The sequence below is a fragment of the Carassius auratus genome, chromosome 11, assembly GCF_003368295.1.
Source record: "Carassius auratus strain Wakin chromosome 11, ASM336829v1, whole genome shotgun sequence".
NCBI classification, from domain to species: Eukaryota; Metazoa; Chordata; class Actinopteri; order Cypriniformes; family Cyprinidae; genus Carassius; species Carassius auratus.
Genome location: NC_039253.1, coordinates 11,959,270 through 12,103,448, shown reverse-complemented (window position 1 = coordinate 12,103,448; position 144,179 = coordinate 11,959,270). Strand labels below are relative to the sequence as shown.

At 36.6% G+C, this 144,179-nt stretch overlaps 4 protein-coding genes and 1 pseudogene across 5 annotated transcripts in view; 3 read left to right on the top strand and 2 right to left on the bottom strand.

The window, feature by feature from the left end:
• The first annotated feature begins 18,629 nt into the window (after window positions 1–18,629).
• Window positions 18,630–24,581, top strand: LOC113111036 (opioid growth factor receptor-like). The gene is made up of 8 exons (XM_026275409.1): window positions 18,630–18,936; window positions 19,125–19,202; window positions 20,311–20,370; window positions 20,559–20,613; window positions 21,197–21,275; window positions 21,390–21,456; window positions 21,627–21,775; window positions 21,882–24,581. The coding sequence occupies exons 1-8, from the start codon at window positions 18,742–18,744 to the stop codon at window positions 23,587–23,589; spliced, it is 2,391 nt and encodes a 796-aa protein (XP_026131194.1). The 5' UTR covers window positions 18,630–18,741; the 3' UTR covers window positions 23,590–24,581.
• A 1,649-nt stretch (window positions 24,582–26,230) lies between these two features.
• Window positions 26,231–29,378, top strand: LOC113110589 (uncharacterized protein C3orf14-like; annotated as a pseudogene).
• A 4,875-nt stretch (window positions 29,379–34,253) lies between these two features.
• Window positions 34,254–36,960, bottom strand: LOC113111034 (fez family zinc finger protein 2-like). 2 transcript variants are annotated; one of them, XM_026275408.1, is made up of 5 exons: window positions 36,776–36,960; window positions 35,685–36,522; window positions 35,433–35,567; window positions 35,195–35,327; window positions 34,254–34,831 (listed from the first exon to the last, which is right to left on the bottom strand). In XM_026275408.1, exons 2-5 carry the CDS (start codon window positions 36,498–36,500, stop codon window positions 34,584–34,586), a joined length of 1,332 nt encoding a protein of 443 aa, XP_026131193.1. In that variant the 5' UTR covers window positions 36,501–36,522; window positions 36,776–36,960; the 3' UTR covers window positions 34,254–34,583. The 2 variants fall into 2 exon arrangements, with proteins under 2 accessions (XP_026131193.1, XP_026131192.1); XM_026275407.1 differs by having other exon boundaries at window positions 36,802–36,960.
• An 8,727-nt stretch (window positions 36,961–45,687) lies between these two features.
• On the bottom strand, window positions 45,688–140,605 carry LOC113111033 (calcium-dependent secretion activator 1-like). The gene is given in 32 exon segments (XM_026275406.1): window positions 45,688–46,910; window positions 47,738–47,842; window positions 57,846–57,953; window positions 61,247–61,279; window positions 61,454–61,537; window positions 61,782–61,856; window positions 62,703–62,850; window positions 63,625–63,780; window positions 67,134–67,286; window positions 67,974–68,115; window positions 70,221–70,377; window positions 71,578–71,586; window positions 73,168–73,274; window positions 75,588–75,617; window positions 78,911–78,968; window positions 78,970–79,035; window positions 79,391–79,454; window positions 79,726–79,827; window positions 83,919–84,106; window positions 84,231–84,367; window positions 90,924–91,136; window positions 92,170–92,278; window positions 95,195–95,261; window positions 97,015–97,151; window positions 98,183–98,294; window positions 106,140–106,261; window positions 108,939–109,172; window positions 109,310–109,390; window positions 121,569–121,901; window positions 124,197–124,310; window positions 139,667–140,024; window positions 140,167–140,605. Coding segments are annotated over 31 exon segments (3,948 nt in total). The 5' UTR covers window positions 140,003–140,024; window positions 140,167–140,605; the 3' UTR covers window positions 45,688–46,742.
• Window positions 140,606–143,558: 2,953 nt separating this feature from the next.
• LOC113111032 (nicotinamide phosphoribosyltransferase-like) overlaps window positions 143,559–144,179 on the top strand; it is a 4,399-nt gene continuing 3,778 nt past the window's right edge. The window contains exon 1 of the mRNA XM_026275405.1: window positions 143,559–143,825. Coding sequence (XP_026131190.1) covers window positions 143,775–143,825 — 51 coding nt within the window. The 5' untranslated portion in view covers window positions 143,559–143,774. The remainder of the gene's footprint in view (window positions 143,826–144,179) is intronic.

Sequence of the window (144,179 nt, the reverse complement as noted above, 5' to 3'; positions counted from 1 at the left end):
TTTGGTCTACTGTATTCATGTAGATACTGTGCAGTTAAGTAAAGTTTAAACTTACTTTAAATTAACTCTCATTTCGATTTGTAGTAGACCAACACAAAGTACATTAAAATAACACAAGTTCAGTTGCTTTCTATTAAGGGGATATTTAACCCAAAAATCTATATTCTGTCACCATTTACTCACCTGCATGTATGAATGTATGACTTTCTATCTTCTAAGGAGCACAAAATTTTTTTTGTCTCTCCTTATATTGGAAGTCAATGGTAAACAGTATAGTTTTAAAGGGTAACTATTGATGACAGACTTTTTATTTTGGGATGAACTATCCATTTGATTAATTGATTTATTAAACTATTATAATATAACTATATAATATATTTATAGTATATCTTAACTGGTAAGATTTGAATATGGTCCATGTTAATCAGGTTAGACAGACTACTAAACAAATTGAAGTTGGTATAATACAAATTGGTTGACTTAATGATTCAATGACTCGCACAGTCACTTGTTTCATTCTGAATGAATCTGCATTTTTGAATGAATATGTTGTATGAATAGATAATTTGCTTCCACCCACTGATGTAAAAAATAAATAAAAAATAGGCCTATATGGACTATATCATACACACAACCTGTCCTCCAACCAATACGCTCGTATAGGTCGTTTGTCCAAATCCCTGAAATATACTACAATTGCGCCCCTATCGGCAAACGGTCGTTTTCATATTAATGTTTTATACTCTTTTATTTGCACTCTGGTTTGGGTTTCGTGTAGCTCAGTTGGTACATTATTCCGTTATACGTTGATATGTAATCATGCTATCATGAGTTCGATCCCAGGGAACGGACGTGCACGAAAATGTAAATGCTAAATAAATCATAATTTAGCATGATTTCTGTGAGGGTTAGGTTTAGGGGTGGGGTTAGGTGTGGTCATTCGAACGAATTAGCCACCTAGTAAAATATGTAGGAAATATTGTGAGATCGGTGGAAAAAGCCCACACATTGCATTTAAATAAACGTGCGTTTTGATTGGTAATGACGTTATTCGTCATTTCATGACGACAGATGCAACGCGATACTGTCATTATTTAACTTTAAAACGTAAATATAGGTCGTAATAAATGCTTGCACAAATGACCTAAATGGTTTTATTGGAGGACAGGCACAAGATACTGAAAAGCTCTATTTAACTTGCATATTTTAAACGCCATATAATGTAAATACATTTGACTTAACTTATTCATTCATTGTGATATGCGATATGCATAATAACATATTTCTTCTTTTAGTTTGTTTCGAATATCTTAGACACTTCAAAGTTTCATGTAATTGAGAATCTATAAAAACATTTTTTTTTTTGCCACCTATGTGCCAGTTTAAGAACACTGCAGTTTGGAATGAGCACAAAAATAAATAAATAAATAAATAAAACCTCAGAAAAGTTATTTTTGCAATTCTGCTTGGTGTCCCTAATGTTTCAGAAATTCAACATATCGCCTTGAAATATTTCAGAACTCTTCTATAGAACCAGCATTGAGAAAAGATATCCATCTCTTTTTTTTCACATGCAAATCTTCAGAGAAAAGAAAAATGCAAACAAGATTAAATTGAATTGAATTAGAAGGCAAATATCTAAGTTGGAACCCAGGCTTACAACATATGTCTGATTCGAGAAGAAAACAGCAAAGAAGACATGGTCAACTATTGACCTCCAACTGAGAGAATCTCTGTTTACTGAGAATGAGTTCTATTACACCTCATCAAACCACAGCCAGACCAGTCTGGAGAGAAAGCCAAGAGAGACGGGAGAAAAGCCTTGTGAGTGTGTTTGTGCACAAACATATTCAGCAATTGAAAGATTGCATTTCTTTATCTCTTACTCTTTGAATTTGTCTTCCTGGACTCCAAAGTAAATGTCAGCATTCATATACAAAAATATGAATATTGTCCCATAAAGTCATAATTTAGCATGTTGTGTGTTCCTTCAGTATTTTTGGTTACAGTCACTTACAGTAGCTGTCATGAGCCTGATAGGATTTTTTTCAGTAAGTTACTCTATTCTTTTCACTATTAGCTCCCCAATCCTCCCAGCCACCCACCCATCAAATCCGAAAGACTCCCCGGTTCTCTCTTTGAGCAAACGCATTTCCCCTCGACAGACACACAGAGATCTGAGAGTGAAACTTTAATCACATCTCAACCATAAGGGAGGTTTTTCTCAGCTGCATAGGCTCTTTGTTCAAAGACAGCATTTCCCTGCCATCAGAGCGAGATTACCGTACAGCGCACTTACCCAGGAGAGATCTTCCAACAGCAAAGCAGCCTGCACCAGCCAAAACCGACCTCTTCTGGGGTGCATTCAAACAAGCCACTGAAGCCTGCTAAACAGCTTCAGTGCTCTCTGCGTAAAGCAAGTCTATTCTGGTTATACTTAAATATTACATCAGAAGTTACAAAAATATAACATGCCTCATAAGAGTTGTCTGAAAACAACAGATTTGGCTGTAAATTGTAGATTATCAAAAAATGTCTTGAAAGAAGGAATTTGAAGGAAGAAGCACTGATAACTATCCTGGAATTGGCCAAATAATTAATTGTACAGGAGCATTATGGGTTTGTAGAGACTGGGGCTAGTTGTCACATTGAACGATTGTCAAAAGGGTTTCATAATTTCTAAAAAGTTCAAAAAAGTCTTATGCTTTAAAATTGGAAAGGTCCATATTTAATGGCAGGTTAACCTTAACCATAACCCAAATTCAATAACTTTTTTTTTTTTTGGGATATTGGATATCATATCCCACCAGAAAATCTAAATGCAGTCAACAGGGTTTTGTCTGATACCCAAAACCCATTATCAGCAAGTCTTGTCTAGTACCCCAGATCAGTATTTTGGTAAACAAAACTGTATCATCAACAGTCATCTGAGGTTGACTGAGGGGCCAGGGAAGAACAGAAAGCAGATGATGAAAAAAAAAAAAAAAAAACCATGGTTTACTGAATAATCTTAGTTGTGTATGTTTCAATGACCAGCGCATATCCAACAAGTACTATTATACAAAAAGCAAAAGCAATGAAAAATTACTGCTTCACAACATCATCCTGTGATGTTAAAAACCTTGAAATGGAGATTTCTTTTATCACTTACTCTTTATCACTTGAAATCACACAAACATAAGACCAAACAACAATGGAAGTATATAACAGAAAATATGGTGTATTCATTAAATGATAAATGATTAATTTAAAAGAATGAAATTAAAACAACATACGTGTATCATCGCTCTCTTGAAGCAACACACAGGTTTCTACAAAGAATCATTAGATCCTTCAAATGCACAGAGGGAAAAAAATGCATTTTTAATAATAATAATAGATATAATACTATATATATATATATATATATATATATATATATATATATATATATATATATATATATATATTTTTTATGTTCCATATGTATGTACTTAAAAATAGGAAAATAAATATTGGAAAATAAATGGTAAAGCAAAACAAATATGGAAATGTTGCCAAGTGAAATAACAACTACTCTGGAGGTCTTGGAGCTGGTATATAGAGGTAGTTTTTCAGTAGCTGCTGATGGATTTTGCTGTTCATGTGGTTCTCTGACTCTGTTTGGATGAACAATAGTTAGCCGTACCCTTTCGACTAGTTCAACAGCGTACTATTTATCATTTCCCATCATTTCAGTGGGTGACCCATAACTCCTGTAGCAAAAAAAAAAAAAAGAAAAACTGACAAACTATAATAACTAGTCAGATCATCGGTGAAGGCTTACAGAAATATCCAGGAATGTTGTCTGAATAAGAGGAAAGGGCAGATATCATAATATTGCACAATTAAATACAGATATAATATTTCCATTACTTTTCCACAACCCTTCCGGTCATGGGGAATTGATTAGGATTTTCAAATAAATTATTTCATAGAGATACTAAACATATGTCAGGTGTGAATCTTTGGAATTAAGTGTTGTGAACAGTAATTACTTTTGTGAACAAATGACTCCAAAATAAATACATATATCAAATTGAAAAGATGCTAACCCATTTCATTTTAATTACAGGAAAAATCACTGATAAAACTTTCCAGGCCTATAAAATGCAATATTTATATTGATTAGTTTCTGTTTTTCATGACCATGGGAACCCTAGATATTGCATATGTTCAGCGGTTATTCAGATTAAATGAGAATAAAAAGGAGGTATGACATTGTAGACTTAACTCACTTCGCTTATATTCCAGTTTCTAATACATTTCATTCTGCACAGTGATTTTCCTCTTCATTTGCAAACATTTACTGGTTGCCCTGGCAACTCAATGCACAATTTTGTACCCCTTTGAGCAGACCTGATGCATTTTATGCTAATTTGAACCAGCTTTCTTAGATATGAGAGCTTGTAAATGGCATGAAAAATCTATGCTAATTCACCAACCTTGAAAACTGCAACCTAAAAAGCATCAAACTTTTCTCTATTGAGTTTTTAGCGAAACAATGGAAGGATGATAATGTGTTGTCTAACAGTGCAAAGACACTTTGTTTTATTTCTATAGTAAATTGCCAGCCAAAAAAGTTTTTCCTATGAGAGCTTGTGGAAAGAGGTAAACAGTAAGCTGATGGAGGCCACTCATAGTTTTATTTGTTGTTTAGTCATTCAGAGAACGTGAATCTCAGCAGGCATAATCAATAGAGCCCTTCAATGCAATGAAACATAAGCGAGTGACAAGTTTGATGGTTGTCAGTCGAGCAGAGATAAATGGCGTGAAGCTTAACCACAGCATGTTGAATTATTTAGAGACGAGTCGCTGCAAAGGATCTGACTCACCCCTCCTCTCTTGAAGATCAAGTGTGCTGACAAATTTGTAGCGTCATTCTTTTACAAGTTTCTATGGACTGAGGTCATGAATAATTCTCCGTTCATATTTCTACCCTGGAACAACTTTTGTAGTGATTCTCCTCTATCTTGTCCTTTTAGTTTATTTTGCTCAGATAAAAAAGAAAATCCATCAAGATGCACTTGTTATCTTTTTAAGGTTTTAACAAATTTTATCGCGGTAGGCTCTCTTTATCTGTTCCCATTTAAATTCTTCCAGATGGACAAGTTTTGAAATAGACTTTCAAAAAAAAGAGGAAAATGTGATGTGCAATTACAGTATTAAGTGGTCTATCAAATGATAAAGCCTTAGGGGTCTTCTGAAGGTAATATTGTTACAAATGATGGCTGAACTTTCCAGTCACCTCTAAATGTCTCGTATCGCAAGGAAACGTGATGACTGTCTATGTCACGGTGTGCAATTAGGTGTAGATAGGCCAGATACTACCAAAAATTACAAGGCAAAAAAAAAAAATGTAATAATAAATGGTAATTTAAAAGCCAAGGAGTGACTGTTAGCTTTGTGAGAGGATTCTTATTATTTTATAGTAAAATCACATCCAGAAAGGTCATGGCTTGTTAAGCTCCCCAATTTTACTCTGTGCTATTATGAATGTGTTGAAATATATATATATATGTATATTGTGACGAGTCAGCTGCCTCCTCCCTGATTATCACCGGCACCCCGTCCTAAATCGCCGCCCTTCACCAGGCTCCCGACTGGAGTGGGTGTGTGAGAGGAGGGGCGCTGGACGAGTCAGGGCTGGCGGGGTGTGATGGGGCACACCTGAAGGAAGTGGAGCCTCATTACCGCCGCTGTTTAAAAGCCCAATGCGCCTCTCCTCGGCAGACTGGTCTCTTCCCCGTGCATGCACACTGGTGTCCTCGTGGGTCCAGGAAGGGTGCGTTGAGGGACTCCCGCACCACCAAGACGTGAGCTGCCGGACCCGCGATCCGGATGGGAACCGCACCCGTATACACGGCCAACGGGCCAGGATGCCGGGCCGTCCATCCCCTACCAGCGCCGCGGCCAACAAGAGAGACGCGGCCGCTAGGAGAAGCCGCCGCCCCTCGCGCCCCGGACCAAGGAGGGGAGCGCGTGCGGCCGCCGGACTCCGCCCCTTGCCTGGACCCTTCCTCGATGAACACTGCCCGACCTACACAAACCCCGCAGCACAACGAGGACACCAGATTCCCTGTTATTTTGGACACTTTCCCCCTTTGGCCACTTTTATTCCCCCTTATTTTATGATTTCTGTTAATAAAAGCCTCTCCGAGGCCTGACGCCACGCCCACTGTGTCTGTCTTGTGCTCCTCCCGTGACAATATATATTCAGTTTGTGATTCCTTTCTGAATATAATTCTAAATCAGGGGGCCGGGCCCATCATTTCTTAAAATTGTTAAAATAAATTATAATAATTTTAAGTAATTATGGGCCCGGCCCCCTGATTTAGAAGCACTGCTATAGAGGTACATGGTAGACTATACAAAAAAAAATAAAAATAAAATAACCTTCCATTTTTACTGCACAAAAGCAAGGGGGAAAAAAATCACTCAATCATATTTTTATGATTATCAGTATAGCTGTATAGGTGAATAGCTATACAAAGCCCCGTCTTGTGACTTTTTTGCTTTTATTGCTCATGCTGTGCATTGAATTAAATGTGTCATGAGATAAGAGATGAAAGCATTAGAGTACATGGTTAGATAGAAGCAGAAGAGGTCTGACGGATTCCTTTAGTGAACACAGTATCGCTGTTAAACGACTACAGCTGAACGTTTTAACATTTTAAACTGTATCTTACATTACTAATCAATTTTGTAACTTTTTAACAGGAATGCCATTGGCCCTGGTACTTGGTGTTTAGCTTTTAAATAACAAAACTTGTAAAACACCACTCATGTGCTGTATTAATTATTTTCAATGCAGCATGTGTGATTAATCCAGCAAAACAGCTTGGAAAAGGTTTATAAAAATGGTAATGTTGTTTTGATGTCTGTTTGAATATTTTATTACAAATTATTTTTATTAATGTGCTAATATAAGTGGAAAACATTGTGTTTGGAATTGTATTAGTGCACGTGTATTTACTTACAGTGTTCTGGAATCTCATTGTCCAGCTGTGTAACATATATTATCTCATTCAAAATTAAAGAGCTAAAGATTTTTTGGAGCTCAAAACAATAACACTGCACTAAGGTTAAAACTGCATTCATGTTTTCCGGTCTTATGCAGGGGAAAAAACATTAAAAATGCTCTGCTGTGTGGACGTCTCTGAAGATGTGGCTGTTCAAAAGACCCTGAACAAAGAAAATCAACAAATTAATTATTAACACACCCACAAAGGACATGCTGTTACATAAAGCTGTCAAGAATAATCCACTACTACACATTATAAAGGCAGAGGGAAAATGCTTCTGCATATGTGGACATGACTACAGAAATGAAGTATGGCAGATATGCATACTGTGTGCCAGTGAATGCCTGATATATAAAATATGGCTTTTGCCTGCAGAAAATGTGACTTGTTATGAAATGCTGCATACCGTAGTGCAAAATGTTGTACATTTTGGTCTAGCACTTTTTGTGGTAATCATATTTACTTCAAATGATGCTAAAAACAGCTTTTTCTTTTTGGATGACAGATTCGATTAACAAACAAAGCTGAGCTAATATTTCATTCAAGCTTAATCCTCATGTGAAATGGTTTTATATAAATGACGTTTTATCTGATTCCAAATGTGACATTTGACAAGAGTGTTAGCTGCAGGTATTTGAATAACATCATAGAGATATTAGCTCTTAGGTAGTGACTGCTTCGAGAAAAGCTTTATGACACAGAGCCATCTGCTGTTCATAACACGCTTTTGCAACATAAAGCATGATTCCCAATCATGACGTCTACAAACAATTATTAAATAAATAAAAATCATCCTCCAGAACGTGCGAGTCAATTACGTATGGAGAAATTGGAATGTTCTGACAACAGAAAAATAAACGGCTAGGTAATTGTATGCCTAGGTAAATATATCATCATAACATAAAAGAAATAGCAGGGAGTCATCTGCTAACACAACATAATTAACTTTTCTTATTGAACCAGGTTATCTTAAATTACTATGTGTACAGTAATTTCATAAAGTGACTTTACTGACCTTTAATATTATGGCAATTTGAAATTGATTGTATCAGTGTTTTGACAGAATTACGAATTTAAGAACTGATTCGCTGTCATGGAATGTGATAAATGTAAAAAAAAAAAAAAAAAAAAAAAAAAAAAAACTATCAACACAGTCACACACAAACACAAAACCATAATAATCACATAAATATTTATGACTAACCGTGTCTACTTTTGGTCATTAGCAGTAGTAGAAGTAGAAAACATTTTCTCCAAAAATAACTAGGCTACTATTTCTTTTCTGTCTGTCTAATATCTGTCTACATCACTGTGTACACTGTGTATATACTAATAGGCAGGCCTAACTGATACTGAAAAATTAACTATAATATTACAAACTACAATAACACCAACAAAGAACATGACTTTTTCTATATTTCGGTCCATATAGTTTTTGGCATTACAACCCTGCATGGATTGGAATATAATAAGCATTCTCAATTTAATTCTCGAAGTTCTACTCAGATGTAGTTATTACTGTATTCATTTAGATTATTAATTTAATGACTACGATATTCAACTAAAGACCATTTCGCATACTTTGAGCAGAGGCTCTCTCCTGCAATGCTTCTATCCCAGCATGTGGATTGAGCCCCCCAGTGGTTTACAGAGGTACTGCGGGTTTTCTGGATTACGTTTTTCTGTAAATAATCGTTAAAATACATTTTAAATAATAAATAGGCATATTTTCCTGATTGCATGCTTGACTGATCATCTTAGCCTCTTGTACACATGTCCTAAAACTATAAATTCAAAACTAAAACGACAAACCCAACTAGTTAGAATGGAAACCTAGTGTTGTCCCCAAATATATCCACTAGAGGTCACTATAAACATGATATTGACAGGTGCTCATTAAACTGAGCTGTAGGTCTATGTGAAACACTTAAGTATTAAACGTGAATTTGCTCGTTGTATAGAGTTTTACAAATAGTAGAAATTAATGGAATAATATTTTATAAGTCGACACATCAGAACAGAGTGAACAGTTCAATGTTCAGAAAACTGATATATAGGCTATTTACTGTAAATGAATGTGTAGAACCTAGAAAATAAACAAGACCTGGCAACCCTAGAGTCAACTCATGCTCTGTATTTCCTTGAACTAGAAATGCTTTCGATTCACCACGAGCATCAGATTCAATGAACTATGCTAAGCTACAGCTAAAGTGTTACAGTAGATCTGCTAAATAGATTCGAGAACTGTAAAACTCAACTGTTTAACTCTAGGGGAGTTGGAAAATGAGCCTATTAAAAAAAAAAAAAAAAAAAAAAAAAAAAAAGAGGAGTGTTCCTTTAAAAGAACCTCATAATTTAAATATAGCTCATGCTTGTCAAACACTATGTGTGGATGATGGACAATGCTCCCATTAACACACAGAACAAACTTGGCTATCACATTGTTCACAAACTTCCTGATTTTGTCCACCTTTCCTGCGGATACATAACCCCAGTGGAGGACACATAAGTCAATTTTCATTGCTTTAAGCACTTTTTTCAGAGCACTTTTAGTCCACCGAAACAATAATGTTGTAATATGGATGGTTGGCCTATTCCATTGTTTACATACATTTCTTCAGGGAGAATCATTGTTTGTATCCATAACGAAAAAATAAATAAATAGCATTTTGGTAGCAAAATTTACAGAAAATGATGTACAGTACATCAAGCCCCATCATTAAGATATCATGGATCTGAACACAAGAGATGAACAATTCACATTTATTATTGTTGCTCTCATTAATATTTTAAATAAATTATTATTTGTTGGCACTTTTGGTTTGCGCTTTGTCTCTTGCCACCTTAACTGCTGCAAAGCTGGTCACAATCTCAATGTTACTAAATCATCTCTATAAATTAAAAGTCGTAACAGGTTGTTTAGACCTGGTCATTTTAAAATCTTATCAAAACTCCAATAAACAATACCTGGTCCAACCAATTCTTATTATCATTCAATAATACAGCACATCTCCAATCTTAGATGAATTATCACACTGGAATCACTTTTCAGGTTTCATTCATTAACATTAACATTAACTTACCATTAATACATATGTTTACGATGTATTAATCTTGTTTATATTAGCTTGTATAAATACAACTGTTCATTGTCAGTTCATGTTTTGAATTCATGAAAATGAACCAATAACTGCATTTTTATTAACTATTGTGAACAAAGATAAATAAAACATTGTAATACATTTGCCAATGGTTAGTTAAAGTATTAAATAACTTCAATATTTCTGTACTTCTATAAATTATCAAATGTGCTAAAATTGCAATAGTAGTGAAATGATGAAAATTGTGAAAAATAGAACTGCTGTCATTAAAGAATCTCCTCCAAATATCTTTACAAATCTTTCTTTATAAAACAACAAGCATAATGACAAAATAGATTTGGAAAAGTTCAAAATCAATCGTTAAAGAGAAAAAAACTCAAAACTTTTGCAATTCGGTGAATGTAGTCATGTGTATTAAAACATGAGAGTGGCTTGATAGTCGGCACTCAGACATATAAGTTCTGTATGCAATTGTTTTGATGGAGGGAAACAAGGTATATTTCTAATATTTTTTGTTCTTCAGATATTCCTCTTTTAAAGAAAAGGTGGCTGTGTGAAAAGTGACCCACATTTTGTGTTTGACCACTAAGTGTATAATTCATCAACTTGATCATGGAGCCACACTTATGTATGTCAAATCACTACTGCATGCATGTATTTTACAAAATTCTTTATGGGTTAAAACAGGAAGAAAGAGCTCTTTAACGTAACGAGCAGGTGTCGCTCATTTCCAAATCATTACACCGTCCATGCTCCGTTCCCACAGCTCTCGTACCCACCCCACTCATCCCCACCCCACTCGTCACAGGCTTATAGATTAAATGTTACCATGGCTTGCAATAGTGTGTGTACACATCCACCCTATAATGATCAAATCCCTTTTCTCAAATCAGGCTGTTCAGAGATTCCTGTCAGAATGACTTAGTTCTGCACAGGCCCCTCCGATGAGTTTATTGACAAGCAGAGCTCATCAGCATTTAAAGGAACATGGACAAAAATGGCTTTCTGAAAACAGAGCTGATTTTGACAGGGTAAAAATTGTGTTTTGTACACTACCACTGAGAAATTTTAACCAAAGTATAGACTTTTCATTAAGACCCTAAAGAATCATTTCAACTTTTGGAAAATGGGCATCCACTGACCCCTTTAAGAATATGATACAGAAGTAAATATGTATGAGTTATCTGCCCCTTTAACAAGATGATCTTTTGTTGTCCTGTCATAGACTCATTATTGGGCTTCAGTTGAACGGAAACTACCAGAATGGGAGCAGTATTTGCTTGGGAAAGGGAAACCACCGGTGAGTGAGACTGGGAGATTGCTTAGACAACAGAAACTGAAAACTAGACAACAAGATCCCTCCCCTGCACAATGCAAGGGTAAAGCACCTCGATTAAATTATTATTTTTACAGTTAGATAATCAAATGAAATGGTAATATTGAAATTGCTTTAAAATATGTTTAGAATAGTTGTTTCCTTTACAATTAAAAAATAATAATAATCCATATAGTGTGTAAAATAATATTTTTCAAGAAAAACTAATTTATCATTCTATTTCCAAACCAACTATCTCCCTCCAAATGTAGGTAACAGAAGCTGTATCTGAGTTGCATTATGCACTGCAAAGCATATCTTCAAGAACATTTTCTGATGTCCATCTTAAATCAAAACAAGAAAATTTGTGTTCAAAAATTGTTTAAGGTCAGGTGATGGAAGCCCTTCATAGTTTTATTTGTTGTTTAGTCATTCAGAGAACGTGAATCTCAGCAGGCATAATCAATAGAGCCCCTTCAATGCAATGAAACATAAGCGAGTGACAAGTCTGATGGTTGTCAGTCGAGCAGAGATAAATGGCGTGAAGCTTAACCACAGCATGTTGAATTATTTAGAGAGGAGTCGCCCCTCCTCTCTTGAAGATCAAGTGTGCTGACAAATTGTAACACCATTCTTTTACTAGTTTTTATGAATTGAGGTAATGAATAATTCTCTGTTCATATTTTTACCCTGGAACAACGTTTGTAGTGATTCGCCTGTATTTTGTTCTTTTAGTTTATTTTGCTCAGATAAAAAATAAATCTGTCAAGATGTGCTTGTTAGCTTTTGGACCAAATGCCTAAGGTTTTAACACATTTTATCTCGGTAGGCTCTCTTTATCTGTTCTCATTTAAATTCTACCAGATGGACAAGTTTTGAAATAGACTTTCAAAAAAAGAGGAAAATGTGATGTGCAATTACAGTATTAAGTGGTCTGTGAAATGATAAAGCCTTAAGGGTCTTCTGAAGGTAATATTGTTACAAATGATGACTGAACTACCCAGTCACCTCTAAATGTCTCGTATCGCAAGGAAACGTGCTTGCTGTCTATGTCAGGGTGTGCAATTAGGTGTAGATAGGCCAGATACTACCAAAACAAAAAAGGCAGAAACCACTGGTATTAAAAAATAATAATAATAATTCATAAATGGACATTTAAAAGCTATTATGAACCATTTTAACAAAGCTGCTTGTCTTTGAACTTGAGCCGAAAAAATAATTTTCAATGGGTTGAAATATTTGGATTCCACAATTTTTTTTTTTTTTTTATATATAAATTATTTTAATAATTTTAAGTAATCATGGGGCATCCTTGAAAGTTTACTGATGCCACCTAGTGGGCCCCGGCCCCTGATTTGGAACCACTGCTATAGAGGTACATGGTAGACTATCAAAAATCCATGCAGTTTTACTGCACAAAAGCAGTAAAAAAAAAATTGTCACGCCATCATATTTTTATCTAACTGTATAGGTGAATAGCTATACAAAACCCTGTGACTTTTTTGCTTTTATTGCTCAGGCTGTGCATTGAATTAAATGTGTCATGAGATAAGAGATGAAAGCATTAGAGTACATGGTTAGATAGAAGCAGAAGAGGTCTGACGGATTCCTTTAGTGAACACAGTATCGCAGTTAAACGACTAGAGCTGAATGTTTTAACATTTTATACTGTATCTTACATTACTGATCAATTTAATGCAGTAAAACTGCTTTTTAACACGAATGCCATTGGCCCTGGCCAGTGGCGGCTCCAGACAATTTTGATTGGGAGGGCAAAGGGAGGTCCTGGTCATTTCAATGGTGGTCTCATGAAAATCAACAAAAAATACAGTGGACACAGCTAATAACTGCATATTACTGCTACTAAACAACAAAAACAACACAGCATATCAACTACTTTGTTTTAAATGAATTAAACATTTGCAGTTTGCAAACACTATGCTCAAACTTTAAAGCTGCGGTAGGGAACTTTTGACGCTCTAGCGGTTAATAAACAGAACTGCTTGCGTCTTGCGGAAGAACATCGTAGCCGGAACTACTTCTCTATGTTTATGTCTATAAAGAATCACAAATGTACTGGGTTACTCCGCCGCGGTACCCCCGAAGCAATCTAAAATAGTCCGAATATAAACACTTATTAAAGGTGCACCCTAGTGATTCAGGACAAGCCAAAAACACGGTTTGGAAAATGGATTCATGGTGTACTCGCTTATTATATACATTTTTCTACATTTTGAACACAAACAAAGTTACGGACCGCAGCTCTGATTGGTTATTTTTTACCGGGAGCGATGGAGTTTTTGCAAATGGCAATAGGACCACTGGGAGGAGCCAGAGGAGCTTGATTTTTTTCACAGATTATCTGTCTCATATTCTACTGTCAGAACATAATGACATGTTTAATAAATATGTAAAAAATATTTTTTTACAAAAGTTCCCTTCAGCACCTTTAAAGGGTTGGTTCACCCAAAAATGTAAATTATGTCATTAATAACTCACCCTCATGTCGTTCCAAACCCGCAAGACCTCCATTTATCTTCGAACACAGTTTAAGATATTTTAGATTTAGTCCGAGAGCTCTCAGTCCCTCTATTGAAAACGTATGTCTTCTCTTCTGTGTCTGTTGTGAGCGAGTTCAAAACACAACAGTTCAATGATATCCGGTTCGCGAACGAATCATTCGATGTAACCGGATCTTCTTGAACCAGTTTGAAATGGTTCGTGCCTCCAATACGCATTAATCCACAAATGACTTAAGCTGTTAACTTGGCTGACACTCCCTCTGAACAGGGCCGTGCAGAGACCTTTGGAGGGGCAGGTGCTCAAAGTATAAAAGGGGCACATGTACACAAGGCTTTAAATGGTGCTGTTCAAAATATCAATACAGCAATATATTGTGATTCATTCCTTGCTGATTCGCGTGTTGATATGGATGATTATGTACTGATACAGCAGCAAATGCTTTGATGCAGCTTTGAAAAAGAAACAATAGAGAAGACAATTTTAAGTTTAAAATAATAATAGCTCTGGGATTAGAAACTGAAATGTCTTAAATTGTCCCAACCTGAAGGCTTTTTCTTCTCTGTTCTATAGAATAATTAAGAACAGCGGTTATATTAAAAACTATAGAAAACACTTGATTGAAACTACATTTTCCTCTTTCTCACCAGCCTCTGTCTTCTGGCTTGCTGTTACCTGCTCTCTTTCTGTCACTTGTGCCTACATTTCCCTTTTTTCTTCCTCTATCTCCATCTCCTCATTTGATCTATTATTTTCCACTATCTGTCCATCTAGGAACAGGGTTCAGCATTAATCTATTATTTTAACCATCAATACTACTCTTGCAATAAGTCAATAAGTCCACCTTAAAAAAAGATACACTTGAATATAGTGATTAATATTATTATTACTGTTGTAGTTGTCTAAAATTGAACATATTTGCAATGTAAACAAATGACAGGCTACATTTGTTATTCTTATCCTTCACACTGCACTTTGATGACAGGATATTATGCATTTTTTATTGACGTTGATATTTTTACATTTTTTTCCAGAGATATTATAGCTGTTGCTGTTGTAAACACTCTTAGTATTGTAGAAAAAAAAATAGTTGCGTATCATTTAAAATATAATTATATTTTAATTCATTTCTGAATTGTTTTTATTTTTATAATGATAATTCAGAGAATGAGAAAACCTGAATAAGCATTACCAGTGTTGTGGTAATTATTTTTAAGACACTCTACGTGTTAAAATATAAATAAGTACTGTAATATAATAAAAGTCTAGTCAAATAACATAAAAAAGACCAGACCCCTCGATGCCTGTGAAACTTTTCTCCCTCAAACAGCAGGCTAGTGTTACTTCTACACACAGCAATATAAACAACATATCTGCATGTTCTCACATCACATCGTTCTTGTAAAATAAAAATAAGCAAATAAACATTAAAATCCCTTCGCTGAGAATGAAGCACCACTTACCAGCTGCCACGGTGTTGCAAATATCCTCTAGCAATTAAAAAATGCGCGTGGGCGTGAGGAATCGTCCAGGTCGGATGAGGTCGTCGTCGTGAGGTGAAAGGTCATCATGTTGGTCATTTTATTTACGGCTAAATTATTATTCATAAATTGTACTAATATTATAATTGGGGGTGGGTAGGCATTCACAAAAGGGAATGTTATTACAAAAAAAATGTTGCTTTGACAAAAGTGCACTTAATGGGCAACGGACTCAGACAGTTCGATCAAATAAACCAGTTAAAAAAAACGGTTCACCGGTTCTTTTGCGCTCGATGTAATGTCATTAGCGATGACTGCCCTTCATTCAAGCCTTCGGTTTACCCGCGCTTATAACATTAGCACAGAATCAGTTCAGAATCAATCAACAAAAGAATCAGTTCAGACGCTCTGTTGTGTCAGTCTGCTTCACACTGAATCACACATGCTCGGTATCATCAGCTCCTCGGTTCTCGAAATCGCGTCCGACAGAAACGGTTCTCGGTTCAGTGTATGAATAAATATATCGAAATAATTCTTATTTATTATTGTTCTGCGTAGTTTGAAGAGAAACATTTTTTAATCTTTATCCCGGATATATAGGGGCACACGATTATATATATATATATATATATATATATATATATATATATATATATATATATATATATATATATATATATATATATATATTAATCAGGAAGAGGGTGGGGGGCACTGGCACTTGGTGTTTAGCTTTTAAATAACAAAACTTGTAAAACACCACTCTTGTGCTGTATTAACTATTTTCAATTCAGCATGTGTGATTAAGCCAGCAAAGGTATATTTTGTTACACATTAACTTAGATTAATGTGCTAATATAAGTGGAAAACAATGTGTTTGGAATTGTATTAGTGCACGTGTATTTACTTACAGTGTTCTGGAATCTCATTGTCCAGCTGTGTAACATATATTACCTCATACAAAATTAAAGAGCTAAAGATTTTTTGGAGCTCAAAACAATAACACTGCACTAAGGTTAAAACTGCATTCATGTTTTCCGGTCTTATGCAGGGGAAAAAACATTAAAAATGCTCTGCTGTGTGGACGTCTCAGAAAATGTGGCCTTTCAAAAGACCCTGAACAAAGAAAATCAACAAATTATTAACGCACCCACAAAGGACATGCTGTTACATAAAGCTGTCAAGAATAATCCACTACACATTATAAACGCAGAGGGAAAATGCTTCTGCATATGTGGACATGACTACAGAAATTAAGTATGGCAGATATGCATACTGTGTGAAGTGTAAGCCGGATAAATAAAATATGGCTTTTGCCTGCAGAAAATGTGACTTGTTATGAAATTCTGCATACCTTAGTGCAAAATGTGGTACATTTCGGTCTAGCACTTTTTCTGGCAAACATATTTACTTCAAATGATACTAAACCGCTCTTTAAAATATTCACAGAGCCTCTTTTTGGATGGCAGACTTGATTAACTATAACTAGCATTCATAAACTGAGCTAATATTTCATTCAGGTTTAATCCTGGTGTGAAATGGTTTTATATGTATGATGTTGAATCTGGTTCCTAATGTGACGTTTGACAAGTGTATTCAGAACAGGTATTTTGAATAACGGAGAATGATGAGCCACAGGGAAATTAGCTCTTAGGTGCTGACTGCTTTGAGAAAAGCTTTGTGACACAGAGCCATCTGCTGTTCATAACACGCTTTTACAACATATAGCATGATTCCCAATCATGAGGTCCACAAAAATAAACAAATAAATAAAAATCCTCCAGAACACGTGAGTCTGACATATCGAGAAATTGGAATGTTTGTTCTGAGATCGGAAAAAAATGAGTCATTCCAATTGCAATAAAAAACAAAAACAAACAAATAGCACGGAGTCACGTGATAACGCAACATTTACTCTTTATGGAACCAGATTATCTTAAATTACTATGTGTACAGTAATTACATTAAGTGACTGAATTTAAGAACTGAGTCCCTATCATGAAAAAAAAAACAATCAGCACAGTCACAAGTTTTGTGACAAAACCACAATAATCACATAATTATGAGTAATCGTGTCTATTTTTGGTCATTAGTAGTAGAAAACATTTTCATCAAAAATAACTGATCCTGAAAAATTAACTATAATATTAAAAACTACAATAACAGCAGTTAAGAATATGAATTTTTCCACATTTCAGTCCGTTTTGGCATTACAACCCTTAATGGATTGGAATTTAATAAGCATTCTCAATTTAATTCTGGAAGTTCTACTCAGACTTAGTTATCAATGTATTCATTATTACCACTGCAGATTATTAATTTAATGACTACGATATTCAACTAAAGACCTCGTATACTTTGAGCAGAGGCTCTCTCCTGCAATGCTTCTATCCCAGCATGTGGATTGAGCCCCCCAGTGGTTTACAGAGGTACTGCGGGTTTTCTGGATTACGTATTTCTGTAAACAATCGTTAAAATACATTTTACAAATTAAATAGACATATTTTCCTGATTATCTTAACCTCTTGTACACAAGTCCAAAAACTATAAGTACAAAACTAAAACGACAAACCCAACTAGTTAGAATGGAAACCTAGCGTTGTCCCCAAATACATCCACTAGAGGTCACTATAAACATGATATTGACAGGCGCTCATAAAACTGAGCTGTAGGTCTATGTGAAACACTAAAGTAGTAAACGTAAATTTGGTCGTTGCATGGAGTTTTACAAATAGTAGAAATTAATGGAATAATATTTTATAAATCGACACATCAGTGGAAGTGACACCAATGGACACATGGACTACGGAGTAAGGACTGTGGCCATATGCACTAACTTTAAAAAACACTGCACAACACTAAGCCTACACAAGAACATTCAAGCACCTTCGCCTGATTTATTAATTAACAGAGTGAACAGTTCAATGTTCAGAAAACTGATATATATATATATATATATATATATATATATATATATATATATATATAGCCTATATATATATATATATATATATATATATATATATATATATATATATATATATATATATATATATATATATATATATATATATATATATATGCTATTTACTGTAAATGTCTGTGTAGAACCTAGAAAATAAACAAGACCTGGCAACCCTAGAGTCAACTCGAGCTCTGCATTTCCTTGAACTAGAAATGCTTTCGATTCACCACAAGCCTTTCACTTTCTCTTAACAGTGGAAGTGTTGAGTACACGTTGTTCAACTAGTTATTCGAGTTCAACTAGTTTTTTTCGCTCGATGAGCTTTAAAAGAGCTCTGAGGGGTTTGTGCTGGGCTCTGTTTAGGTTTTTACGTGCTTTGCCTGCTTTGGGTTGGCTTGTTCTTAGTAAACTTAGTTGGAGATTTACTCGTCAGATTAACATGTCAGGTGATGAGTGCGAGTATGACTCTACATGGGAGGATGAAGACGAACATAAAAAACACAGGAAGAAGGTATGTTTGAATTACTAAGATTTACTTTTTTCCCGGGGCTGGATTATAAGACATTCATTCACTGAAATGTGTTTAGGTGCATTAGGTACGCTGTACCATAGTTTGCTATTTACGCTTTCTATTTCTATGAATGTGAAACGATTTTACACACACCTGTCTCATTTTGGGATTTCTGGGTGTGTTTACAGAAGGTTCACCACTATGGAGAGAGTCGCAGGAACATGTTTGCAGCAAGGGACATGCAAAGATTTCGACATAGTTGCCGGGTGAGTTTCATTACCTTCAAATAAGATAGTGGGGTAAACTGTGCCACTCTTTAATACAGTAGCCATTTTCTAGGCAAGGAAAAAGGGAAGCAGGAATAAACCTAATATGCTGTTTTATTTTTATTTCTAACCTAGGAAGCATGCAGTTACCGAAATTTGACTTTTCTAAAAGAAAGTTTCTGAATAGGGTCAGTGTGCCAAATAGTGACAACAACAGCGCATACTAACGTCACGAATACGATGGTCACAGTCAGAATTTGGATTTGCAATACTCCAAAAAAAAAAAGAAAAAAGGAGAGATAACTACACCTTTGCTGTAATATACAACTGTGGTTAATTTGTGTAAGACAAAAATGTGTACAGTTTTCTATATTAAACCACTGTCTTACCTATAGATATGTTCATATCTATGGTCTTACTCCACTCTGCTCACTCTACAAATTGACATGCCAACTCACATTACAACATTGAAACAAATATGAAAAACATATACTGAAAAGCAAGGCAAGTTTATTTATATAGCACATTTTGTACAAAATGGTAATTCAAAGTGCTTAACATAAAAGAAAGTAAAATAGTCATGAAGAAAAATAATAAAAAAAATAAAAACAAGCAATTTTAAAACTTTGGAAATTATTTAAAAATTGACTTATTTAAAATGAATTTAAAACAGTTGAAAATAAAACATGATTTTACCTAAAATACAGTGAATATGTAAAATACAGTGAAATTGGTTCGGACATCGCACAGTAGTCATTCAATAAATGCACAGCTAATCAGATGGGTTTTGAGTCTAGATTTAAATGTGACTAGTGTTTTAGTGTTAATAATAACTAGTGTTATCTGATCTCTTCTGGAAGCTGATTCCAACTTCGGGCAGCATAGTAACTAAAGGCGGACTCCTCTTGTTTTGTGTGAACCCTTGGTATTTATAAACTGAATCCATCCTAATGATCTGAGTGCTCGGTTATGTTTATATTCAGTGAATAAATCTGCAATATATAGATGAGATGAGATGAGTATCTAAATCACACAACAGGACATGCCTAAATGTTACCAGGATCTTCTAAGCTAAAATCTTACAGCTTTAATTTGTTTCTGACTCAAGGGCTTGGATAATATTAGTGATGATGATGATGATGATGATGGTGCTGGTGAACAAGATACAGTAAGTAAAATTTCTGCCATTACACTCATAATTAGCCACATGTCAGTGTACAGTATTAGAGTACAGTGTTAAAGTATTAATTGCACTAAACTTGTTTGATAGCTCACTAAGCAGTCTTGATTTGGAGAAGAGACTTGGTAATGGGTTTGTCTAGTGTTATTATTAATGTTGTTGTTGTTGTTTTTAAGGACTCCTTCTATAACCTAGAATTTTACCGTGGTAATATAAGATCTTCCCCTGATGGTATGGAATTGCACTCATTCTATAGTTAGGGTGACCATATGCGCCGTTCATACGGGACACGTCCCAGCCAGGATTTTAATATTGCCTAAAATATCCAGGTTTTGGCTATTTGTACGGTGCAGATTGATTGTTGTGAATCATGAGAGCTATAAAGAGCAGAACAGACGGCTCCTTATGCTTTTGAATCGCTTTTACGTGTATGTTCGTTCGTTTGACTTGAAGGATTGTGGCACTTTTGTTTTTTTTTTTGGATTTGTGCGCAGCGACGCTTCAAGTCAATCGAATGAACAAACACGTGCACATATTTGCATAGCTTTGATTGTTCCTTCTTGATCTCACCTTCTCACACGCATTCTCACACGCAGCCCAACGATTGGTCGACTATGTACAATACTTGCATGTTATTGGTCAAGCTGCTCTGGATGTTTAAGGCATTATTAAAATTCTGGCTGGGACGTGTCCTGTATGAACGGCGCATATGGTCACCCTATCTATAGTAAAATCACAATATTTATGGTTTTCATTTAGCTGTTACAAGTGTTATTCAAGGAAGTGCTTTAACATATTACTTTTGTTTGGGCAGAACTTTACATCAGTGATTTTCACAATCAGTGGCAGGGTCAATATGAATGGCTGGAAGATGTCCACTCCTACATTCAATGGTAAGATCCTGTTCCACTTCATCCAGGAGTTCTAGTCAACACTGTTTTAATTTTTATGTATGTTGGAAGTGTTTGAATGGCCATCATTCAACTTACCATTTTAAAACTTTGCAGGTTGTTTCCAATACAAGAGCCGGGGGTGAATTGGAGAGCATATGTGCTCACGAAAAAGGAAATAAAGGTCAGTTTAAAACATTCACTTAAATGGGATTTTCAGATTTGTTTACCAACAATATTAAAAAGTATCTGTCTGACAGGATTTCTCAGGAAATATTTGTCTCCATTTAGAAGCAGGTTACAGCATAATGAAAAATAGAGAAAGCTTAAATTAATCTTCTTCAATTTTTCCAGCTTTTCCGTAAGGATGAAGAAGTAAAGAAAAAACTGGTAAAATCATATAAGCTCATGTTGGATTTCTACGGTATACGTTTGATCGATGAATCAACAGGAAAGGTGGATCGTGCTCTTAACTGGGAGGAACGCTTTAAAAACCTGAACAGGTTTTTACTGTCATATTTTTTTTCTATTTGTTGCATTTCAGTTGATGTTGTTTCAAGACTTTTATGCCTTTCCAATGGCTACATCATTTTCCCTTTGATTTTTCAGACATACACATAACAACTTGCGCATCACACGCATCCTGAAGTGCTTGGGGACTCTGGGATTGGAGCACTACCAGGCACCTCTGGTCAAGTTTTTCCTCTATGAAACTCTTGTCAAGGGACAGCTTCAAAATGTGAAGCAAAGTGCATTAGACTACTTTATGTTTGCTGTATTGGACAAATCAGACAGAAGGGAGCTGGTTAAATTTGCATTTGACAATTTCAAGCCCCGAAAAAACTTTGTCTGGGGTAACATGAAGATTCTGTCAGGTCTGGTGGATAAACAAAATTGCAAAAACGAAAACATGGACCAGCCAACAGAGAATAATAGTAGTAGTGCAGAAGATCAGCAGAAAAGGGTGAATCTCCATGAAAGCAAACACAAAACTAACAAAACAGACACCAGTCATCCTCTTAAAGAGATGCATAGTAAAAACGATCACCAAACTAAAGATGAGCCACTTACTCCAAACACATTGACAGAAACAAATAGTGAAAATGAAAATGAGGGTGTAGTAAAAAAAAAAAATCAAGATTTGAGTGTTGGGGTCGATGAAGATAATGAAAACACACCACCAGCAAACAAGTCTCATGGTCATGGTGCTGTTAGTGGTTCTCACCAAACTGAAGACGAGAGAAAAAAAGATCACCAAAATAACAATGAGCCAGCTATCCCAAAAAAATCAGCAGAAACAAATAGTGATCAGTTGGAAAATAAAGACAGACCATGCAGCTCAGAAAATGGGGATGTAATAAAGTCTCATGATCATAATGCTTTTGATGGTTCTCACCAAACTGAAGAGGGGTCTCCATGTCAGGGGCATGATAAAAAATCGAAGGATGAAACTGAAGACAAAGGATTACAAGATAACAAAAAAAGGTTGAATCCCCATGAGAATGAACATAGTAGTATAGTAATAGCTAGTCATTCTCTTGAAGAGATAAAAAGTAAAAAAGATCACCAAAATAAGAGTGAGACAGTTATTTCAAACAAATCGACAGAATCAAATAGTGTCAATGTTAGTGATGATAACAAAAACACAGAACCAGCGAACAAGTCTCATGGTCATGATGCTGTTAGTGGTTCTCACTTAACTGAAGAGAAGAGAAATAAAGATCCCCAAAATAACGATGAGTCAGCTATTCCAAAAAAATCGACAGAAACAAATAGTGATCAGTGTGAAATTGAGAGCGGACAATGCAGCTCAGAAAATGGCGATGGAGTAAAGCTAAATCATGGTGTCAGTGTTAGTGGTAATAATGAAAACATAGCACCGGCTAACAAGTCTCATGGTCATGATGCTTTTGATGGTTCTCACCAAACTGAAGAGCGGTCTCCATGTAAGGGAACTGATGTGGAAATGAAGGATGAAACTGAAAACAACGGATTAGAAGATAACCAAAAAAGGTTGAATCCCCATGAGAGCAAACATGAAATTGAAAAAATAGGGGCTAGTCATTCTGAAGAGATGAAAAGTAAAAAAGATAACCAAAATAAGAAGGAGACAGTTGTTCCAAACGAATCGACAGAAGCAAATAGAGTCAATGTTAGTGATGATAATGAAAACACAGCACCAGCGAACAAGACTCATGGTCATGATGCTGCTAGTGGTTCTCACCAAACTGAAGGGGGGTCTTCATTTCAGGTGCAGGACGTAGAAATGAAGGATGAATCTGAAAATAAACATAAAAAATCAGAAAATGAGCAGTAAAGGGTGACGCCAGTTAGTCCAAACAAATTGACAGCAATAAAAATGAAAAATGACTTATTAGGGAGCGAATGAGAGCAGCTCAGAAAATAGAAGTGTAGAAAAGCAACATCAAGAGATGAGTGATTGTGATGATATTGATTACATAACACCAGCAAACATGTCTCATGGTGATGATGTTAGTGGTCCACACCAAACTAAAGAGTCTTCATGTGAGATGTCTGACACGTCTCATGGGGATGATAAGGATGGGTTTATGGACAAAAATATATTGGAATGTCCTTTATGAGTTAAGTTATACTGCTATTCTTAAAGATGATTGTTTTTTTTTTTCTTACTTAGCAGATTGTCATAAGGAAAAAAAATAGCATTATTAAAGTACATATTAGGAAATGTAATATATTGATTTTTGTCTTTTTTTATGGATTGTAGTGATGAATTGTTAATATACTGATAAACTGTTAATTGTTAAATTGCTGTTAACTGCTAAAAAGTATAATTTAATCTCTTCACCGACAAAGCATCTTTGACTAAACCCTGACTCCTTTACAGGAAATGAAGCATATACAGTAGCTGCACTATAAAAATGATCATCAGTAAATGTTAGACTTGTGAGTTTGATCATTTTGTCTACTATGATCAATTATTTTTTGAAAAAACTCAAAATTGGAAATATTTTAAAGTTCTCTACGCCTGAAGTTGAAGTGCGAGTTTAAAAAAAGTTAAATATTCAATGAATTAAGATGCTAAAACAAAGCCTGTTATAAATGAAAATAAATATGTGATAGAAATCAAATGAATATTATAGCTGTTTAAAAGGTTTTTGGTTTGTTTATGAATATTTTTATCAAGATCATTATAAATGTTTGGTGTTAAAGAGAATTAAGAGATTAGTATTGCTGAAAAGCAGAAAAGGATGGATTTCCATTGTTTTGTTGTTGTTATTATTAAGATTTCTACTGCTGAAGCAAATAAATGTTTTCCCACTGATAAAAGTCTGCATGAATTCTTGTGTCTACTTTATGTTTTTATGTGTAGACATGAACTTGGCGTTTTCTTAGCAAAACATTTAACTTTTTCAGCAGGAAGCAAGTAAATAAATTATTTACAAATTACAATTGTAGATCAGACTTTATTAATAAAGTTTTCTGATTGATTTTATAGTCACAAGCATTCAGAAATCACGCCAAAGAAAATTAAGCATTTTTTTTACGATAAAATCATGGTTTATTTTTTAAAGGGTTGTGATGTCCACATGTTTTTTGTTGAAGAAATTATAGAGGCAGTATCATCTGTTGCAAAATGGTGGCCACAGATTAAAGATTGAATTAATAAAGAAGTGGATCTGTGAATGAAATGCTTGCTCAATAGCCTGTTAAACAATGATTTGATTGTCCTGTAGCATCAGCTATTACATGACCTTTGGCTCCATTTGCAGGCATTTGTAATAACATGTAATGTACATCAATTGTTAATTTTATACTATTTTAACAGTGTTATTCGATGAAACCATATAATTATGAACTAACTAATCATTATTGCCTCATTATTTTTATATAATGCATGTTAAGTCATTTTAAAGTTGGCTTAGGTCTGTTGTAGGTCTGAAGTTACAAAACCATGGTTAATTTGCAGTTACCATGGCTATAAGAGCGATGATTTTTGGTTTTATTTAGGGAGCGACAGTAATCAGCAAGAACCGCCCTAACTAGACTAGGTAACTGCCATTCTGTCCTTGAGGGAAAATAAGCTCAAAGTTCATAGGAAAATACTTCAGAACTTTCTTTAGAATTGCACTTAGGAAAATTCTGACTCCATGTTAAGTATATTGGGTAGGCTATGTTGTAAATTCGGTTACATCAAATGATTCGTTCACGAACCGGATATCACAAACTGCTTTGTTTTGAACTTTCTCAAAACAGACACGGAAGAGAAGACAATGCTGAATAAAGTCATAGTTTTTGCTATTTTTGGACCAAAATGTATTTCCGATGCTTCAAAAAATTCTAACTGCCCCTCTGATGTCACACGGACTACTTTGATGATGTTTTTCTTACCTTTCTGGACATGGACAGTATACCGTACACACAGCTTCAATGGAGGGACTGAGAGCTCTCAGACTAAATCTAAAATATCTTAAACTGTGTTCCGAAGATGAACAGAGGTCATACGGGTTTGGAACGACATGAGGGTGAGTCATTAATGACATAATTTTCCGGTGAACTAACCCTTTAAGTACTTCAAGTTTGTCTGGGGCCCCAAGAAGATTCTGTCAGGTGAGGAAATGCAGTCGTGCTACAAATAATAAAGCAAATAGAGTGGACAGCAGGGACAAAATAAATATAGGAAAAACATTAGAAAAGTGCCCTGATAAAATATATGCCTTGAATGCACTTGGAAGTTGCTTTGGATAAAAGTGTCATGTCAAATGGATATAATATAATGTAATTGATTTAAAATTATTATTATTATTTTTTTTACATTTCAAAATGTATTAAACTACCCAATGTTCATTTAACTCTTCGCAACAATAGAGGGCGCACTTGTTCTAATATTTGCTCACGAGCTGTCATTTCAGCACGTTTATGTTGTTAGTAGTTATGGTTACGGCAGGCTTCAGTTCGGAGCTTTGCTTCCGGATACTATGGCGTCTCAGAGTAACAGCAGCGGTTGTTGTAACAGCAGGAATGTATAAAGTAGCCAGCTTTTGATACATTTTACAGAGTTACAGAGTTAGTTTTTTCTTTCATTGTCTTTGAAACTACATTAAATGGCCTCATATACACACGAAGTTTGAACTCAGCCAGAAACATGAAGATATGTGAGGCTTTCAGTTGTACTCATCGGTTAAAAAGCTTCTCTTAGTCCAAATTCCTTGTTTATGAATCTAAACGGCTTAATGAATGTAATTTTTCTCATGTAGACTCGGGGAAAGAGCATTACTGCTGCAGCAGATGGAGGCGCATTATGAACAGCAGAAGGCCAAGAAAAAACAGCAGTGTCTGATGTCTCAAGCAGCGAAGGAGAGGAATGCTCAGATCCTTGAGGTTTCTCTAATGTGTGCTCTGTGTTATACATACACTGTGCGTGCTATATTTATATGATACAATTATGTATTCCAAACTAGGTGCTTCACAGACCTCAATTATAGTACATTGAAAAGGTTTTTGCTTTATTTATTATAGTCAAATGAACATAGAATAATTTTAAATGCATACAGATCAGTCGTTAAGATGTTTTTGTTTTTTATTGTGTGTATTACTTTGACTAATTTCAGTATTTTTCTATCTATCTATCTATCTATCTATCTAGATATAAAACATTGTATTATAATCTAATTGTTTGTATTTATGTGTATTTCTGTTGTAGGATTTACAGAATGCTGAAAAAAATCTAGACAGCTGCTTCACCCAGATATTATTAGCCTTGAGGTATTAACATCTCATAAAATAAAACTTGCACAGTGTTTCATTTTTGAACACATGCAATAGTAAATGTTGCATTTGAAGTATTTTTTTGCATGTGTATATGATGTCAATGGCATCTTTTCCCAAGAAACTGTGCCCACCATGGCCATCATAATGAATTGAAAAGGTACGGTTATAAAGTGAATGAAAAGACATGTGTTTTTAAAATACAATAGGACAGCTGCTGTAGTTTAAATGCAGATGCCAGCATGAAATGTTTTTCCTGCTTAATATTTAGGGTTCATCGGATGCTAAATTCACTTTACATGTTGTTTCAACATAAATGTGTTTTGGAAGTGTGTGTACACATCCACACTATAATGATCAACCCATGATTGTGACAGGGTAAAAAGTGTGGGGGTTTTTTTACACTACCATTGAGAAATTTTAAGTATAGACTTTCTATTAAGACACTAAAGAATAATTTCAATTTGTGGAAAATGGGCATCCGATGATCTCTTCAAGAATATGATACAGAAGTAAATATTTATGAGTTATTTTCTCCTTTAAAAAGTTTTTTTAAAATCTTTTGTTGTCCTGTCATAGACTCATTATTGGGCTTCAGTTGAACGGAAACTACCAGAATGGGAGCAGTATTTGCTTGGGAAAGGGCAACCGCTGGTGAGTGAGACTGAGAGATTGCTTATTTATATTTTTTGCCCCCAATTTTTTTTTTTTTTTTTTTTTTTTTTTACAACGCAGATTTTTCTTCTGTGTATTGAAAAATAAATGATATATATTTGAAGTATATTTGATTTTAATATTATATATGCAAATACAGAATAAATGTGTTTATTCAATATTGCATTAACTTTCGCATACACAAATGATTCCACATGGGGGCAATACTGACTACATTTTCTGTAACTACGCAACTGATTATTCTTCTGTGTATGAAAAATAAATGAATGAACCACTTGTTAAAATCAGCTGTGATTTACAATGAATTAATGAAGTTAGATAATCAATTGAAATGGTAATATTGAAGTTACTTTAAAAACTAGTTCAGATTAGTTGTTTGTTGAAAAGTAAACAAACAAAAAATGATTATCCATATAGTGCGTCAAATAATATACCTTTTCAAGAAAAATTAGTTTGTCATTCTGTTTCCTAACCCATTAGTTACCTCCAAATTTATGTAACAGAAGCTGTATCTAAGTTGCATTATGCACTGCTAAGCATTACAAGTATTGTCAGGAACATTTTCTGATGTCTCGCTTAAATCAAAAATCCAGTCTCAAGATGCACAAATGCAAATTTGTGTTGGAAAATCTTTGTGCAAAATACTCCTAAAACTCATTGCCTCTGACCTGAACCCTCAACAACAATGAGGTCATGCCATCACACAAAGGCTCTCAGAGCACTTGGACTGTCCATGTGATAATTGCTCTTGTGTTGTCTGTCTGTTGGTCAGCCACTTTGGGAGTTTGGAGAGTTAAGTTGTCTGTAACTCTGAAAATCATGCATTTGATTTGTTCTTTGATTAGGTTTGTTGTTTAACTAGTGTTTTCTCATATTTAGACTGGTGGTTTTGGAATCCAGGCATGAAAGAGCTCTAAAGTATCTTCTGTCTAACTGGGTATATATAACAAACATATAAATATATATATATATTACACTTTTGAGTACATATACTGTTTAATCCTGATTTTTTTTTTTCGTACTCGTTCACTGTCATGTCTATCGTCCCTCCATGGAGGGAGAGATTGCAGACCGTGACCTAGCCTAATTGGATGATCAAACCAGTTCAGGGTGACACGGAGTGGCGGCTTGACAAACGCGATCATCTGGATGGTCATGGTTGAAGTGGTGGTGGTTGGCAGCTGCCCTTCCTCCTCAGCTGGGACTCCTGCCCCTGAGGTCAGGGCACCAGTCGAGGCTTCCAAATTGGCAGGGGGGTAGGTTGGCTGTGGAGGGGTGGAGATTCTGGGTGTGGGTGGAGGACATGACAGCAAATTATCTAAAAGGCTTTTGAAGAGCACGATCTGGAGCCCTTCCAAATGACTAGATCTGCATTATGTATTCTAATAGGGAAAGCCCTGAGGTGGTTTGGCTACAGATACCACTGCCAACTGAGGCTGTCAGAGCACAGGCCAAGGCCAAATGTTGTAGATCAGCTCTGGGCTTCAGACACCTGGCCATGAGCCAGACCTTCAGAACACTATCGTAAGATTATAGAACAAAGTTGTTTGTATCTGAATAACTTGTGTCTGTAAAAATGGCATAGTTGCTGTTACAAGAAAGCCTGATTATGTTGAGGATTATGGCACTTTAATTGATTAATAGTAAAATTACTAAATAAAGATACATAATGACATTTTTGAGTATTTTCATTAATCTTTGATCATCAGATGTCGGGAACGGTATCAATATTAAAAATTTCCCTTAGTGAAACAAGCTTGTCTTCCATCAGAAACATACCACCCATTGCTCTCAAAGGAGCTTTTCACAACTAAAGATCTTTGTCAATGTAGTGCCCTTAAACACGAATAGCTTTTGCTTGGGAGCCTGTTGGGGAATTCTCTCCATTCTTGAAACTATTATTCCAGCACTAGTGCTGGTCACGAGGGAACTCCTGTTGTGTTTTTGTTCTGGATAAATTATACGTCATTCTGTTTTGTATTGATTTTGGGTTTCAATATTGTTATTTACCCCATTTATTTCACTGGAACCCATTAATCCAAGTAGTCAAAACATCCACTCCATCCCAACATTTGTGGCAGTAGTTTGACTGTGCAATGCTTGTTTGTGTAAATGTTTGTGTGTTGTCATGTGTTTGTTTTACACTCTTAAAAAAAAAGGTTATAAAGATTTTCTCATCAGTGGGGGTTTCCTAGTGTGAAGAACTTTTGGAACCTTTTTCCACTAAAAAGAACAATGCAAAGTTTCCATGGATGTTCAAGCTTCTTGGTGGAACCATAGATTGGACTATATTTTGTTCAGAAACCCACCACAGACTGGGCATAAAATCACAGCCTAAGGGATCAGTGAGTGACACATCGCTTTATATCAAATCCCCTGCTTTCTAACTTGGTGTATTGAAGAGAGTACCAGCTTAACAAGCAGGGTTTTTGGTCTGAGTTAATTAAGACCCATCCATTGGGAAACGGAGTGGAGATTGTCCCGAAAGGGCATCCTGGGTCAAAAGATTAGCACCGGACATCCCAGATTTACTGATCCTGACAAACAATGAGACTGATTACAGGTCACTCCTCTATAGAAGCAATACAGCAATTTAAACAGATAACTATTGGAGATCTGCTGATAAGCCTTAGATTTCATTTAGCAGTTTCCTTTGGCCCATATCCCTTATTTCCCGACACAATGCGTCACTTGCATTCAAATTTATATAATGGGGCGCTGAGATTGTTGAATGTGGAACAGATTGTTTTGAGGTCAGACCTTCGTCTCTTTAAAGACATTGTGGGTAAAGAGTTGGACGAGGGGACAGAAGGTCCCCTTCAGCTGCATGGCCTGAAGCCCTCAAGACTGCTTCTGAATGGAGGTCATACCCGAGACTGACATTGATGTAATTCCGGCGAGGCAGAGTCCCTGCACTCCGCTACCATGCGGCTGCCTCAACACCTTAGAGCAATAAAGCTCCTTCTCTGAGCGTGCCCTTGACGTGCAGACCGAACGCAGCGAAAGGGGCACCGCTGTCTGCCACTCAAGGCCCAGCATGGGTAATGCCTGATCCCACTCATTTAGGAATGTGAATGTGAATTAATGTGTGAATGTGAATGTTTCATTTATCTTTTTGAATGTGAAACGATTTCAAAAATCCACATGTAAACGAGGATGTCTGAAATCATTAAAATGTGTATATGTATTCCAAGTTATTGGTTTTTAAGACAAGTGACAAGAATTGAAAAAAAGTTGTTATATAGATATAATTTATTCTTATGGCTTTCTTGTCCCCAAAAGAGCTTTCTTCATGTTGGTTACACCACTTTAATTTGGCGGTCAAATGATTTTCTAATATTTTAGAAGAAAATGCTGCATACTACTACTTAAAACCTGTTAACTGTCACCCGGCCCTACATTTACTTCACTATATTACAATTAAATCAAAATCTAATCATGACAAAAGATATATCGTTGGAAAGGTCTAAGACTCCTAAAAAGATATTTTACCAATCTTTTTTGTTAAAAAATATGTAGGAAAAGTAACAGATTAAAATATGGCAAGAGTGCACCTCAAAAACCTACACCATAACAGGAGTTCTGACCTTTGTCAAAAGTCTTCTTTGTTGCCGTTATATGTATATATATATATATATATATATATATATATATATATATATATATATCACTTGAAAACATAAAATCGCAAAATTCATCCTTTAAAACCCATTTTAAAATCAAACATTTCATTACCATGCAAATGGTACATCAAAATCAGGTTACAAAATGTTTTCAGTAATGAATTATAAAAATGTAAGGTTTGGATCATGCACTTTCAAGTCTATGTTCAAAAACGTTAGTGACAGTTAAGAGGTTAATTTAGCATACATTTAAGATTTTAATGAGACTTTTTACATTTTTTTTACTACTTTTACTATTTTCCCAATGCCATGAAATTTACACCCCGAGATGATTTTAAATTTTAAGCCAAATCACATATTCCTTCCCAAGAAACAGACATTTTTCATCACAGTAGATATGTAGCTATTCGTCATTTTTGTATAAATTGTATTTTTTTTACGTATTTTTATTTGTGAATGCCTAACTCTTTTTTTATTTGTGAATAGCCTCTGCTGTCTCTGTTATTCGTTCAATGAATGTTCACAGCCTGTGAAACTGGATTAAACAACATATTGTCAGGTTGACCTTCTTTATCGTCGTCTTTTTGGAAATAAATACGTGTGCAGAACACCATGCGGTCGCTTGGCTGAGTCCATCTTTTCAACGCCGATCTGTAGGAACAGATCCAAAGAGCGCGCGCCTGACGCTCATTAACTTTCCCCTTGGCGCGCTACAATGCTTCTCGCGAGCGCTTTGTGCCAAGAAGCAACGCTTCTCTTAACAAGTACTACAACTAGCCCGCTCTTCTCCAACTGGGAGAGAAATTGCTTTCCAAAATGATGGAAGGAGGACGGTTTAATTAGAATTTCATTTGGGTTAAACTGAGAGAAACGATGTAGTTAACATTTGGTGGATTTAATTGGGGCCTTTTCTTCCGCGCCCCCTTAAAAATGCTGACGCTACCCCCGTTAATCTTCCATTTACAATCAATTGAGTTGACCAAACAAAAGTCTCGGGCTTTTTTTCTTCCTTTCTCAGCCGGGCTTTTGTCGCTTGTAAATGCCTCAATTTCGGCTGATCTCTGTCGTGTTCATGCTCTCCGCTGTTGACAGTTAATTAATGCGCTCTTGTCCCTATAATCCCTCTCGCCGCGTTACATGTGCATGCAGTAATGAGCTCCGTTGTCAATTAACATGTTTCTAGAAGCAAAGCTGGTTGCTCAGATGTTTGAGAGGTAAGTGCAGAAAAAGGCCAACGAGACTGCCTTTAGGTTGTTTTTTATTCTCTGCAATCTTTTTTAGGCACTATAGGCAAGATAGGCAGCTTTGCACAAAAGGGATTTTTTTTTATACCCCACACAAACATGTCTTTTAGTGAGATCCGCCCCCACTGGTATTTTCCCAGACCTCTTCATCACCAGGAATTCTCAGATCTTTTAGTTTAGTTTTTTTTTGCCTATTTTAATATTGTTTTTAACCGATCCACATTCACACAAATCTTCAACGCATAAAAAATGTAAATAAATGAAAAGTTACAAGCTGTAGTGATCATCGCACATTTAGACCAGCTTGAATGTCAATAATGGTCATTAAACCGAAAGTTTTAAGTTTAGTTTTTTCGAGTGCAAATGCATTATTGGTAAATCATGATCATCTCATTAAATCATACTTCCAGTTCATAATAGAACGCGGTGCAATAAAGTGTCATTGCACAAATAATATGGTTTATTTTTAGTCTTCTAAATTTAATTTGACTAGTTGTATAGCCTTTCTTTCTATTTGGCTTGCCCAAGAAAAATTACATTTTCAGTAAATGCGCATTATAAAGTCTGTAGACTATATGTAGCCTAAGCAATGTAGTTCTCGAGACCCTGAAAATCTTGATGAAATCATGTCTTGATTTATGTTTAATGTTTTGTTGTTGTTGTTGTTGGTTTTTATTTTAATCACGTCTATATTCCACATGGGACGACATTCGAATGCAGTTGAAAGAAATAAAGACACTTCTGTTCAAACACATTTTAGAACCTCTGCCTCTGAGGAGTTGAGTAGGCCATTCAACTAGTAATATTAGTCTTCTTCGTGGTCCCAAGACGTGGGCATAATTGCTAATTGGACTGTAATTGGGAGAGCGAGATTTGAGATCACGCGCTTGTCTCTGCTCAGTATTTCTGTTAGCGTGTAAGGATAATATTGTTCCAGGATCCGTGCGCCGAATACATTATTGTTTATTAAAGCTGTGGTGATGAGGAGAAGTGGTATAAGTGCAGTCCATTTTCCACTTTCTGATGAACACGACTTGATGCGCTGAAGCTTCCCTCGAGGCTCTTTAGTTTATTAACGTAATAGGCTTTCAAGAGTCTATGTTTTATCTGATAATTTGAGCCATTAAACGGAAGTCAAGTGCACGGTCACAGAGGCAGAATCGTGTATCAAATGTCTGAGTGAAACCACAGGATTGGAACACCACCAGACATGTCATTTTGAGCTTTAAATTTAACTGTGCACTGAATGGCTGCAAGGCAATAGATCGATAGTTATTATATTTGATAGATTAACGAGTCTCGTCTGTCCCCTTTTTTATTAAACTGTTAAATATAATTTACTCGAATGTGGCTCATTATAGGCCTAGTTTATTTATTTAAAAAGTCGTAGTTAACTTCTTTCCAATTGTATGCAATTAGGCTATATAAATATAGTGCCTTTTCCTGCTTGTTTGTTTATTTTTACAATGGCAAATAATCACGTTTCTAATAATTTAAAACTGACCTTAAATTATGTGCACAATCATGCAAATACAATAATAATAATAATAATAATAATAATAATAATAACAATATACTCATGTGAAACAGACACACACTTTAAATAGTGACCTCGGTTTTTTTTTTTTTTTTTTTTTTTTGTACAAATGGAAAATGTATGTATAAATAAATCTGACATTATTGTTTTCATGTTTTTTTTTATTTAAGCATATTCGCTTTACTGTGTCAACAAGTGTCAACAAATTTACAAATTTATCAAACATTTATTTTACACATAAGTTGCATTTATTTATAAAACGCTTTTCCTTCATCTAGTCTACAAATAATTGCTTGGGAGCCCCGTATGGCAGTGGTTTCATTAAATAATATTTTATTCTGTTTTATGTACAATCCCTCGATGATGTGATTATTTTCTCCCGTCCCGTCCATCTTCGTTCATGTCGGTGGAAGATGTTAAAGCACCACAAAAAAAATCGTGCTGTTCATCAGTTGTCCAAGTTCAGTCAAAATCTAGTCGCGTCTCAGTTTTGGTGTCCTCTGGAAGAATCGTTTCCGCAACTGACGTTATCGTGCAGTTTCCGTATGTGCTTTTTCAAGTCAAAGTTCCTACAGAAGCCTTTCCCGCAGGTCCCACAGATGAAGGGTTTCTTGTCGTTGTGCGTGTGCATGTGAAACGTGAGGTTATAGATCTGATGGAAGGCTTTGCTACAGATTGAACACTTGTACTGTTTCTCGCCGCTGTGGGTCAATTTGTGATTCTTGTAATTCCCTGAAAAAAACAACAACCCGAATTATGTAATTTTTTTCCACCAGGTCAACAGTTCACAATTAAGTTACATTTAACAGAAGAGTTTCATTTTCAAGCCTTCCCTAATCAGCACTTTGCATGTTGAAGTCAAGAAGTTGTCAAACTTAGTTAATATCACGTCGAGAACTGTCGACGTACAAAGGAATTAAAGGTCTGTGTTTTGACCCATATGAAATGTAAAAATCTTGTAATGGTAAGTTGTTAGCTGAGTCTTGATCTCATTTGAAATTGATAAAGGCCTCATTTCAACAACTTAAAAAAAAAATCGAATGAATTATGTCCGGTTTTATTTTATGCGAAAAAAAAAAATCAAAAATTGCTTACCTTTTTGATGAAAGCCCTTTCCACAAAATTCGCAGACGAATGGTTTGTAGCCCGCGTGAATTCGGATATGTGTATTTAAAGTCGAGCTTCTGTTGAATGCTTTTCCACACTGGTTACATTTATGAGGTTTCTCCTGTGAACGAATTCACAACATTTGGGTAAGTAAATCTTGCGAGTGCGTTTTATTCAAAATATAATACATTATTACTTATTGTATTTTATTTTATTTTTGACTCACCTGTGTGTGAATAATTTTATGTCTACATAATGTGCTGGCCTGTCGGAAACCTTTCCCGCATACTTTACACACGAACGGCCTCGCGCCTGTGTGCACCGGCATGTGACGAGTCAGGTTATAGTGCGCGTTGAAGACCTATGAGGGAAAAGCGAAAGTGCTTAATAAATCATCTGCAATTTATTCTGCGTGAGCAATATTTTACTTTCCTACATCTCGTCAAAACAACTTGACAAAATCCGTCATTTAACCTACCTTTCCACAAACTTCACACGTGAAGTTCTTGGGTTTCCCATCAGCGGAGCAGTTATTCGTTTTGCTGTGCGCTTTCACTCCGTTCTTCTCAGCCAGACTGTGGTTCTCCCGCACTATCTGGTCCAGTTGCCCAGGGAGATGCTCTTTATGTGGGTACTGAGGTGTGGGGAATTTATCGGGTGAAACGCACGCAAGTTTGGCGTTCTCCAACAAGAGAAGCTTCTGATGCGCGCTTATGGCTTGTGCTTGAGAGTTCGCGATTGCTGAGGAAAATAAATGTCCGCTCAGCAGCTCGGACTGATGATAAGCCGAGTCCAAGTAATTGAAATAGCACAACGATCCGTTAGTGGGCATGGCCAGCGCTTGGTGTATCACCTGCGGCTTGATGACCCTGCTTCCCGGCAACACAGAGTGCTTGACTCCCGCGTCCGCTTTACCGCAGACGCCGCAGTTGGATTGACACATGGCCGCTGAAGTGCATAATGCTCCCCTGAAATTAACTTTCCAAAACTCGGAATAGTTCATTAAAGCCTTGGCATGCAGGTCGTAGCTGAACGGCTGGATGGGGATCATGCAGGGAATCGGGGTACACAAGCCGAGCGTCCTCTTCCCCTCGGATCCCTCAAGTCCTCCGCGGCGCTCCTCCTCCGTGGCGGCGGCTTTCGGTTCAGACGTCTTGGACATGATTCTGTCTATGGAAAAGGCCAGAGACTTGGGTGCCGCCGTGGCCCCGCTCCTGTCGTCTAGTCTCGGGCAGGACATCACTGTTTCCAAAGGGAGAGAGCTCGCCATGTCTAACCAACTTGGTGTGAGCATCGACCAGCCGCCCCGTCCTCTCCTGTTGAATTCCAGAGAAGCCAGGACACGCAACAGTTTAATAAGCACCTTGCTTTTACACTGTCATCCATTTGCATTCAAATGGCCATCCCCAGAACAATAGCGTCCAGGGGTACCCGATTAATGCTCATTAACTAGTACACACAAAATTAACAGGACATTACAGAGCTCGTTAAGCAGAGAATAAGACAAAACCCCTCCCATAGTCGATTCCTATTCAGTAGCTACTTGCGAAAATCGTACAGCAAACTTACGCCAGAGAGTCGATGTTGTAGTTTACCTTTTTCCTCCAAAGCGCACAGCAGATGTAGCCTATTCAACGATAACGGCGTGACTGCACTGTCACATTTTACTCGCAGACGTCCTCATCAGCGCGAGATCACTGTCTGGAGCACTTAGCTGACATCACTTGCTCTTGCTCTTATCAGGGTGACAAGGAAACGCCATCACCAGAACTGTCCCCTCTCCTACCGCTCATTTATACACGGCCACGGGGGTGGTATGCATGACATATACTACAGATTATTATTTAAGTTTCTTGCCTCAAATGGTCTGTCGCGCATCCACGCACAGTTCATATTATGATCCGCGAGGTGCAGGTGCAGAACAGTGGGCTAATACGTAAAAAATAATGTCTGTAAATGACATTATTTTAGTGACTTTTCTTCGACTTAGTTTTTATGACAAATTATGTTTTTAAGCAGAGTATAATTCTATTTAAATAGTGATATTTTTATGATACGCTTTTGTACTTCACTATTGGTTTTCCTGTTATTGATTTATTTGGTTGTATTGTATTATTTATTTCAACGAGCGCTCAGTTTCACATGAAATGTGCAGCTCAGGTCGGTTTAATAAGAAGGATTTGGGCACCGTCCGACCAGTTTCAATTTTCATTGCAAGTTGCTAATCCTCGTCGCTGAAAATTGCTTTTCCATGCTGGTTTATACTTACTATTTGTACAATTGATAAGGTCCCATTTCCACCTGTTTAGAGAGCAGATTGCGAGAGCAGAACCTCCCTCGGATCCTATTAAACGTTTTTCCTCCTCCACCTATTCAGAGGAACCAATTTTCCAGCGCGATTCAGAGTTCAGCCTCCAAAGAAGCAGCTCTTTCACTTTTAGCCACTAAAGCACTGCGTGGAACCTGGTTTTGTGTTTTTCTGAAATAAAGGGAAGGATTAAAGCAGGGAAGAAAAGACTTAGCCTGGCCAGAGGTATAGCAAGAAATGGGAAAAAAAAGAGAGACCCTTTTAAAGCTGTATAAAAAGTTTGCTGGAATCCAGAGTTTTGTGTTCTTGCTACAATGACCAGTCGCCCTCTCGTCTTTTTAAGAGGGCCAGCTTGAATTCATTTGTTTGCAGACGATTTCACCTGAGACTCACAACAAATTATTGCAGAGAGGCCGACACGGAGCTTTTCAAGTTCAAACAGTGATTATCTTTATTGTGAGAAGAATATAGTTGAAGCTGCTCACACAGTGTCGTCTTAAGATGATGACTTAACATAATGATTGAAGCGTGATTACGTCTTCAAGCACGACTGCATAGGACACCGATTAGTTTGTAAGGTTTTTACCAGAATACCATTTGTTTGTGAATCATTTGAATCTAGTTTATATAGTATCCTACACATTTCTGTAGTTAACTTAATTGCACTTAGGCTATTTGTTATACCTTAGTACTAGTAGCTTTTCAGTTAGGCTATATTTCAACGAAATATAATAAGCAAAAGAATCCCATTTCCCACACCTGCAGCCGCAATTGAGAGGACTTTAAACAGGTTCCACTAATTCTACTCATATGTAAATGATCGAATTCTAATTTGAGTTTATTCAGGCACAATTAGCGGCTTGTCCACACAATAAACATTGATCCTATTGCTGGAGCTCCACTCTCAGCCCACGAACACGTTGTGAAATGAGCTCAGATTCCCATTCAACGGACGCGCTCCTTTTCAGAAAGCGGGAGGCAAAAGACGGAGCACGATTCACAAGACAAATTGCTTGTGTATAAAGGCGGCTTTAATTGTCATAGAAAACACAGAACTTCAAATACTTTTTGAGATTAAATGGCAATACAAACCACTATTAATTCGCACCCTATATTAAGAACTTCACGTTTTGGCACTGTAGGGAACAAAATAAAATTATGTGTTATATTACATATTATATAATTGTTTTGGAACTTAATCGAAATAAGTAGCACATTTTGATTAATATTCTAGATTGAGTTGTGCATTTATTTCGGGAGTTTGCATAATATTTAAATTTGGGTATGAAATGTGTTATTCATATAATTTTAACCTACATTGCATTACTTGCATTGCATTACTCTGATTAGGTATTACTTTTCATGTAAAAAGACCCAAAACAAAAGTTTTAAACTGGCGAAGCCTCTCAGGGTTGATATCTTAAAATTGATCACAGTGAGTTTTGTCCTTGGTTATAGGTCACTGCAGAATGAAAAGTGAAGATGCTTAAAGGCATCAGTTTTCAAAAGTGGTCAATCAACATATTCATTATATAGACTGTTCATTTTCGGCAGGGGTACTTTTTCTTTGTCCACTTTAATCATACCAAGTTTGGTTCTTTAAAAAAATAATTACTCTTTTCAGCAGCAATGACAGCTTGTGAATTGTAACAGGTTACATTAAGAGAAGAAGTGAAAAACGTGTGCCCAACACCAATGAGTGGTACTTACTGATAATGATGACACCTGTAAATTTACCAGCTTTTAATTCCAGGTGCACTAAGGAAAGTGTGTAACAGATTAATTGTAAGAACTGCAGGATAGGAGAGACAAGCACACCTCCAGAGACACATTGTGCCACACTTTATGGCAGGGATCCCACCCTTAGGTGCATATAGAGACCACCACTTCCATTCCATCTGTTCTCAGATCTGTAAAAGTCTTCATAAAAAGTATGGATTTAAATCTAAATCTGATCTGAGATTTGAGGATACAGCTCTAGGAGAAGACCATTTGATTAGTTCACTTTTTGTCTATGATTTGTGTGAAATGTTCTGATTGTGCAAGCATTAGATTTCAATATGTACACAGCCAATGTATACAAGGTAAGATGTTTGTGTGCAAATAAACAAGGTGTGAAAAATTGTCCTGTTTTGCAATTTCTTGAAAAGGATCCTCATACTTAATGTTAGATTACATTAATTTATGTTTAATATAAACAGTTCAAATGGCAGGGATTAAACATATTATTATTACCATTCTGAAGGAGATGGTTTGTTAGAGAGGAGGGAGTCTGTGTGTATGTGTGGATGTGTCTAGGTGCCAGAACTGATTAAATATGCCAGGTTTTGTGATGGTACACACACACACAAAACCTACATATACATACAGCCAAACACAGATATAAACTTGAATTATTTGCTTTTGTGTACCAAAAAAAAAAAAAAAAAAAAGTTTACCCAAAAATAAACATTCTGTCATTATTTACTGAGGCTCAAGTTCCAATCCTGCGTTTCTTTCTTTTGTTGAGCACAAAAGAAGATATTTTGAAGAATGTTGGTAACCATACAGTTGATGGTAGCCATTAATCCTTTTTCTATACTTTAGAAGTCAATGGCTACTGTCAATTGTTTCATTAATGGTGTATCCCAGTAATCAATATTGTTATATTTTCCTTGATTTTCATATCCATGTATTCATTTATGATTGATTATTTATCGATTTATGCATCTTATATAAATCCTCATCATATATTCATATTCATGTATTTACTCATTAATGTTACTCATTTATATGTCTTTTATTTAGTTTTATTTATGTTTATATATGTCATATTTTGTAGTATTCTTCAAAAATATGTATGCTTTGAACATTTCATATGTTTAAAAGATGGGTTTTGTTAGATATTGGACATCTTTCACCTGCCTGATTAATAATGTTTCTTAGTCGTTAACTGATGGTGTTTTTCAAAAACTGTGTTTTTGTAATATGTAAAATATTTGAAAGTATTTCTTCTAAAATTCTGAAAGCCATGTCTAGCCACACATCTAATTTATTTTTATTTTTTTTATCCACAACATCTGACTGATCACGATGACCTAGTCTGAGCTGACCTACAGTCATTAATAGATTTATAGATTTAATAGATTTGTTATTCCCTATTCTAAAATGGATCTCTGACATATCTGTCTGGATCTCACTGCATCAGTTACAAACATTCTTCAGAATATCTTAAAGAAACAGCTGAAATAAATTCATACAGGTTTGGAACAACTTGAGACTGAGTAGATGATGACAGAATTGTCATTTTTGATTGAACTTTAAGATTTCTACAAAATCGCTTACCTCAAGCAAACATACAGACTAAAAAAAAAAAAACCTCATATAGCAACAGTAAGAGAAATAGAAAGTAGCTGTCGAAGTTGCAAAGAAAACGGTGAACCAAGGAGAAAAGCTGTGTTGTCAGGCAATTGCTGTGGACTGCAAAAAATGGCTGTTTTAACACAGACTTGAGTGAGTCCTTTTGTCAGCCAGGACATTCCAGCAGCCCAACCGAGATGCACTGCCTTGTCTGTTCAGCTCTCTTTAGCATCCCAGAATCACTCAGATGTGCACATATGGCAAACATTTGCATGGTCACAGTACTTCCAGCAGCTTTTTTTGATTGTGTGGTCTTGCCATAGCCATACGCAGCTCCCTATCCAGTGCATGCTCTCTTAGCCAGCTCTTTTCTGTTTTAAATTGTCTTTCAGTGTACCTTTCTTCTCTATTTTCCTTTTCAAGTCCTAACGTTCTTTCAAGTGCTGAGTGAACCACTTTTGCTCCTGCCTCTATTTTTCTGACCCTTGTCCATGTGCAGTATGTTCTCCATAATGTCAGCTCTGAATGGTGCAGTGGTCTCCAAAGCATGGGGGGGACTTGACCGCACCTTTGATGCTCCGAGCAAAAGGTTTGAATGCTTTTTCCAGAACAATGGTGTGGAAGTCTGACAAAGCCGTGGGTGCAGGGCAACCTGAGTAACCCTACTTCACCTTCCTATTCACCGTTCATGTCCCTCATCTGTCCACCAAATTAAATATGGTCCGCAAAATGGACAAGGGAATGTCCCCTCTGGTGTATGGGGACGGATGAGACTGCGGGATGCAGACGATGTGTCTTGTGAGTAAGGCCGGGCATTAACATATTCACTTTAGGCTGTAGAACAGGTGAATGATGGAAGAATGGGAATGAGGATGAGTGAGGGATGGCATTCGAGCCATTTGATTGGCTGTGGAGAATATGAGCTCATTGCTCTCAAGGGCCTGATTATCCACTTTAAACTTATTTCAAGCATATTTGTGTTTCTTTGAGGAGATGTCTCAAGTTATCAGACTCTTACATGACATCATCGTTGAGAGGACATGCTGCACAGCACAGCACTGTGCACTTGTAATTCTTTAGAAATTATGTTTTATTAGATTTTTTCTTTAATGATTACAAGTACTTTATATAATGAATTTACATGTAGCATTTATACACTACATAAAGTAAGTATTCACACATATTTGTGACCCTGGAACACAAAACCAGTCTTAAGTAGCAAGTGTATATTTGTAGCAATAGCCAACATTACATTGTTTGGGTCAAGATTATAGATTTTTCTTTTATGAAAAAAATCTTTAGGATATTAAGTAAATGTCATGTTCCATAAAGATATTTTGCGAATGTCCTACCGTAAATAAATCAAAATTATTTTATTTTTTATTTTAAATATCAAAGCTATGTATTTTTGATTACGAATTGCTAAGCTAAGAACTTGATTTGGACAACTTTAAAGGCGATTTTCTCAAACCATACATCAATGGAAAGCTTATTTATAATTCACCCTTGTGAATGGTTTTGTGGTCCAGGGTCACGTTTATTTTGCGGCATTAAATAAATGTATTATTTAAAAAAAAAAAAGATTTTTATTTCAAATAAATACTATTATTTATTCATTAAAGAATCTTAAAAATGCATCATACTACTGACATAGTATTATAAATCAAAATATTATAACTATTTCTGAAAGATATATTATTATTATTATTATTATTATACATTTATTATTTATTATAGCCTAATAAAATCATAATATTTGACTAGGCCTATATGTTTTTGTAATCAAAAAGTCAAAATTGAGCTTAAGATACGTTTTGAATGAAATTCCCGTAATATTTTTATTATAGCCTACTGAATATATTTTTCTGTAAAGGTTGTGCTATATGTTGAATATTGTCACTTTTCTGAGGGTTATATTAACTTGTATTATATTATATTATATTATATTATATTATATTATATTATATTATATTATATTATATTATATTATATTATATTATTTATTATTAAGTTAATAATATAGCGCAGCCTCTCCTATAAATGTTTAATTATGACGATTTGAAATACTTGGTGAAAAGCACATCTGCATCTTTATTATAATTGTAAAATTAATCAGCTAACACAGCTGATTGCGACATGTTATGGAGTCTTGATTTATCGTAGCTCGCTTCAAGGGCGATCGTGCAGGAGAAAGGCACAGTGAGCTCTCAGCATAAGCCCATTCACAAGGCCAGATATGCCACACTTTATCCTCTGAGCCATTTCTGATTAAAGCAAGATGATGATTGTCATCTTCATCTCTCTTTGTCTCTCATTGACTCTCACCCTGACGGCGCTCCCATGAGCTGAACATAATGCGCGATTACTTCAAACATTAAGCTATTCATTTCACGGAAAAGATAAAAAATATATAATAATAATCAGGCCCGTTGTACCCCCGTCCTAATGCGGAGATAAGATGGTTGCAGCTTGGCTTTAAAAAAATACATAAGAGGCTTTGAATTGTCCTTGTTGAAGGGATCTGACATCTACCTGTTTACTTAGAGGGTTTACTTAGAGACGCAAGCTGGCATCCAATCGCTCCACGCGCTCCTGAGAACAGTGTGCTCTGGCGCGTCATCGCACAATGACATCTGCTCGAGCAGGCAGGGTGAAATACGCACGCTGTGGGCCTCGAATCGAAACGTTTAAGTCTAACCAAACGTTGGCACACAAATGTAATCGTGTGCTACTTTGCGTCTGCGGTTTCTGTTTTTCATTTGTTCCGGAGGTCACACGCTGCGCTCGGAGCCGGGCCTCGCCTCGCATCCGCCTCTCAGACACCCTCTCCCGCGCAGATGCGAGAGTGAACCTGGGGCCAGTTCTTGTTGCGCCGGTCAATTGGAGAATGTTTTATTTGGATACACTTATCGTTCCTATTTCCAAACCTGATTGAGGCTTAAAAGCCAAAGCAGCTCAGATCGTGCCAGAATAAATCTCCTTGCCCATTAATCTGTCGCAGGGTCCTCTCCCTCTCAAATTTGTTGCATTGCGGCAGGATTTATGAGGAAATTAAATGTATGATATCCGAGCCTCCTCTCACGGCGCTCTGCACTCGGCGACAGAGCATTTCTGTCCTCCTCTGTTGATTACAGTGAAATCAGCGCGAGAGTGGCGCCTCGGAGGAAGCTACATTCCCACAATTAGGTCACAGCGGCGGGCCACGGGAACATATTCTAGCGGTGGGCCTCTCTCATTTGTCTTTCCCTGCCCTGTGCCCCCGCGCCGAGCAACACGCCAAATTGTATCCGTGGGTTCGGATCGGAAAGAGTAAGGAGATGAAAAGGCAATTTCCATCTGCTAGTTAAAGCTCCTCCGTTTCTTTCTCTGGGTCTGAGTGCTGCATTATTTGCCCATAGTCTGTGCTCCAGGGGGTTAAATGAAACACTTCACCTCAGTTATACATAACAATTATGTGCCAGTGGACACTACCCGGTGTTATTCAACAAGATGACGTGTAAATTCTGAATGATGCATTATAGTTACTGTACGATCATCACTGGACCCTTAGACTATAGATCAAAAGAAGAGCAAAATATCATTTTCCAGCACGCCAAAACACACCTTAAATTCTTTAATTCAGATAGTTGTAGCCTACATGCCAAAGTACAGGATCAAATCACTGAGAGTGCTTCTTAAATTAGTGAGGGTGCTGTAACAATTGGCTCTAGCCTTATAAACGTCCGTTGCTGTGGCGCAAAGAGCGCTCATAATCTCTATAAACTGTCACTCATTTATAGTTTGGATAGTTTGCCAAATATTCAATAAAATGCTGTTAATACAGCGCTAGCGAGGGTGCTTTTGATTTCTTTGCCCAGTTAGAACAAGGCCTGGTTGTAAAGATATAAAAGCATTTTCAAACTCATATATTTTTATTTTTTTTTAACACAGAAATATTAAGCAACGCAACTGTTGGTAATAGTAAAAAATATGTGTTGAGCAACAAACCTGTGTATTAAAATTATTCTGCAATATATTCTGCAGTAATGGCTTTTTTCCATCAAAGGAATAAATTACATTTTAAAATATATTAAAATATAAAACAGTTATTTTCAATTGTAAGAGAATTTAAAAATATTACTGTATTTGATTGTATCAAATAGATGCAGCCTGTGTGAGCATAAGAGACTTCTTTCAGAACATTATAAAATTCAAGTTGTCATCTTCCTTGGGACTCTTAATTTAAACATAAATGTATAGAATGTTAGAATTGGTTAGTGATACTAATTTACAGTTTTCACTTTGTGTTGTAATTCTTGTTTGGCATCAAAATGCGTTTTTCTCCTAAACAGGGATCATTGTTTTTCATCATCTTTGAGGACTTGTTTTCAAGCAGTCTATGTTCTAATTAAGATATCCCATCTTCATTTAATATGCCACGGTAATAATATCTAATCCCTTGAATTCATACTTACTGTCTTGAAGACCAGACTGATTTGTTTTGAAAATCTTACATGAAAAATGTTAATCTGGTTGAGAAGATCTGCCTTGGGACTGGTCTGTGTCATCTTTGGTCAGTCAATCTCCTTCTGTCCTGCAATATACTGTAGGCACTGAAGATGAACTATGACTTAATCCCAAAATGTTAATCTCAGATTTTTTTTTTTTTTTTTTTTGGTGGGTGGGTCTGGGGAGAGGTTAAGTCATGGTTGAAATATTGTGTGCTTTACTGCAAGTACCGAATAAAGCCTGTGCTGTATGCAGGTTTTGCTTTTTTAGTGGGTGTAACCTTATTTATAACCAATAAAACATTGTGACCCTTACTGTTACTCATTTAAGAGCAAAAAAGTTTTGAGTTTGAATTGTTTTATTTTCCAGATTAGATTCTTGCATTCCAACTGTGGGTGTACATAAGGCCGACGCAAGATGAATCCACCGGTTACTTTCCACAAATTCAAAAGCTTTCGGATAAGATTTCTAACAATTGGGACATGCAGCTACTGCACAGAGGGGAATATAAAGCACTATATACACAAAACAACAGTGGCAATGATAAAAACCTGCAAGTGTTTAGAGGCTATCCGAACAGAAGGATCAGAAATGCTTTGTTGCAAAGAAACAAAAAGGATACAAACAATACTCCTCGTGATCCCACTCCCAAAATACAGAATAAATATATTTTAGATTTTCTTTTTTAATTATGCATGGCTTAAAAACATAAAAAAGTATTGACGTCAGTTCAAGTATATCACAAATAAGCAATGGGATTATATTGCGTCTCTAAAATACAGCTACAAACATATCACCTTAACTAACTCGTAAAAAAAGGGGGGTCTCAAAACATTTTGGGTGTAAAACACATTGTGGATTTTTGACATGTTGTTGAAGTCAGCTGAATATATAAACATCTGAACAAGTTAATACAATCATGTCAGTTGGCCTACACTCCAAAAGAAACAAGGTCTATGCACAGTTATGTATACCATTAATGTATTTACAATACATTGAAGCAGCGCCATACGGATTTGCATTGAACAGGGACACGACGAGCATTATTCCTTACCATCTCACACAACATCTTTTACAAATGGTACGCCATATTGCTTAGAAACATTTAGAAATGAATTTCAGACATTTCACTTGCCCCCACCCCCCCACCCCAAAAAACATCAAACAGTGTCAATTAATTTTAAGTTTGAGTAATATCTGTTTTTGTTTTTGTCATCTGAATTGAGATTTGTATTTTTTTCATTTAATTTTTTTTTATTTAGTCCCTTATTTGTCATAGAACATGACGTTAACATCCAGACATGTACGAGCGATGGACAGTGGTGTACATGCATCATTTTAGTCCACAATAAACGTGTCTGACCAAATTGTTCACACCTAATTGTCTCCATGCAGCAGGATCTAGTCATCTTCCTCATCGCTGTCCTTCATGGATATGCCTTGCATCCCTCCCTCTCTTACGGACGCTGTAGCCTCTTCTAGAATCAACCTGTTTCTCACTGTCTCATACATCTTGCTGTTCAGAGTGGAGTCCAACACACCTTGCAGTCGGAAATCACGATACTTTTTCTGCAAAAAAAAAAAAAAAAAGAGCATTTTAGGAATAGGTATTGGGCATCTAGCATGCGTGTTTAGTTATATAATCACTGAAGAATTTTTTCTTTTCATAAATCATTCTTATATGCTGTTGTGCTGCTCAAAGTACATGTCTTATCAATGTTGAATAAAGTAGTTCTGACCCTAAGCTAGTCATAGTAAGTGAAAAATAAATCTGCAACCCTGTAGCCTATAGGTTTTTTTTAATCGTATCAATATTTGTATTTAATTTTTATTCCTAAAAATAAAAACCATGCACATTCATGTCACAAATTTTTTTGGTAACAGATATTGTACTCTATTTGTGGAAAGTTGCATCTAGTTGTTATTTTGGTTTTGTTGGAAATTTTAGATGAGGAAAACATGACAATGAGGCCTTCTTTATCCAGTACTAAACCTAATCAATGCTGGGGGCAATGAAGGGAAAAAATCTGATATAGATCTAAAAAGAAAACCAGCATCTGTGAGATATACCCACACACACACAGAGAGAGAGACACACACACCATATGAGGGCACAGAAATAAATGTGTAATGTCATACTATGAAATCCTGTTGATGTAAAAATCAAGCACAAGCGGAGGCTGCAGAGGAAGACCGCCTTCACTTGGCTGATCCATCTCTGCAATCTGAATCTGATTGGATGGCATGTGCATATTTTTATAGCATGTGTTTACAAGTACGGTGCTACAATTACTTCCTGCACATACTTGGGAAGTTCAGGACCTACAACTGTTCTGCAGTTAATTCAGATGCACAACTACCAACACTTTAGTGGTCAATAATGCTGTTGTTTTTACCTTTACAATTCTGATGAGGATTTTCAGCTGATACACATGCAACTGCAGGTCCATACGGTCTGTCAGCCAGGTGCCCAGGAGATTCATAGTGCTGGTGTACCATTGCTGAAACACAAATACATTGTTCTCCAGCAAAGACAGACACACATATAAATGCTGCCACACACAAACACAAAGGAGAACACATCTACAAAAGCACAAGTGTCAGATATGTATCAAGAGAGCAGATAATGTGAATGAAAATCCTTTTAGTACAAGATCCAACAATACCCCCCAATCTGATCTAGCACAACTTTAAATCAGCAATGACAAAGATAGACAACAAATAAACTACCAGTCAAAAGTTTGGTATGATTAAGATTTTGGGCTCTAGAAACGTTTTTTTTTACGGTTTATTCTTAAATAAAATCTTAATTATTGACTTTTGACTGGTTAGGAGTTTTCTTCTACTGAATTTGGCATCAAGTAAACTAGTTTCACTTGTAGAGGGAGGAAAATGAATATGGCAGAACAGGCACTGCGAGCAAACTGGTGACATTACAAGGAGTGCTGTTCATAAAATAGGTCCCAGCAAGCTCTTGCCTTGGAGTAAGTCCTTCTGTCACAGTCATGATCCTCACCCAAAAGCTCCACCCAGGAACTGCTAATTGACAGTTCAGATCCCATCAGCTGTCTCCTGTGCTGCTTTTGGACACTGATCATGGAGAGATGTTGCCCATGTTAAGCCAGCCACAATCCTGCCCTCAGCCTGCGCTTCAGACGGTGGCACTTTCTGTCACATTGAGGGAGGAACATCCATCATTCCCAGCGGACATGTTGCTTTACCGCAGTCACAATGAGCTCACTAATGTACCCGTGGCTCAGGGTCTTATTTTTTACGAGACTTCCTCTCTCTAGTCCTCAGAGTGTTGTTCTCTATTTCTACTCAGTGAAACTCACTGAACTCAAAGTACCTCCTAAATAACCAGTGCACTTGGCTTTTGGGCTACAGATGTTGGACCGTGGGGAAAGATCTTGTTTGAAGTCTAATTGATTAGTTATGATCGAGCTGTTCTGATGGTAATCTGAGCTGACTGAGTCTCAACGGTTTAGGAGCTGAGCAAATCGAGCCGGAGACACAGGAGATATGTCTTGGGTAACTGCAGCACATTTGACAGTTTACTTTTTATAGATCTTGGATGCAAAATCCACTTTGCTCCCACATTACGGCATTACAGTTCTGTTGGTGATGATCAAAAAAAAAAAAAAGGAAACTTTCACCTTGTCAAAAGAAATTGAGTAGTAAACATAACAGAATTTGCTAAGCCAATTGTTCCAGTGGTTCCACCAGTTTAACACGCAATGAAGCTGTGGCCGAATAATCAAAGGGGTGTTTTAGGATTTTGTTAAAGTGGCCGAGCTTAGTGGCTTGTCCCTACAGTGAATCAGAACTTGGTGTTGCTCTGTGAGGGCTGGTGCTCTGTGCCTGTGAAAGATTGGGCAGGCGGGCCGCGATGGACCCCCACAGGGAGGCCAGACCTGGAGCAACTGCTCTCTCTCACACTCAGTCTTTCTCTCATGCTCACTCTGTTTCTTCTACATTTGCTCCTATTCTAGTGTGACCATCTCTGTCTTATATAATTTAAAAGGAATGACTCAGCCACAAATAAAAATACTGTCACCATTTACTGAAATTGTGTCAATCTAAACATGTATGATTGACTTTCTTCTGTGGAGCACAAAATATGATGTTTTGAATATTTTAATGAATGTTTTGTTCCACAGAATAAAGAATGTTTGGAATTACTTGTAAATGATGACAATGTACACGTAAATGATGATCATTTAAATTTTGGATGAACAGTTTCTTTAAACTCATTACTAGGAAACCATCAATTCACTTAATGAGAAAAAACAATATTTAAATGGGTCATGTGATGTGATTAAAAATTTTCCTTTCTCTTTGGAGTGTTACAAGCTCTTGGTGCATAAAGGACATCTGTAAAGTTGCAAAGACTAAAGTCTCAAATCCAAAGATATATTCTTTACAATCTGTTTCAGAAAGACAGGACATAGTGAAGCAATATTAATGTACATTATGTGGATAATAATGAGTTTTTTTTTTTTAACTTAAACCGCATAAATAACATTTCATTACACCAAATACACAAATTAATGTTCTTTTTTAGCAATGTCATAAGACCCATTAAAAATTTTAATTGCTACAATAATAATGTTGCAGTTCCACTTTATAGTCCCTGCTGTGGGTGCCAAATCAGATGCCGAATCATAATAAAATGACGCTTAAGGCAAGAAAGACATGTATTCATACAGTATGCTCTGCTAAATCAATTCTTTAACTAATGGGAGACTCGTCCAGTAAGACCGTATCCTCTTGGTCTGGGTTGTGAAATGAACAGTGCTGGCAGTGGGACATGTTCTGCTGTCAGCAGAGAACAGAAGACTCTACAAGAGCGTATTATGTAGTGTGGCACTTTTTGGATATTGGAGCAGCGGGAAGCTGGCAATAGTTGCTAGCCCAAACAGGAGTATCATGACTCTGAATGCATATGAAAGAATCTGTGATCATCTAACGAGTTCCATCTGATATTGGAAAGCATGAGGGCTGCGTGTACACACGCGTGTGTGTTGGACATGTACGCTATGGTTACCGATACAAACACATGAACATCTGCAGGTCCCCCACACCTCTAGTGGGGAGTGCTGAAAGGCTGAGCGACCTCTCCCCCTGCCACACACGCCATGCACAAGCCGTGCTCCTAAGCTTGCGTTCACACTCTCATCTTTGACATGTTACAGGAAGCCATAGCGCCTAGCAGGGGCAACAAAGAGAATTCAGTGTAAGGTTGCACATCCATCCACCCCGTCACAGACACACACACACACACGCATGCGCGTTCACAACTCACTTTTATTGACTCCTGAAACACCTGAAGGCTAGCGGCTCCTATGTGAGGAGGACCAGAAGGAAGAAAGAGCTGTAAGGGCCGAGCTCGGATTAGAAAAAACACACTCTTACAAAAGCAGGAATGCCGAGGAGGGGGGCGAGGCTCGGTGGGGGGTAATGGGGGGATTAACAAGCAACCTGTGACTCTGCCTCTTTTCTGCCCTTGCTGGTGGTAGTGGTTCTGTAAATGTGTGTGTGTGCCACTCGGCCTGCTCTCGGAGGCCTAGGCTGTTTGAGAAGCGATCCTGCTGGGACCAGCTGTGTCTGCACATTAGCAGTAGGGATGGAAATAATGATGGTTGTTAGCGCTGATGTTAATGCAAAGCGACAGGCCGGTGGAGATGAAAACAGGAGAGCGGTGCCCTCCCGTGCTTCCTGTCCTCTTTGCGATCCTCGCAAATCAAAAATCGAGAAAATACCCCAAACAAAAAACACGAAAATCGAACGTCCACCTTTCTCCTGGTACTTTTGCGTCTTTGTCTGCATTAAATAGAGCCATGTCTCTCAGGCCAGCGGGTCGTTGGGCACTTGTCCTTCCTTGCTGGTCAGCGAGTGGAATCGGGCCCCTTGCCGGGCCAGAAAGGGAGGCCCCGGGGGCCGAGGAGTCTTTAAATCTGACTACAAGACATTATGCACTTAGGACAAAAGCTTGGGGTAATCCTACCTGCTTGCTGTTCACGGTCGCCACCGGCCGTTATTGTACGCCTCATCCCTCCTGAGAGGAGGTCCATTGATGACTGAACTCAATTACCATGGTAACTCACACCGGTGACCCCACACCTCCCGGCGCTCGCTATCTCTCCGCCGCGGGACCCCGCGACCTTGCGGAAAAATAGTTGTGTAGGAAATACACGACCCCAAACGCAGTCTCCAACACGCTGCTGCATTAATGTGTTCTCTCTTTCTCTCGCGCTCTCTCTCTAGAAATAGTTGCTTCTGAATGGTGGGATTGAAAATAAAATTTCCGACTCAGCAAGCGAAAGGGCTTCAAACTGCTCGCGATTGTGTTGTGGATACAAAGAGAACCCTGCTTAGGATTTACACGCCTCACCGGATCCTTAAGTGGAACAAGCCCTTACTGTTTCTGAGCAAGCTCTGCTACACTTTAAGTGTCTCTAATGCCGTTTTTGTGCGCAAATGAAGGAATAACCTACTGAACAGAACGGGGTCTGGAGCAATTTCTTGGAACGATCAAGCCGATCAAAAAGTATAATTGGCAGGGACTGTATTTCAGCTACTGAAACCAGTGTTGTGCGTGACAGTGTCCAAACAGGGCCTTTCTTTAGAAAAGAAGGAGCTGGTAGAAATGAACTAAATGGCTGGAATTACAGCCTGTGATCGTGTCATTGAGTAAACACACAATGAAGAAAAAGGGGTGAAGAATAAAAAAGGAACGGGAGAGAGAGAGAGAGAGTTTGGTCCCAGGGCAAAGTGAGCCATTCTGCTCACAAAGGAACGCTTAGGGGAGGATTGAGCCGAGCAGGAATGAGGAGCATAACACTTGTGGGGTTCGGCCTCAATGGGGGGAACGAAATGGAATAAACCAGCGAGCACTTGAGAGCCCCGCGGTGCACCTGAATGGCTAAGGGCTGGGAGGGGGAGCGCAGAAGGTGAATGGGCTGCTTTTTGGGACCAATTTGTTTCTTTTCACCCTTTTCCCCTGCCTCTGTGCTGACAGATGTACAAAGGCGGACCCGCGCTGAGCCTCTCGTATACATGAACCCGCTAGCAGATGTCACTTTTGTCAAACAAGTTAATCAAACAAATGCCACCATACCTCACTTATATGTCATGGGGAGAGCAAGTGATGGAGAGAGAGCCAATAGACAGCTAATAGAGCCAGTTGAGAGCCACGGCGCTCAAATACACTTCTTCTGCTGTGCGTTTACTTTGCTAAAATCTCTAGCCGATAGTGTTGTTGCTGCCGGTTTATTCAGATTAGCCTCGGTTCACAGTAAGCGACAAGAAAGCATTTCGGGCTCTGTAATTATCAGAAACCTGAACCGCTAACATCTGCCCTGCATTCTGAAAGAGCCAAACCCCTTTAACATGTTTTGAACAGTATCTGTGAAAGGACCTGTTGGGTCCCTTTTAGTCTTTTTTCCCCATACTGACCTACTAGTGTTCAGATTATTCATCTAAAGCTCCGTTTTGAATTGGTTTACCTCTAAAATAAACGGATTAACTGGGGAGAAAAAAAACAATAAGCACACATCCGGCTCCCCATATCGCATGATTTTCTAAACGTAATCAGAGGCAACACATTTTTGGTTGTTGTTTTTCGGGATATCACAGTCAAGAATAAACAAACCATTTGCCTAACAAAATTGTTGTGATGGGGTTAAACTCGATAAAAATGTTTAAGAAAATGTGCTTTTTCTTTTCAAAACATGTTTTCTGCGTGTTTGTGGATCAAAGTGTTATTTTGTAAAACAACAAAATGCAACGCAAAAGAAAAAATACAAAACACAAAACAAAATGAAATTCAATTAAAAATACACAAATGTAAAAAAAAACGAAATTAGAAATACATTTTATGATTACAACCTTGTTTCATTGTTTCAGTTTTTCTTTCTGTTTTTCTTGGACCACAGAATGCACAGCATTAAGTTTGTGTGCTAGCTAAAGTTGATTAAACTGTTCACTTGGGTCAGCTTGACCTGCAAAGTGGTTAAGTGTCCCAGACAGTGAAGTGGTATTACAGGTCTGTGAAATGCAACAGAAGCAGAAGCTCAGTCTAAACCCGCCTTGTTTTCCAGTATCTCTAACCCTTCATGTCTCCCTTGCAGTATCCAGCAGCAGAATGATTAAACCGTATTAACCGTCACCATAAAGTGCAATCTCGACGATCTGATAACTGCCAAGGTCAACGGGAATACTTCAAATCAATCAATGAGGATAGGCCGCAATCTCTTTCAGAAGCAGATTAAGTGTATAATTGACGTGTGTAATCTGCCGTGTATCCGAGTCTCTGCTGGCACTCATACACGCACGCATACGTACACACATACACACACTGAAGAGCCGGGGGAGGACAGAGGTATCAGTGAAGCACTGGATTTGGAGATGGCTTTTTTTAATCAATGATCTATGCGCTCCGCCCCAATCTGACAGATGAGCCCTCACGTTAAGCACAGCTGCCTTAATCCTACTCTCCTCAGCTGTTCTTTCAAGAACTAGCAGGCTGGCGGAGTGAAATAAATTAATTTTCTCTCCCCCCGCCCTCATCCCTCCCTCTCCCTTCCTATCCCTCTCTCTGGTCCTCTTTCATGAACTTAACAAACTTTATCCATCCACTGGCAAATGATTCGGCTCTTAGGCATCTTGTATCTGGTATCTGGCCTTATTAAAAATCAGCATCTTCCCAGAACTAACGAATATTACAACAGTCATTTGTCACAACAAGCTGCTTGGAAGTAAAATGAACTTAAGAAATATTTTTATGTATTTAATTTTTTTTATATAAAATTTTGTCAAATTAAGAAATGGTAAGAGATTTGCTAGATCAATTAATTAAATTATGATTTAAATATACATATACATATACATATATATATATCATAATTTATTAGCAAATTATTAGCAAAATCATCAATTTGAAAATTCCAAATAATTACTAGTATTATTTTACACATCATCCTTTTATGCATATCACTGGACTACAATTTCATCAGTTTTTTGGTTGTTTTCATTTTCCATACCCAATCCCATATGGTCGCTTTTCTCTGCATTATGAAACGCTGTTATGAAAGCAGAGCACAGCCATATTTTGAATTAGTCAAACAGCAAGTATAATCTTCTTATTCCAGCCAATGTGCCATCTCTGTCTGTGAGAAATCAGCATCCTTGACCCCAATTAACCCAAGCTTAGCGTGGGCCACATAAACTTCAATATGAAAACCAGCCAAGAACAACTAAGCAATTATACTAGACCCACCAAACAGATCATTTCAAAGCGGATTATTTAAAACAATCAAAAAAAATGAAAAAGTGTAAAAGGGGAGGAAGCCATCAAGAATATCCTGACTATTGGAGTCAAAATAACAAGTGAAAGCAACATTTTGGCTGATTCAAAACCAAAAAGGGAAATCACACAATACAACATGAATGACGAAGAAAACAGCCCTTGTAGTGATTGCAACGCCGTCCAAAATAAATTATGTGGCTTTTTCATTATTAATCATTAACATGTTTGTAAAAGTTGGGAGAAACTATTTTTTTTTTCAATCTCACTGCCAAGTCTGAATAAACCTGAAAAGATGAACAGACATGTATTAAATTTTATAGTGACCCCTGCAGAATCTATTCCTTCATTTTTTACATATTTTTATGTATAAATGTGTTGTAAATTTCCTGGTATCAAATCTATTTTTCCAAATCAGCAAAAATGGATAGAATAAAAAAGAACTTACACACATACGTGAAAGGAGAGGAAGGAGGGGGCTGCTGTTCTTTTAAACCCATTTAATTAGTGCCATCGATACTATAATCTCCTCTATATGTCTTTTTTTATAACGAACTGAATGTCATTTTTAAATAGGGTAAGTGTAGCAGGTTTAAAACAACAGCATGTGGTGTTATGGCTCATTGTGGAGGATGTTATGACATCTTTAACAAGTGAAATGACAAAGTAACAAGAAAACATTTGAGCAGGTTGCCTGGAGCCCCCGATAAAGAGCGGTGCTATTTCAATGGCTGTTTAGCATAACAGTGAGGACCAGAGTGTGCGTGTTAGCGTGTGTGAGATGGAGTGAGCGTGCATGTGTGTATGCATGCACACATGTTGTCTTTCTCAACTAACTATGGAGGCCCGATCACTTGAGCGGGAGAGAGGGGAGATGTGTGCCATGCGTGCCCATCTGGGGTTAACGGCGGTGGGGTGGGAGGTGGGGGAGTGTGGGCTGGTTGGCTGGCTGTGTGGATGGATGTGTGTAAGTGCATGTAGGAGCTGAGTCTCTGGGGACATGGGCCATGCTAGTAGATGTACAAAGGAAGATTATTTGACTCTGAATAACGCCACTTGGCATAATGTGACAAAAACAACTTGACAGGAAGGATAAGTTTCATTTTGGTTCAGGCGCAGAGAGAGAGAGAGAGAGAGAGAGAGCAAGAAAAGAGGTGGAAAAACAAGAAAGGAAAATGGAGAAATGGAATGAGAGGGTAGGAAAGACAAGGCAGATGGCATCTTTTCCTTGTTTGCATTCAAGGAAATGAACGCTAATGCACAATGCAGATGGAAAAGAAGCAACACCATATCATTCCAAGCGAATGAATAAAGAAATGAACACAGGATCTTTTCAGACACCCTCCAGGAGGGGAGAAAGAAGTCAAGTAAAACCAGGACAAGCTACAGTAGCATACAGCAGCAGATTCACTCGAAAAACCAGAGCTCATATGTTTCAAGCATCTCATAGTAAGACTACTGATCCTGGGTCAGTGAAAGTCAGCGACAGACCATGATCAGGATTCTTACTTGAATTGTACACATATGATACGAGGAGCCATATTCATAAAGCTTTTCAGAGCGGGAGTGCTGTTTTCAGATCAGTTTGTCCTGAGTTCGCAAGGAGCAACGTCAAGGAAACGGACAGGAAATCTGATCCCAGACTGGCACTCCCGTTCTGGCTTTCTTTCTGAATATAAACACAAGTCTTTAGCCACACAATGCAAACACACCTCTCCAACAACACACACTTAACAAACTGGTCTACAGACAGCACAAAAGGATTATAACCAACATGATGGCCCTGGCCATCTCTTAAGACTTGTTCTCCATTGTGTGCCCTCCCCTTCAGTGTTACTTATTCAACTCCTCTTTCTTTCCTTTTCTTTAAGCCTTTATCACAATAAGCTCAAGGTTTGGAGGGCTTCTCTCTATTTGGATCTCCTTAGTAGGAGATTTACTCCGGAAATAGGGCAGTTGCCTTTGTAAGACCCCCCGCCCCAGCTAAAATGAACAAAACAATATCCATCACACTCTGATGGTTTTAGCATGTCCAATTTGTTTGGTTTCCATAGAAGTCCTAAGAGGACATGCATAAATTTTTCCACACATTTTCATGATCTTGACATAACAAAAGTTGCTTTCTTGGAGATGATGAGAAAAAAGGGACATTGTAGTTGGAATATTTGTTTTTAATCTCCAAACGGAGATGTGAAAAAAGAAAATGTGTAAATAAAATGTACTTCAAGATTTTAAGAAAACATCATATGAACACTACCATTTCTAAAGTTTGGTCTGTAAGATTTTTTCATATTGCTCACCAGGCCTGCATTTGTTACATCAAAATATTGTAAAAAAATAATAATAATAATAATAAAAATGTAAGTACATGTTTTCTATTTTAATAAATTTTAACATGTAATTTATTCCTGTGATGCAAAGCTGATTTTTTAACTCTAATCTTCAGTGTCCTTCACAAATCATTCTAATATGCTGATTCACTGCTCAAGAAATTTTTTCTTATTATTAATGTTGAAAGTAGGTACATTATAAACATTTCTAGATATTACAAATGTCTTTGCTATCTAATTTGATACATTTATTCCGTTCTTTCTGAATAAAATGTGTTTCTTTTTTGGCTTTTTCTTATTGACCCCAAACTTTTAAACAAAAGTATATGTTGAGATCTTAGAGGGAATTATTATTATTTTTTTGTTATGTCGAGATCTACTCTACTGTTCTCTTCTTTGAACCGCTATTCTTAACAAGTAGAACCTTTAATCAAAGATCTGTAATTACTTTCATAACATAGCTACGTCTATGTAGTCATCTGTTGATTCTCAGTTTTCTTTGATTGCAGTGTGTTGTAGGTTGCTTGAACTGCCTAAGCTCACATCTGCATGCCCCTTTGTGTGAGAACACATCTTAAGATAATCCTCCTCCAGAATATTGCACTAGGAGTAACGAGCAGAGCAAAGGGAATATTACAGCCAGACATTCAGGAATGCACACAGCACTGCAAACCAGAGAGGAAAGGTTAAGCCAGAGAAAGCAGTGCAAGAGATAAAGTTAGAATCAAAGGGTAAAAGATAGAGAAATTAAGTAAAAAAGAGAGAGAAGCAGATCTCAAAATGTGACTTATCCCTCCTAGCTAGCTGTTATGTCACATTTTGGAGGGCCTACCCCCTTCACAGAGGGAGAAGACTGCCATTACTTACATCAAACAACCTTTCTATATACATCTCCTCATTGACCTTGTCCCGCAAGACATCCTGAGAGTGGCGAACGAAAGTCACATAGCTGTCTGCAACATCCATCCCAGGTTTCTGCAGATGAAAGAAGAAAGAAAAGAAAGAAAGATGTTTTACCGCTTAATGTAATTTTAATATTAGCATACAATTCAGCTCAAACCCAAACATTTTGAGGGGCCTATATATGCAGCATCCAAAACATCATGGAGCCTGATTGGTGACAGATTCAGAACAATCTAGACTCAACTACAACAGGTTTAATTACACCTAATAATTTTCAGTATTGACTGAAATATGTTTTATAATCAACACTCACTGCAATCTTGGATAAGTTCAAAATGATGTAGATGCAACCATAATCAAGATGCTTACATTTAAAAAAAATAAATAAATAAATAGTTTACCCTATAATGTTCTCCAAGATGTAGATGAGTTTGTTTCTTTATCAGAACAGATTTGGGGAAATGTAGCATTATATCACTTTCTCACCAATGGATCCTCAGCAGTGAATGGGTGCCATCAGAATGAGATTCACAAATGCTGATACATATGCTGGAAACATATATATAAATAATAAACAAGTAATCCACACAACTCCAGTCCATAATGTCTTGTATAATGAAAAGCTTCATGTTTGCAATGAACCATCTATCCATAATATTGCTTTCTCCAATTAAAAAAAAAAAAAGAAGAAAAGAAAATTTAAAAAAAATCAGGAGAGATATATGTACATATCAAGCACTGTTTACAAGCATAAACAGTTCTAAACATATAGGCTATACTGGCGAATCGAATTGTGAGAGGACAACAGGGGATACACTTCGTCACTGGATGAAACTGATATTTTGGCCAGAAGTGACATTTTAAAGTTAAAATGTCTAGAAAATATGTTATTTAAATCACTCCTCACAAGACAGTAATTATTGGACTGGAGTCATGTGGATTATTGTGATTTTTTTAATCAGCTGTTTGGATTCTCATTCTGATGGCACCCATTCACCGCAAAGAATCCATTGACAAACAATTGATGTAATGTTAAATTTTACATATCTGTTCTGTTGAAAAACAGTACAGTACAGTACATCTTGGATGGCCTTGCAGGGCAAGAAAATGATCTAATTCCTTTAAAATTCTATCAGCAGTTTATTAGTTTTTATTATGGAGAACGTTCAGTAAGTAATTTCAACAGGAATTGTTGCAATCTGGAATTTCACATGAAAATGAAAGATTTTAATCGGGTAGTCATGCAATTATGTAACATTGTCAATCAGAAAACTACATGGTTTAAAAATGACTTCTGTGCTTCATACATTGCTTCAATGCCTCTACACTAATTTCACTTACATCTCTAAACTGAAATCTGTATTCTTATGCCAATCTAACGTCATGGTGGTTTTGCTTTGTACAGGAGCAAATCTATTGTCAGATTGTATTTTATCTGACAAGCAGACAAAAAACTGTTTCCTTTCTCATTTTCTTAGACGATTAATAGTCAAAACCTGAGGTGTGCAAAATGAGCTGTCATTGTCAAAGTCTGAACAGACCGGCAGGAGAACAATGTTATTTGATTAATAAGATTCTATTCAACTAAACAGCAAGTGAAAAATCAACCCAGAGTAAATCTTCTGGGGTGTTCTGCCCCCCTGCTCGCCTCAGAGGAGAATTAAACACTTCCTTTGCCAGCAGGCAAATGAAGACAGTAATTATTGGACTGGAGTCATGTGGATTATTGTGATTTTTTAATCAGCTGTTTGGATTCTCATTCTGATGGCACCCATTCACCGCAGAGAATCCATTGACAAACAATTGATGTAATGTTAAATTTTACATATCTGTTCTGTTGAAAAACAGTACAGTACAGTACATCTTGGATGGCCTTGCAGGGTGAAGAAAATGATCTAATTCCTTTAAATTCTATCAGCAGTTTATTAGTTTTTATTATGGAGAACGTTCAGTAAGTAATTTCAACAGGATTTGTTGCGATCTGGAATTTCACATGAAAATGAAAGATTTTTACATCGGTTAGTCATGCAATTTTGTCACATTGTCAATCAGAAAACTACATGGTTTAAAAATGACTTCTGTGCTTCATACATTGCTTCACTACCTCTACACTAATTTCACTTACATCTCTAAACTGAAATCTGTATTCTTATGCCAATCTAACGCTCATGGTGGTTTTGCTTTGTACAGGAGCAAATCTACTGTCAGATTATATTTCATCTGACAAGCAGACAAAAAACTGTTTTCTTTCTCATTTTCTTAGACGATTAATAGTCAAAACCTAAGGTGTGCAAAATGAGCTGTCATTGTCAAAGTCTGAACAGACCGGCAGGAGAACAATGTTATTTGATTAATAAGATTCTATTCAACAAAACAGCAAGTGAAAAATCAACCCAGAGTAAATCTTCTGGGGTGTTCTGCCCCCCTGCTCGGCCTCAGAGGAGAATTAAACACTTCCTTTGCCAGCAGGCAAATGAAGGTCATCAGAATTGGTAATTGTCAGACGCTGTATATTAAACTTACTTCACACATCTATGGGTCCTTTCAAAGGGTGCAAATAAGCAAGTTTGTCAGACATAATTTTATTTTGTGTATTAAGCAAACAATTACCATGGAAACATAAGATTTGCTAACCCTCAGATCATCAGCAGAACGATAAAGAAAGACAGCGAGAGGACGCTTCCGGCATTCATTGACAGGGTTTTAATTTAAAAGGCCTCGCGTCGTGACCAAACGTGTTGGCAGTTGAAGGAAACTCAGTGATGTGATGCTGAATGCAATGAGTTGGACCCAGCGGCATCTTCACAACGGGCTTTTGTTGCACAACACACACATCACACAGTCTGCTGCAGAGGGGAGAGCTTCACAGAGACCACTCTCTCCCACATACATATGAATGGCCATTTGAGGCTAAGAGATGGCCATCTGCACAGCAGGACATGGTAATTATTAGCCGTAGCTTAAAGCTGTTAAAAATCTTCTGAAAACAAAGCGTAACTTACTATTAATGAATTATCCAAACTATCATGCTTCTACTATTGAGGTTTCACATTATTTTTCTAGTAGGTATTATTAGCTGTTCAACACAGCATTTTGTCCTGTATGATATTGCAAACTCTTTTTTTACCATCTTATTTTAATGTATTATCTTAATTAAGTATATACTGGTTTGTAGTGTAAACAGTTTTACTATTTACTGCACTTAACTGCTAATGAAGTCTTGCACATTCACATTCGTGGTTAATGAAGTCTTACATATTCACACAAAATTGCTTACTTTCACATTTAAAAATAAGGTGGATAAACAATTAACTGTTTGATTGATAAATCAAATGAGCATCAGTAAAAATCCTGTTGTCACTTACAGGTACGTCCACATATTTTGAAGCAGCTTTTACCTACAAATAAAAGGGACATAACAATTTCAATTAAAATAATCCTTTAAAAATAAATATTTTACTAATACAATACTGAGGATTGCAAATTTTTAAGATAAGAATAAATGCAAATAATGCATTTTGAGTGAAAACATCTTGAGTTTGTTAATAAATTAAGCCACTATTTGTTCTTACTGTAAATGACAGGAAGGAGGAAAAAAGTGTGCCTTCATCATAACGTGACAACTTTGCCAGAACACTCTCTAGGATCACAACAAACTGCAAGACAGAAATAAAGAATAAAAAACAGAACACATTGCCTTTTTAAAAAATGCTAAATTATCATAATTGATCATTTTAATGCTATGAATTTCAAGAGATTTATTAATGAACAGAAAACAAGAAACAGTATGATTTACAAAATAAATGTCTGCTTTTACTGTTTCACTTATCCTTTTTAATAAAGCAATTGTATGTAGATATCAAAACATAATTTAGGAATATTGTGTTCCTTAAATGCTACCTTTGCCACGACTAAAGTAATCATCTCTTTCACCGTCTCCTCGATGAGATCGTCTATTTGTGAGTGGTACTGTCTCTGGAAAAGAAAGACATAATGAGCAGAAATCGCTGTTTGGTGGTTTTCACCTGGGACAATCTGTGCAAACTCAATCTCTTTGTCTCCGTTTACCCCATATTAAATATGTCTGGGTAATTAATTCAGTTCAGATCATTACCTGTCTCAAGATGCTACGGATATGAGATGTCTCACTTCTAGCACATGTATATTCAGAAGCAGCTATCACATATGGTAATATAATCAAAACAATTTAAGTGTCACAGGACTGGGGGAAACTGCGAGGATTGCTAATTATACCTTTGGGACATAAAGGTGAGAATTCAATTGAATTGTTAGCCACACTTACCCATTCTCTAACAAACTTTCACAAGATTGAGAAAAGGGATGAAAAGAAAGATACAGCAGACAAGGTGACAGTGACAATTAGAGAGCAACAGAGAGAAAGAGAAAACGTCTCATTCCAGAACAGAGTCAAATTAAATTAAAATTCAGAAACAATGGAAATTTGCCATGCTGGTGAATCATTCAGATCTACAGCAGTAAATGCATATTTGCAATCATAGATAATACGTGTGCATATACATTTTAAAACCCTGTTCAATTCACATATAGCTGCTGTATATATTATAGGCTGGTGCATATAATGAATACATGCAATTCAAAACACTACAGAATATTGGATTTTACAATGTAAATTGATAGTTAAGCTAAGATGCATGCTGATCAGCACATTATGAGGGTGCTGTACTAGAAAAATTGTGGCAGAGAAAGTGCATGTTTGCAATGATGAGAAAGATAGAGAACATGAGAAGTGTATAAGAATGTAAGTGAGAACAGAAAGATACATTTGTTAGTGCTGTCTACCTCTTGGCTGAGCTCCATGGCACACAGTTTGGCCGATTGGGCCTTGGCGTCCACCATGACATTGAACATGGTGCATATGGACTGGGGGACGCGGAAGTCTGTAGTGCGTGGACTCTTCTGCAACTTCACCTCAAAGGCTGCTCTCGTTCTGAAACAACATAAGGGACATCGAATTCTGATTGGATTGTCAAAAAAAAAAAAAGGAAACAAGACAAAGTATATTTTCAGTCTGGAAGTAAACTAATCCTTTAAACTCTCATTAGCTACTGGCATTCTACGTAGCACATAGTAGATAAATATAGGCAATATATATATATAATATATATGACTGAGATGCAGCAACTGATCTGAATAAATACATAAACAAAACACACAAATAAGTGTTTTTTTTTTTTTTTTTTTTTTTTTTTTTTTACATTTTTAGCATAATAAAACGTCCTTGTGTAGATTGGAAGAGAAAAAGGAGTGGGTTATTTTACTTAAGCCATATTGGCTGAATCAGCAAATTACCATGACATTGCATACAACAGTTTCTTTAAGTACTTCAAATCACGTCTTTACTCACAGCAAGAATGACAAAGAGTTTATTACAACTTAAGAGTGACTGGAAGAATGCAGCTAAGAAGACGTCCTGCTTGACATCCTCAAACCGGATTACAAATGTGGGCCTGCATACTGAAAATCAGCCAGCCCTTTTTCTGTTATTCAAATGGTAAAGCCAGCAGATTTGACAAAAAAAACTACATTGCTTATATGTTTACTAAAGTGTACTTAATAAGTGAATTGAGTATGTAATGTGGTGTCAAAATAATTTATATATACGTGTGTGTGTGTGTGTGTGTGTGTGTGTGCGTGTGTGTGCGTGTGTGTGTGTGTGTAAATGCTGCTTAAAACAGTTTTGGCCAATGCTTTCAAATCTCACCTTTTTACACAAGACTCGATCATGTCACTTGACATGAGTTTGAGTCGACTCTCCAAGTGCTTGGCAAACTCTTCTTCTGGCCAGTGCAGGTCTCTGATGAATGTCTGCAGTGCATCCAGCTTCCAAAACAAGTCTTCTGATGTCCCTGATCCATTACTGCCAAAACCAGGACATGAGTCAGAGATATACATTTAGTTATTTTAATCAAAGCTGTATATCAGAAAGGGAAAGCTCCAAGGTCAGGAAGTAGGAAGGTCAGGGGGGTTTCAAGTGCACACTCCAGGGTGACACATTCAGTTTTAGTTATTTTTATCACTTCCCAATTGCTGCAGAGGTGCTCTGATGGCTTCAGATCAACCTCATTGACAATTGTTCAATGGAAAAAAATAAATAGTTAATCCTAAAACAAAATGAAATCCAGTCAGGACTGGTTGTTTGAGTACAGGAAAGATAAAACATGCAGAATGATGTCAAAGGAGAATTTCAAGTACACAAGGCTGTATGTGTATGAAGTGACAGGAGAAGCTACAGTCCCAGACTTTCAACTGATCTGACTAAAGGTGTAGATCTGTGTGGATGGAGCCAATTTTAAGGCCACATGATCTGAAGTGAATGAAGAATGGATCATAGAAGAAAACTGAGACTGACTCTCACTCCATTTCTTACAGCCTGAGTGTGAGTCCTCAAACAGCCAGCAGCCCAAGGCATCTTCAGTGGAAACATATTTTTAGATCGACTAAATCAATGAGAGCTTCACACTGAAGCCAGATTTAGTTAGAAGACTCTGTAGGAGCTTTCACACTTGATTCATTTATACTCAATTCTGCAAAAATGTGTTCTCAGTCTCAACAGACACTCACATACAGCAATAGGATACATATTTCTACACACCCTTCTACTTCTGAATGTGAGTGTCTGTTGATAAATAAAAACAAATAAATAAATAAAAATACCTGACCAAACTATACTTACTATATATGCTTTTTTAACAAATGTGTTGCTATTATATATATACTATTATATTACTATTTACAATTATTACTATTATACTATTTTATATATATATTTATATATACACACAATGATTCTCAATTAATATGGATTAATAAAAAAAATATATTTATTTTTTATTACATGTTTTACTGAAACTGTTGTGCTGATAATATAATTTGAAATGAAAATGATGACAACATTTTGAAATTCAAATGTTAAATAAACAACAAATAAAATAAACAAAAGGATACTCTATTAAAATAAGGAGTCATCGTGTGAAAAACACCAGAAATGACTGTTGTGAGAAACAGTGCAGTTTGGGTTTCTCACACAACCAGCCCTTTTAAAGTCTTATATTTGGTTTCTACTGAAAGCAGATGCCTGTTTCTCTGAAGCTTATATATCATTTCAGACTATTGTCTTTCACACTGTAGATGAGGGAAACAGGACAGGAGGAAAAATGGGATGGAGGATGATCTTCCTCAGTATTCCCATCCTGACACCCTAAATATATAAAACAGGCTACAGGTGGAGTGCTACTACTCTAGGAACCATTACCTATTAAACACAGCAAGAGGAAAGAGAAAGGACAACTGTATCCTGCTCTATTGTAATAGAAAAAGGGAAAGGAGGAAGATGTTGGAAAGATACATGATGTTAAAGCAGCATCTTTTATTCATGCCCAGAAACCATGAGCATCTAACCCTTTGACCATGTTATTGCAAATAATTTTGCTAAAGGTGAAGTGTGTAATTTCTGTGCTACTTGCGGCATCAAACAAAACTGTGATCTTTTTGTTTTAGTGGCTGAAATTAACAACATTGGCTCAGCCAGTGGATTGAGTTTGGGACAGGGCTGAACAAAGACGTCTGAAAATGCTTTTATGTTGGCTTGACATTTATGTGTCCACACAGAAAACATTAGAACCATCCGTCCAAAATACCTTGGCAATCAAGCAGCAATATTTAGCAGTGTTAAACCTCTTCAGACTTAAGAAGAGTCTAACCAACATTTAACAAACAAATGTTCCCTTCTATTTTTTGTGATTCTGTTTGGTCCCGTTAGTCCAGAAGTATGACACACTTCAGCTTTAATATTTAGCTAGCAAAACATATGTATTTTATAGTGTGTTATTTGTATCTTCCAAACCTTCAACATGCACAGGGCTTTTTGGGTTAAAATTGTCAAGGGGTCGTTTTCATAATGTGGCCTTAGCCTGAAACATAACATAACTGAAATGTATAAACACTAATTTCTACAAATGTTAAATAATTTAAGCTTAAGTATGACATGGCAAGACAGATACTAAAATTTTGTGGTGGTGTTGACAATTTTTGACAAACTTTGGTGTTTATCCACCATTACACCTTAGAGATGGGATATTTACACCGAGTCTCACTCAGCATGCATAATTATGTATGTGTGTGCATGCGTAATTCTTTTTCCAACACATGCTGTGCATAAGGCACTTCACTCTCATCTGGAAAGTGGTAATACGCTAAGGTTTGGAGTATCGTTTTTTAATTATCATGTCTAAATATAAGCTAAAATTCCCTTGGCGCACCTCTGTCACAACTCCCTAAATCACAAATTTTCAATTCATAAGCAATATTTATGTAGAAAATTTCCACACATGTAAAGAAAGTAGCTGATTCTGCATGTACAGTTTTAAGAACTATTTGGAAATTAGATTTTATTACTACTGTGATGTTATCGTCATGTCAGTCAAGATGAAATGCTTCATTACTACTTTACTTCATTTTGTTTTTATGTGCATACTTTAAAATGTGAACCTTGTCAAGCTACAAGCTACTTAAACTTTAATTAAGATGCTCTGAAGTATGCCTTTTTTAAACTGTTTGTTACACAAGCTGTTAAAAAAGAAGCTAACTTCACTGACATAATATTGATTTTAAAAGATAAAAATAGCACAACAGAATCTCCAAATGACATATCTTTTCCTAAGACTAAAATCAGTTAATTAAAATTTTAAATATATAACACACTATCATCCAATAAGAAAATATTTATCATATTTACCAACAAAAAAATTCTGGCCTCTTGCACAGCATCTGTTTATCTAAAGCAGAATGTCAAAGCATCTGTTTGTGTTTATTGCCCTTTATGTGCATTATGACACATGACAATGATCCTAAACATTGTAAATCAATAACAGATTGTGTTAAGCTGTAAAAGAAAACTATATATTTAATTTTGATGATATATTAATATATATATATATATATATATATATATATATATATATATATATATATATATATATATATATATATATATATATATATATATATATATATATGTATATAATGTAAATATTATGATGTTCCATAATATAATTTTGGACATTCTGAAGTCCTTAACTTCAAAGACATTCCAAATAAAAACCTACAATTGATCTGGTGTGAATTCGAATTTGATTTCAGTATAAAATAAAGACAATATGTTCATGCTAAGGCCACGCATGCATGTATTAGAATCCAGAACTCAGTACACACTCAGTATCTGATAAACCCGGTATCCAGTTGGGGGTGGAAAAGCTAGGCATTTGCATTGGAGGCAGATTAACTGACATTGGTAGATTTGGTACTTTAGGCATTTGAAGATTCACATTTGGTAGGCTGACACTGGGCAGATTACTTGTTAAACTCCTGTGGAAAAGGAAAAAAAACAAAAACAGAAAAAAGAATGCAGTGATGTAGATGCACAGAAAAAAGTGTGGGTGATACTAAAACAGCATTATGTACAGTATGTTTAGAGCACAAGATGAAGAATTAATTCAGAGATATGATGGTGTTATAGAGATGAGAAGTGCACATGAGAAGGAGTGAATCACATCATCACCACTTTGGCTCTGGGTTTTACGAGAAAACAGACTTTTGTTTCTGCTGAAGTGCAGATTGTTGATTCAATTAGCATTAACATTCTTACAGTCACACACTTTGTCTTCCAGTATGTTGCTTTGTTGAGTGATTCCAAGTTATTCTGATAACTGGTATATTTGGGAATCATGTAAGATTGTTTTTCAAGTTCAAAAGCAGGGCTGGTTTGGACTGTAAGAAAATTAGGGCTAGTTAAAAAAGAAAAACAAAACTTCAATCTTGAAAATAATTACTTGTAAGCTGTTAAAAACAAACGTGCTTACCAGGAACCAGGAAAACAAAAAGACAAAAAACACATTGTGAAACCTTTTGCAGACTGTTGGTATTAATTTAGCTGTTTTTGCAAACAAGAAGACTGTGGAAGGCCATTTTTATTTTTAAAACTGTACTGAATTAACATCTTAAATACATCTTAAATCATAATAAAAGTTTAAAATTAAAAAGTGTTTTGCTTACTTGACGGGTTCCCAAGACTCTCGTTCAAATCCTCTGTGTATGGACTGAGCTATGGAGGACTCCATTAGATCCACATACCTCACCACAAGAGGGGCAAACAGGTCTTGCAGGTGCTTATGAAACTTCCCATTACACAGATTATCTGAAACAGCGAAAATGAAAAGTGGGAAAGAGAGAAAGAACAGAATGAATGATTCCTGACATCTAGTAGTAACAGCAGAAAATGTGAGACTAAGCAAATCTGAAAAATTATGGTCGCAAAAGATTTAAGTGTTATTTGCACTTTCAGCAGGATACATGCTGTAGTAAGGCCTGACAATTTTTGTTAATTTCAGGAGATCAAACTTAATATTTACGAGTGATTTTTGATTTATTTATATTGGTTGCAATTTTCGCAACACTTTTGGGACATGTCTAGCTGCTCGATTGGATCATGAAAAAAACAAAATAAAAAAAAAACAGTAGTAGTAAACACAAAAAAGTAAACACAAAAAATAAAATAAAAATAACAAAAAAAGTCCCAAGTAGTAAGTGGGAAACTTTCTAATAATAAAAAAATATATATATTTGGGATCCAGTGACACTTGGTGGACATAAGCATTTTTTTTTGCATGTATTAGCATGTTTAGCATGTAGTAGTCATAGCATCTCTATTTCTGTCACTTCGCCCTCTCACTATCTCTCTTGTTGTACTCAAGGTCGATCATTCGCAGTAGGTGCCATGTTTGTTTGCTTCCCTGATTGCTCTGTTCCAATTAGCCACTTGAGCGGCGGTGGTTGTACACTTGGCTGTGTTTGTCCGCGAGCAAGTGGCTGGGGCAGTGGGGTCTCCCAGGCTCCTCTGTTTTAGACCTCATTAGCAGCATGAATAGCTTCTGCTTTAGCGCCTGCCTGGTGTTAAGGCTGTTTCATGCCTAACTCAATGCTAAAGGCACAGGACGATACTGACCTTCCATGCTGAATGTCCTGTTCCACAGATGTAGTGCACGCTGTAGGCTGTCAGTCGATGGTGTTTGCTTATGTTTGTATTTATGCGAGTGTGCTTGTGTGTGAGGAGCCCAGAGGGAGGTGATATGTGTCTCTGTGTTGGAGCAAGGAGTAATATGTTTGTGGGTTTATGGGAAACTAGACGTGCTAGATTGTGATAACTTTAGACAAAATTTAATTTATTTGAAAAGTTTGCAGTTGTGGTTTTTTAAAGTATCATATTTATTGCATTAGGCTTTTATGGCTCATTTATGATATATTGAGAATATGGAACTAACACTCAAAGAAGAAGAAAAAACTCTCAAAAATATGCAATTTGGAGATGATTTAAGAAAAAATGATCAGTAAGTGTTCCTCTTGAAATATTACTAACAATGTAAATATCTTACATTTATGTTATAAAATCAGCAAAGTTTGTGAGGCAAAAAGACACATGACATGAAGTCAGATGCTTTCAGAATTATACTAAAAGGCTTTTTACTTGATAAAAATACAAATACAAACAAAAAGCAAGTTAGCAAACAAATAAATACCAAGCATGTGAATGTAAGGGATTTTTTTTTTTTTTTTATAAAATACAATTTAGCTATACTTTATAAAGGAAAAGGCTGTTAAATTATTTTATACACAGTAGACAGTCTTGCTTTCTCAAGTTCTAGCTCTCCCAGAAGAAAAAGCAATCCAATATCAAGAATAGGTTACCAGACAACAACCTGTCAAGCTGTGCAAAGAATGCCACTAGGATAATTATTCAACTCCAGCCCATGGCAGTGTGGCTTTAGCACCATGGACAGCACCCCATTGACTTCAGTTCATTAGGGACGTGATAAGGCCTTGAGCAAACTCTTTACATTCAATGTGTTGGTACGACCCCCTGCAGGGTTCACTATTTGGCCCTTAATGCTTCTATATTGTCTCTTAAATCTCTGTTTTGTTGCAATTTGTAACCTATTGCAGGCATGCAACATCACAAATATGCAATTATAGACTGTAGATGTGACAATTTCTTTTTTAATTAATTTCATGTATCCGTTTATGATGACCGTTATTATTATTCTCTCTCTCTCTCTCTCTCTCTCACTTCCCCCATCTATGTATATTAATTAAAATAAATTCATGAACATTAGAAAAAATGTTTCTAGCAGTATATGAGACACATATGGTGTCATTAGAAATGACCTTGTATTTAAACTACAATATTAATTTACTAAGGCATAAAATATATGGCCCTGTCCAGAAAAGAGCATTGCAAATACTCACAGTCAATGCGTAGATAGTCATTGAGCAGCTGAAAGAGAGGGAAGCTGTCCCAGCTGTCTGGTGGTTGGACCTCCAGTGCCGCATCCATGTCCACAGCATATAGAGACAGAAAGGTCTCAGCATGTTCAACCATCAGGTCTGACCACCAAGCAAATGCCTGCAGCAAGCGAAAGAGAAACAGAGGCAACACGAGAAAAAGGGGGAAATGAAAGCAAAAATAAAATTAGCCTTGTAAAATAAAGGCATACACTCAAGTTTAGTATGTAAGGCCATGACAGTCCACAGATCTATACAAATTACACTGAAACCATTTAGAAATTTATGCAATACTTTCCAGTACTATAATTTTTCATCTTTGTGACTGTGGAGTGTCATGAGCTAATCTCATGCATTAAAACTCTCATGCTACTCCCTCTTCTAAAAAGCATAGCTAATGCCTAATTCACATACATTGATTTATATTTAAAGTATATCCTTTATTTACTTTCCATTTTGCAGATGTGAAGTCCATGCATAGGAATTTAAGCCTTTGTAACAAACAAATTCCCAGCATGCAGCAGCAGCATTGATAAGCAGCACAATCTCAGTACTCAGTACATTATTTCTCTATTCGAAACAAAATCATTTTAAATACACTCCTAAACAAAAAAGTTCTTTATAGGTGTTGTTGGTTCCATGAAGCTCTTTAATATCCATGAAACATTTCCATTGCACAAAAGGTTCTCTATAATAAAATAAAAAAAGTTCAGAAAAGTTCTTGCATTTATGTCTTCTGTATATGAGATTCCTTTGATGCTGATCAAACTGTGCTGCTGTGTGCAACACATCTGGCCTGTAGATATTCATCAAGCATGTTAGACAAATGAAAAGTTGATGTGGATCATGGCTTCCTCTCCTTTAAAAAGGCATGCTGTTGTCACCAACCACTCAAACTCATTTTCATACCAGTATTTTTGAGATCAGTTTGTTTTCACCCAGATAAGTGCATTTGTTACACAGTTTTATATTTGTAGACAGAGCTGGTAAGTGAAGCTAGCAGACCAAACCAAGCTGAAAGACACAAAACAGAGGAGAGTTTGGAGATTATTGGGGTTGTGCAAGGGTGAAAATGAGACCAGTCTCATTTTCATTGAGGTTTTTGGGGGTGTCTGCTTCCACAGGTGAAGCACTGTCCCCTTGTGCTTGTGGAAACAAGCAACTTGCTCAATGCTCCACAGCGATAGCTGACCAGGGGAAGGATGGGGTGTCCAGGCAGAGATGGGGAGGACGAAATTAGTGGGGGAAAAGTGGAAATCCCTCCATCCATGGTGCAGGGGCTGCAACATGCACATGGACGGGACTCTTATGGTCTACATACCTCTTTACCCTGTCCAGCGTTTTCCAGCCAACAAACAAGTCATGAAAAACAGTGAGAGTTACGTGAGATTTTCTTCGCTCTGTGTTTTGGTTTGAGTACTTGATTATCACAAATTCTTCAGCATTAAAGGGCTTTAAATCGCAAATGGAAAACAATGTTAAAACAGTTAAGAATGATTGACGGTGATCTTGATCAAAAGGAAGCAAACAAACACAAAAAATATTGTTTAATAATTAAATAATTATTGTGCTTAAGACCGTTTGGTACATTTGTAAATATTATAGGATTATAGATTATGCAATTGACACTGATGGCGTTAGAAATACATTATATATATGTATGTCCATCAATTTACCAGATTTATTCCATTATTTTGTGCATGTGCATGATGCACATTTACATTTGAACATGCAATTTTAGGGGCATGATAAATGACTGGACTATGTAAAATACCATAAACAATCCCATGCACTTCAGTAGACATATTTATTTAAAATGGTTTTATGTGCTTAAAGAGATAAGCCACCCAAAAATGAATAATTCTGGTGAGTAAAGTATGACTATGTTGTTCCAAACCGGTAGCTATTTCTTTAGGCAGATATTTTGAATAATCTTTTTGTTTATATAATTAGACTCAGTTTGGTCCCAACCAACATTGGAACCCAGTGATTTTCATTGTATGGACTACAAACAAACAAACAGACAAAATATCCTCTTTGTGTTCTTAATGAATTTTGGGTGAACTATTCCTTTAATGGTTTAACAAACCTGGCACTAGAGGTGTAAATGGAATTTACAAAACAAAACAAAAGAGCAGAGTAACAAGACTTGATATAAACTGAAATGTAGATGAACAACTAGTAATTTTGTCCATTGACTATAATGCCTTCAAACTGGAATGTACTCAGTCAATGTGACAGTAATTTCAGTTCAGTTTATTCTATCTATCTATCTATCTATCTATCTATCTATCTATCTATCTATCTATCTATCTATCTATCTATCTATCTATCTATCTATCTATCTATCTATCTATCTATCTATCTATCTATCTATCTAGTTCTATCTAGTTCTGAATGTAACTTTTTAACTAACTTAGAATGAGCTGAACTGAAATTATATAAATCCACCCTGCAGATGCATGACTCCTGATTTGCTATGCCCATGTAAAGCCTCTTCCAGGGCAGGCCAGATCATGAGACATGGCATGCAACAGCAGGGTATGCCACCGATGAAAGCAAAAAATAAAAATAAAGTAAAAAATAAACAATACTGTACCGCCTGACCTCCCATACTTGGGTGTGTAGCCTGCGGAGCACATAATTTAAAAACACAAAAAAACACACATATATTCTCCAGTTGTCTGTGAGATGATGACGGCTGCTCTAATGGGGAATGTTACCTAAACAGTGCTAGCAGCCATTGAGGACCCCATTTTTTGTTTATTATTATTACTGAAAACATTTTAAGTTGCTCTGAGGTCTAATTATTGAATCTGCATTGTTTGTTTTCATAATTATGCCCCTGGCATACTTCTTTCCATCCTTGTATATTTAAGCATGTCTACCATGTAATGTCTGGCACACTCACCTCTGCATGATGTTCTTCATTCTGCTGGAGCACTTCTATGACCAGCTCCGCCAGACGGAGCGTGTCCTCAAGCTTTTTGGCAGGTGTGACTAAGCGCCCTACATTTTCTGAGGCACAAAGGTACAACAGTTGATACAGACATACAAATACTTGCACAAAAAACACTGGACATTCCTCTACCTGTCTGATGCCTAAAGTAAACTGCATTTCATTTCATGTAATTTTAAACTTAATATGTACTGTCTGCAAACCAAAAAAAAAAAAAATTGTTTTAACAATGAATTAAATAGAATTTAATTTAAATCATTTTCCGAGGACTCACTTCATGAGCATATCTGCTATGACAATTAAGATGACAATTAAAATTAGAGAGTAGATAAAAGATGGGTAAAGAATTGTCTAAATTTTCCTCTGAATTTGACTTGAACCACAAATTAGCTGCTGCATATATCAACTCCGCTGTCTTAGTTAACGGCTTAGCATAATCTTGACACTCTGTCAACACTCAGCTCTGTAGACACGAACCATAATGAGTCAATAAAGAGCAATGCAAGTATAATGAGTCAAACCAAGGAACTGAGGAAATAGAATGGATAAAAACCACAACAAATATGTTATAGTCATCATGCATAACGTTCAGCACATGCAGGAATTCATGTCATCTCATTTCCTACCTCTTTCTGTCAATACAAGCTGGCAGCACCTCTCTCTTAAACATGTCATACTTCAATGTACCTTTCATTGTCTATCTCATCTGTCATTATATGACACGGAGAACGACAGGAGTTCGTTTTAAATATAAGAATATGAGATTAAAGAAATCATATACCAGTTTACAGTGGACTGTTGTGAAAATGGAAATATGTTCAATGGTCTTTAGTATGATGAATACACACAATATAAGGCAAATAGTTTATTGCTGTTGGTTAAGAATGGGATTGCAAAGTAAAAAGACATTTATGAGACCATGGTGTATGGATACATGTTTTATACTGTAGCTCATAATGCTTCAATATTGGCTGAGTTTCTATGTGATGATTTAGACAACCTAACTGATTTTTGTTTGTGTAGCTTCTGTTGGTTTGGAACAAAGATTTGTTTGCATTGTCAGTTTTTGAGATCTTTCAGCATTGTCTTTTTTTTGACTGTGGTAAATGTGACACTTTGATGGAGGAACACAAAGACAGAGGAACTAGGAAGTGAAGTCATTTTTCTGTGTGACAAATGTCAAAACAATTAACATTATGAAGAGTCACACCCCCCTCTCAGTCAACAGTGCTTTCATCACTAAACACAAAGCACACGCCCCTTAAAAGTGAATTAACCCTCTGACCGTTCCTCTAATTGTATCTCAGTCATCTTCAGCTCCTTCAGTAGGACTGAAGACTTTCACAAAATATAATATTTGTGTCCTTTAAAGGGTTACTGTCCATGCAGGGACGAAATATCATGTACTTGAGCAAAATCATGTATTTCAGTTGTGAGGAACAGAATGTGGATTATATTATAAAAGCATCCAAAAGGATTTCTCTAACGAACTGAGGGTTTCTAAACCAATCTATGACACACTGTAGTTTGTAGATTAACTAAATGTATTTTTCTGATACTTTTGTTAAGGTTTCCGAAAACACGTCACTATATTTACCCTAATGGAAAATCAGCAATATGATATGAACTGAAAAAATTAATAAAAATTAACAGTGCATCAGTATTGCTATTTGTAAGCATTAGTCTTAAGTAATATATAAACAAGCAATGAACTCTTTTACAACATTTATTAATCTTGGTTAATGCTAATTGATAGACACACATTTAACATTTAATGTTTTGAAACAATAATGTTATAAAATAACCTTAGTAAATGTTCTGTGACCAACCATGGATAATGAAATGTGTCTTGTGTAATAGTATATATTTATATACATATATTTTTTATATATAATAAATGTAATAATCTAACCTAGATTAATAAATGCTGTAATAAAAAAATAAAAAAAGGTATTCATTGCAAGTTAATGATATCGAATGCATTAAATAATGTTTAAGAATTGAATCTTATAGTAAAGTCTTAGTTTAATTACACACTTGGTGCAGAGAGAGTATTATTATTTATTTATTTAGATTTTTGGAAGTTTAAGCATTAAAGAAATACTCACTCTGCATGTTCCATAGACTGGTATTGCATTTATAAAGCACTTGCCAACTCATGGAAAATGCATCTACATTAAGATGCAATGTTTAGGAGAGTGCAAAGTGTAAGAGAAATGTTCATAACGTTGTCCCAACATTCCCATGGTTCCCTTTACCCATCTGCTTAGCTTGCCATGTGAATGCTGTGAGCTGGTTATGTTTCGAGCTCAGGGGAGGGTGAGGGGCTGTTTTAAAATGAATTTAACAGTAAGTCAGACAAAAGATGTCACCTGCATCCTTCTGATCCCTCTGAGATTTCTCTACTAAAAAGAAAGAAAGAGAAAAAGAAAGAAAGAGGGAAGGGAGAAAGAAGGGGAAAGAGAACAGAGAGAAGGGATAAGCTTTCAATTTTTTTTTTTTTTCAGATGTGAGATCTGATTGGGAAGTAGAAAGAGAAGGATAGAAAAAGAAAGAAAGAGGTGTTCAAGGACAGGGCTGTCTAACAGTGAAAGACCCGTGGTCCACTCTATCATTCCATGAGAGACTGTGTGAAAGAAACTCTACCAGAGTGGTTGTTTAAGACTGGAAAACAAACCTTTTTTTAAACAGGGGTGTAAAATATAGTATAAGTACTTCAGTAAAGCAGAAATTCCTGTATAGTAATAAACTACAATTACTTAAGTATTTTACACCCCTGCTTTTAGACCTGAAACCAAGTTTGACCCAAGACAGAAACAATAATCCAGATCACAGACAGAATAAGAGTGAAGACGTACAGTGATAAACTGCTGGAGTGAATTACAGACAAAAAAAAAAAAAAGGATTAGAAGCACAATGTCTCTGAAAACAGCTTTAGAATCCCTGTTTTGTTCCTTTGTTGGGAGATAATGTCAATTATTTTTGTTTACTCTGTACCTGACCAATATTGTGAACCTGGGACACATCGATAAATGGACAAAGGTGTTGGAGGGGTGACTTACAAAAAAGCAAAGTAAAAATGCATTCAAGTCACAGACAGAAAGAATAAGCAGAAAACAGAAAGAACAGCTGCCACACTGACTCAGCTGGATGGGATGGTCTGATCAAAGCGACAGGAAGACCTGTGGCTGAATCACTCAACCTAAGATGCAAGTGACAAACTCAAAGAAAAAGGCAAGCAGAAATGCAAGCAAGAGAAGAGGATGGTGCCAGTCAGGGCATGAGGGAAAAACTATTTGTGAAAGTGCTCGAGAACGAAAGAACGAGAGAAAAAAAGAGGGGTGGCGGAAGTGATGGAGTGGCTCCAGATGAGCAGGGTACTCACGAATGGTTAAATCCATCACTTGTGACGCCAAACAGAAGACAGGATGCTCATACATTTCTCTCTTTTTCCCTATAAAAGAGGATTGGGGCATGCAAGAGCAAGGGGTCAGAGGAGAAAGAGAGAGAAAGAAGCACAACGGCTGCATGTGCAATAAGGAGCTTTTGACCAAATTTAGTGGCATGGAAAGTTGCCTGGAAGGGTTCTGATATGATCTGTAGGTCAATATGCATGAAGACTTAAAACTCTTTAAACTCCCTCAAATCAAGTCTTCAACATACTATTGGGTCCCACTTAATGCTAGGTGGCCTTAACAACTATGTGCTTACAGTGCATTTAAATTAATAATTTGATACAATGCACTTATTGTGTCCCTAACCTTATCAGTATCCCACCTCAATAGCAGCAAAAGTCATCTGCAAAACAATATGAACACAATAAATACATTGTACTTATTTTCTGGTGTAAGTTTATATTAGTTAAGACCACTTAATATATGTGGGGCTTATTATTGTAACAATTTGTCACTATTGTTTATTTGGAAGGAAGGTCATACATTTTTTATCTAGATTTAGATTACCCGTCAAAAGTTGTTTAATATATGTTTTTGAAATAAGTTGCTTCTCCTTGCTCCTTAATTATAAATAATGGTTCTAATAATGATCTGCTCAATTATTATTAATGGATCTTATTGTTTTCAGTTTTGAAAACTTTTTTTTTCCTGCTCAATATTTTTGTGAAAACCATGATATTTGTTTATGATTTTCATTAAATGTTCAAATGAACAGAATTTACTTGAAATATAAATATTTTGTAACTTTTAAACAGGTTTATGTTTCCTTACAAAAGTATTAATTTTTTTTTTTTTTTTAAGATACTTGTTCTTGTTTCAAAAACATTTATTCCAAACCTTTGATGGATAGTGCATGAACTATTTTGTGATGACAAAATATTGCACTGGACTTTTTTTATAATAATATGTTTTGCAAATACTTTTGGTTTAGTCACTTTAGACTTTGAGTTTAGCTACTCTTTTGATTTCCACCATTAGCCTTGCTTTTAATCCAGCTGAGCGTCTTATTCTCTGGAAAGACTTGTGAGTGTATTGCAAGCTATTGGTTAGTTTGGGTTAGTACAAAAGTTTCACATTCAGTTTAGTGGTCAGCAATAAAAAGGGAACAACATCGACATCATTTGACAAACAGATACTAAGGGCTTCTCCTTCAGTATCTGCAGTGCCCAGTCATATTTCTTCATGAACATGGACAGTCATTGAAAATGATTTAGAAAAAAAAAAAAAAAAAAAAACATCCCAGACAAAATAAAAACACTTGTCCTGTAAACATGGCTATTATTTGACATCAAACACCACCCGTGTGTAAGCCACAGTTTAGCTGTCCATGTCTATGAAAGAAACCGTCTCACTTGCAACACACAAATGTGTTGCTTGAGTGGGCAATCCAGCTTTGCACTGTATATTGGCTTCTCAAACTGGCTCAACAAGAGAGGGCTCCAAATAAGAAGAAAAGCCAATAAACAAGAGGAAAGCGCAGAGACAGGGAGCAGAGAGAGATAAAGAGATAGAAGGAGAAAGAAAGAAAGAGGAAAAAAGACACAGAGAAAGCTAGTAAAAAAGGCAGCAATTCTGCAATAAACATATGAAGCAGGGGGGGGGGGGGCTGGAAAGGTGATGAAGAGCTGGAAAGGAAAAGTGTATTTGTTGCTGTACAGTACTCCTAGTCTTTAAAGCTAAACCACAGGAAAGATGCAACCATCTACAGAGGACAGCAAGAAACCACTGAGCAGAACAATATGGCACTGAGGCCAGGGTTTGAGAGGGAGAACTGAATGCATTTTCACTCTTTAATCAGCTAGATAGAGCTAAAACAAACCTGGACCAGCAGACCTATTCAAAAACATTATTATTATTGTAATTCATATTATTTATATTATATTCCATATTCATATTCATAGTATTATTATTATTATAAATACATCAAATACATATATAAAATTACTATTTTGGGTACTACAGGGAAATTATATTGTGTCTTAGAAGACTATTAGAGATAAGACAACATAAAAATTCATTACACACACCAATAGTTAATTATTGCTCCATTGTACTCATTCCTTTTATGAAAAAATAATTCAACAATGGCATTTCAGCATTGCCTCCACGAAATAAAGGTTAGTTGAGCATCACTGTTGTTAAGCACTGTTTCTAAGAGAGGAATATGTCAAGTGCTATATTACTGATAACAGAGCAGAGCGGAGAAGAAACTCTGCGAAACTGGTTTATGTGCTTCCTACCTTCCACCTTGGCATATTCTGAGAGACGCTGGTAGTTCACTAAAGCTGCCTGCTCCAAGACATTTACGGATCACTGTCTTCACATCATCTTGAGGTACGGGTGTCACAATGTCCTTCATTAAGACCTGCAAAACCCAATTAGAATTTAGATGCAGATTTATCTTAGCTTGTTAGCTTGTACGTCTTTTTTTCTTTGTGTCATAGCTTTTTCAATACACACACACACACACACACACACACATATATATATTCATTTATTACATATCTTATGTTACATACCAAGTTATCTGACATTATCAAGATTTATTTGTTAATGTACACAGTTTAAACCTCAGTTCTTGTCATATTTTATTACCATTTTCTAAACTATAGCGAATAAACTGTGATAATGTGAGAAATGTTGAAGGTGTCTGAATAAATTTAGATTTGACTGTATATCATAAAAAAAAAAAAAAATGAAAGTGTGTGGGAAAATAGTACCCTCTCAAGCAGTGACAGCGTAGCTTTTAAGGCTCCTTCTGGGCGTCCAAATGGAAAGCAATACCTTTAGAGATCAAATTAATTTGTTTTAGAAAAATAAAATTTTTTGAAAACATTGAGACATTATACATTCCCATTTAAATTTGTTAGATAAAAAAATATCCAGTTTCATCACTATATCCAGTCATCACATAATTAGTGTCATGCAACATTTACATATACTTTGCATTTAGCAGTTTCACACTACTATATATATATATATATATACACCACATATTCCATTATTATCCCTAGCTGTTAATAAGGTGGTGTTGTGTAAACTACCAGTGATGTACCTGAAATGTGTGATCTGGTTTTCGAGCAGTACACGCAGTCGCTCTTTGATCTCCTCGAACCGTTCCTTCTCTTCTACTGTGACGGTACCAATTCCATCAGGCCTGAGGCGAAACACACACAAGTGAATGCAACTGCTTGTCTCATTAAGGTAACAGGGGACAACAGGGTCCCAAAACAGGCAAGACACATGAGTATTATACAAGCACTATAAATCATTTTCTATCCATCCTCTTTAAAAGGTACGTGTTAATGAGAGATTCAGACAAACTTTTTAATTAACCACATCCATTATTAAAGAGAAAGAGAAAAGAAAGTGAGAATATGACACTACTTTTATCATCTGAAAGAGCCCCAGCTCTTTATTTAAGTGTATTTACATATGCATACATCTTCATATATGCAAATGCTCTGTGGTGTATTCACTTTTGCAAGTATTTTTGAGCAAAAACCTCATGTAAATTAAGTCATAGTTATTGCTACTTGCCTGGTGCAATTAATGTGACATTTCTGTCGACCACAGAAAAAAAAAAAAGATTTAAAAGAGATATTTGCATAAATGTTCTAGTGATGTCTGCACAGACTCTTTCAGCAATTCTGTATGTGCAACTGTGCTGTGCTTTGTGTGTGTGTCATCCCCTCCTCAGGCAAGGCTTTTTGGAAGGACCTAAACCCCTGTCCGTGGTCAAATAAAGAGTCATCCACAATACAAAGACACTACAAATTACCACAGCCCCCTGCTACTAGCACTGAGGAGTTCAACCTCCCACCATTTACACACTCCCACGTTTCTTATTGTGACTCTATAACAGAAAGAGGGAGGCTGTGGGAAACAGTTCATCTGATCTGTGGCACTCATAAGCTTATTAGCCAAATTACCATGATGCCTGATATAATTTCTTGTTTTGTAAAAACACACATATTTAAAATGCTTATTTTAAAATGCTGATATCTATGCAGCTGATGCTAAATTGTCAAACCTAACTGATTTCACCATCGTACTAGACATCTACACCTCTCACATATATCTCACATCTAGCTGACGTGTACAACAGCAAAAGCTTTTAAGGTATTTTTGTGAACAAGAAGGATTGCCAACCTCCCCCTGAAAACCCCCACCAAGCGATGGACCCCGTCTGGTGTGACAGTCGTGGTGGTCCCCCACCCTGAAATCCCTGCCCCTCCTCCTTTGCTTTTCCCTGCTGTCCTTCAGCGTGCACTGGGCTGACAAGGGGAGCGGACTGACGTGGAGCGTGTCATGTTTCCTGCTCCTCAAACCGCTGTCACGACGACCCGCGCCTCCACTGTCACATACACTCTGCTCACAGCCCTCCTTCCGTCTACCATGTCACAAACGATAAGGAGCCTGGCCCTTTAGTCACATTCTGCATAAGAGTGTGTGTGTTTGTGTATTAAACTGCGTGCAGGTGACATACGTCGGCTGTGAGTGTGTTTCAGTTCTAGCAGTGTGTCACAACAAAACTGATGGTTAAAAGACAGACCAGCAGGAAAAAAAAAAAAAAAAAAAAAATTATATATATATATATATATCTGTGTTCTCTCTGTGTGTCAGAAAAACTGAAGAAAAATAAAACACACAACAAAAAATTAACAAAAAGGATGCAAAACTAAAAAAACAAACACACACACACAAAGAAAAACTGAAGAAAAACAAAACTTAAAACAATTTTTTTTACAAAAACAAAGCAAAACTAAAGAAAACAAAACACACACACACACACACACACACACACAAAGAAAGAAAAACAAAACGCAACAAAATATTTCACAAGAAAAAAAAACTAAACACAACAAAAAACAAAACAAAGCAAAACTAATGAAAAACAAAACTGATAAAGCCAAACAAAACACACAAAAAAATAAATAAAAACAAAACTTAAAAACACACAAACCCCCCCCCCCCCACATAAAACAAAACAACACACAAAAATGAAACAAAATTACAAAATCAGATTCCATTGTCCCCTTGTTTTTTGGACACTGGACCATGTTAATATAACCAACTTTTTTTGCAACTGTACCATGCCATTTATGCCAGTTTACCTTTTATTAACACTACACGGCATCATGAATATTTATTATAGTGTGTTATGAGACTAATATGGTTATCCAGATATGGTAATGGCACAATATTATGATGTCAAACAACATTAGAGATCCACAGTCACTATCTGTAACACTTGTAGATTATTTGGCTTTAAATATGTATCAGTATACAAGTCCAATGCCAAGAGGTTCAGGTTGAGGGCCATGTCAGTTATAAAGAGCGTGGTTGGCTGGACGTGAGGTTTTGGCACAAATAGACAGGCTGGAGTGAGGCCTTGGACAGTTTGGAAAGAGAGATGGCGAGACAGAGCGATGACCTGTCATCCTGTCAGCCATGACCTTAAGGCACCATCCATAGTGTCTCTCATCTCTCTCTCTCTCTCTCTCTCTCTCTCTCTCTTTACCCTGCATGTTTCTCACTGGTTCGACACATGTCTATCACTTTCTGTTTCCCTGCCTCACCCTCACTTTTCTCTCTCTTCCTCACACAGATACACATTCACACATAAAGTGGTGTCCAAACGTCTGAAACCAGACTGAAAATCTTAGTTTTCTTAGAAAAGAATTTCTAGGTGGTGATTCAATATTAAAACAACTCTGAAATTAAATAAAATAAATAATAGGCTGTATTAAAAAAATCAAATCAAATCAAATACAACAGTACAAATATAAAAAAAGAAAAATATATGCATTTAATTAAAATATAATACCAAAAGGTCAGAATGTGTATAAAATTGCTACTTTGCACATTCACATATAATAAATAAGACTAAAATTACACAGAATGGAACGAGTAATTTCACACACAGAAGAAAGATGAAAATTAGCTTAATTGCTGTCTTTCCTAACATACATCCCCCAGTTTCATAGCTTAAGGGCAGGACGCTAATCCACACCAAAACGAGGGGGTTAACATTCTCACCTTCTGGGGCCTGTGAGCACCTGCGACTTAGACTCCCTTTTTCTCCAGACCTCCATGATTTTGTTCTCTTTTTTAGAGGGGGTCAAGGGCTCAGGAGGGGAGGGAAACAGAGAACTAAGCAGCTCGGTCTCTGACATGGGCCATTTTAGTAGCTCATTCAGTCTTTGGCTTCGTACCCCACACACATTCACAAAGGTGCACATTCACAAAGGATATCAGAAGATGGTGTGAGGGTAAGTGAGAAATAAAAGAAGAAGAGAAATAATATAAATCATGCAAGTAAAGTAATAAGGAAAATAACCATGAGAATAAAATGATGGATTCAGACAAAAGTACGATGAAAAAAGACTAGCATCCAGAAATAAGAAATTTAAATATTACACAATAATACAATAAACATATAGAGTGAGAAAGAAGTGAATACGGGTCAGGGTAGTCAAATTTATTTCTGTTTAGAAATTAATCACATAGTAAAGGGATCAGGACTTATCACTTAAAATGTTCAAGATGGTTTGTTAATTCATTCATACATATTTTATTAAATCTTTGTTAACTAAATATTAATTCTTATTCTTAATTCATGAATTTTTTAATGGTTTAATTAATATGTAATAATTATGCACATTTAACTGCGTATTTTATTATAAATTACATACATTATACGTTATATGTTGTACGTATTATAAATAGATAATATGTATATCTCAAATAAATATACCTCTCCAAAATAGAAACTTTTCGAAAGAGTAGTTACAAAGTTTAAGGACTCCTGCAAACCAGTTAATGAGGCGACTTGAGCTTCTTGTAAAAGCAGTTAAACTACTGTTGGATTCTGGGAGAGCAGCATTATTATTGGTGACCAACCACAAAGCTTTCAGGAGAAATAATGGGGTTTCTATGAAACACAGGAGAACAAGTCCTTTGGCAGCCAAAAGAGAGTTTGTGCTCTTACTTTACCTCTGTTTCTGGCCATGTGTGGAAAGTGGATGTATGGAAAGATAAAAAGGCAGGACAGTGAAGAGGGATGGAGTGATTTTAGGATGAGGAGAAAAGACAGAACTTCAGGTGAGAGTAGGATGAATGACAAAGAGAAAACAAGAGAGATAAATGATTGGAGAATTAATGTGGTGACAAATGAGAATGAAATGAAGTGGGTGTTAAAGAGACGGAGTGAGAAAGAGATAAAGAGTGTCAGATCAGCGGTACCTGTTGCCGTGCACATGGGAGGCACAGAAGGCGTAACTGTAGTGCAGTAGTGTGGGGTCGATCATGGACCCTTTCTCTGCCCTCTCCAGCAGGTCATTCAGGTAAGACAGGTGCCTGTGACACCCTCGCACTCCGTACCTGGCGCAGTACTCATCTAATACAAACACCTGACCTGGACTGAACCAACCCTGAGGAGCACAATCAGACACAAAAGTGCAGATTCAGTAAATGTGATTATGCATGATAATATAAATAGGACAGCTATGACTGGACAGCCCTAACTGAATAAAACTGAACTGAAAGCTGGGTTACCAAGCAGGAGTATGAATCGTTGAGCCTGTGATCCAGTGTCAACCGTTGAACTATCTCAAACAGCGAAGAGTGGTCAAAAATGCAGGGGTTAGCGGAGATGAACTCATCCATTCCATGTTTCTGTGCTCGGTCTGCATCTGTGTGTATGCGTGCATGTTAGCGTATGGCGATAGAGATACATAAAAAATACACATCTCATGAGCACACACTCTTCAGAGAAAGGTCTGTAATCTGAGTTAGATGTCAGCCTAAAAAGTGTCACTGTCAACTTGCATTACTGTGTAAATTCAATCCAAGGTGCATTACAAGCAATGCTTAAAGTGCAAAACAAAAACAAAAGCAAATACTCATGTTAAATAAAATATGACCAATATATTTATTTACAGTCTATAACAATAATAATAATAATAATAACAATATCATACACTGCATGTAAATAGTTTTAAACAAAAAAATATATATTTCGAGGCACATTTCAACAAAGAAATGTTTATATTAATTGTATTTAGTCAACAGCAACAAGAGAGAGAGAGAGAGAGGCACATTTAACACAAAGAAAAATCTATATAATAATCACAATTATTTATTATCATTATTATTATTTACATTTTTGACAACCCTAATCTGTAAAATAAATGAATAAATATGGACATTTAACACTAACCATTAACCCTAACCACAATGCAATGAAATCCAAAATTCTAAATACCTATAAAAATTATAACTATAATCTGTAAAGCACCTATAAAAACACCTGTAAAAAATACAAAATAAAAAAAAAACTATATGGAAATAGTAAATTGTGTCCTATTTGTACATATTTTTTTGCAGTGTATAAAGGCGTTTATAAAGTATTTGATGTGGAGGAAAGTTACTGACCTACAGTGAGCGATAATGATAAAAAGTTATGTTTTTTATTAAGTTTAAGAGGTTTTGGCTTAGAATATTTTTAAAAAACTTCTAAGAATTTAGTCCCTGTATTTTTAATGACTTTTAATCTATAATATTATTCCTAAAGATTATGAAAAAAACTATATCAACCCACATCTTTGGCTTGTGACACTCAAGTATTGGTCTAAGTGCACAGAGCAGAATTGCCGCTTGTTGACTTCAAGCGCTAATTTAAAAGCAACAGATCCATATGCATTATTAGAATGCATTAAAAGAGCAAGACATTTGGAGAAAATTGTATCCCAACATTGTTAAATTATTGGATTCATATTATTCACCCCAGTGTTTTGTCTTTTTTGGCCTGGTAATCCTGCAAGACCTGTCTGAGCCAGTGTTCCTGTCTGGTCCTCCTAATCAAACAACAACTCTATGTTCACGCTTTTCCCCTCCTTCCCCATTCATCGCTCTGTCCGCAGGCCTCTGCCCCCCCTCGGGGAAGCCCTAATTAAAGAAACCCAGCGCCTCAAACACAGAGCTGAGAGAGCCGGCCATGGAGCCCCCCTACCCTCACCATCTATTGTCCATTAAAAAGACTAAATAAATTCAACAACACATTTTCCCTTTCCTCTGCAGTCGGTAAGCTTAGGTATTACATCTGGGCCTGCACAAATAAGCAGGGCCATTTCTTAATCCTGCCACTGGTCAAGGACCATTCTTATTCTAATGCCCCATTTCACCCAGAGGCTTTAGAGCTATACTGTATGATTGAGCCATTCAGCAGACACCTCCTCCAGAGCTTCGCCGGTTTGTATGTTAAATCAGGAATAAGACTTGAATTGCTTTGTTATATAATGGAAAGTTAATTTTTGCTTGCATAATGTAAATTGTATAATTTTGACTTTAATTCTTGTATGTAAATTTCTTTATAAGATATCTAAAAAAAATTTGTTAAAGCAAAAATGATCTTTTGAAATCTGCCACAGGTCAAAAAGGTGACATTGTGTCATTCTCCTATGTCTTAATATGAGCTTGTCATGTCTCTTTGACACTAGAATTGAGGGGAAGGTCTCTGGACAGTAACACACAATGACATTAGTCAGCTCTGTCCGAGCGGGGCAGAGGAGAAATGACACTGATTGATGGATTCTTTTCATTTATAGATCCTCTCTCCTGAAGAGTCCGAAGAGCAGAACATTTGGGGCTATTTAGCGCTTGGTTTTCTTTTTTTTTCTTTGCATGTGTCTGCACAAGCACACACAATGGACGGATCGGGAGTCTGAGATTCTGCCCTGGGCCGACAAGAGCTGAAGGGGCCAACTGACAGGATGGGTGCTCCTCTGTGAGTGAGGGACACAAAGAGGGAGAGAAAGAAAAGGAGGGATGAAGAAAGGGGTGACAGCAGAGACATACTTTATTAAGTTGTTTCTAAATTAATCCGTCCGCTCCTGAACTCAGTTTCTAACAATATGGCTTCCCTCATCAGGCCTGCAGACAAGTCCATACGTGAGTCTCTCTCAGAGCCCGTTGCTATTTCAGTCCTTATCATACTGGATTAGAAAATCCTAGACCATGGCTGACATCCAACATCAATCATCGCTTTCTTTGTTTCAGAATAATGAAGCAGTAAACGAGTTGAAAAATGTAACAAATTATTATTAACGATAGATTTTTTTTAATTATTTGAATTCTACTCAATTATTGAGAAGTGAGGAGGAATGAGATTGAGACATGTTGCAGGTCAGGTTCAAACCTGTTTGCATAAGCATGTGTTGTTGTGTCAATGAAGCTATGCACTTTGGGTGTAAGCCATTAATAATAATAATAATAATAATAATAATAATAATAATAATAATAATAATAATATTCTTATTCTTATTCTTATTCTTCTTCTTCTTATTATTATTATTGCTGTTGTTGTTAAATGATATCCCTTGAGGTTGTCTACACTGGGTGTAATCCATGGTAAAAAAAAAAATATATATATATATATATATATAAATAAATAAATTATTGGTGGTGGTGGTGTTTTTGTTTTTGTTGTTGCTGCTGCTGTTGTTTTTGAATTATTTCCCTTGGGGTTGCCTACATTGGGTGTAAGCCATGATAAATAACAATAATAATAATAATAATAATAATAATAAATGAATAAATAATAATAATAATAATAATAATAATAATAATAATAATAATAATAATAATAATAATAATAAATTGTTGTTGTTAAATTATATTCCTTGATGTTATCTACACTGGGTTTAAGTCATGGTATATTATTATTGTTATAATTGTTATCATTATTATTATTATTATTATTATTATTATTATTACTACTACAACTACAACCACTGTTGTTGTTGTTTTTGCTGTTGTTGTTATTGTTACATTATATACCTTGAGGCTGTCTTCACTTGGTATAAATAAATAATACATTGTTTATGTCATGTTATAATAATAATAATAATAATAATGTATTATTATTATTATTATTACTTCTACAACTACTACAAAACCAGAGTAATCTTCAGGCTGTGTCTCTGATTTAAGTCTCCCCCTACATACAGGTATAAACAAACAGCAGACAATAGCAGCTTCAGCATTTTCCCAGAGATGAGGAAAGAAACCGTTAGTCTAAAACTGTTAGTAGTTCTATAGGAAAGCAAAACAGAAGCACTACTACAACATGAACAGGGCCACTGTTTGGTAAAAACGAGTCTGTGTAAGTGTTTGGCAAATGAATTTTTTTTTAGATGTTGCAGTTGCAATAGTTTAACTACTGTACAATAGTAAAAATAAATATAAAATCTGTATGACATAACCTGCTGAATATTCCAGCTACATATTTGCCAACTCTCTTTTTTTAAATAAAATACAAATAGACTCTTAAAATTCACAGAATGAATAAACTGTGTTAAATAGTCCACTGCTTCAAGGACAACACAAATCTTCTCAAGGAGAAGTGAAAACAAACAGCCAATGTTTCCAATTGCATCCTAATCCCCACATTTAAAACTGCAACCACAACAGTTTAATTTACTGCTGTCGAAAGGTTAAGAGAAAAAAAAAGAAAAGAAAACACTGATGGCACGACTTTTCAGATGAGAGAAACTGGTGTTAACTAGCAAGTAGTTATTTGGTAACATTCCACTGATAGCTTCCAGAAATAATCAGAGTGAAGATACACTGTTTTATTCATAGCATGTCACTCTTAACATGGTAATTACCAGCTGCTGAGGGGTGCAGAGCATGCCAGTGGTTTCACAGAATTCATTTAGCAAAATAAATCAACAACTACAAAAGCGAGAATCACTATAATTATATAATTTACCAAATTCTCAATTTGATCGGGAATCTTTATTGTTAAAGGGGGGGTGAAATGCTATTTCATGCGTACTGAGTTTTGTACACTGTTAAAGAGTTGGATTCCCATGCTAAACATGGACAAAGTTTCAAAAATTAAGTTGTATGTTTGAAGGAGTATTTTTGTTCCAAAAAAAATTTCTTCCGGTTTGTCACAAGTTTCGGAAAGTTTTTTTCGAGTATGGGTCTGTGTGACATTAGATGGAGCGGAATTTCCTTATATGGGTGCTAAGGGCACGTCTGCCGGAAGAGCGCGCGCTCCCGTATAGCACAGCACTGAGAGCACAACAGACTTCACTGATCAAAGCGAAAGCGTCGCGAAATGTCACAAAAGGAGTGTGTTTTTGGTTGCCAGGGCAAGACAACCCTGCACAGATTACCAAAAGAGAATCTTTATTTTTACAGAGCATCAACGGAGTTGTGCAAGTGTTTTTGTTTGTTCCCTGCATTTCGAAGATGCTTGTTTTACAAACAAGCCCCAGTTTGACGCCGGATTTGCGTATCGTTTATTTCTTAAGGATAATGCAGTCCCAACGAAAAAGGGTCACGATCGTGTGTTGGAACCGCATGCGGTGAGTAAAACTTCTTCAAATATCTCTGTGTTGTTAACTTAGCTATCAGTGCGTAAGCACGTAAGCATCAAGTAAACAACATGCGATATTGTCATCAAACTGCACTTTCCACATGTACAGCTTAAAAAAAAAAAAAAAAGAAAAAAAAAAAAAAGACGACATAAAGTGGAACTTAGTCATTTTCCAAAACCGCTAAGCAAATATATACAGTTTCAGTACATACCACATAGCATACCGCCTTTGCTGATGCTGCTCTTGTTAAATTTCAGCCTCTGGATCTGTGTCACAGCTTCCACATGCTCTCAACTCAAAAGCAACTGGCACTCGTGATTCTTTAGTTCCGCCCACACGTCACGCCTCTAGGCGCTTGTGTTTTTCCGGGAAAAATCGGTACAGACTAACTTTCTCTAATAAATATAATAAAAATAAAGACTTTTTGGAGTTATGAAGGATGCAGTACTACTCTATAGGTACTCAAGATTAACAGGATATTGAGTGAAAATGAGCATTTCACCCCCCCTTTAAATAAAGGCAACTGCTTTTGATTTCAGCCATCAAGAAACTAGCTTACAAGAAACATATGGATTTATTTTATCATTATTTATTATTTATTTTTTAAAATGCTGCTTTGATTTGAGAAGCCGTTGACCTGATGAAGCCATGTTGAGAGAAGGCAAATATGCAACTACTAATCAGATCAAAACATCCAGAAATAAAATTTCACATGCAGTCTAGTCTCTAAATAAAAGTGTGTTTGTCTTTCAGACCCAAAGGAAACAAAACAGAGGGACATTTGCAGAAGGAGGGGTAATGAGAGTTTTAGAAGAGGAATAGCGAATAGCACATTGCTTGTGTCAGATAATCCAGAACGGTTTATCTGATCTGTGCCTGCTACAGGGAAGCACTTACCCTTCAGTCCAGCTACAAGAGAGCAGGGTAAGAGGGAACAAACCAGAGTGACATATAGACTCACGTGGAGCAGAAGACAGAAGAAAGCAGAGAGAGAAAGAGAAAGGACGAAAGAATATTCCCTTTACACTGTAAGCAAAGAATGAGAGAAGCAGGATCTGATTCACTTATTCATACACACACAAACAATTATCTGTAAATGGGAGAAGAAAAAAACATGAGATGGTGCAGAGAAGGACACAATAATTTAAAATACAAGAAAGAAAAAGAGATATGCAAAAGAAAAGCATAAAATATAAAAAGAAAAATAAACACAGAAAAGAGTGATAAGTAATGAATAAAAGAGAGCAAATATATGCCAAAAAAGCAAAAGAGTGAACAGCGCAAGAGTAAACAACCGAAAAAAGAAAGAAATACACAAACGATGAATGAAAGTGAAAATAAACAATGAGTGAACAAAAGCAAAAATATAAACAAAAGCAAACAGAGAGAAAAAAAAAACAAGTGAATGAAAGCAAAAGTAAAAGAGCTTATATAAGCAAGCGAAAACTGAAAGAGTTAAAAGCAAATGTAAAGGATATGCAATGATGAAATGTATGTGGGATGCAAGATGAAAGACTTCTGACAGAATTTAACAGAGCAGATGAAAACAGAGTGAGGTTTTTCTCCCTTTTTACAACACCAATGCAGTAAGTAGTAACTGTTCTCAGGAGGTGAAGACTGTTGAGACTACACTTACAGGACATTAATGAGCAGTAGAGTGAAACAGGGTGTAAACACATCAGTAGTCCGCTATTTAGAACGTGAACTTATTCAGCCAATGTTCTAGAAAGTTTCCATGTAAGAATTTGACCACTTTAAAGAGTGTCATTACAAATGCAGCTCTAGCCCTGTGTGTGTGTGTGTGTGTGAGAGACTGCAGTCAGTGTGTGTGGATCTGTACAGTATATGTATTCATACTTACAGAACTGAGAGATTGGAGCATCAAGCTGTGGTGCTGTCCCTCCTTTGGCGTTGAGTTTCTGCACCTGGGTCGGGGGGATGGGTTTGTGGGACTGGCCCGTGGCACGATACATCGCTTGAACCCACAGGATTCGATCTTGCTCATCATCGCTGGCGAAGATCACAGTGTCTCCCTCCTTCACAGCATTGAAGAACGTCCGACCACCATCCAGACCTGCATTCAACATATTGTTCATCATTTATACATCACACGAGAATTAAACACTGTGTAAGCAAAAGTGCACTGTCAAAAGTTATTTCTACTTGATCAGACCCTTTCGAGGTATATGGACGCATTGTTGAACTAACAATACTTTCACAGCACTTTTGAATCTTGGCTAAAGTTTATTTATACATGTAGAAAGTATTTCAATTATACCAAATATTTTTAATTGACATTAATGTTATTGCATTACAAACTAAAATGATCTGTGAATATTTAGTAATAGTGTATTTATAAACTGATATTTACGAAGATTATAGTTTCATATTATATTACTAATTAGTTAACAATAATGTGGCTATTTTATAATGTGGTTATTAAAGTGTAATTAATTTAAATGAAACAGCAATGTTCGATATTGATAAAATTGTTTTAATTTATTCCATTAATGCCTCAATATTTAGTATGCAGTGATTGATTACGCATAGACTTAAAATGATTCATTAGTCAAATATCAGAGGACATGAAAATAAAACATTCTTCATAAAACATTACTGCACTGTTACGCCGATGAATATTAGATAATTAGATAACACGTGTACAGTGTGCATAATGTTTTATGCAAAGATACAGAAGGTTTCAATGAAAGATAATTGATCTTAACTAGTTAATTACCTGTGTTTGTTTAACTAATAAAATGAGTCACCTATTCTTTTGGAATAAATGTGTATGAATCCTAGAAACACATGCCACCTGCTGGTCTAACAGCTACTTCTAGCCACCTTATTTTGCAATGCCTTTTGTGAATGCACAAGACTTTGCTATATGTTTATAATTACAACAATAAATAAATAAATAAAATATGATATCAAATTCCAATTTGTTAAATCAAGCAGCATAATGGACTGTTTTGGTACAAATAAAATAACTGGAAGGAACTGACATCGGAAGCCTCGGCCATTGAAACTACAAATAAAACAGAACAGGTGAAGACTATATTCACTGTGATGTCATTGACTGTAGCAATCCGATTGGCTGTAGTGACCTGGCTGAGGGTCGGTGTAATCCACAGTGTATCCGTCCAGTTGGAGAAGTTCAACAGGTTCTGCTTTCTTCTCCCTGTAGCTACACATGGCAAAGGTGTACTGGCTGACCTGGACAGAACATTGGCACATTAAACACACATCGCAAATTACACTATTGAGAACTAGAAATGCAAAAACCTAAACAGAAATATCATCTTCAGGCTACGGATAGGGTTCAAACGGAGGGTGGCATCTCAGAGGCAGGCTGTCTCGGTCACTGACGGTGTAGGGTTGGACTTGTAAGGTTTTTGTCCTGCCAATCAAACGGGACTGACAGTAGAGTGTGGGATGACACGCTGTCACTCTGGATGCGAGTCGTGCAGTTAGGTGCCAGTCATACACACATTCTACACACACACACAAGACACTCTCCGGCTCCATCCGCAGGATTGCACCAATCCAGTGCCTCCATCACCTCTGCTGAAAGTGGCAGCCCTCTCTCACTCTGTCTCTGAGTGACATTATAAATTCAATGTCATGTGTGTGACGGGCACTTGGGCTGGCTTCGGGGCCCCAATCTGGCTTGGTGGCACCCAGGTGCCTTCGGGACGCCACCAGGGCACGCGCACCCCCCGCCCTCGCACACACATGTATACACGCACAACCTCCCATCAATCCGCTGAAGTCCGGGCCTGTCAGAAGCCAGAGCGGTCGCTGGTGGGGCCATTGACCCGCTGTCAAACCGACAGTTAAAGGATTTTAAATGACTTTGCTTTCTGATTACCCCTGCATGCTTTTGCTCTTTTAAATAACCCTGTTATTGTCGATGCTCTGCAAACTGCATTGTGGATGAAGAGAGCGAGAGAGTGGGCGCAAATCGATCACTAACGCTGGAAATATAAAGCGGAATGCGAGACACACAACCCGAGCCCCTCCGGGTCACTCGAACACATTACCATATTCAGATGCGTAAGGCTGAATGCCTGAGCCAGAGCATCAGAGATGAGATGAAGGGAAAGAAGAAGAGAGCACAGAGCGTCTGCCCGCTGTTTTGTCACATCGCTTACCGACCGTAAAATAATTAGACTTCAGTTTGAATCATAATGCTGGTCTTATGCTGTCAACTTACTGACAACAAGAGCATTTAGAGGCACGGAGACAGGCGATTCAGCTGCTATAGAATATATATATATATATATATATATATATATATATATATATATATATATATATATATATATATATATATGACTGCTTATTAGTGCTCTATAAAGGATAGAGATGTTAAAATAGATAAAAACTGAAGAAATGAAATGGCAGGGTGGAGCCACGGGGAACTCTGTCACCACCTTTTCGTGACACCTTGTTTCAAAGCCAGCCTGTGTCAAACAAGAGCCCTAAATGGTCTACGTGGTGTGGTAATAATCTATGAATAATGCAACATTGAACTCACACCCACCCTGTAACACAAACCCCACATTAAATGCAGGGGCATTTACATAGAATCATTCAGTGTCAATCAAACTCTGGTCACTCATAGATAGCCCATCCCACATACTAAATATTTCCTTATATTCAGCAAAGATGCATTCAATTGATTGAAAAGTGACAATAAGGTCATTTTCAGATTATATATATATATATAAATATTTGAAAAACTGTTATTTTGACATTTCCATTCACTGATATGCATTAAAGAAATGTTTTATTGAGCAGCAAATCAGCACATGGGAAAGATTTCTGAATGATTATGTGACAGTGAAGACTGGAGTAATAACTGCTGAAAATTTAGCCTAGTGGATGTCAAGTCATAAGGGTCATTTTTTCTTAATTGAGATTTATAAATCATAAAAAAATCATGAAATCAAAATTTTGAGAAAATCGTCTTTAAAGCTGTCCAAATGAAGTTCTTAGCAATGCCTATTTCTAATTAAAAAATACGTTTTAAAGTGTTTATGATAGGAAATTTACAAAATATATTCATGTAACATGATCTTTACTTAATATCCTAATGATTTTTGGCATAAAAGTAAAGTATATAAAACGTATATAAAAAAATATTTTTATGTAAATATATATATATATATATATATATATATATATATATATATATATATATATATATATATATACACACACACACATTCATATACATTTATTTAACCTAATTTTGGAGCTACTGCTGCATGTTCTGACCTTTAAAACCCTGATGATGTAAACTAATATAATTACATTGATTTATTCAGATTGAATTGGTCATTATTATTCAGTATTTCAAAAAATAAACTGAACTGGGTATAAAACATTAAAGATGCCACGATGTATTCTGGGACATGTTTATGTTAACATTAACATTTACAAGGATTACACAGATGGATGTGTTGACATTTGTGTGAATACACAGGATTTATTTAACAGATAAGAAACAACAAAAAGCAGGAAGGAAACAAACAAACACAAAGTGTGAAACCAACAAAATCAAACAAACAAAAAACAAAAAGCACAGACACAAAAAGCGCATTCTGGCATATTTTCTTACCCACACTGACATTCGAAAACACAAACGGGGCATCGTGTAATGTTTTTCGCTTGCATGCACACAAGCACACAGACACACATGCACGCAAACACTAAGGTAAATAAATAATGTCAGTGTATTGACTGTTGTTTGTCACTTGCTGTAGCCGTAGCTGCGAGCGACTGGTGGGTGTGTGATGTGGGCTCTTTTAGCTGCGAGTGCTGGTCCTTTACTCTGTCTAGCCGCCTGTCAACTTTTAGCTCTCAGACATGTTACAACCCGCCACAGAGGAGCTGACTGAACAGCAAACAATTGAGACAGGAATAAAAAAGGCTCCATCGAAGTACCTGACACAGTGCTCGATCAGAGAGAGTCGGGAATCTAGTCTACTTCACTGGAGCACTTTTGACACTCGATATGTGCACAGCACTTGATAAAAAAAAAAAAAAAAAAAAAAAAAAAACCTGAATCCAAAGGGGAGAAAAAGGTCTCCATCAGAAGTCACACCAAGGTGAAAAAGCACATACCTGCACCAAGACGAAGAATCTTTTCTTCCATCTTTTCCACAGGTTTTTCCCAATGGCCCAAAGGTATCTGTGAACAGACGCAGAGCAGGTGTTGCATTATAGTGTCAAAATATAGCTTTCTAGATGTTTCTTCTTAATTTGGGTGATAATGGGCCACTGTTGCCTTTCTCTCTGAATAATTTAAAATAAGTAAATTACAACAGATCTCTCTCTCTCTCTCTCTCTCTCTCTCTATATATATATATATATATATATTTGTTAATTAAAAAAGAACAAAAATCAATGCATAATTGAGAAAACATTCATATACTATAAACAGACAAAATAGCTGGCTATTAGAAAAAATGTATTTAGAAAAATGCTACAGCTATGACATTTCAGCTATAACACTTAAGATGTGTTCATTAAATCAAGGATGATATATACAGTTCTCAAAAATGAAAAAAATATATATTTTTTTAAATCAAAACAGCTTTACAGAAAATCATTGTGTCAGTATATTCGCATTTAGCAGATTAACTTACACTGCACATATGCAGACATAGTTGGGGAGAATCAGGCACAGATTTGCTATATTTTACACATCACTTTAATTAATAATAAAAGAAAAAACTCTAAACGATAACCTGCTACAAAATGCAAATTCATAGTAGAAGACATTTTCTCAGTAACTAGAGTAAAAAATAGATATGGATTCTCAGGTGTAGGTTTACTGCCCCCTAATGGCGAAAACATTAAATTGCACTGAAGGCAAAGGCGCATAGCATGGGACATAATGATTAATATGATTAATTGACCACTGCTGTCAACTAATCAAACAATCGAACTTTCAGTCAACCATTATTCCATCCATCAGTGTCACAAACCTTTCTGATATTCTGATTTATTATCATTGTCGTGCTGCGTAATATTTTTTGGAATATGTGCTACTTTTTTAGGATTCTTTGATAAAAAATGTAACTATATATTCATAATAGAAATAGAATAGAAATCAGTTTTGCACAACAGGAATAAATTATATTTTTAAGTATATTAAAACAGAAAACCTATATATAATTTATTTTATGATTTTTTAAATGTATTTTGAACAAATAAAATCAGCCTTGGTGAGCATGAGATACTAACATCAAAAGTTTCATACTTATGGTTTTCAGTATTCAGTTTTCAGTTTTTTGCCTTGTTTTCTACTAAAAGCAAAAAATCTAAATATTCTTAAAACAAGTATATAATGGCATAAGACAAAGACAGATGGAAATATACAATAAAAATTTTAAGCCAATTGGCAAATTGTTTGCATAATTTTTTACATTTATGCTTAAAAATAAATAAAAATTATGATTACTGTATATATTTAATATATATTTAATATTTTATAATTTAGTAATACGTTTAGATTTTTCATCACCTTTATTCATGTCTTATCACCTTTACAAACTATTGTGTTTTAAATATGTTTATATATTTTTCTAATCTTAAAATAATTATATTGTAAAAAATAAATCCATATATATTGTACAGGAAATACGGATACAGATCTCGTCCGTCATATGTTTCTGTTGTTAATAGTTTGCTAGTGTATCCACTAGGTGGAGCCAAGAGATCACAAGAGTGGTGAGGCCACATGTTGTATTAACCAGACAGAGTTTATAACGCCTGCCTTTCAGTGTTAGTGAAATAGGCCTCCTGAGCACGTGCATATTGATACTGTTCAACAACTTTATTAAGTTTTAGGTCAGTTTAGAACTGTCCATGTCAGCCAATTTCAACTTCAGCAAATCTTAACAGTACAAAAAACTTCCAATTTTAAGGACGTCACTTACCCAGAGTGCTTCATGTTCTGTGGTTTGTCCATACGGACAGCCAGTTTGATCTTCAGGTCATCTGGGCAACCTTTGGCAACAGTCATTTTATGGAGCTCACATTGTTTGGGACTATTGGGTGTTGGATGCAACACAACCTGGAATCACATTATGAACATTTTATGAACATAATTTTTCCTTCAGAATATACAAATATAGACCACACTGAAATTCTTTAATAATAAAAATTTTGTCATTAATATTTACGGTTCTGCTAAGCTGTCATTAAAACAAAAGCATACATAACAGATATTAAGACATAAAATTCATTTTAACTTAACTTTGCACTGTTATGCTGATAATAAAATTTTAAATCAAATTAGTTTTAAATTAGTTTAAAAATAAACAGTGCTCATACTGTATATTACATAGCTCAAACATGGCAATGAAAAAAAGCAGGACACTGCAGCTTTCCATTAATAACCTTACGAAAGGAAAATATATTTACCAATATATTTCTTTAAATATATTGTGATATATTGCAACATATTATTTTCCCTTTTTATTTTCTAGTATATTATATATTTGAATACATTTAATAATATATTGATGATACATATATTATATAATATATTGCAAAATATACAAATGATTGCTGCTTTCAATATATTGCAATATATTGGAAAAAATAAATATAAAATCCCATACATAAAAATATATGCCTAATATATTACATGACATTTTCCAATATACTGCAATATATTTTTGTTTCATAAGGGATAGCCATTCCCACCAGTGTTCGGATTCACAGTGGATCCCATTATTTTCTCTATCTTTCACTTCACTTTGAAGTCATCTATCATTTGCATAAGAGCCGACATCAGCACCTTATCTTTCTGTTTAATATCAGTGCAGGCTTATTGTTAATAGAGAAAGAGGGATAGAGAGAGAAAAAGATAGAGAGACTATATGCCTCATTGACTCAGCACTGGATCAAATCCATTAGAACAGCAACAGCCACGCAGGGGGGATGCTCATTTTGGAGAGCTAGCAAAACCATTTTGGTGCCGATCACCTCCTCATGACAGAACTGAGCTCAGATCAGTGCTGACTGCTTAAAGAGCTGTGAGAATATGGTCTAGGATGAGTTGTGGTGGTTTCAGTGTGTGTGTGTGTGTGTGTGTCTGACCCGTCCCAGCTCTTTGTCCTCCAGTGCCAGTACTCCTGTGCTTTCAGTGAAGAGTTTCACCTTTACTGCTGGAAGTGGATGAGTGGTTGTGAAGTCTCCTTGAGTACCCCAGCTAAATAAGAGAGACATTAAATCATTGCTTTTTGTTGTTTTTCAACTAGGGGTGTAAAACTACATAAATATGATTAAAAAATGCATGCATATGCTAAAATTAAATCAATCATGCTGATTATAATAATGATAACAACAACACCATGTTACAGAGACTGTCTCAAATTGCACACTTACGCATATTCCCCTGCCTACTTAAAGTCATAGCCTTTGACGTCCATAGAATTTAAGACTTTGTTGAAAAGTTTGATATATTATTTTTTATTATAGTATTTCATTTATTCAATAATTGATGCATAATATTCAACCATAGTGAAAAATATTCTCAATTTTTTGTTTAATTTAAATATCAGGACTAATCATTCATTCATACATTAATTAAAAAAATTTTTTTTTTTTTTTATTTAGCAAGGATGTATTAAATTGACCAAAGGTGGCATTAAAGACATGTATAATTTTAAATAAATGTTGTTCTTTTGATCTTTCTATTTTAAAACTATGAAGCAGTACAACTGTTTTCAAAATTGATAACAAGAAATCTTTCTTGAGCACTAAATCAGGGTACACTGTGTGTGTGCATATGTGTGTACCTGAAAGTATTTGTGATGCATGTGTGTGTGAATGTTGAATGTGATCCCCTGAGTTGAGGGGGGCAATCATCTGGCCACACTGCATAGGGGGAACAGAGCGCAGTAAACGGGTCTCCATGGCAACCCCCTCTGAGCCTGACTCCCGCTAGAATGCCTGGGGTGAGGCTAAGGGTACACGGATGCTGTGTCTTCATGTATGATTGTGTATGTGTGTTTGCTGTGTCGGTGTATAGAGCCGTTCAGCCTTCCTTCACATCAGTGTCTCAGGGGAGATGTCTGATGCAGATTTGGCTCATGGCGTTTGAAAGAAACGATAAGTGCTGTTAGCAAGCACGCCATCAATACAGGATCATGAAAAGGGGGTTTTACTAGGACTTGCTGTGTATTTGAAGGCTACAGCTTCTGGGCACAGCATGTGAACTGTGAACTGCTGTTTAGTATCAGCAGCCGCCTGTGGCACAGCAGATGTTACATATTCCTTTTCAATTTTTGTTACTGATTTATCTTTTTCAAGACATAAAACTATAATCTATCTATCTATCTATCTATCTATCTATCTATCTATCTATCTATCTATCTATCTATCTATCTATCTATCTATCTATCTATCTATCTATCTATCTATCTATCTATCTATCTATCTATCTTTCTATCTATCTATCTATCTATCTATCTATCTTTCTGTCGGTCTTCCTTGCTGAAGATATATATATGTATGTATGTATGTATTTACATATATATGTATATGTAAACTCACACTGTTAAATAGATAAATAAAACCTTTTTTATTGGGAATCTCCTCAAATGTATCATTATTCATAAATAATTGTTTTCAATATAAGAGTTTGTTATAATTATAATCATGCAGAAATTTTGGGGTAGGGTTTTGGTTTCATTTTGTCTTTTATAGCTAGGCAAAGTTGATAAAGCATGAATGTAAATGTCCTCATAACAATCTGGCATCAGATCTTCTGCCTGGAACAGAACAGCTGTCTGATGGCACTGATATGACCACAAGCTGTAAATGTGTGGGTGACAACAAATCCTGTTCTGCCACATACCGAGGAGTGTTCTGGAATGCTATTGAACCTGTTATTAATGTGCATGAGTCTTCTTACACACACGTTTCACATAGGCTTCCTCTCATTTGCTTAATGAGTCATCTGAGTGGGAAGTCGTGGCCTTGACTCTTAACCCCTAGGATTGTGGGTTTGAATCCCGGGCTAGCAATAACATGACTTAGGTGACCTTGAGCAAGGCATCGAACCCCCAAATACTCCCCATGTGCTGCAGCATAAATGGCTGCCCACTGCTCTGGGTGTGTGTCCACAGTGTGTGTGTGTGTGTGTGTGTGTGCACTGCTCTGTGTGTGTGCACTTTGGATGGGTTAAATGCAGAGCACGAATTCTGAGTATGGGTCACCATACTTGGCTGAATGTCACGTCACTTTCGCTTTCATCTTTATGTGACCATTTGCACACAGAAGAATAGCATTACTGCACTCACTTTAAAGACAATCTGACTCTGTGTCTCTATGATTGGCACATATTTTCAACAGGTTACAGTGCTCAAGGCCTGACATTATTATTTGATAATTATAAAGACTTACTGTTACTGGGACATCATTTCAGTTCTAACAGGTCCCAGATGAATATAAATAAATCATGATAGAAAGACAGAAAATGGAAATACTGTCTAATTAACTATTATGTTCTGTTGACATTAGCTTTACTGCTTTTATGATTAAAGTTTTATGCTCTATATCTAGCTGCATGAGTCATAAAGTTGTATTATCTCAGATTAGCCATAGCAGATGATAAAACACAGCAAAAAATATTTTACAATACTCATTTTTGGAATATAAGGGACGTTCTGAATACTTTTAAAATTTGATGCTCCTTTCTTTTAAATAAGAATACAACACAAGTTACACTGTTTACAATATGCATTTAGAAATACATTACTCAAATGTGACCCTGGACCACAAAACCAGGCATATGGATACATTTTTTTAAATTGATATTTATAAATAAATGTATATTTATACATAATTTATACAAAATGAAATTCACTGTATCAGTGCACAGTGCTGCTAGTACTAACAGGACCAGAAAGTGGCAGTAGAAGAGCTTATATTCCTACATTCACTGCATCAATATTTCATAATGCCTAATGTTGTAAATTACTCTAAACACTACTCTCATTCCAACATTTGAGATTCAATCAAACTGTGCACACCAAAAACTGACCCTGTCTATGTGCCCTGGTCCAGTAATCCTCTCTTGACATGATCACAGAGAATCAATATCAAAGTTGTGAAATGTCTAACTGCTGTACTATAAACAAAACCAAATAGAAGGACGCAGTAAGTAACATCTTTGAGCATTTTTAGATCTAATTTCTGATCTAATTGAATATGATTTGAAAATATTTAATACAATATAATTGCCATTAGTATTTAGTGTTAATGTAGCTATGAGTGAATCATATGTGTGATTGGGAAATACAACCTGAATATAAATATGAAGTAATACCACAAATACAGAGGTTCACTGCATTAAAGGCCACAACACATGGTAGAGAAAGCCTGATCTATTTTACTGATCTATATAACAGCACACTGTAAAATACATACAAAGTTTCACACACACACACACACACACACACAGAGAGAGTAAAATACTTCTCAGCAAAGCTCTCTGAGTTATGTAATCCACAGCCTAGAGCAACACTCCAGTGACACAATAGAGCAGAAACAGGACCAGTCACAAATAAGACCACTGCCTTCTTTACGAATCACTAAAGGTTTGTGTTCAGTATATCAATGAATATGCACTTAAATGGAAAGTTATTCATAAAGAAATCACATTTGACTCAATATGTCAGACTTAAGCTGTGCAAGTCTTTGCTTTAAGGTTTTATTTTTTGTGGCGCACATTAAAGAAAAAATATTTAGTTTTAAAAGTATATTTAAATACCATAATTTACTGTTTATTTAACATTCAGTTTAACTGAATTCCCTAATTATGAAAGTACGATAGATACATCACAGCCGGTACAAATACAAGTGATGGTAATAAATGAACAGCACAAATGTCGAAAGACAGAGTGGCTGAGATACAATTTCTGACCACTTAAACTGATTTGAATTTTGTCTTTAAAGTAAATTTCATTTTTCTTTACTGTCTAGGCCCAACGATATGCAAAAAGAAAACAATTTTATAATCAAAACAGCACAAACCATTTTTATTCTCATTGCAAATGAAGTCACTTTAATTTAGTCTTGGTTATTTATTTATTTTATCTTATACGGTTAATTTTTTTAATAGTTTTTTTTTTTTTTTTAATGAAGAAGCCACTGGTAACACAACCTATCCATGCTAGCAAATGCATAATCTGGCTGCTAAATGACAGATGAATCTGCAGTGTGAATTTGATTGGATAGATATTCATAGCATTTTCCTTTTTCCTTACGCACAGTTAATTGCACTTTTTTAAACAATGCACAATTATATGGTTAGCAGAATGCCACCCATTTTGGGGTTACAACCCACCAGCTAAGAGCATCTAAAGTTAAAAGTTCTGCCTCCCTAGAACAAATGCAGAGTATAATACATGACCTACTGTCAACAACCCTTCAATTTTCTGAGTTTTTATGCAAGTCTGATTGAACGGGGGTCACGGCAGCATTCAATCACTAAAAACTGCTGCCAGAAAAGCAATCGGCACACTCAAATCCAAGAATAGGTCCAATCTCATTCAAATCAAATTCACATATAAGTTTAAAAATGGCTTTTTTTCATTCATCTTAACCACTCCCCTTTCATGTTTCATAAAACTGCACTTATGAAAGCAAAAGCCACTGCAAGACAAATCTTTGTAGCTTCCTTTAAGCCCCCGAGCAGACCTAGAGGCTTACAACAGCAGCCTTTCTCTTTTTTTCTCTCTCTCACTCAAATCCCCACAAGCACACATATCTGCTTTAATTAAAGAGATGTGTTAGGATCAGTCCCCATATTTTTAAGGTGTCTGATCAAACAGGTAAAGAACGCATATCTCTCAGCAGTTTCCCATCATTCTTTCGCTTTCCCAGAATCCCTCTCATCTATCCTCACATGGCTCTACCCCTGAGACCCAGCAGGCTTCTAGCATTAAAGCAAGCTCTTGAGAAAAGTGCGCCAAATGTGTGTGTGAATGCGAGAGCTTGTTGATCTGAGCAACTGCGTTATCTAGTGGAAAGAGAGTGGATATGAGCATTTTGTTTTGTGTGTGTGTGTGTGTGTGTGTGTTTGTAAAGTTGTCTGTACACCATGCAGTGTTTTCTGTCTTTTACAATTGTTGCTTGTCAGAGTATATGATGTGACCTAAGTGAAATTGTGGGTAAAAGACAAGGCTCATCAATTGTATTGTATATCAGGCTATGTATTGCACATTTTTGCAGACTGTAGTCATGAATGACATCATTGACTAGGCATTTTACATCATCAGTCTCTCCCTGTCACATTCTGACATTCTAATTCACAAACAAAATGTAATATGTATGGCACAAATCCAATCAAGCTCCTAAATGCTAATGCTTTGAATGTTTCATCTGAAAAAAAAGAAAAGAAAATAAGTTATAAAAATAAGTTTGAGGCTATGGATGAAGGTTTTCTGCCTTAGTAAAAACTGATGATATATTGTGAGAAATTTACAACAATAAGAAACAGTCATAATTTTGAGATGTACTCATTGTTTGATATAAGCTCGCACTGTGACAAGAAATTCAAAGTTGCAAGACAAAGTCAAAGTTACAAGATATAAAGTTACTTTGTGAGATAATAGTCACACTGTGAGATAAAAATATTAAAAGAAAAAAAGTCGCATTACTTTGTGAGATATGAAGTCAGTTATTAGAAACTGAGTTGCAATTGTGGGATAGTAACAATTGCAAATTGTTGAAGTGGCAATGTGAGGTATACTTTGCAAAAACTAAATTCTGGAATAAAAGTCACTCTGTGAGAATAAAAATATACATTACCACATTTTGAGATATAAAGTCAGTTATAAGAAACAAATGCAATTGTGAGATGTTTGCAATTGAAAACATTGAGATACAATGTAAAGTGAGAAAATGTAAAAGAGAGATGTAAAGTCACATTATGAGATATAAAGTTAGCTTTGCAAAAATTGCAACTGCGGGATATAAAGTCAGATATATAGTAGGTCCCACTATCAGACATTTAGTCATTTATGAAAAACAACTGGAAACAAATGGAAAATATTATATTTTAAATATAACTGTAACCTAATCCCACATTGTGAAATATAAAGTTATTAGAAAATCTCAATTGTGAGATATAGTCTGATTAAAAGATATAAAGTCAAACTGCCAGATATAGTCACATTGTGAGATATTACGATGTATCATAATTATGAGATACAGTGAAATTATAAGACAAAGTCAAACTGTGAAATAAAATTTTACATTGCAAGATTATAAGATTTACATAGTGAGATAACAGTCAGTTGTGTGAAACAAAGCTGCAATTATGTACAAAACATAGTCAAATGGTGAGATATAGGGCCCTATTTTAACGATCTACTGTAAATGCAAAGTTTAAAACACATGGCACAGGTGCACTCAGGGTTTAAACAACGGTAAAACGGTTGGCGCGCTCTGGCGCATGGTCTTAATGGGTTGTCCCTATTCTCTTAATGAGTAATGGGTGTTTTTTGGGTGTAACGTGCAATAAACCAATCAGAGTCTCATCTTCCATTCCCTTTAAGAGCCAGTTGCGCTCATGCCATGACGGATTTGCTATTTACATGGCGGAATTGGGCAAGCGCAAAGACAGAACGTGTATCTGAAATGAAACTGAGCTGCTCGTGTGCGAGCAAATAGGTAGCCTAATTCTGATACATGCGATGACTATCCATTATGACATGTAGGCATTTATATATTTCAATCCTTTCATTTTTTATATTTGGTATGTTTGTGTGCTGCTGTGTGTCCCTATGTTTAATAAGCAGCGTGTACGCTCATTGTGGACCCGCCTTTACTAACAAGTTTTTTAAATAACAAAGAAAAAACATTGCACCAGACTTTAGACCAGGTTTGAGTTGGTCTATGGCGCAGTGTATTTTCAGCTCCTTAAAATATAAATGCGCCAGCAATGCGCCTGAACACACCTCTTTTTTAGACCAGCACATCCATGGGCACACAAATGGGTGCAAATGCATTTGCTAATTAAACAACATGGTGCTGGATGGGAAATTGCGAACAGCGAACAGTGGCGGACTGAAACTAGCAAACACACTTGTGCTGCACCTTGCGTTGCATAGCACCGGGTGTATTATAGGGCCCATAAAGGCAAATTTGTAAGACTAGATATAAGCTCAGTTATAAAAAAAGGTTTGCAATTGCTAGATATAAAGTCATACACTTAACAGTTGCACACACTTTGAAATAAGTTTTTCATAGTTGACTGCTCATGTTCCAGAGTGAACTCAAGGTAAATTTGCAGCAAGATGATCACTTAAAGGGAACTTTCATTAACAAGAGATGTTGTTCTTCTACAAAAGAAATAATTTACAATTACAGAAATGTGACAGAAATCAGTGTGAGTGTAAGCCGAAAAAATGAGTGGGTGAAGCACGGTCAGTGAACAGTGTGAGAATTGTGTGTGTGGTGTTTCCTCTCTCTCTTACACTCGAATCAGTCTCCTCACACACAAACAAATATGATAAGTCTAGTTGAGTAATGCGATCAGCGTACGGTTCTCGTAAGTGTTGATTACATGCCCAGAATTGTTACTTCATCATGAAACGTTACATCTCACTACAAACAGAATGGGCCTACTCTGTACACAATAATAAGATCAACTGATCATGTAATGAGCTAAATAACACACACACACACACACACACACACACACACACACACACGCACAGCTTCAGCAAACAGCATTTGATAGGATTTGAGATTAAGTTCCTCCAGCTCTGAAGGGTTCAGTAGGAATGTGTCTGTATGCATGAAGACAAGTAATCAAAGCTAAACAGGTTTGTGTTGGTTAGTGTACATAGACTGATTTAATTAGTCTGGAAGATAATCATTTATTCCAGACAGCAGCTTTAAAGGCTTGGAGGCTCAAAGAAATAATACTGTTTATAAACTTCCTCAGTGCTAGAACTTCACAGTGAAGCTGGGTTTAATTTAATGTTGATGCTAAAAAAAAACATACATAACGTTTTCAAGAAATTTCTTCAAGACCTACGTTGGTTTGGAGGCCTCTGCCTGGTCGGTCTGAAGTTTCTGTCCCCCTTCCACCTCCATGGTGCAGTAAACAATCCGGTTTGGTGCTAAAGACTTTAGACCCTGTACCTCCATAATCACCACCTGTGGAAAAAAATAAGATGAAATCTATAGAGATTACTCAGTTGTGAAAAAAGCAGGCATAACCCCAAAACCAACTTGGTATTTTGTACAAGTAAAGGAGATTATGCATTTTCTACAAATAAAATTACAATACAAAAATAAAACAAAACATTATTTTAATAATGTATTAATCAATAAATATTTTTTATTCTATTTTTATGATTTTTATGATTCTAAATTTTAGTGTAAGTATGAGTAAAAAAAAAAGAATGACAATATGATTGGCCCAATTATATAATGCTTGTAAATTGTCTGCAAACCTGCATAAATTAATTAAAATTCTAGAAAGGGACATATTACTGACAAAACTGAAAAAAAAAAAAAAAAAATACATATATATATGTGAGGGGTTTTAGTTTCACTGTTAACTAAAGCAGTCTGATTTATAGATGAGTTATTCAGTATGATGAACTTGGACGAACTGATACACTAAATAGATTTGACCCAAAAAAAAAAAAAAAAAACAAAAAAAAAAAAAAATATATATATATATATATATATATATATATATATATATATATATATATATATATATATATATATATATTTATTTATTTATTTTTTGGGTCAAATCTATTTAGTGTATATATATATATATATATATATATATATATATATATATATATATATATATATATTTTTTTTTTTTTTTTTTTTTTTTTTTTTGGGTCAAATCTATTTAGTGTATCAGTTCGTCCAAGTTCATCATACTGAATAACTCATCTATAAATCAGACTGCTTTAGTTAACAGTGAAATTTCTGTGTTTAGTATTCCTATTATATTTTATGATGATTTTACATATTTCAAAAGCTTGACAGCTTCAGTCTACAATCATAGTAATTGCATGGGGGAAAACACATTATTCTGTATTCTCAGTTTAGTTTCATTGGTAGAAAGAAAGTTGTTCTGGTTTGGAACAACGTCAGGGTGAATAAATGATCACAGAATTTACATTTTTTGGGTGAACTAATCCTTTGACATGTGAGATAAGTTAGAAACACTTCTATCCAAACCCACACACAGCTGGCGTGCATGAGGACAGGGGATGTGAGATGTGTCAGATAAAGCTGTCATCACAAAGGTATCAGTGAAAGGGGAATGAGCTGTTAACACACAACATACATCACATGGTTTTATTTCCCCCTTCTTCAGGAAATATCTCCTCTCAGATAATGTCACTTGATTAAAGCTAGCTTAAAAGCAGGCTGTCAGTGCCACTCAGGATTTTCTGTCTGGTTTGTGCTAAGTAAGACTTGTCTACACACAAAGACTTATCTGCTGCTCACAAATTCAGACTTCTCTTGCCCGCTTTTAAACCTGCATAAAAACATAAGGTGAATTTTTTCAATGTTCAAAGACCAATATATTGCCTATGCACCTACATGGCCTGTGATATTTGACGTTGACATGCAACTAGTTGTAATGAGATATTCAAAGCAATGGCTGTGCAAATAAAATTTACACCCCATAAAAGAAAGTACAAGAATCCAAATGTCAAGCCAGAGATGAATGCCAAGACCATCACAGATTCAATTATTTCATCAGGACATTGTCGTGCGCTGATAATCAGATCAATTTCTATCAAGACACAAGCTACAACTAGATGGTGTTGAAAAGGAAGGAGCCGATGTTATGTTTGCATTCGTTTCACATGTCTCTTTTATTAAGTGTGGGCAATGGGATGTGGTAATCTTTAAGGCTTAGTGTTATAAAAAAGATCTGAAGCGAAGCCAAAAATAATGGTTAAGACAAATTTGTGTGAGAATTCAAAAGGCAATGTTTGATGGAATATTTTTCAGAACACTGAAACTGCACGTGGTCGAAGCTTCAACGTTTGTGTTGTGAGACAAGATATTTAACCACTAGGTACAAAAATTTGATCACTGATCTTTTATTCTTAAACTCTATTCAGTTGGGCAAATTCTCTGTCTTTCACAGGTGTATGTGAATTTACTCATGTATGAATCAAATGTCTGTGTTTTTCACACAAATTAAAATATAAAGAATAAAGAAAATTACTTAATTACCTAAATTAGTTTTCTCAGTGGTTGTTTGAGAAACATCTCAATAGGAATATCTGTACTGTGTATTTGTAAGTATATTATTTACTATTTATTTTTATTTTGTCCTTTTTTATTTACCTGAACTATCCACCTTATTTTTCCCGTGAGAGCAGGCACAGCCATTTGTAAATTGAATGTGTCTGGCTTCCAGTGTCATCCACTTCCAGCTATTTTTAGATGTACACAACAGCTTGTTTTGCTGCTTGATATTGCAAACTGGTGAGTCTTACCACATTATTTTAATGCAGTTTCTTAATTATGAACACTGGTTTGTAGTGCAAACAGTTTTACCATTTACTGTACTTTGCTATTCTTTCTGTTATGTCTCTACAATGACTAATGAACTGGAAGTCTCGCACATTCACAGAAAATGGCTAACTAAAATGTTGAAAAATAAGGTGGATATCTATATATAAATTAGAACAAAAAAGTAGTCGGCAAGGAGAGTCTGATCCCAGAAATGGCTCAAAGTGCCCCCCAGAGATGTTCAGAATATGAATCCAATTCAAATGGTGGTTTAAGGTGTCAAGCGGGTTTGTAAACCAATGACAAAACACTAAGCAAGAAGAAGTACCTCCAGAGTAAAAGACAAAACTACGTCAGACTTGGAGAGCTGATTCTCGTCCTCTTGGCCCATGTCAATAATGGAAGTGTTATGGCCTCTCTTTAGCTTTTGCAGTTTGAACTCTCCTCCTTTAGACACCGGCATACTCTCCAGATTGGCCATCAGCAGGTTCACTGATGACTTCAGCTCCTCGATGTACATGGCCTCCATGTCCCTGGACACAAACTTGGGGAACCTGCCAGCCTATTCAAGGTGTTGAGGAAAGAAGATCAATTGTGACCAAGAGGGACAAAATGAGGCTAGAATAGGCTGCTCTATAGGCCTTAAAAGTACAGTATGCAACAGCTTCTAGTTTAACTGTTTGAGACCTGAACACTTACTTTGGTAAATTGATCAGCCATTTGGAGTCGTCCATCCAGCTCTCTTCTGATCTGGGCAGCCTGCTCATCAGGATTATCCAACTGTAAGATACACAGATTTGAATGCATTTAAACCAATATCTTTCAATAACTTTTCCCGCCTGTAACAACCATTACAATCAATAATGCCAAAATATATCAGTTCAACAGAGAAGGTCATTGTCAATAGTCAAAATCACTATGTAAATAACTGTTCGTTGAATGTTCATACCATACCAACCATGCCAAATAAACCTCAAGCAAACTGTTTTCAATATTTTATGCGTGCATGTGGCTTTCTGCAAGCCTCCATACAATACATGCACAGCTCTGTCCATCTGAAAGCCCAGGACTGCTATCAGCCATTTGTCATTATGTCACCTGAGAAGGCAACTTCTGAAACATTAAAAAATTGAAGCATGAATTTCTGAATCTGACACTAATATAAAACAAGATTAATTATTTGTCATTTGTAAAAAAAAAAAAAATAATAATAATAATAATTTTAAATTGCTTCTGGCCAAAATACAAGTACATAATCCTAAATAACGCTCTGTCCAGTGAGAAAAAAGTCCATCAACATATTTGTTTTGAACTGTTGGTGGCTGATCTGTGCATATTTCCCTCCCGATTCAGACAAGACAATTGTTAAGTAATTAAGTAATATTATGGATAGAGAACTTTTAAACGTTTAACGTTTAAAGTTAAAAACATATTAATTATTGTTTTGTTTCAAATACACAGATTTTCGCTTCACAAGATGTTGATGGACTGGAATTGAGTGGTTTATTGTGGATTATTGTGATGTTTTTATCAACTGTTTGATTTCTGTCTCTGACGGCACCCATTCACTGCAAAGAATCCACTGGCGAGCAAGCGATGTAACACTAAATTTCTCACAATCTGTTCGGATGAAGAAATAAACCCTTGTGTGGCCATCCAAATTGTATTTTCTTTTTTGGATGAACCATTCCTTTTAGCTAACAGTGGACTCTCCGAGCCATAAAAATCACCCTTGCTAAGAATAGGACAGACCTCCGTATTTCTTTAATTAACTATTTTTGTACTGCCATCATTCAATGTCCAACCTAATAATTAAACTGTTAGTTGGCAGCCTGAATGTTTAAATTCCTTGTTGCAAAAATCAAACATCAGTTTATGATTTGAAGCCAAGAAAAACAACACCAAGGGATGCATCTTTAAATACCCAGTATGTTATATACTAAAGGGTAATGAACTAATGCAGAGTTCAGAGCCTTGCGAGGGAAGAATTGGCCAGTCAGTGGTATGGTTGGGTGGAGGACCATCTGGACAGGCTGTGGCCATGGTGTCCCCGTTCCTGACTCCAGCTGGGCTTAATTCAGTACTCAAATAGCTACAAACACCTACACCCTTCTATGAGGATTCCTACATGCAAATGAACGCACACACACCAATGCACTTGCTACATACACATTGCTCACACAGAACAATGAGTGCATATAACTGTGCAGGCATACACAATTAAAGCACATGCTCACATCACACACATGCATGAATTCATGTACAAGTTCTGTCCCACACATACTTTATATGAACACACACTCACATGCAACATGCCAATGTGTGGGTGTCTTCATAATGAGATGCTTAATGTTACTGCATAATAACAGGATGTGAGTCCAAGTTACAAATTAAGCCTCATCCCCCATCCAAGATCAAAAATACTTTCCACAGAGAATGCACCTGTGTCCAACAATTTCAGGTTTATTAGATGAAGTCATGTTGTTTCAAACCTGATTTTCTATTGTTTCTTAATATAAGAAAATATAAGTGTTATATCTGTAACACTGTATTATCAGGTTCTTTTCTCCAAAGGTTTTAGGAATGTCCTATTTTTGTTAACTTATGGATGTCTTTTCAAAGACAATTCCAACTCCTGTGTAAGTTAATTAAAGAAGAGAATGTTGTTTGCTGGTTTTACAGTTGCAAAAAAGACAATAATACAAAACTGGTTTACTCCGAACGTGTGCAAAAACATTTTGGATTCATAGGCTCCTTGGGATAGTGGCCTATGAATGTACAACAGCACTAATTAATGGAGCTAAACCAGGGACTACTGATGCATGGCAATGTTTTTCTTCTGACATTTTGGAATATGTAAAGGAATGACCATATAATTTTTTTTTTTTTTTTCAAATGGTAAATTATTGATAATGCGTCTGTTGCTCCCCCTTCTCTGTTGTTTGTTGGTTTGGATGGTTGTTGTTTTGCTAATATGAAAAATAAAAAGTTGATCACAAAAAAAAAAAAAAAAAGGTCACTGAGGTCCTAATAATGACATTAATAAAGTCTGGTGCATCTTATAGTTGATTCTGCAACAAAGCCAGCTTCAACACAGAAATAACAGAAGCAGTATATACTACCATTCAAAATTTTGGTGTCGGTAAGAATTTATGTTTTTAAAATACTGTCTCTTAGTCTCACAAAGGCGCCATTTATTTGCTCAAAAATAATGTAATTTATTCATGTGAGGGCAAAGTTGAATTTCAGCAGCCATGCAGTCTTCAGTGTCACATCATACTCCAGGAATCATTCTAACATGATGATTGCTGCTCAAGAAAGTTCTTAATATCAATGCTGAAACTAGTTGAAAAAAAAAAAAAAAAAAAAAATATATATATATATATATATATATATATATATATGTGTGTGTGTGTGTGTGTGTGTGTGTGTGTGTGTGTGTGTGTTAATTCCTTAAAAAAACTTGGAAAGTAGTGAATTTACTTTTAAGAAAATTGTGAACTTTGAAACAATAGTCTGAGCTCTTACATACAAAACTATTTCATCAAAATACAATGCCACAAACCTCACAAACTTTAGCATATCCAGCATTATTTTCTTAGAAGCCCTTATTTTACAGCCTGATAGCTTTTAATTGAACACTAATTGTCATACACAATGTGCATTAGAATATGGAAACCCAAAAGGTCTACAAGGTCTACATTTGAAAATAATCACACTTCTTCAACACACAACTTTGATCTTTGGCCACATTAGTCAAAATTCTTTAGTGTTAGCTCCAATACTATTTAGAAATTTACTTATGAAAAAACATTCTATAAAAGAACATATTATGAAATATATTCCAATACAATATTTAATCTGAAGTGTAGCCTTAGCATTATACAGAACTGCCTTGACCACCATCCGATGATACTACTTTCCATAAATGGCATTTTTGAGTCTGGTCACAAACATTCTAACAGTGGAATCAGTTTTTCAAGCTGAGACCAAGCAGCACAGCATGGATCTTCTCCTGCTGCTGGTAGACTGAGCCAGTCAATGCTAAAGATGAATCAGCGTTCAGTCTTTCTCACACATGCCTCACGTCTCAGCTGCCTCTCTCATTGTGTTGACATCGCAAAGACAAACCACCTAGCATAAAAGAACCTGCCACCACTGTGATTTAACTGCTCTGTGAGGCTTTTGATTAGTTCTTAATTTATTTATCTACTCTGGCTTTGAGCCAGAATGTAAGCCAGATGTATGGAATTGTTGTAATCGACCAACTAAAGTGACACCTTCAATAACCTTGGAACCAGATTTAGAGAGGCTATTATCAAGTCAGTTGAACTTGATAAAATGTAAAAGATGGTTTTTGCCAAACAAGGCCTTCAGATGAACAACAATAAACAAATAATCTGGAGTGCCATAATAACACATCCTAACTTTGTTGAGATGTTCATGCACCAGCAAGGGAGCAATCCGTGATGTCATTGCCTGATGATAATCAGATTTGGTGCAAACAAGACATGTGTAATTAAATTAACATGCCTAATCTAAGCCAGCCAAGGCAGAGAGATTGTCTGGTCAGTGTGTTTGTGTGTGTGTGAGTAGAAGGTGAGTCCAACAGAAAGTGTCATGAAGAACAACAGTTTCTCAAACATTAAAATAATAATTCGCAACAAAATTGACATTCTGTCCTTATCTACTCATCCTCGGGTTATTCCAAACTAATAAAATATTTCCCTTGAAGAGAACCATTTTGCAATTATTGTCATTCAACCATTTTTTTTTTTATGGCAACCTATTTCTTTAAGATTTAAACTAGGCTAATGTTCAGTTCAATAAAGCATCAGAAAACATTACCAGTAAAATAAATGAAAGGGTAAACAGTCAAATTTAATTTATGTCTTTGCCATGAAAGATTCAATCCCCCCCCGGGACTTTCATCCCCAGACCACAAGAGAAATCTGTTTGTAAAGCCTGTTCCAAAACAGATCACCTTCATATTTTAAGATAATTTTCACAAAGCAGCAAACCCCACAATGCCATTGTCATACATCACACCATGTTCTCACACAGTTAAAAAAAAAACATTGTGGAGCAAAGAGAAAACTGACAACACGCTGACAGTTAAGACTTTATTTCAATTACCGCAAACTATTTTTGATAGATTTAGTTAACAATAACAACACTGGTTGCCTGTCAAGAAATGTGAAAAATTATGGACAAATCCGATCGTGACAAATAGTAATGCTATCTATAAGGATGCACTACCAAAGCTAAGTTAAGGTTAGAGCTGAGGTTATGGGTTTACATTAGCTTCACTGTTGTGTATGCAATCAGCACTTTGATTGACATGACCAATGTATATCTTCAGAACCGGCTGCAGAGCAGAGTTTGCAATTAATTGGTTTGAGGGGGATCATGCATATGTAACATGTAAGGCTAGTTGGTTAGCAACAGAATAAATGCTAACAGAATAATCAGCTAGCAGCATGCTAAAGTGGTCTAATGATTAGCGTGTGAGGTAACTAAAAAAAAAAAAACAGAATGACACATTACTTCCACATTGTAGGTTATACTAAGAAAAAATACCAAGCTATTATTGTCATCAGTGTACCATAGTATTTCCAGAGTATTTTGTAGCATTTGCTTCAATCTAACTGTAGAGCACACTGACAACACAGTCCCTCTCTCCAGGGATAAACCTAAAATGACTTGCTATTCACTCAGAATGTTCAAGAGCGCTTCTTAAACTGCGGTCGTTAAATATTTAGTCTGTTTGGTGAAGTTAGTTCTTTGGGGATGAAGGCAACTCAGTGGAACGCTGATTAGCGTAGGTGTAACGGTGGTTAGCATCCAACAGCACATGATGGAGGCGTACAAAACTAGCAGGGGGTGAACTTTAATGCTAGACATCTGATTTCATTTTTTTCTGATTTCAAGGCACAATGTTACACCCACAATAGCTCAGTAAAATTAAAGCAAAGTCATATAGTGTTTTATTGTAAACATCTCCGCAACAGCAATATTTCACAAACTGAAGGAAAAAGTGCACATTCCATCACTAGGCAGTGAAAGTCCAGGTTAGATTTGAGCTTTATCATGTAAAGAAAATGGACAGAACTGCAATAGGGAAAAAGTCAAATCAATGGAAACTTTCATTGAATCAATATTCGAATTTCAGCAAGCTTTTGTGGGCAAGGAGATCGTCTAAGACAGGGTCATGGGTTTAATCACCATTACAGACTGAGAAAAACCACCAGAGGAAGAAAAGCAGAGGACAGAACACTATCAAGATCTCTAATGGTTGAGCAAATTATTCTAGCTATAGGAAAAAACCATGGTCTGATTGCCCAGGGCTCTGCTCCTGATCAATAGTGAGGAGATGGGTAATAAGAAGTGATCCATGCTGGTACTGAGCACAGGCAGGGAGAAAGTGGATCTTGACTAGGCAAGCTCTACTATGATGAAAGAGGGGAAAAAGCTGCCATCCTCATATCAAAAATGCATGTGATGAATCCATGCATGAAGACAAATACAGAAGCGTGGATTAGAGCAAGAGGAAAAAGACTATGGCCAAGAAAGTGCATTATACACACAGGTGCACAGAGTAATACAGCCCTACTGTTACCTTCACATCCATATCTCTGTTTACTTATTAGTTTATGACAATGTTTACTGTGCATTTACTATATTACTATATATAGTGTATATACTATATACTTTTACCAGTGGCAGCATGTGAATCCAACAACTATAAGCATTTCTTTAAAATATGGGATAATAATATTTTTTTTACAGTCTGTGTAATGAAAGGCCACGATTCAGAAGCATCACTATAAAACAAGTGCAGCGTCTACCACCTGGGACATACATACAGTACCTTAGCTATACGGTATGAATATATATGAAATATTTCAACTAAGACGCCTGAAATAACGGCCGAGGATTTACAGTAGAGGGTGAAAGGAAAAATGTTATTTTTTATACAAATCCATTCTTACCCATTTGACACAACTTTATGAAAATAATACAACTATACCAACAAGTAATGTGTGTGGGTTTGTGTGTGTGTCTTTTTATAATTGAATTCTTTATTCATTATACTTTATTTTAATGGAGCATTTATTTTGGAATTTATAGCTTTAAAATTCAGATTTAAAAAAGGGTATTAATTATTTATTAATATTTATACAGTTTTGGAATTTTAATATACTGTATGTAAATTATTCCTGTGATTGCAAAGCTGAATTTTTAGTAGCCATTATGCAGTGTGTTCAGTGTCATGTTCCTTCAGAAATTACTCTAATGTGCTGATTTGGTGCTTAAGCTGCTTAATAGTTTTGTGGGAACCTTTTTTTTTTTCTCTTCTTTTTTTTGTCACTTTTGATCAATTTAATGTATCCTTGTTGAATAAAAATAATAATTCTTTACTGAACCCAAAGTTTTGAACAATGGTGCAAACTATTTGAATTGTTTAATCTTAGTATTATTGGATAACTGGATAATTTATTATAAATGAATGATAATAGCCAAATCCTTAAAAAAAAAAAAATCTAAATTGGTTTTATTGTAGTACTTTTTTTCATATCGTAATGCAGTTGCTGCGGGGGGTGGGGGGTGGGGGATAATCATCCATTTCAAAAATATAAACTTTTTCACAATGGTTGAAAGCTTGTCACTGATGGTGAAAAATGCTGATGGAGGCTTTGGCACAACAAACCACACATAATCCCTTTCGGCTACGCAGCTTACCTGGCACTTTTTAATATTGCAAGTCTTTACTGTGGCTCTGTCATGGTGACTAGCCAATTCAATCCCATTATTCTGGACACAGATTTCAGCTGGTGAGTGTGCAGATAACACACTCTAAACGATCTCTCTCTATCTCCTCAGTTAATTACTCTTTACCACTGCAATCAGCACAGGAGTGGCAGCTTGTTAAGATACAGAAAGAGAGACAGCGAGCAGACAGACCCATCTTTATGCAGATGAGCGAGAATGTACAGACATGGCTGGGAGAAACACAGAGAACCTGTCCAGCACATAATCAAGACAACTAATTTACTAGATCTGTAAATCATTTCTTTTTATGAGCTATGGGAGCCACAAGAGTTCTTTGTTCAATTAATAAAACCATTATAGTCTCACATGATGCCATAATCCTGCCTTGGAGCAAACATTTATTTGCGGGTCGCAGAATATAGATGTCTGAATGTGTCAGAGTGCAAGAAAGCAAAGGCTGTGCTGCTTTCATGTCAGGTCTATTATGTCATTATTGTACATTTCACCTAATAAGCCCTGCTGACCGGTCTTCTTGTAGCTACAGCAAATGACTGCCGTGGTCAACAGGGGCCTTTTCCAAAATGGGTCTCTAACCATTTAATGGTTACTCTCAGCGTCAGTGAAAGTTTCTAAATGGAAGTTAAACCTCAGGTGGACATTGAAGTTTCAATAATTCAACAGCCCAGAGTAATACACTGCATTCATGAATTCATGTGTATCAAGAAAATGTCTTGCTGTGAAACAGTGTAACCTGCCATTAATGGATTGAAAGGCTCTGTAAAATTTGTAATTTGTGTCAGATATACTGCCAAAAGCTCTGGGACACACCCTTCTAACGAACACTAATTTCCATGAGTACAAATCTTAATGTTTAAGCATATAATGCTATTCTAGGGAATTGTGTGCTTCTAATTTTAAAGCAACAGTTTGCTATCATTGTTAACAAAAATTATTATCGGCAATTGATATAATGCTGAAATAAAATACAAACGTTTTGCATGAATACTTAAAAATCTGAAATGTTGTCCTGGCAAATAACTGAAATAAAAAGGTGATTGACACTGAGATAAATATAAGGTGGGGACAGACAGAGAAAGAAGTAATTTTAAGGTTACAGTCCGTAATGTATTCAAAGGGAAGAACAGCGGATGGGTAGGAGCTTGTTTAAAAGCCCTGCATGTTTACGATCTCCATGACAACTACCTCAGATCAGACAGGGGTGCTGAGGTGATTTCTGTCAAACAACAAGCGGCTTTAAACGCACAGACCTTCAGCACTGCATAGTCACACTGCGGACATCAAAAACATACATCACAAAGCGCACACACACATCATGGGCGCAAAGGGATTCGGCAAAGCACGACACAAACGCATACATCTTTATTATCAGAGCTTTCAAAGCTCATTGTGTTATCTGCATTTCAGAGAATACAGAGGTTTAATGAGAGTAAATGAGTGGCAACAGCTGTCCTCACTGCACCAGCCTACCAACGTCTGCTTGTTTAAGCACCACTGATTTGTCATCAGTTTGTGTTCGCTAACATTAATCAACCAGAGCGTGCACATCCCGGTCAAGTCACCTTGCTGCTCCTCTTGTATTTACTATTCATGCCAATTACTTCAAATTGGGCTTTCATTATCAAAGCCAGGAAGACAAAATCTCATTCAACAGAATAATGCTTCCAGCATCATGACGCCTACACCAAAATTCATATCCTGGGCCAATGGCTGAAATCAAATTTGTTACAGCTATAGCCATTGCAGGGTAAAATGCATTTGTTAATCAATATGTATCACTGAAATGAGAACGAGTGAAGGAAGGAGTGAAGAGGAAAGAGTGAAAGACTAGGCTAGCAGTGGGCTCTATTGATGAGATTCCCAGTGTGGCACTCGGGTCACGACTGACGTGGAGTTGAAAAAGGTTCCTGCTGTGTTCTGTGAGGTGGATGTATCATCCTATGCCTGTGCCCTCACCGGGGTCATCATTAATGGATTTGGTCCTATGCCATGTGCGTATGAGGAGACCATTGTTAAGACATGTGTCTAGTCTAATTTGAATTGAATGTTGTTGGTTGTTTTTGTTTGTTGTTTTTTTGCCTGAATTAAAAATTATAAAAGGAATAAAATTTTTGGGTGAACTTGTGCAGAAGAATTTGCTGAATATATTTACTATCCAGTGAAAAAGTAATCAGGAGATAAATGTCCAATCAAGCAACGTTTCTAAGCGAAAACAAATATATCAGTGGATTTTGATGTGAGAGGACAACAGGATAGATTTTTTCAGTGGAGAAAATGTAATTATGGATTATGGACTATTTTGGTCATAAGCATGCAGCTCTTTTTTACATCACAATCAGTCTTGTGAATTACTGAGATGTTTTTTATCAGCTTGTTCTGATGGCACCCATTCACTGCAGTGGATCTCTAAATCTGTTCTGTTTCTCAAGGATATCTTATGACATGGGGTCGAATAAATTTTCAGCAAATTTTGATTTTTAGGTGAATTATTCCATTAAAATGCACAGCTCGAGGAGGCGAGATGCTAAAAAAAAAACAATTCAACAATAGCCAAAGATATTACATTTTCAATACATTTAAATCACATTTAATTTTACTTAATGACATTAAAAAAAAATATATATATATATATATATATATATATATATATATATATATATATATATATATATATATATAAATAATTATACATTTAGATTAAAAATTATCATTTTTATATAATTATAAAAATATATTAATATATAATTTATTATAATTAACCTCATAACAGTTGAAAGAGAGTTGACAAAATTATGGTTCCCAAGTAGTGTCCCAAATTTATCGGTTCTTGATTTTACACTGATTGACTGATCTGTTTTCCAGCATTTTCTATCGATTTTAATTGCCTGTCAGTCACTTGCCATCCACAGCCGATATCTTGAAATGCCCTCGGGAAAGAGTCGATAGATTGGATTAAACTCCTACTACCCAGGAGACAGCCAATGCACTGATACTGAATGCTGTTATACACATAGACACACGCACACACAGCTGTTTAACACAGACTCTGCCTATCAACAAGATTTAATTTAAAAAGCAGGAAGGGGCTTGGAAGTCCCGGTGGAAAAACAGAAATAATGACTTGCTGTGAAAAATAAAAGACCTAAGCACCCTGCATAAACTAGCAGTGAGAATGCCAAAAAGACGAAGCTGAAGAAAGAGACAAATATGCCAGCATTTGTAACCACAGGACCAGGATGATGCCGAGATTTGAGGTAAGACCCTGTTGGCGTGTCCGCCGTTGCTATGGTTACAGGGATATTACCATTCCTACAGAGTAAGCAGGATTCATGAGGCTAATAGAAAGATAATCAAAATGACACACACTCAAATGGGCCCGCTTGGCTCCAGTGTGAACACAGACAGTGGAAAATGATGAATAGCAGACTCCTACACTGACACCTCCTTCGGATTCGGTGATTTTGTTTTCCCACTGGTCACAAATCCCACAATTGCCCAAAATCTGCAGGAGCCTTCAAAAAATTCTGTACGAAGGTGTTTCCCATTGTTATTCCAATTCAATTACACAAATCCACAAATCCATAAAACACGGAGGGCTAATTATTATTTATTTGTTTATTCTTATTTAATACAATGTTAAATTATGCTTCAGGTCAAGTGTCCTATTGCAGGTTCATATTTCTCTATTTTACGAAATTGCTTACTTATTTATCTATTTATTTATGTATTATGAATTTATTACATTATTACATATTATTAATTAAGAATTATTTCTCTTTTTTTTTCAAGTATAAATCAGATATTTATTCTCATTTTTGTCATTGTGCAATGCAAGATTTGTGAAATGTGGGGCAGCATTTAAACCATAAACTTTCCAGCCCAAAATGTGTTTATTTGTGTCTGGTTTAGGTCTGTTTCAAAACCTAGTGAGCCACTCACAATTAATTAAAATGAGAGTTTAGCATTAGCACACTGCGAATCTTGTCAGGTAAGAGACAAGTTGCTCAGGAGACATTTCTTCTTATTATGGACATTTAAAACAGTTGTGCTGCTTAATATTTAAAAAAAAAACATGATACTCTTTTTTAGGATTCTCTGAATAATACACAGTTTGAAAAAACAGCATTCATTTAAAACAGAAATCTTTTTCACTCTGCTCAATTAAAGTATTATTATTTTTTTAAACTTACTGATCCTAAAGTATGTTTATTTTTTCTCACCTTTCCCACTACTTTGCATTTATTATTTTACTAATTAAGTTGCATATTGTACCCTTTGGAACGATCTTAAAATACTGCATGGGTAACTCACAAAATTTTGGAGCAGAGCTTATGACTACACTCTACAAATGTTACCTACAAATGTAAAATGTCTCCTCTGCTTTCCTTTAATTCTTTCTATTTTTCTGTCTATTCTATTGTTCTGGAACCCACTCATTGTCGTTCTTCCATCTACAGCCACTACTTTGCCCAACTATTCTCTTCATTCATTCCTTCTACACCATTCTTCCTTGACCGAAGCAGTCAATTATTCACTATCCAGGCTATTATCAGTGTAAATAGCTTTTCAACAAACTTGCACCTTCCTGGTTTCCATTCATTTCATTTACCGCAAACAGGAAATGACCACAACCCATAAAGCCTAGGATGACATCACCTCCTGAATTCATATCCTTCTGCAGTGTATTTCTAAATGATCTACTGTGTGAACAAAGTGTGACTTTTTGAGGGACGTCAAGTCAGTGTGGGCAGTCCTCTGGGTTTTGTTTGACTTGTGTACATTTCTGCAGCTGGTCTAATGAAAGCTCTTCTAACTGAAGCATGATTTGCAAACTCACACCTCCTCAGCAAAGGCACGGTTGCTTTCCCTCAGCCTGCTGCACGAATCTTGACAGGGGTTTTTCTGGTCCATGCAGATGCTTTCTAGACCGATTTCAAGCAATCTGAAATAACACATAATTATGCTTGCTTTCAAGCCAACTCTCGCAGAGTTCTTTGGGTTTAGTCATCTTCCTCCAAAAAAAGAAAAGCACGGTAAAAATCTGATTACAGAGCCAAAACCAGACTCTGATAATCACATATATCTCTATATTTTCCATGTCATGTAGTAGAAACAAGTGTTCGCTTCCCTGGCAATTAAAAGACTTTCATAAATGTCCCCTCCTTACCTGACAAGCATTATACAGCAGCTGGTGCTCAAACTTCTTAATTCCAAGAATCTGTTGGAACATCTCATACAGCTGGTCTTTGCTGAGAATGAGCTCGGAGGCAGCGCTGGCTGTCATGCGCTGCTGGTGTTTGCGTGGGTCTTCTTCTCCCCTGTAGATGGTGTCAAACTTGGCCAACCACGAGCTGAGGACCGTCTCCTTGCTCAGACCATCGATCTCAGGCAGGCTGCGGACACGCTTCTCGATGTGCTTCTTGAAGACCTCACGAGAGTCACTGGCTGAGCAACCGCCGCTTTGGACCATACGGGACACGCGGTCGCTTTTAAGGAACACCTGTGATCAAACAAAAATCTTGTCACTGTAACAAAAAAACAGTACTGGTTAATTGTTTGGAATAGCCTCATGCTGGATGACAACAACATCCAGGCCCTTCCAGAATTCCCAGCTACACTCATGCACATCAGAGTTCACAATAACCAGCTGAATAGTTCAGCAATGCTGCATGGGGTTGGTAAGAATTTTTAAAGCACTATTTGATGAATAGAATGTTCTTGAGAGATGTAAAATTATGTTTTTACTCAATGTAATGCACTCTTGCTAAGTTAATTGTTAAATTATTCATTTCTTTCACACACACACACACACACACACATTATATATAATAATATATCACAATATTACATTTTTTTCTGTATTTTTGATCAAATAAATGCAGGCTTGATGAGCAGAAGAAACTTCTTTCAAAAACATTAAAAATAGTATGGTTTCTAAATATATATCTCTAAATATATATTTCTATATATATATATATATATATATATATATATATATATATATATATATATATATATATATATATATATATATATATATACTATTCAGATTCCCATATGCAACAGCATCAGATCTACAGTGTATGTTAGACATGCTGCATTTTGTGGTATACACACATACACACACACACACACACACAGACTAGCTCAAGCTATCAATCTTAACAGCCACAGATTCATGTGTGATCTGAATAAAGGGATGAGCTCAGAGAATCACAGGCCAAGGCTGCTTCTATCAATTCCAAGCAAAGCAATTTTTCTGGGTTCAAAAACAGTAGCAACCTTGTTAAACGGCTATTGAGGCACTTGAGAAACACTTTGTCCTAAATTAGTCAAGATTTTCCCTGTGCCATAAAGTGCACAGTAGAGTCCTGATTCATAACAAGACAAAATTGGTGCGAATCTAGCAGTGCAGAATCTGTCTCACAGTCTGCAGTACGGGTTGAGGCTATATTTATTTAATAATCTATATTTTCTCTCTTTTTATTTTCTGTATTCTCTCACGCGGTTCACTTCTTATATTTTTTTATCTAGGCCTACCTCTCTCCAGTGGACACAATTCCCTTAATGTGCCTGGATAAGCAGGGGAGATGAGTTGACAGAGAGGGAACATCCAGCACAAATTCAATAAGAGTATCAGGGTTTAATTGAATTGAAAAAGCTGGCTTTGGCTGTGACTGAATACAAAGGCATTTCACTCATTAGTTTCACCTCATTAGATTACCAACCATACTGAGACCAATCTCCTTTTCGCCCAAAACTCTAGCCTGTGTGGCAATTTATTCCAGATTCACCCCTTCTAGGTCATAAAAGATAATAAATCACCTAAAATACCATTAAAATATGTGTCACGTTGAGACTGCATATATCAGAAAGGAAAGTTTCACAAAATCCTTTTCAAGGACTTAATACCTTCATCATCTTGAGCTGAAGTCATTTCAAACATTTAACTGATTGACTGCAACTATGTATTTATGTATTTAATATATGCACCATCATGGATTACACTGCTCATCAAATCACCATAAAGCGAACAGCTTAACATTTCTAAAAATAATTTAAACTGCATTATATTAATGGAAAAGACAAAGGATCTGTTCAGATGTCCTCGAAATTTAACCAAAGGTACCTAACTGAGCATTCAAAAGTACTTTCATCTGCACAAAGTATAGCTTAATGATGCACCAAATCATTTCTTCTGCTGTTTGTGTTTTGTTAACCCTCATTTAGCTTCAAACATCCAACACACTGGCCTTGGGCTCTATAATGACACTTACTGGCATGCAACATCACAAATAAAACATTATTAGTTGCAAACGCCATTGCAAAAATACATTTGCAGGCACATTTTTCATCCAGGATTTTTTTTTTATTATGCTACCAAAAGATAATAGGGGGTTACCAAGTATCCATGGTATCAACATGGCAGACCACTCCTGCCTAGAATAAAATAGATTTTTTCAGGTCGCTGATATGAATTGAATTTTCTCATGTGTGAGAGACTTTCATCAAAGTAATTATATTTCATGAAAGTAATATTCACAGAAGTGTATTTCACAAAATCCTTTTCTATGGTAATTTTGATAAAATAAATGAAGCCTCTGTGAGCATAAAAGACTTTCAAAAATATTAAAACAAAACAAAAAAAACTTACCAACCCCAAACTTTTGAGCGGTATTATACAGGGTTTGCATGCACAGGATTTGACATTATAAACTAACTGAGAAAACCAATTGAAAGATGAGCTAGTTTGTAAGTTCAGACTTGTTGGACTGATGAATAAAATGAGCCTAACCTCGTAGTAACTTTGGACAGCGTTGATGAAGGCTTCATCGGCTACAATCTGAGTCTCTCCATTCAGAAAGGCCTGGAAACGATCTTTAACTGTCTGAAGGTGCTGCTTGCTGATCTGAGAAGAGAAAACATCAGAAATACAGAATTTGAAATATAGTCTTGCATTAATATTCCATGTGACATGAAAGTAAAAAAGCATCCAGATGCTCACAGCATCTGTTATAGCTTGGAACATCTTCATTCATTGGAGGAAAAAATGGAAATTGCATTGTAGTCATTTGGTGACCAAGGGCTGGATTCACAAAAAAGAAGACATTTTCTTCTTATTTTATTCATGGTCTGCCATGCTTAAGAAGAAAATGTGCATATTTTTTCTAAAGTTAAGAAGTTCTTAAACATCTTCTTAAGAACAACCTTTTTCTTACAAAGAAAACTCCTGGCTTTAGTGTTATCTGATTGTATGGCGTTTCTAGCCAAAGACTTGCTGATCAACATCTTGATTATCTTATGAAGTGTTTTAGGAATACAATATATTCTTAACTTTTTTTTTAAGTAAGATAATAAGAAGAAAATAGCAATTAAGAAAAAAATTTTTTTCATGCATACAGCTCTAGAATGACTCAGCAAATGTTTCAGTTGACTCGTTCAGTAAAAGTTGGAATATGTTTTCATTCTGGTTTGACTTAAAATCAGTTTGAATTTCACTTAATGTTTTAATTAGCATTTGATGAAGAGGTGATTGTGGCCCTCGAACCACAGAAAAACGAAAACATAATAGCAACAGACTTTTTCCCAGTAAGTATTAGACCTTTTGCCAATTTCACATAGCGAAAACAGATCATATTTCAGCCGAGAGGCCATATAAAACCTCTAGACAACTTTGAATGAGAGACACTGCCCATTTCGAAACACTTCTCATGCATCTGGACAGAGACTCGATTTGGAATAACTGTGAAACAAGCAACTAGATTACAGTGATTGCACACAGAGTGCTGCAGATGCTAATGAGTTTTGCTCATTATATTCATATAAAACGATGCATTTTATGTTTGGAAGCTTGGCTTTTAACAGTTCAGCTTTGTCTGATTTCCCTAAAGTTTTCAGAGCTCTTTTCATGTTCTGCTTAGCTGGTATTCATGTTCCATTTGTGACACTAAGGTGTTCTCCACTTAGCTCATATTCACAACACACAAATTATTAAAATGGTAAAAGAAGACCAAATCTCTTGTCTCATAACTGAGACAGGAAATTGATAATTATAGAGCTTATTCCACTTTCCACTCCTCCCTTGTGTTTTTTTTTCTCCTGCCATAAGAATTTAAAAGTAAAATAAGCCATTAAATATAAAATGTGGCCTTTACTGAGAGTTACAATTAAATACAGGCAAGGAATGAGATCGAATTGATGTTATTGTGCTATAGGAGGAAGTTCTGACCTCTTAAATCCAACTTGTGGATGAAATAAATATAAATGATTCATAATAGAACAAAAATAACATTGACAATAGCCATAGGTGACTCATCGCTTAGTAATTTTCAACAAAGAAGGTTAGTTACACAGTTGGCCATGTTACCTTGAAATAAGTGGCACAAAACAAGAAGAAAAGATAGAAATGATACCACAGTGGTGGTAACATTGAAACATTCAAAGTATTAAATAGTATTCTAAAGCATTATGAGTAATTTTATTCAACTAATCCTGCTCGAATGCCATTTTACTTCTGAAATGGCATATTTCCAAGTGCACGAGAATACTGGATGAAGAAAAAAGGAATAATAAACGTACATCAACAAATAGTTTTTTTCATTCTGAAAAGATGCTATGCAATGGTTTACTTTTCTTGGTCGTTTTCTTGGTTTCTCTTGAAACACGAGCACACTCTGAATTGTTAATCAAAAGATCAATCTAAACTTGATTTCCTTTTAATTCCACCATTGATTTAACTCAATGAGATACTGCATTTAGTTAATTTCCTTTTGTTTGCCACACCTGACCGGTAAACAACAGCAGGCCTTTGATATGTTAGTGTGCCCACCTCCAGGGTCTCAAAACATATGGTCTCGGATTTCAGCATGGAGATCCATGTGTGTGTGTGTGTGTGTTTATGTGAATGTTGCACATCTTTTTAAAATCCCAGGTGTTCCTTCTCATCAAATACGTTGCCATGGTCACCAAGTACACATAAACACACCCCTTACCCCATTATCCCCTCTCAGGTTATCCAACAGTATGACCTCATGAGTATGAGAGGCAGCTGCATTAGCTCCATTACTCCCATGGTAACTGCTGGAGTGATTATAGTGGATAGGTTGATGTAGAGCAATTAAAGTGTATCCTCCAAACACTCATCGTAATGTTCTCTCTTCGTCACAATGACAATGCTTTCCAGTAGACTCCTACATTGCTACATTGTTAGTTTTATTTGTGCTATATATACTAGAAATAACATGAGAAAATGCTAGCATGCTATTACACATTCAGCCAACTTACACTTGTATGCTAATACTACGCCAGCTTTGTCAACCATATATGGCAGAAATAAGATAAACACTAGTGTGCCATTCCGAATTCAGTCAACGTTTACTATTAATGCAAGCAGCTCGCTAATATACAAGCATATATTCACTATATACTATATACATATACATACTATATATTAATTCAATACATACTATATACTAACTCTATATGTTGTTTCTGCCATTAACAACAGAAATAATAAGGGCAGTATGCTATTTAGACATTTCCAAATCAGCCGAAGTTAAGCATGTTAATAAAGATTTCATTTTTAAAATGTCAAATTCTGTCTTTAATTACTCACCCTTACCCTCAGTCCTCACTCTGCTGTTCCTAAAATATACAGTACATAATAGACAGCCTAAACTCTGTTGATCTAACGTAATTTGTTTTCAACACCACAGCTGGCATACAGTAGCTAAGTTTTAAAAACCATATCAGTGTTGAATATCAAAGGTGTGCAGTGTAATAAATAAACAGCCTGTCACCGGAGACTCACATCACTTCACTGTTTGTAACGTCACTTCACTTCACTTCATTATGAATGGTCTTGGAATTAATGGTTGAGCAGAATTTAATTGGAAGCCTTTAATGCATTAACCTCTTCTGCTCCTCCATAACTCTTTCATTCCTGCCAGTCCTTTCTTCTTCTTCATTTCTTTGGTAATGACTAATTTCCTCCCTGTAAAGATTAAACTATCATGTTGTTAAACTTCAGGTTATGGCTATTTTACTGCTGTTGGCACACGCTGATGCAGCTGGAGCGCCCAGGCTGCAATAAATACAGTTAATGACTCTCACGCTGTCCGTTCCGACAACAGTTAGTAAACTGTTATGTTCCAACAAAGAAGCTAAATAAAGTACAGTAGTCCAGTTTTGTTATACAGTCTCTTTATGTGCTTACAGTAAAACTGCTTCGGGCTACACACATACAATCTCAGATCCACCTCACACCTGCCTGTTGCTGGTTACTATAGCAACTGACAATACGCAGGCCCTTGTCATTGAATCTATGGGTAGTAATTTACAAACACAGACACACACAGGCTAACTACAATGCATGATAATGATGGTAAATCCCGGGTTGTATCAATCTGTTAAAACCTTACGTGCATCCACAGTGTTTTCCTCCACTGGAGTGGGGGTGGGGACATATGGGGGGAAGGGAAGCTTATATGATTGAACAGATGACTAGAAAAAGTCCATGTCGTGGGGATGTAATAAAAAAAACCACTAAGCTAAAGCTAAGCTTACAATTGACTCCTGGTGACTTCATTAGAGTTGACCTAAGCCCTGTGCTCAAATCATCTGTTTAGGAGAGTTTTTCAACGTGGTTGATCTTTATGGTGCATGCTCCCATTAAAGTGCCAGTACTCGATGTGACCTTCCTATTGTGGATGCTAGAAGCATGCAATTCCAGCAAGTGCTCTTCGCCAGAGAGCTCTTTTTCACAGAGCAGTGTCTCTGCTTCCCTTTACGCTCAGCGGAGCGTTGCATTTGGTTTTGTTCGACAGGAGAGTCAACATCACATGTCCATTCCTTTTTTTTTTTTTTTTGCACTGTTTACCAGACAAATAATGAGCTGGAGAGAGAGAGAGAGAGAGAGAGAGAGAGAGATTGTGGGACAGAAGAAAGACTTTCCAAATGTCACTGAGTCAGAATGCAAGAATGTGTTTGAGTCATAAGATTTACTGTACAATAAGGAACTTCAAAATGATGCAATTTCAAGCACGCATAGTTTCTAAGTACATGTATATACTGTATGATCTAAACGCAAAAAATATGACCTATACTGCATAAAGATCGAGAAGCAAATGTAAAGCAGCTACTTCAAATGGTATAGTACTGTTAACAGCAAATCACTTATTGGTTTAAATATTGCCATTATCTTTTTAAGTGCATTCATAATTGTTAACAAATCAACAATTTTTTTTATTTCAAATGCTGTCTGTCATTGTTTAAAGTCAACATGAAGGGGCTCTTGCAACCCATTTTACTTCCCTAATGTAACATGATAAGAGAATTTTCAATAAGAAAAAAATAAAATAAAATCATACTAATGACCAGACAGTTGAAGGGGAAGTACTGAAAAATAGAAGGGCTTGATGATGCTTACACAAAATTAAAAGTAGTTTCAAAGAGTTATTACCTTTTGGACAGTTACAAAGGCTGTGACACTGATTTGGATTAAAAATAAGATTTTTAAATGCTATTTGAGCAAAATATACAACATTTATGAGACATTTGTTGTCAGATTTCATTGGTTATTTTGAATATGAAACTTAATTGTAATATTGGCGAACAGTTCTGGAGAATTTGATGTTTCCCCATTCAAAGAGATAGGAGATGCACTTGCATGCCAAAGAGGTGTTTCAAAGTGAAATTACTTGCCTTACTTAGGCCGTAACCGACAAAAAGAAAATTGAATAATAAATAAATGTAAAAAAATGTACCCTTCTGGTCAAATATTGCACTAGAAAAATAATTGTTGGCAAATGACCATGGTATATAAGTGGAATAATGCATGGTAAGCTGTGCATTAAATATTTGAAATGCCTCCACGTCATGCATAGTGAGCAGTACTTTATCCCTAACATAAAACAGTTAGCATGCACTTGGACCACCCACTAAAAATTCACTTAATTAATTTTTAGACAATTTCTATTAATATTATTTCTAATACTAATACATGTAGCAGAATGGTTGCCAAGAAACACAGAGACAAGGTGGTGGAGTAATATTGATGTAATAAGGTCACAGATGTACTGTATGTTTACAGAGTAATTTACAATGCCTTCGAACACAGCTTAGCAAGTCATAATCAACCAGAATTATCTGTTTAATAAATTAAATTAAATTAAAATAAATTAAATTAATTCTTTAGAAAAACATATACTGACAAATTGTGAATAATAATACCAGGAACATATAATGAAAACGTAAATTGGTGATTTTAACTGATATTGTATGTAAAGTGATTTAATCCAAGATTAGATTTGTTGTTGTTGTTTGAACACATGTTTATGAAAAACTCAATCATAAAGCAACCCCAGAAAAGAAAATAAAAAAAATAGAAAAGAAAAGAAAGAAATATAGTCACTCAAGACTGCAGTAATGGCTGCTTAAAATTCAGCTTAGTCATCATAAGAATAAATTGCAGTTATTATATTAATAAAATAATGAACAGTTAGTTTCAATTATAATAATGACACAATATTATGGATTTTAAGTTTGATTTGATTGAATAAATGCAGCTTTGGTGAGTTCAAAACTTCTTTTTTTTTTTTTTTTTTTACCAACCCAAAGCTTTAAAAGCTTTTTTTGCTACCTTTCAGTTGTTTATACTCAGAGGCAGCAGCAGGGGCTTCCATATATTTCAGCTCTCAGGTACAGTACGTCAACTCTAGTAAACAGTAAATCTTAATATATGCAGCTCATAATAATACTAATAGAATGTTCTAGTCTGAATGTACTGCAACATTTGTGCATCATTTATTTAAGCTCTGCGCCCTTATAAGACTGCCTGTCATTGTTAGCACATCCTTTTGACTTTATAATGGAATGTTCCTTTGAGTGTGTGTGTGTGTGTGTTATGTTCCCCAGGTGCCCACTGGGCTCATGTTGATTGTGTGGGAATGGCAGACTGAGGTTTCTCTCTGAGAACAGATTCCCATTAGTGATCAGTGAGCCCGGGGTAGAGAGACACTGCTTTCATGTCCCTCGAGTCTCTGCCTGTCTGTCTTTCTCTCTCTGTGTCTTTCTTTTCATGTCTTCTTGATGTTATGCTCAGTTTATGAGCAATGCTGCTTGCATTCCTGTATTGATGGTTGACAGGCAAGCAAGCGCTCCAGACTTCAAACTTTGACTGAGTATAATATTGTACGGTCATTAATACACTGCATTCCCTTTGTGTAAAGCAGACACTGAACTATCTGTCATTTTGTTTCTTTGCTTATATGGAATTGCATTTATGCTTTGAGTAAAACATAAGGTAATTCATATTTCACTTTTGCATCTTTATTTCTCATAATTGCAACTTTTTGTCACATTAGTATCTCGTTACTTCGACTTTATATTTCACAGTTGTCACTTAATATTTTACAATTGGAACTTAATATACTACATTTGCATCTTTATTTCTTGTAGTTGCAACTTTCTTACAACTGTGATTAAATGTCTTACTATTGTCATGATTCTGCCCTCGTGTCCTTGATTTTTCCTAGTCTTGAGGCAGGATCATGACAGACCCATGTTTTGTGTACAAGCGCATGGCCTTGTCTTTGGGCCATGTGCTTGTGTTGTCTCGTTCCCTTGCCCCGCCCCCCTTGTTAACCTAGTCGTGTCTTGATTGTCCCATCTGTGCCACCTGTCGTGTCTTGATTGTTTCCCCTATTTAGGTCTCCAAGTGTGCTCTGTCTTGCGTCGGTTCATTGTCATTGTGATTGTACCTGTGATTGTGCCACTCTGTGATTGTTCCCTAAGAAGTGTTTGTATTTCCGTGAGTGTTTGTTTATAGTTAGTATTTAGAGTCCTTGTTTATCTTGTCAGTCCAGTCCTGTTTTAGTTATTTAATCTTTACCTTGCTCCGTGTTTTCCCCCTCGTGGGTTTTTGTTTCCCCTTTTTGTAATAAACCCTTTGTTTGAGAATCCCTGTCTGCACCTGAGTTCCTCCCTTACCAATACCTGACAGAATGAACCGACCACCAAGGAACTCAGCAGACAGGAGGCAATACTGGATGTTGTCAGCCAGCAAGCGAGATTGTTTTGAGGGCTCTCGCCTTGTGGTGTTCCGGGGGACCAGGGGAGGTCGTTCCGGAGCGAGCGGGCGAGAGGAGGAGCCCCAGAGGTCCCCACCTACCCAGCTGCCAACGGTTCCAGAGGGTCGTATCCTGGCCGTGGCCACTCTGGGGGATCAGGCACATCCCTCACCGAGTCCTGAGGTGCCTCCCACACCCGTCGGTCTCCCCGGGAAGCGAGGGAGACGGTTATCGTGGGAGTCTGCCTCGGAATCGTCGGAGTCAGCCCTGCCAGAGACCGAACTCCCCCAACCCGCCTCTGACCCAGCTGTGGTCTCTGCACCGCGCCCAAGGAGGAAGAGGAGGAAGAGGGGGCCTGCCGGTCCTGTGACCCCGTTTCCTCCCGTGCCAGCAGCGGAGAGCGCTGGCGTGCCCGTGCCAGCAGCGGAGAGCACTGGCGTGCCCGTACCAGCAGCGGTGGGCGTGCCCGTGCCAGCAGCGGAGAGCGCTGGCGTGCCCGACCCAGCAGCGGTGAGCTTGCCCGAGCCAGCAGCGGAGAGCGCTGGCGTGCCCGAGCCAGCAGCAGTGAGCGTGCCCGAGCCAGCAGCAGTGAGCGTGCCCGAGCCAGCAGCAGTGAGCGTGCCCGAGCCAGCAGCAGTGAGCGTGCCCGAGCCAGCAGCAGTGAGCGTGTCCGAGTCAGCAGCGGTGAGCGCTAGCGTGCCCGAGCCGGGAAAGAAAGCTGTATGCAAGTCGGCAGTCGTGAGAGCGGAGGAGAGAGCCGCGGCCGACTCTGCAGCAAAGACTCTTGTACAGTCGGTTTCATCTCATAAGGAGATGCCAATTGTCCTAGCTGCTAAAGCATTTTCTGATTATTTGTCCCGTCTTGTCCAAATTTTAGAAATCCCCGTCAGTCCTGTCTTGTCCCCTGACCCTGTCCCCAGAAGTCCCAAATGTCCAGCCGTTGTCTCCCCGTGTCCTGTTGATGTGGCCCCGTGTCCCGTTAATGTCCCCCCGTGTCCTGTGGTCCCCCCGTGTCCAGTAGATGTGGTCCCCCCGTGTTCAGTAGATGTGGTCCCCCCGTGTCCAGTAGATGTGGTCCCCCCGTGTCCAGCCGTTGTCTCCCCGTGTCCAGCCGTTGTCTCCCCGTGTCCTGTTGATGTGGCCCCGTGTCCTGTGGTCCCCCCGTGTCCAGTAGATGTCGTCTCCCCGCGTCCCGTAAGTGTTGTCCCGCGTCCCTTGTCTGGTCCTGTCATGTCCCCTGTCAGTTGTCCCGAGACCCCTCCCCGTCCCTCACCACCCAGACCTGCCCGTACCCCCCGTCGTCAGCCTTCGTCCTGTCCTCCTAGGATTCCTACCCCTCCCACCCGCCCTGGTCTGTCCCCCATGAACTTTGTGGTCCCGCCCCCTCCCCTTCCCTGTTTGTTTTTTTTGATTTGTCACCCCAACCCTGCCGTTGTGTACTCATGTTTGCCTTTGTTGTTATTTGTCATGTCCTGTTGGTTTGTGTCTGTGTCCCAGTCTGTCATGTCAGTCATGTCCCGTGTTTGATGTTCCCTTGAGGAGCGTCTGGAAGCCGCTCCTTAAGGGAGGGGTTCTGTCATGATTCTGCCCTCGTGTCCTTGATTTTTCCTAGTCTTGAGGCAGGATCATGACAGACCCATGTTTTGTGTACAAGCGCATGGCCTTGTCTTTGGGCCATGTGCTTGTGTTGTCTCGTTCCCTTGCCCCGCCCCCCTTGTTAACCTAGTCGTGTCTTGATTGTCCCATCTGTGCCACCTGTCGTGTCTTGATTGTTTCCCCTATTTAGGTCTCCAAGTGTGCTCTGTCTTGCGTCGGTTCATTGTCATTGTGATTGTACCTGTGATTGTGCCACTCTGTGATTGTTCCCTAAGAAGTGTTTGTATTTCCGTGAGTGTTTGTTTATAGTTAGTATTTAGAGTCCTTGTTTATCTTGTCAGTCCAGTCCTGTTTTAGTTATTTAGTCTTTACCTTGCTCCGTGTTTTCCCCCTCGTGGGTTTTTGTTTCCCCTTTTTGTAATAAACCCTTTGTTTGAGAATCCCTGTCTGCACCTGAGTTCCTCCCTTACCAATACCTGACAACTATTGCAACTTCATGTTTCACATTTGCATCTTTATTTCTTGTAACCACTACTTTATTTCTATCAATTATGACTTAATAATTTACAACTGCGTCTATTTTTCACAACTGTCGCTATATGTCTAGCAATACTTATTTTAAACTACATCACAATTAACACAAATGCATTTTTAAGCTGAGGCAAAAACTGTATTTCACAATGTTACAATCAGTATTGTCCTAAATATAGAAACTACTTTCAAACACCCTTAATCTGTAAAAGAAGTAGTTCTTAATCCAGTAGTACAATCACAGAAACATTCATTCACATCTTTGAATGAACACATGCTGCTGTCCACCACATACAGTATACTGTATGTGTAAATGTATCTTCAAACCTTCTTAATTCCCACAGAAACTCTTGTGCATTTTTATGTAACAGATCACAGAAGGCAAATGGATGTGTAATCCCAGATTACAAACAACCAACAAAGAGCACATGAAAGGGTCATCCTCCCACTGCCTTTACACTGCTTTATTCAAGCACATACTCACAAACACCCGTTCATACAAATAAACACAGTCACCATGGATACATATTCATTTGTTTTTGTGTGTGGTTTGCTCATTAGTACTACTGTACGATGTTTGCTAAAGCCACACAGGGAAGTGTGCATGACTGTTTCTGTTTCCACTCAGTACAGTTTGTTTCAAAACCTTAAGAAAATAAAAATTTAACATAAAAAGCAAATGCAAAAAATATATAGAAATATATAATAATAATAATAATAATAACAATAATAATAATAATAAAAATGAAAGCTGTGATCTAGTGGTTAATGCATGCATTTGTTCGATTGTAAATGTAATCTTCTGTAATCTGCAATTAAATGAAATCTAAACAAAACTAACCTGCACATTAAAAAAAACATAATAATAATACAGTAATTACAAAATAACAATAAAAGCAAATGCATTAAAAAGGAAACCGTTTTCAAATGTAAAAAAAAAAAAAAAAAAAAAAACTATGTTATGTTTGCTCCTATAACTAAACTAAACTAACTAAAGTATGAATTGCATTTTTCTTATACACCAACAACCACATACTTAAAAAACATCTATTCATATCTAAAGAGTTTCAAATATACCCTTTCAATATGAGCTAGTTTCAGAATACTTCTGCATGGATTTTCAATAACAGCCTAGTTGACGTGCCTCTCCTCACAGCTGACCCAAGATCAGTCAACGCTTGATTGTGAATCCATCATGGCTATCACAATAGCAATCTTCCCCGCTGCCTGCACGTCAAGATCTTCAGCCCACAATGAAAGCCTGCTGACCTCAGATCAGGCCTATTCAGCTAGTAGGGCTCTTAAGGCCATTTTGGTGCATTCGTCTACACTACACATTAACTGTGAGAGGAACACAAGCTGACCATTAACAGAGAGAGAGCTCTTATCTGGGTTATGGTTTGTCTCTAACACAATGGCCTTTCAGATTCTTGCCCTCCCAAGCACAAGATAGGAGCTGAACATCGCCTCTTTGCGCAGCGAAGGATTGGAAAAGGAAATGGATTTGTGGAGAAATATATCAGTACACTGACTTGAATAATCTTTTCTCTCTGCTTCAAAAAACAGAGAAATAACTAAATAGCTATCTGTTGTAACAATTCGGGACTTAAAAACAATACTGTCATTTTTTTTTAAAGCAAGGGCTGTAATTAACTCCACATCTATTGCATCTTAAGAATAGGCCCTGTAATTTAGATTGAGCAAATAATTGTAACTGAACATCTTGACGAGACAGGCAAAACAGATAAGAGGAGTTTCATCTCATCACCTCTAAAATGATGCTGTGAGGTATCATAGTGCTATTATTCTCTCTGTAAAATAGATTGTGGTAAATGACGTCACACAATAACTCAATGAACACTCTTGTAAGGGCATCAAATTACACAGCTAGCAGCGTATGTCTTGAAGGATCGTCTGAGGACACCTTGCACTCCATGCTTACAATTTAGATTATTCTCCTTTCTTGTCCAATCTTGTCCAACAATATGCTTCTATGAAGAATGATCGGATCATGCTACATATACTAAAATCCGTTTAGGCAAGTCATTTGACTCGCCCGCCATCTTGCTAACACCCTCGAGCAGCTATTTTTCAGTCACTCATATATATCTGCTATGTACCTAAATGGGGAAAGGCTGAAAACTTAAGTCAGGAATAAAAAGTTTTTAATTTTGCTTTTGAAGCTCAAATTTTACTCCCAATTTTAATTAAATTGTCATTCACAATGCCTTATGAGACTGTAGTTCTTTCTCCCACTAAGACCATTAAGCAAACAGTCTTGTATCTTTAAGTCTATTTTTTTTTTTTTTTTAATTTTCAAATACTTTTTTTGCTTCAAATTAAAATTTCTAATAGTGTGATTTACCTTGTATAGGCTTGTTTGCTTCCTAACTCTTTTACAAATACTAATTTTTAAAACTCTTGATGAGTGAATGTGGAAATTGCTTATAAACAAAGGCTGCTGAAAAAGTATGGTAGGAATGTTTCACTCTGTTAAGCATTGTGATCCCACCATCAAAAAGCTGATTGATTGGTCTAAAAAATACCAAGGCAATCTACTACATCTAGACACAGATATCACCATATTGTTGTTGGACATCATATCTAGCACTGAGGTTAATGGAATGCACTCTGCCCTAATTAACGTCTCTATTTGTGACTTTTTTGTTGTTTTATTTTATGCAAAAGTCATTAGCGGCATAATTGACTATGTTTTAGATGTGCATGCATGCTCAGTGTAACCTTGCCTGAGCAGTCTTTCTGTTGTGCCTGCTTATTTGTCTCTAAATGTGTGCTGGTCTGTCTGTTAGTGTGTGAGAGAGTGAGAACGAGAGAGAATGGAAGTGAGAGAAGACATTGTAGGAAATATTGTTAATAGCTTTCTTAATTAGGCTCTCCATTCAGTGTGTGGGTGGGTGCGTGCCGGAGACAGCGAGCGGCAGCAGCATAAGACATCTGACATGGTCCTACTGATCATTAAGTATATGACAGCGTGCACCTTGTCATCATGACTAATACACTGTCTAAACTACTATTTCTGAAGCAGACAGCAACAAGCACCATGAAGAGTTTCCATATTTAGTTGGCAGCATGAACAGTACCTGTGTTAATAAAAACAGCAGAGCTGCTTATAATTTTAAGACGGGTGAATTAGCATGTCACTGCATGGTAATTAGAGCAAAGATGGGGAGGGAGGTAAACAAACACTAGTGCTAATTTGATATTTCCACAGAACTTAATAACAGCAACAACAACTATACACAGTGTTATATAGCAAAGCTAGCAAAAATGAGGGGCTTTATGATTAGAGATAACCTCTAGTGAAAACCAAACAGCTTTCTTCTGTTGAGTGTGGCAAATTTGCAAAACATGCAAAAGCATGAATTGCTATTGGAATGACTGGATTTCAGAGCGAAAATTTGCTGAAGAACAGTATGACCACGAATATCACTTGAAGAAATATAATGAGTTTCTCAGTGTGGCCATCGCAGATATATAGTTGAAGATGTCTGCCTAATGACTACTGTAGACTAATATCTCTGTGCTATCTATTCTAAAAAGAAAACCATCACAATATGTATGGTATTACTGACCAGTGCATCTTTGCCAAATTTGCCAATTGGTCTCTGACCATCATGGTCTCCTAATCATCCTAATATATGGATTAGCTTCATCCCTGTTTCCTCTCTACCAATAAGCTGGTGTGCGGTGGGCGTTCTGGTGCAATATGGCTGCCGTCGCATCATCCAGGTGGATGTTGCACATTTGGTGGTGGTTTATTATTAATTACCATCTTTTATTGACAAAGCCAAATCTGAGATGATTCATGGGGACATCAGAGGCCAAGGTCTACACAAAATGTCTGCAACATACTTTGATTTAAAATTCCTCAATGGTCATGTAAAACAACACTTTTTTTACCTCGTCAAAAACAGCTCTGTTCTAAACGATCCATTTCAGTGCATGTCCCTTTAAATTATAATGAACTACTGCTCACCCCACCCCTCTCTTCCATTTTTTGTGTATTCAGTGGCACGTTACCATTTAAAACCAAACTCTCTGAAATGCAGCATGAACAGCGTCCGTTTCACATTATAAATCTCGATCAAGATCATTTATAAAGGTTTTTATCAACAAAATACACTCCTTCACACGTATTTGTGAATCAGAATATCAGACAGTTGATGACATGGTAAGCAATTTGTAATATTTGTAATAAAAAAAACTAATAATAGTAAATAAAAATAAAGTGACATCTGTCATACAGTGTTTCTGTGGCTTTGGTGTGTCACGTGATAAGCATGACACGTCGCTATGGAAACAATAAAAAATAAAAACATTTGAGGGGACAGCTAGAATATTTTAAACTGACCAGTGAAATGGTTACTTCTGCCAATCAGATTATTCTCGACTATGAATAGTTTTCCAGAACTATAATGACAAAGAATATACAGTGTAACAAAAACACAATTGTATATCTAAGGAAACCTGCTCGTCCCTGATGTTTTGTCTCACATGAGTCTTATCTGTGAGGACACAACAACCACTGGAGAATAACTTCCCACAGAGAATCTTTTTATTGTCCCAAGGCACTGGCACCGAAGACAATAGCAGCAAGCAAACAAGCCCCTGGGGACACAACCAAATGAGACAGACAGACTTGTTTTTGACCTTAGATTGTATGAAATGAAACTCACAGTGAGTCTGAGCGAAGCTGAAATTCAAACACTATGCAATTAATGTACTGGCTCTCAGATATCTACTTCACAATGATAAACTCTCCAAGCTGAAGCTACTATATACGATAAACATTTTTGAACAAGGCACTTAAGGATACATTGAAAGCTCATAAATTATTCAAGATCCTGACATAAAAGACAACTTCATTCTGTTAGAGCTTTGCCTTTGAATCTAAGCCAGAAGAAAATGTCTCAAACACCAAGCTACGATCTATCAAACATTGTGCCCTGAACTCCCAAAAACCATCTGGATCTATGCATCTTTATAATATCCATTGACAGCAAACAGACAAAACAAGCATTCAAAGTAATATTAAGGATTTATCTTGCATGTTGGACTGTTTTTCTAAAGCACACTAGAAGTGTGAGACTCTCACAGTAAAAGATCATATGGCTGATAATCTATTTTGTCCACACTAACACACCACTTTAATCGTTCACTAAAGTGCTAACAATAGATGCCCTGCTACAATTTAATCTAAACCAGTCCCACCTCAAATACAAGTCTTTTTAAACCTAAAATAATCTGTATTTTAAGCTTCCTCATTTCTCTTCAACATGCTCCAAACTCAGTCAACAGAAGAACAGGATGTTGATTGGAAAACGTTTGACAATATACGGAATTGGAAAAGGTTTCAACAGTGAAAATATGGCAGTGCACTGGACCCTTGCTTATTTGGGACAATTTCAGAGCATTTTGTAAACATTTCTTTTTGAGTTCCACATAAAATCATTATTATTTTGATAGCCTGGTAAAGGAATTTGAGATGCTGGAGGACGGAGGTAAATGGTCTCAATTTCTGAGTAAAAACATTGAAAACGGCATCTCTGCAATGTGCTCAGGTCAGTGCACTCTGTAAACAAAACTGTATTTTATATAACACTTTACTACTGAGGTACTACACTTTAAGCTACAACTTTCTACTGTCTTTGCACTGTTACCGTCATGTACATTAAGATTTGATTTTTGATATTTTGGTAAAGTACCAGAAAGGATGTGAGAAGGCTTACCAAGAGATACCATTTATATATTTTACATTATATTTTTTTTAGAGAAATAACTCTGAAATTAGACATTATAGCATACTGTCGAGTTTTAATGCACTGGTACAGGTGTTGCCATTCGACCCCCTGCCAAATTATTACCCCCCTCCTTCAAATCGCTACACCTAAATCAATTAATTTGATGCATTTCATGTTGATTCAGCTTAGCGCTGAATCGGTCAGCATCTACTATATGCTACAATTCTGTTTTTGCACAGTCAGAAGAGTGGTGCTCACCAATTCTTCATTTCAACAGCAATCTGTTGCATGTGACTTTGCCCTCTTACCTTTTGCTGTCGTCTCGCCATGTCGGTCGGCTGCTTCGCATTAAACGGATAAGCAATACAGCGCATCACAAAGACGTAAAGCTGAAGCCTCTTCTTTCTCTCTTCTTCCTCCCTTTGCATCTTTTCCAACTCGTCCTTTTCCTTCTCGATCGCCACTGAGGGGCTCGGGCTCGTTGGTCGGGCATTGGTGCTTCGGCTTGGCTGCAACCCACCGGAGCCTTCGCTGGACCTGCTTGGAGACACCCGAGGACCACCAGCCTTGGGCGCCGCCACCACTTTGCACTCTTCTTCCACAACCTCTTCCGCCTCCTCCTCGCTGGATGATGGGTCCAACATTTTAATGTAAGTTCTTGCTTCTCTGAAATCAAAATTGAGAAAACAAGTATCGTCTTTTTTAGTAACAAAACATCCGCAACTCGCTCCAGAGGACGAAAAAGTACGGGAGACGCTTATTTTTCCACAGCCTACAATCCAAATGCTGCATCAAAAGTGTCACTTACCCTCAGCACGAGTGAAAAAGCTGCTCCAACAGCCAGTAGTCTTCCACCGAATTAAATTGTTGCTGCTTACGTGTTTTCTTCGTTTAACTCTGCGTTTACCATAACGTATTTAATGGAAGATAACACGGGGAGGGTCGTAAAAACAATTCGTGGCTGCTGTTTTTCTGGTTTCTTCCGGCGGCCTTTCAATTGAGTACCGAACTGTACTGACAATATACTGACAATGAGAGCAGCGAGCGCGGAGAGCTGACCGTGGTTCTGAACTGAAGCTGGAGGGGGAGGGGGTCATTGACGTGGTTTCCGCGACAGCACTATCGCTGTTTCTCTTCACGTACGATATTCACCACGTTTAATCGACCGTTAAAAACTACAGCAGTTCCTGAAACATTTGACAATCAATTTCGTCTTTTTCATAGTATAGGACTTCAGGAATTTATCAATGACTTCCTTTTTATTTAATTTTTTTAATTATTATTTAGGTTAATCCAGCTGCTCTGTTTTTTTTTTTTTTCATACTGGTATCCAAACCAGTGGTTAAATTATTCCATATTTGGCATCAGTGATAATGAAAACATCTCACACTAAAACTAGTTTGTCACACACGGGCCAGATCTGTCACATAAAGCCATGTCTCACACTAAAACTGATGTGTGTGGGTCAAATCTGGCCAGAACTGAGCTCTATGTGCCATATTTGGCCCAGATGAGGCCTGGCAATGTATGTTATCTGGGTAAGCTGTAACACTGTATGAAAATAAATAAATAAAAAGTCATTATAGTATCATCTTTGTTTCCATCCATCCATTTTTTTATATATATATTTTTGCCTTTTATTGTGAAGCGAAGTGGGAGAGAGAGCTGCCCACAATGCTATCGGCACCATTTCCATCCATTTAAATACAAATTAATTTCTGTAATTTCTACTAGATTTTATGATATTATTTTATGTTTTGACAGTCACTGGGCCTGTCCCTCACACTTGCACTCTTTAAACTTGATCACTATGTGATATGTGTTGTAGGAAATATACGTAGAGTTTCTACAGTGCTTTATTTATACATTTAGAACATCAGTTCTTTAAAATAAACAGTCTGTTCACTAGTTTGTAGCACACACTGATTAAGTGATAAAAAAGCATCAATATATTGAGCAGTACTTTATATGCTTCCAAATCTATGTAAAATCTAACTGGAAAGTTTTCCTTAACATCACGTAATTCTGGAGCATGTGAGTTTCTTAACGTGATGAATGATGGCATACACTTATCCTCCAATGCTGCTGTAAATTGGTATTAGCGATAGTGTATTAGAGTTAGCATGGATTAAGTGGGCATAAAAGGCACTGGCATTTATCATAGGCCAGTCATTTTGACTTACTTCCTGTTGCTTCCACACACTCTCACATAGCCAAGACTGCAAGTTTTGACACTGGATGGATGGGCTTTTAAACTTTTTCAAAGTCTTTTTTTTTTTCAGTTAATAAGACTAAAATGTCAATTTTCTAGGGGGTTTTAGAACAGAGGTTTTGAATTTAAGACTAAATTCATTTCAGTGGTCACTTCAACCATCTATTGTAAAGCTGCTGTGTAGCTAATAGGATCCTAAACAAAGACTATGATTATGACAATGATGTGTATTTGCTTACTTAATTATGCAATTGTAGTCCTTTAAAAAACAGCTTCAAATGCATGTTGGGTATGCATGTTTCAAGAAATGTTAACTACACACTTTATTTCACTCACAAATAAAATCTCATAAGAAAATTTCTGGTGATTCTTGTGTGGCCTAAAAATGGGCATCATTCCTGAACATTGGATGATTAAAATACTAGAATTTTTTACAATATTTCATTTGATGTAGGCTTCTGAGTGCACGGAATGTCTACAAATTATCTGAGTGTCTGTTTAATTGCATCTTTTTTAATGTTATACTGTTCCCTATCATGGCAGGGTTGGTTTGAAAGCTTTTGTGACATGAAAAGAGATTAGATATGTTATTGTACAGAGAGCCTGAGGCAGTTTTTGCCATGTAAATTATATATCATGTAGAGCTGCTGGATCAGTACTCACATACAAAGGTTATTTGTTGGTGTACAAAGATGCAGCCTTGTTTCCCTGGTTCAGAAAAAGCCTAAAAGTTTTGCTGGTCTAAGATGGTCTCCTAAGCTAATTGTCAAAAAATTAGCAAATCTGCCAAGATGAAACCATTATATTAATTTAAGTATTTTTTTTTTTTTTTTTTTTTTTTTTACAGTAGGGAAAGCAAAACTGAAAATTTGTGCAAAGAATGCCTGCCATGTTCAGTAAATAGTTTAATTATACTGTACAAGAAAACATTGGACACTTGGCTTCTCCTGCCATTGCTATGCTGATGACACACATCTCTCATTTCATCCAGATGCTCCAACAGTAGCTGCATGGATCTCAGGGTGCCTGGTGAACATCTCGGAATGGATGAAAGAACATCACCTATAGCTCAATCTGGCAAAGACTGAGCTTCTTGTCTTCCCTGCCACTCCAAATCTACAGCATGATTTCACCATCCATAGGTTCTTACAATTACCCCATCAACTTCAGTCAGAAATCTTGGAGTAACCTTTGATGGCCAGCTGACCTTCAAATTTCACATTGCAAAGACTGCTCAATCTTGCAGGTTTGCATTGCACAACATCAAAAAAGATCAGGCACTTTCCAACGGATGCTGGTCAACTTCTTGTCCAGGCCCTTGTAATTTCTACGCTCGGACTATTGCAACGCTCTTCTAGCCAGACTTCCATAAAGCACAATCAAACGTCTACAAATGATTCAGAATGCAGCGGCACGACTGGTCTTCAACGGGCCCAAAAGAGCCCATGTTACACCTCACTTTATCTCCTTGCACTGGCTACTGGTTGCGGCTGTCATTAAGTTCAAGACATTGATGCTTGCATATAGAACAGCCACAGGCTCATCACCTGCCTACTTCCACTCACTATTACGAGTCTACATCCCCTCCAGAAGTCTGAGATCCTCTAGTGAGCGACATCTGGTGGTAGCAACACAGAGAGGCTCAAAATCACTTTCCAGAACATTCTCGTTCACCATTCCTGGCTGGTTGAATGATCTTCCACCCCTATCCGGAATGCTGAATCCCTCCGACAGCTGAAAACTGTTTCAAGCGCTTCTTGACTTTTGTTTGCCTCTTTCAGAAGAATGCTTTATGTATTCCCCAATTATAAGTAGTAGTGCAAAATGACTAAATGTAAATGTAAAACGAAACTCTTTGCAAGCAACAGGCAGCCCAGCAGCTTTTTTAAGCTTCAGATATTCAGGCGCCTTCTGAGTTTATGTACCCGCCCACATTTGCATCACCGAGCGTAGGCCAGCGTCTCTTTCATACGTGCAGCCTGACACCGCCCCTTTCCACCCCGTTGTTTCTGATACTGGACGATGCAACCTATCCGTGCGTGCCCTCACATACACAAGATACTGAGGTGATCGCATTTCATTGCATTTTCTCCTGGCATACCCGGAAGGTCTCGAAAATAAGATTATCGAGACTGGTGACACACGGCTCGGAACACATACATACCCAAGCGAAGGGCCAACGTTTCGCTTTTACTTTGTCCTCGATGATGGCAGCTCAGGATTTCAATTTTTTACTAGCGACGGACTCTTATAAGGTAAGAATCGCCTGGATCGAGTCGTTTGACAGACGGCAGACACTGTCGCATGATAGAACTTTGCCTGTTCTGACACTAACGTTAGCCGTTTGTGCTTAACCGTAACATATAACGTTAACGTTATGTGGGAATAAAACCAACTTTGACCTTGTAAATAGACGAAATGTAAATTAAAACATGATTCAGAATGGCCTACAGTTATGGCATAATGGCGATTATTGTGTTATTTTGTCTTGTTGAGGGGAATCTGTGAAAGCTCAAATTCGTTTTAAATGCCCCACTCAATGAACGCTGAACGCAGGGGGCGGGGCTTGTGCAGCTTTTTAGCTTCGCCGAGGCCATAGCGCGTGACGT

Bases quoted from the DNA above. Each gene is read 5' to 3' on its own strand.
- LOC113111036 (XM_026275409.1), top strand. From the start codon at position 18,742: ATGAGCTTTAAAAGAGCTCTGAGGGGTTTGTGCTGGGCTCTGTTTAGG. The intron at 18,937-19,124 runs GTATGTTTGAAT...GTGTGTTTACAG, and splicing joins ATAAAAAACACAGGAAGAAG to AAGGTTCACCACTATGGAGA. The intron at 20,371-20,558 runs GTAAGTAAAATT...GTTGTTTTTAAG, and splicing joins GTGCTGGTGAACAAGATACA to GACTCCTTCTATAACCTAGA.
- LOC113111034 (XM_026275408.1), bottom strand. From the start codon at position 36,500: ATGCTCACACCAAGTTGGTTAGACATGGCGAGCTCTCTCCCTTTGGAA. The intron at 35,328-35,432 runs GTGAGTCAAAAA...ATTCGTTCACAG, and splicing joins ATAAAATTATTCACACACAG to GAGAAACCTCATAAATGTAA. The intron at 34,832-35,194 runs GTAAGCAATTTT...TGTTTTTTTCAG, and splicing joins AAAGGGCTTTCATCAAAAAG to GGAATTACAAGAATCACAAA.